The following is a 144,179-nucleotide window of genomic DNA, read 5'->3' as shown; positions in this document are numbered from 1 at the left end:
CGTGTTGATAAGAGGGACAAGAATAGCCTTCTGGTCCTCAGAGAATTAATTTGTTTTCTAAAAACTGCACCAGTTGCAAAGTTATCACTTTCCCTTTTGTTCCAACATGGGTAACAACACACGTGAGCAATGCAAAGCCACATTGGCTCTATCTGCAGGCCACTTCCTGACCAGAAACAAGAACTGGGACGTCTCTTTCTTTCCACTACCCCTAGAGAACAACTATTTTTTGGGAGCAAAACTACGCCTACATGGAAAGTTCCCATTTCCTCCTCAAAACAACAAAAAAAAATTTTTAAAAAATTTTTTAAAAAAAGGCTCTTGTCTCCTCTGTTCCATGGCTGGGGCAGGTTCCCGTTGCACTGTACCATGGCCCTCACCTTGGCTGGGTGCCCAAAACTCCCGTCTGTTTTCCAGACAGGAAACATGAATCAAAATAACATGACATAAAAACAGTAATTAGCTTTTGTGTGTGAGGCTGCTAAGGCCTTAATGAGGAACAGGCTTGTAATAAAACTCTTGGCTACTCTCTGCAAACCTTACTCTCTCACTCGCGCTCTTTTCAGTTCATCATTTATTTTCTCATAGGGAGAAGTGAGGAGAGAAGGAGACGCTATCTGTGAATTGATCTTCCCCATCCTTGCTTAATTATCAGGGAGTCTGTAAATGTTTTGACACTTTTTTTTTTCCATTTTTCTCTCCCACCCACAATGCTCATCTCTCCCCACGATTCTACTCTGCTGTTAAAGGCAACCTAAGATCTCTGCCTTGAGCAACATCTGAGCATTTAATGAAAGTCCAGGACCCTATGGGTCACTTGGAGTTACCACACTCATCCAAGAATAGGTTTTAGATAGTTGCTCCATCAAGTGACCCAGGGCAGTCATGGTGAATCCAAACATCACCATGTGTTTGAACAGAGTGAATGATGTTGGATCCTGGGCAGCCTGATTTAGTGGTTTGGCAACACTGCCCACAGCAGGGGGGTTGGAACTAGTTGAACTTTAAGGTCCCTCCAACCTAAGCCATTCTATGATTCTACGTTGCAGAGGAGCAGGTTCACCAGAAGGCCAAGAGAGCTGTGCCAGCACCAAAGAATCACCTCTCCAAGCACCCTTAGCATGGAAAACTTGGATCTCGAAAGGGAAATATCGACTCCAGTTTCTTTGTGCATGGATGAATTTAATTTCCATCAGAAGCAGCTTCAAGTTGTAACAGTAAACTCTCATCCAACTCTCATCCTAAACCTGGCATCAAACAGACTCAGATTAGCCCTCAAAACTAGACCTGCCTTGATAGCACAGCTGCAGCTGTGTAGGAGTTATAAGACTCCATATGTCCAAAGCATAAGCCCTACTTTGATTCCACCTTCCTGATATGACCATATTTCCATGCATTTCTCTGTCTGGATGACTGAAAGCTCCCCCGCAGTTTTAATGATTTGCAGCTCAGGGGTGAAGTTCCCTTGTGGTCAGCCTGTTCAGAAATGCATTGCACAGATACAAGACAGTTGCACTCTTTCTAGAAGGACTCTGAATATTTACTAGGCTCAGCCATCATCCACTCATATATTGCCAAATCCAATGGACTTCACCAGGTAGGAAGAAAGAGCAAAATTGTGTACCACTTGTCTCCAGAGGTTTTGCTCCCATTTCTCACATCTTTGGAATCATTAATAGTCACAACCACTAAGATCATCCAACCTTTATGGGGAGTACACTTTCTTATGGAATACAGAATGAGAGAATATATCAGGAAACACAAGCTGCTTGTTAGACTTGTCTGGAGAGAGCATCCACAGATAATCCACTTCTGTGGAGCAAGCCACAGATGCTCTTGGAGAGCATCCTTCCATGTTGGGGCCAACCTGATGTTAGTGCTCTGGGAAGTGATGCTGACCAATTAATTAGCCATCTGAAAGAGCACGTTGGCTGCTGACAAACAGTTTGCATTGCTTAGTGCTCCACCTCACAGCTGGCAAAGCCCAGCAGAGCTGCTGGAGTCAGAGAAAATGTCTTCTGGGAGACTTCAAAATGGGTTGTAATTTTTAACTCCGAGTGCTGCAGTACTTGATAACATCAGATTACAACTAGCAGGAACAAAACTTTTCCCTGGCAGCTTTTCAGTGGAAAATGCCATCCAGTTGAAATCAAGACTTCCGATCAGAAAGTGTTGTTGTCAATGAAGTTTTGTTTCGCTTCTTTTTTTAAATAAGCTGTTTTGACTGGGCTGAAATATTATGTTTGGACCTTGCTGGAGTGAAATGCCTGGATTTTTATTTTTATTTTTTTATATTGTCTTTTCATAACAAAATTGATTTAATTTTACACTGAATGATGTGTGTTTAAAATAAAGGTATGTTGTTCTGATTTGTCTTTATCAGAACAGATTATTTTAATTCATCCTGAATAATTCTGTGTGTGTATTTGAAGAGACAATACGTTTTTCAAAAGGGTAGGTGCTTTTTTTTTTTTTCATATTTGGCACTACACCAAATTTGGAAATGTCAGAATTTCTACTGGACTTCCAGTGAGGTTCAGCCCATTCCATGGTGTAAACCAAGAAGAAAACCCACATAAAACAATCAAATTGATGTAGACATTTATTACTTGTGAGAGTTGTAAAAGCATCACATGGCTTTCTCATAAAAAGTCATAAACCCTATTTACAGTCCCTGCATTATTATTCTAGTAACTAAAACCAGTGACTCTATGAAGTGCATGAGTGTTCAGCTAACTCTCTCACAACTAGTCTGGAACTGCAGAAAATACTTACTGCTTTCAGAGCAGAGGGGGGTTGCATTTATTTATTTACTTATTTATTGTGTTTACCTCTTCCATTTATGGCTTGGCTCCTACCCAAAAGGTCAAGGTTGTAATTATTTGTACTCCATGATAACAACTGCAGAAATTAAATTGGTTAAATGCAATCACGCTTTTGTGAAAACTAATGGTGTTCAGGTTACATTTTGGTACTCAGTAGGATTACAGGCTTTAGTAAAAGAGCTTGTCCCTATGTACAGTGGTGCATCCAACACCTGCAGCCTCAGGCAGTGTGTGTGGTTACAGGTGAAATTTATTTCAGGTGATCACAAAGTCCAATAAGGCATGTGAAAAAAAAAATTGATGATGTTTTGGATTAAGTCCAGGCTTTTCCTATTAGGAAATGTTGTTTTCTGTTGCTGTTGTCCCGAAGAAAAAGAAAAAGAAAAAATCATTAAGCATCATTCAGGAAGATTCGTTTGTTGTTCCATGTTCTTAGCTCGGTGAAATCAATGAAAAAAGGTCAGCTCCAGAGAGAGAGTTTTGTCGTCACATTAACCAGCAGTGTTGCCATTGCAAACACATTGTATTTGGGTGTTGTCATCTCTGGAATAAAGCACCGAAGTTTTTCGTCCGAAGCCAAAATTTCCCTCAGACTCTCTAATGTGAAGAGCTTTTTGCACTGCCTGTAGAAATGACACCCCCTCCTTCTTCAGGGAAAGCTCAAAGCAGCTCCGGAGAAGAATCAACTGGAGATGTTTGCAGAGTTTTGCTTTATTAGGGGTCTGAGTAAAGGGAAGTTCTGTTCCTCATGTTGGCTTTGAACCTACAAAACTTGGGCTTATGGAACACGATCCTCTTGACAGTAACATAAATGCTCATGTTTTCTTACTTTTAATGTCTCTCATTTATCACCTTTCACAGACCCAAGGAGTTCATCTGAGAGGGCAAGTGAGCTTTGCTGTTTGCTGGTGGAAGATCTCTGTGGCAAACTCTGATCTCACATGGATTTTCATTTCATTGGTATCACTATCATCATGCCCAACTGTAGCAAATTTTGTAACCTTGTCACAGTTATTTTCAGCATTTGCTTCTATACACGGCCAGTACATCAGCCCAGGCCTAAAAATACTTGATTCCAGCCAGTTTTTCCCTACAGGTTTGGGAACTTGCGTGTGTTGACTGAGCTCACCCAATACCAATTTCCAGAGACTGAACATCAGCTCAGACCAATGTCTCAGAAAAATGAAATATTAGAGAGCTGCCCTGGGCAATTTATAGGTCTGTCTCTGCTCTCCCATGGCTGCAACTACCCAACACCAGCCCGCTTTTCTTGAGAATAACCCCGAAAATCAGCATGTGATGAGCTGATAAAATTGTTTTGCTGGCCATCAGGAAGGGTTAAAACATCTGAGAAAAGGAAAAGCAAACGTTTATGTTTTCAGAAACAATTAAACCCTTTCGAAGTATCTTCCTTAAAGGTAGCAGAGCTGCCTTCTCAGAGAAGAGATGTCCCTTAGAGAGCTTAGAAGTGAAAGCACTGCTTTCCTGTCTGCCTGGGGAAAAGCAGAGATAACTGTGCCATGTCCTCCTGTACTCTCATGCATGCTCACAGTATTCCCCGGCTCGTGTACACGCTTAAAGGACACGTGGTATTAGTCTTTATGATTCAATTATCCTGCGGTAGAGCTTGGACGTGTGCAATATATCGAAAGCCTTTGGGAGGCTATCAAAATTTAATAGGGAAAATATGGCATTTTTAAATTTTTACTTCCAACTCTTGCTGTCAAATGATTTGTTTGCTATTTTTATAAACACACGATGGTACCACTAGGGAGGTATGGGGACAAGAATAAACTGAGCTGGCTAATCTAGTCACAAAGCCTAAGGACTGATTAACCCCTTGAGTGCCATTAATTGGGATTTCCAGATGCTCAAGACTTACAACCAGGTCTGACTGTCATTTTGCAGTGGAAAACCATCTTTCCCTAGGCAGCAGGGCAGGGTGAAGTAAAACGAATGGGTACATTGTTTTGTATCTCAGTTGCTCTAGCTGTTCTGCCTGTGGTTAATTGTACAGATAATATTTTGTAGGCAATTATTCTGCAGGCTTGGCTCTGCTCTCATTCTGAGTTTCTCCAAAACACCACTGTGCAAGGATACGATTCCTTGTGCCTTTCCTATTGCTGGTGCTTCCTTTCCTCCATTCTCCCAGCTTACTCTTTTGCTTGTTTCTCTTGAAATTGCTCATCCAGCTCTTCAGTTTCTTCTGATTCTCATTGTTTTTTTCAGATCTCAGCATCCTCTATCACCAAGTTTACTATGGTCTTGGAGCCTGTGCCTTTCTCATCATCCATACACTTTATGTCTATCAAGTTCTGCCCAGCCACACAGTCACTTCTGCTGGTTTGATGTCCCCATCTGCTCATCTTCCTTTCCCTTTTATTCTTCCCATTTACCTGTTGCTTATCAAGTCCATCTTGCTCTTTTCAAACAGACACTTCTGAGGTCTTGATCATCTGCCACACAATAAAACTCACTTCTCTCTAACTCCTCTTTCTCAGGAATCCATTTCTACCTCCATCTCTGTAACACTTCTGTCGGCACCTGCAACTTTAAAGCCAACTTTTAAGCACCTCTTTGATTTCACACTTCTTGCTCTACCTGCTAAGAATGTCTGCACTAACATCTGGCACAGGCAATGTGCAAGCCAGAAATTTATTTTACACTAAAACATCCAGAAGTCCACTGACTTACAAGCTTTTCCTTTGAAATGCAGAGGTGCAAGCTCACTTTTCCTTTTCCATGTTGACTTCTCTTTTATGCTCAGGACAAATGGTATTCCTCTACCAAACACTCAGCACTTCCTCTTCTTCCCTCTTATTCCATTCAACTTGCAAGGAATTTGCTACACACTTCCTATTGGAGATCCAAAAGCTACACAACTCTAATGTAGCGTTGGACTCGTCATAGGTTGGCAGCAATGAAATGCCTCTTAGTATTCAGTATATTTAACTGGCTGTTTCAACACCACCTGTTCTCCAATCCGGTCTACTTATATACCACAATTTATTTTTGTACTAATGGGAAAATACACTGAAAAATAAATTGTGTGCTTTTCATGTGCAGTTATTTCCTCCAAAAGATGGCCTTGGAAGAGAACCTTGAGTGTGCCTTTCCTTATGAATCACTGTCTGCAAAGTGTCTGTAGCTTGAACTGCAAATCCCTCCGCATAAAGAGGAGATCATATGGAATGTATGCGTTTTGTAGGCAGAGAAGCATTGATGTTTGCATCTGCCTTTGATTCAAGGAAAGGTCAAAAAGAAGCAATATCATTTTACAAAGAAAGGAGACAGTTCCAAACCATGTTACCGTTTGTACAATAATGGCTTTGTAAAATGACTCACTCAGGCTCGTCAAATTAGCCACTACACTCACACAGTTACAGGGACTGTTTGAGTCAGCACTGAAAATTAAAAAACAATGCACACGTAACGCAGGCAATTTAAACTGGATTTCTCTTTGCCTTTCATTCTCAGTACTTAAAATGTAGTTGCTTCCTATTAGAGAATGAAAAGATCAGGTATACCAACTGGGTATCTTGTACAATGGAAAAGGAAAGGAGCAGTGAGTGACTGAAGCTTTTAGAAATGACAGCATTAATGCTTGGTGATTGTATCACACATAACCTCTTTTGCCTGAGGATATCAGGACAGAATTCTCTCTCCCTTTCTCCTGCTTGGTAATACTTTCATCCATGACTTAACTCCAAAAAAACAACTTGCAGAGTAAGGCAGCAGGTGGAGGCTGCCAGACTGTTAAATTTGTAATTTAATTTAATTTAATTTAATTTTGCTCCATTTCAGACCATTTTATGGTATGTCATTCATTTATATGTCTTTTTATATAACACTGAACAAGGTTTGACTGGTTTATGGTAGGAAATCACAAAAAAAAGATGGACTCTGTAGGAGAAACAAATCTGTTTTGGTGGAGAAATGGAGAGAGGTGACCAAGTGGTCCAGGAGGAGACTCACGCTGCTGTTGCTGGCCACACACCTGGGACAGTGAAGGATCTGATGCACAGCACTATGGAGTACAAGTACTATGAAATATTGCTGTCAGCAGATATATCTTTAAGCAAAAAAAGATTTCCCTTCCCTTCCCTTCCCTTCCCTTCCCTTCCCTTCCCTTCCCTTCCCTTCCCTTCCCTTCCCTTCCCTTCCCTTCCCTTCCCTTCCCTTCCCTTCCCTTCCCTTCCCTTCCCTTCCCTTCCCTTCCCTTCCCTTCCCTTCCCTTCCCTTCCCTTCCCTTCCCTTCCCTTCCCTTCCCTTCCCTTCCCTTCCCTTCCCTTCCCTTCCCTTCCCTTCCCTTCCCGTCCCTCTTCTTTAGAAAAACAAGTAGTCTCTGGTCCCTGCTCACATCTTTATTTTCATATTGCCACTGACACATTGAATCCTGACAAGCCAAGTTGTATCAATTTCCTTGATTGGCACCAAAAGTAAATTTACATCTCGTGTTTCATTTCCAGTTTGCTGTTCTGAATTTCAGGTGTAGATACAATGAGAACTCAGTGGACTGTATTTCCTTAAGGACTACTGGTCTGCTTGACTTTTTTGGTACCCATTCTCCCATTTGGTCATACTTTTCCTCCAAAGAATGGGATTAAAAATCTCTTGGCCTGGGGGAAAAAGAAAAAAAGAATTCATTTTCAGAGCAAAGCTTTTGTGTATTTCAAAGAAAACAGACATTGCAGTAACTGTGGGTTTCCTCAGCCCCTGAAGACTGTGGTGACCTTTGAGAGAGATTGTGGGCCACCAGAAGCTAAATATGCTTACTTTGGTTAGCTTGACATGAGTTACGACTCTGGAATGCTGAGGTCCATGTTCTTGATCTATTTAGGTATAACGAAGGGTTATAACATAAAATGAGATCAACAGATTGCCATCTGGCAAAACGAAGACTGAGAAAGGATACAAGCCACAATGTAATGAAGTTACAGTCAGAACCTGGGATCTTACTTGCCCTTAACAACAATATCTGCAATTTTTTAAAACTCCTTTTGTCATCTACATCCATCTCATTATATTGACATGAAGAAGGAAAAAAGAAGAAAAATCTTCATTAATCACCTTGGAATATAAGCTGGGACTCATGAAATTCAGCTGGGTGCTTCAATGTTTAGACTCTTAAGTAAATATTAAGTCTTTTCAATGATGATTGTGAATATGACCAAAAAAAAAAAAAAAAAAGATGAAGTTTTAATTTGATGTATTAGTACTTAAGTGTACATGAGTCCATTTTGAATCTATCACTGAAGTGACCCTTGTCTGTATTTGGGCTGTAAATGCATCCATCTTACACTGCCCAAGGACAAGTAACATCATCCCAAGTTACATCAAGAACCAAATCTAAATCATAGGAGCTATTTCATTTTACAACTACAGGAAGCAGAGATAGGCCTCAGTCTAAATCTGAGGGTGATTATGGTTTCAAAATTCAGTTTCATGCTCATGTCCAACATCTGCTTGGGCTGAGCCTTAGCAGGAATGCATTGTTTTCCTTGGATTTTGACAAGTGCTAAAGTTTTTCTGTGCAATTGTTACTGCAGTACCTTTCCAAGCAGCACCGATTCCGACCTTACATCTTGTAAATTAATGTTCTTCAAATCACTGCTCAGAAATACACACGTGGCTGATTTAGCACTTCATGTGCAGCACGTCAGCCTGTTTTCATTATGCTAGAAGCCTCAGACATGACTCTGAACATCATTACATCAAGTGGGACATGAAAGCAAACTAAAAGGAAGGTCTTTTTTATATATATTTTGTAATTCAGCCGTATTTCTTATTGTGTTGCCACTAACATCATCCCATACTATTCCCTACAGGTGGGACAGTGGCCGCTATCTTCACTGAAGGCCTTCAAGACCAGGTGGAAGGTGGCCCTGGGCAACTCTATCCATGGCAGGGGGTGGATGGACAGTCTTTGAGGTCCCTTCCAACACAAGCCATTCTATTATTCTGTGAACATCTTCCCATACCAGCAGAAATCCTCCAAGGAAAAAGTTCTGAAGATGTATCCTTTGTTGAGTGAAATTTTCATTCAGAAGTGAATAAAGGAAGCACTGTATGTGACGTATTGACATCTTCTTCTTAATGCATTCATTTTTCAGCAAGAAGAAAGGAAAAAAGACAACTAGCTTGAGTTTACCTTTGTTACTGGGGTGCACAAATGGATCTCTGAATGCAGCAGAACATCTTCACTGGCAGCATTTTCCAGAACAAAACCAGATTTTTGCTTTTTAACAGGAGAACGACAGGAATCAGGGCAGAATTTCTTGTCACAGGCAGAACTATGCAGTTCTATTTGCTCTGGCACGCTGCCCTTTTATTTATATGAACTTACAGCCATTTTTCACTGTGCAGGGCCATCCCCTAGAGAGTCTGTTTCAGAAGGAAATCTGTCTAAACTTTGATGAAAACTGTCATGTTTCCTCCCTTTCCTAATTTGCCTTGGGTCTATGGGCCCCCCACAAAATGGTGGAAAGAAATTCATCCACTGATAACAAAGCTGCTCAGTGATTTATTTATTTCTTTATTTATCTGGTATTTATTCATTTATTTACCTTCACCATTTTCTGGGTTAGCCCCTATACAAGCCAGGCAGCAGTAAAGGTATTTGCCAGCAAACAAGACTGGGGCCACCTAATCAACTATTCCTATGGCAACTTGGGCTCTGGTTTGGATGGAAAATAAGTTTTCAGCAGCAAGTTAACTAAGCAGAACTACCACACAGCAGCTGTAAATACATGCTTGCTGCTGTGGCCATCTGCTGCTGAAGGCCACTGAACAATAGCTATTTTCAGGAAAATGTTCAGTTTCTTTTTGGTAATTCCTCTAATAAAGGCCAAGCCAATAGGGAGATCATATGTTGGTTGGTGGGTGGCCTTAATGATTTTACCATAAAAGTAATTCCAAAAATACACATATCAGGCTCTCCAGCTAATTCTGTAGCTAGATCTGTCATGTATGAACCAATATAGTAACCAGGCAGATATTAGTGGTAAAGCAACAGCATTAATGCTACTAAAATTGTCTTGGTACAAAAGCCAGTGTGGTATTCTTATTTAAAATCACACGGGAAGCCTGACTTTTATGCCATTTCTAAAATTACCTATTCTCTTAGAGAAAAAGCCAAGGAGACAACACATGCTGTATGCTCATAGGACATTATCCCATGACCGCCATGATATATGGTCACTGTCCTCATCTCAGGGATAACACTGTGACATAAAGTTTTTTCTACAGCTGTCTTGAACCTGGGGACATTTAGGGAAATCTCTGGGGTTCACAGACTCTAAGGGCAGAAAGGACCTTGAAGGTCCATCCTGGCAGCAACTGATGTGGAATGTTCCCATGAGGACACTGACAACATGTGGGGTGAGCATGACTTGGAGGACTGCATCTATTCCTGCTTCCAGATGGCTCTCCCTTGCCTATTTTCTCCTGCTCTTTGATCTTTTAGTATTTCCAAATTTCTCTTATTGTGTTATCATGCACTGTTCCTGGCCTGTTCCACAACGTATTAGGGAAAATTAAGAAGCCTATCAATCAAAGACGATAACTGAGCACCTCCCTGCATTTCATTTCTTTTCTCTCACTCACTAGTTGGAGGTAAGGCTGATTTAGTATCCCCATTTCACAACAATGTTGAAGTGACATGTCCAGTGTCACTTGCCAAGTTAATGATAGAGGAGGGACATTGTGCCAGGACCTCAGCCATGCTTCTTTTTCCTGCTTCTATGGAAAACTTTCCAAACAGACCATCTGAGAACACTAAAAAGTAGCAGAGAAAAGAGCAAGAAGAACGCCGTGACTTAGATGCAATTCAAGGTTACATCTCTCCACCATATACTTCTATAGGTGGTCCAAATGATGGCCCACCACTAGGTGACATGCAGTTACCCTTAGGGCAGCATGGGGACCCTGTGGGTTCCTGCTGACCTTGGGGCATGCAGTGACATCAGCAGATAGCAGGGCTTAAGCACAAATCCAGAAAGTGCTGTTTTGTTCACACTGCGTGCTTCTCATCACCACCGGATATTGGAGTGCAGAAATGCCTTGGAAAGGAGGTTAGGGAAATCCCCCTGGGATGTATCCATCAGTGATCATTAGTAGCAGTGACATACATGCAGCCTCCAGATGAGGAAATCCCTGTGCTGGTACTAGCCATAAACTGGGAGAATATTTCAGAGGAAGGGCTATTCTTATTTCCTTTTTCTTGTGTTTCCCTTGGTGTCTGTTGCTAGTCATGTCAGAGAAAGATAACATGATTCTGTGTGGCCATTCTCACATCCTTGCACATGCACATGGACAAATGCTTTGAACCTTAAATTTACTGTCATGTCTAGTGGGATAAAGGCTTGGAGCTATAGCTTTGGGAAACATCTGTTAAAGCAGTGTGTGCAGAGAATCCCCCGCTGTACCTGGGTCACCTGGGCAAAGACAATGAGTGTTCTTCCAAGAAACTTGTTTTCCTTCACCTTGAGGGGTTCAAAACTGTTTTGCCATCGCCTATCATGCAAGTAAGCAAAAGCATCCTGTTAATTTTAAAACAAATGAAGGGTGAAAGGGGCAATGCAGTGCACCCCAGGTAACTCACCCCCAGGTTTACACTTGATTCACGAGGTTACCTCAGTACTGCAGTTTTCCTCGCATTTCCTGACATTTGGCTGTTGTTACAGCCTAGGGGATATTACAAATACTGACCTAATGTTTCATCAGGCAGTTGGCTAGCTTAAAGGGATATATGTATGTGCATACATAAATATTGCATTGAACGTATGTCATTCTGTTTCTAATAGGCACAGTGCTTTGGGCACATACGTGTGCACAGAGACAATGCTCTTATTTTCCCTCTGAGATACATTTTACTGTGATTTGTGTAACCTTTCTTTTCAGTTTGTTAATCAATTATACTGCGGGTTTCATCAGAGGGGTCTAAACTATAACAGCAGCTGCTATTGTTACAAGGCAAAGAACAAATTGATTGATGGTAGGTAATCAAAGTAATATAGAGACTTGGCGTGGGTAATATTTACTTTACATCTGTCACTTAAGACATTTTACTGCCAATCAGTGCCTTCAGAAGGCTGGCTGGAACAATAGAGGTCTTTCTACTTAATTCCTCCTATTGACAAGGGCTTACACTGACAAAGTTCACTTGCTATGTAATCCTCAAGGCATGCACTCAGTGCCGCAGCCAAGTTTTTAGATATATATCCCCCTGTGTCAATGAATTGGAAAAAAGCAGCTCTTCGGAGCCAAAGCATTGAAGGTGGTCCATGAAACACAGGCCGTGACGGCGTACAATTGGCAGTGTCCGCTTCAGAGGTGTCAAAGTGATAGGAGCTCATACAGGAACCTCCCTGCAGCTGCTGGGGATGTGAAAGGCCTTTGATGGTTCACTGCTGACCACTGTTTGCAGGTCAAGTCTGGCCGGGAAGATCCTATGCAATAACAAATGTGAGGGGCGTTGGTGGGAAGCAGGAGGAGGAGGGGTTCTTTTTTCTCCTTTTCTCTCTTATTTTTCGATTTTCTTCTTGACGATCCTGCTTGCTGCAGGGACTGTTATTTACAAGATGGCTCAGAAAAGCCACAGAGCCTGGAGTGAGAAAAAACATGAAAACCTCCATGTGTGTGTTTCCTCCAGTGGTCTCCCATCCCCGTTTGTGTGCAATGTTGGTGTTATATGCCCAGTGTCAGGAGAAGAGGGATGCCTACCAAAGCAGTGTCATCATAGGCACCCTTTGAGGAAGCTGCTTTCACTCCTCCTGGATAGCATAGGGAGTATAGAGAGAACAGGAAATGATGAAGATGTCCCTTTAAGCTGGAAGTCATTTGTACTTACAGTCCATACATCTTGCCACCCTGAAGATGAGGATGCCTGGGCTAGTGAGATTTGGGATGTGGGGCTGCAAGACAGGACTTTTCCATGGTTACAGAGCAGCCACATGCCTGATTGAAGCCCATTTTAGAAAAAGACTTTTTTTTAGGGAGTTTTATTGACATCATCTTGAAAAGCACCTACAGATAAACTAATATACTTTTGGTGGATTTACAACTCTAACACAGACACAAGTCTCTTCTTCCCCATTTGAAAAAAACAACTTTTTCAATGTTTTTTTACTATTCACAGCCTCACTGGACATTCATCCACAAATATTCAGTACACATCTCAACTGAAGCTGGTTACGACACAGCTTCTCAGTGCTCTTGGCATTTCATTCCTGCAGCAATTCAGCTTCTGGGTTAAAAACCAGCTTCCAAGATTTGTGTCACAGGCTTTGCAGCCCCTTCTCTTGCACAGCAAAACCAGATCTTTGCCTTCCCTAGGATATTCTAGTGTTCTTTTCTGATTCAAAATTTTCTGTCTCATAAACGTGTTTTCTGCATGCAGCATCTTGATAGACCCTAGATATACCCCAAAGATGGAAGCGAAGCACCAATGTGACTTCCTGGGTTTCAGGACTGCTCCAAAGAGATATGTTGGGGTTTTTGCTTTTTTTTTTTAATCAGGGTGGTGGGGAAGGAAGAAAAAAATCTTGGGTTTCAGCCAAAATAACTAGCTAACTTCCAAGACGTGTCTGTCAGTAAGCTCGCTCTGGAATTTCCTCTGAATGTACTGCAGGGTTCAGTTTTTCCATGAAGCCCAATGCTCAGTATTATGTAAGGGGCACTGACAAATGTTTCCAGTTGGACCCTGGGATTGCAAATGCACTTGTGGAGGACTGCCTTGGGATAACAGCCCAGATTCCCAGATTACTGCAGTCATCCAAAGGCACAGAGAAAGCTAGCAGCTCTTCTACTTCCCAAGGGATCAAAAAGATCAGAACTTCAGATTCCAGTTTGGATTATAATAGAGATAAATAAGGATCAATTGGATTTAAGTGCTGCTAGTATGCAAATTGCTACGTAGTGACCACTCATTTCTCCCAACTCTTGTCCAGCACCTGGGGCCTAGAAGCTGGCAAAATAAATGCTCTGAAATGTTATATCCCCGAATATTGCAGATCTGTGCACAGCGGGGATTTCAATGTCAGCACATTTTTCAGCTTTCACTGAGGGCTTGGAATGGCAGAGGGTGTTTCAAGGTCAAGGCAGAGAGACATTGGCAGAGTTATGCGTGGGAAAGCTTGACATTGCGATATGTCTGGCTGTAACCATTGCAGTCAGTCTGACCTCCCCAGGAACCAAATCCATCTTGTAATTAAAAAGGGGAACGTCAAAGCAAACTGGCATCTAAGTTTTCAGCTAAGAAAGGGTCCACCATATAATCATGCACGTGTATATATACAGACACACATGCCAGCTCTTCTGGAAAAAACACCCATAAGTGGGATGTGAAAATAGAAGTGATATATGTAGGTGAGAAATGTCAAGATGTCTGTCCTTAGCTTCTTTGCCCTCTCATACTTTTCTTGAAGTACTATAATATTAGCTGAAAGACTTAAAGATTTGAGTCGGTGACTGTTAAAGACATGGATAGAAACACTGATAACTGCATTACTTTCTTCCAGCTGATGCCTTCAGCTTAGTGCAAGGGCAGTTGCAGTGATGCACTGGCACTCAGGTGTATCTTTAATGTGTCTCTGCTCTTTACAAAGCATATTTGTCATTTGCCTCCTGCATGGCCCACTTATGTCTGGGTGCTTTGCTGGAAGTCCTTTGATATATAGTTGCATAGTTATAGATGCATAGTTCCATTGCATCTCCATGAGAAGCTCTGGTGGGATTCTCTCATGGGAGATGTGTTGGGAGCAACACGCTGTCATTAGCTAGGAAAAGGGTGGTTTGGGATGCAGAGTGAAAAGAAAAGAAATAAAAAAGTGCTTGAAAAAGTGCAAGATAGCTCAGGAAAGAGGGTGCTGCCCCAAGCCTGCTTCATTCTCTTGCTGCTACCCAAGTCTAATCCTTGAGAATTGCAAACACTCTTTGAGAATGTTGTCACCATGCATCATGCAAAATGGGCTTTAATCTGAAGATCCATCTGAGGTCTTGAGACACCCTTCTATATTCCACTGTCATCGCAGAGCGAGTTGCACAGCAAGACAATGATGTGGGTAGACATCTGCTTTGCCATGGTGCTGCACTGGAAACCTTCCCATGATACAGCACAGATAGAGTCTCCACCAGTCCCTTCCAGATAATTCAAGGGAAGGAAAGGGTGAAGGAGCTGCAGTGCTGATAGGTAAAAGGTAAAAGTTCACAAGTCCATGCGCACACATGTCGAATACTTCATGAACTTAGAAGGATACAGTTTCAGATCGCACCGCTGGAATGCAGCCCCGGCTGCAAGGGCTGGGAGTGGGAGGGATGTGGGGGTGCTGGGAGCAAGGGGACAGAGCTGGGGATTCACAAGAGGATAGGACACCCACAGGAGATGCAAAAAATGGATAGAAAGAGGTCTGCTGGAAAGTCAGCTCAGGAAAGCATGGCTGGCTTCAGCTCTAGCTCTAACTCTGTTCTGGAAGGTTTGCTGATCCCAATGGGAACAGGCTACAGCCCTTCCTGTCTGATCCTACCTGCGAGTCCTGCCCAAATGCCTGGTTCTTACATGCTGCTTAGCCAGCTGATTCTAGTTAAAAATGCAATAGCCATTTCTTCCCTCTGAATAAGTAATAGTAATTCACATGGTCATAAACAATTTTCTTTTTCTCCAAAGAAAGCTCTCCTTGATATTCAAGCACTGGTTTTCAAACAGAGGCTTGTTTCCTTTCCTGTTAATAAGTACAGCCTTTTTTCCTTTCTTTCTCTCTATTTTTTTTTTTTTTCTTAAATCCAGACTTCTCTAAGCATTACATCACCATGCACAAAGTTATGTCAAGCCTATGAATGGAGATAATTCACATCCTGTCAGGTTTGACCTAAGAGAATGGGCTACCTTCCAGCAGGGTAAAATATGAAAAGGAAAGTAAAATGGGTCCATTCTAGTGTAAACAAGGGCTAACAAATACTGGACACAAGGTCTGGGGAGGTAACTTCTACTCACTTTCTTCTTCTCTTCCACTCCACTCTTTATTCCTTCAAAGCTTAATGTCAGGACCACTTGCCATCTGAACCCCTATAATCAGTTATAACTTGGTTTATTACTCACTGATCAGTGGATATATTAAGATAGTTCTGCCACTTCATTGCAAAAAAGGGAAGGTAAAACTGATCTAAAATGACCCAAGCCAAAGGCTGTGATCTAGACATGGCAAATAGAAAAGCAACATTTAGTGTCTCCTCTAAGTTCTGCATTCATCATTATTAGCTTTCAATGTCAGCCTTCAATACTGTAACCTAACTCTAATTCTTCTTGCTCCATCGGCCCATGAATACAAAAAGGATAACTCTTTATCTTCTCCACAGCTGTTTCTGAAACACGGCTGCTAAGAGAAACAGCCTGATTATATTCCCATTTCAATTCCCACACACCTAGTACTGATTTCCTTAGATTCAAAGTGAAATTTGCTTTTACTTCACAGTTACCAAGAAAAAACATTCAGAAACAGTAATTTCAGATCGTGCTGGCCATGTTTCCCCCCTCAGGGCTCAGTTTGCTCTACTCTGAGATTAAAATAAGAAAGAACCTCAAACTCCCACTTTATGAAAGTGGCTATAACTCTGCATTAGGACAGTTTTAAGTATACGTTGTGATTATTATGTGAAATAAAACTCCCTTTTGAAGATACGGCCTTGTTTTTCAGTTAGTAGGATTTCAGTTCTGAGCTTCCCTGGGTTTTCTCATATATCAGTGCAAAATCGGTGAAAACTTAAGTAGTTGGTCAGATTTATTCTGGGTTTGCTCTAAGTGGGGGAGAAGGAATATTGCATATGTATCTCAATTGTAGCTGGGAAGCTCAAAATAAGTTCTTTAGTACTTGAAATTGTAACCCTGAATTACAACATTGTGACGATGTTTCATTTGCATGCAAAAAAGGAACCGTTCTCAAGTGAAAAAAGTGAAAAAGTGCAACCAACAATGTATGTTGGTTCTATTTCTTGTTTGTGCTGCAAACTCATCACATCCATTTGGTTTCTGGTTTTTAATGAAGCCATCAGAAACCCACAGTGTATTTAATCCAAGGAATTCCAGTGAAGCCTGTAGAAAAAAAAAAAAACAACTTCCCTACATGTTCTGTCTGAAATGACAACTCTGTTAGTACAATCAAATACAGGCTGATTAATATAGGGGGGAAAAAATGGGTTTCTATTCATGACAGCTGATTTTTTACTTTTTATTTATTTATTTTTAGGACTAAGGATTATTTACCTGTCTCTATCAAATGATCTATTTATGAATCTGAAGAGCTTACTCTGCAACTGAGAATGGTTATCCTTCAATTTTAACATGAAAACAGTTAAAGATCCGTGCATTTAGGAGTGAAAGCAAGACAGTGTCATTATTGCTTTTGGAGAAATGCACAGAACTGAGTAAAGGCAACAGAAATGTGTTTTAGTGCATGCAGTACATAGGGGGGTTCACCATGGAGCTTTTCACAACCTCATTTCAGGCACTTTATTGCTCCTCCAATTTCATTTTCAGTGTAATTTGACAAAACTACAAGTTTCTTAAAAGAAAAAATCTTCTCTTTGAAACTGTAAATGCCTATTTTCAACCTCCAGCTTCTCAATGCACCTTTGAAACAAACTGAAGCCATATTTCCAGATCTAAGTTGTTACGCTAGAAATAAATGAATGAATCCAGTGGAGCAGTATGTATCTGTGCTGGTGCTCCACATCTTATGATTTCACTGTTTGCCACCACATTCCACTCTCTGCTATGCACTGCTATACATTAATGTGTCTTAAGAATGAAATAATCCTTTTTGTTATGACCAAGTTTTCACAACCACAGTGCTAAAATGCATCCTGATAAAGAAATTTTCACCAGTTGTGCAGAAAATGCCCATCTCTGCTACTCTGTCTATTCAGTCCTTCTGTTCTTCATTTCCTTCCCCTTTGCAACTAGATACTTAACTGTGAGCCATCAAAACTATCAAAGAAATGGTATTTACAAAAAATAATAATAATAATAAAAAAGGTAGCTCTGGTCATTAAAGACAACATACTGGAAATATTAATGAGTGGGAAAGAATCTTTCCAAGCAATGCTCATGTTTAGGGAAAGATTCATCCTTGCACTGATGATAGGAGATATTTGCTTCAAACCTACTAGCAGAGATAAGTACCACTCTTCTGCTTTAACAAAGGAGCTATGAGCCACTGCAGCAAAGCTACAGCACTCATTGCAGGGTGCTTTTCATGCTGTGGTGCAAGGGAGGAAGGTGAACACAGTAAGAAATTTGGCAACGTGAGCTGATATAAATAATCTTTAAGATAAACCCAGCGTGGGGCTATTGGTGGGGGATATGTCATTTGTAACCACAATTATCATTGCTGACACTGTCACCATTGTTAGAACTGTGTCTGTGTTTTAGACAAAATGACTCCTTATTATTCACTCAAGAAGGAAGGGGGGAAAAAAAAAAACAAGACATTACAGAGCTGGATAAGGTGGTCTTAATTAGGCTGTGGGTAAAACACAGTCCTTGCTGGTGCTCTCTGCCTGGGAACATGTTCAGGTCTGCTTCCGTTTCCTAGGCTTCATGGCTGACCTCTGGATGCTGACGGGGTGGTCTCCCACCTGGCACAGTGCTCCAAGACCTCCTCCTGACACTTTCTTCCTTATTTCAGCACCTCTCAGTTGGGTCTCGATGGATGGGATGCAGTGAAAAGCGAGGCCTTGGAGTTCATGGAGGAATTTTCCCCTTGTCCCCAGATGCTTCTTCCAAGTAAATGGTCTGTGGCCACTGGAAGTACTTTACATGCCACTAAATTACGCTGGGTGAGGGTAATTAAAAAAAATTGAAGCGTGAAGTGTAAATCTGGAACGGAGAAAATGCAAAAAGGAAAACTCCATAGCACCTGCTTTGGAAATTATTATTTAAGTCAAGGGCTATGTGCCATAAAAAGTCTGCTGCTGTTATTGGCTAATCCACCAGTACCCTACCAGTGGGATTTAGCACAATCCATCAGCATGTAAAAAATAGGGTGATCCCAACTGGCATTTAGATCCCCCGTGGGAAGTAGAAGTCTGCTGTAATTACAGGAGACAGTGAAAAGAAAGATTTCATTTCTTTTAGCAAAAGATCAACATAAGATCATTGGCCTGGGGGAGTTATTTATTTGTTTTTAGACATACATTAAAAAAAAAAAGAGAATTAGTGGCAGGAGCACTTATTCATATCCTTCTTCCTTCCCAAATAACTGTAAAAGCTTCAAACCTGTTTTTTACTCCCTCAGAAATGAATCTGCAGCAGGTTCACAGGTCAGTCTGTAAGACTGGAGGTGATTTTTTGAACTTTGAACAAGTTACAAATACTTCCTAGAAAAGCAAAAGCAATAAATATCTCAGCAGAAGAAATTTCTTCGACTTCTTTTCCTGGATGAAATCCAGAGAAGAAAGTGGGGCCAGAACCATTACGTGGTGAAGAGGAATTTAAAAAGCCAGTTTTGAGGACCTCAACAGAAATCCAATTTCAGTCTTCGTGTGAGTTTTTGATGAACATTTACAGGAGTTTTTGATGAACATTTATGGTGTTTCCAAGCATTTTACTCATCTCTACTAAATTTTAGTAGTGTCTGTTATGTTCGTCAGCAAGGAGTCACCGTGAATGTGAAAACCAGAAAAGCCTCCATAGAAGGTTCAAAACCATTTCTCCTTATTTATCATTTTAGGTGAAACTGAAAGCTTGTTTTCCATCTGTCTGCAAGTGTAACATACAAGATCTTCTAAATCCTCTCTCCTTAGCACTTCAAGTTTTTGTTCAATTGGAAATTTATCTTGAAACTTATTAGGGTGGGCTTGGGTTGGAGGCAATAACCAGCTAGCTTGTTTCCCATGACAGATAGCTCTTTTAGAGAAAGAAGATTTATATCCTATATTTATGAATAATGAAAGTGAGAATAATGATGGAGGGGGAATGACATGTTTTCCTTGAGATTCTTTGTCTCACAGAGCTGTTAGAGCTCAGAGCAGACAAATTTGTTTAGGCCTGTGAAATGAGTGATGTGCCCTTTTCTCTGAGGTAAAGAGGTATTTGTAGTGGCATGAAGTGAGCTGGGAACATTTCTTGTAAGGGTGCCCAAAGGAAATAGCACCATGCACAACTGGCTTTTTGTGTAGAAGACCTTGTTAAAGGAAAAAAAAATAAGAAAAGAGGCAAGGCAAGAAAAGAAAAGAAAAGAAAAGAAAAGAAAAGAAAAGAAAAGAAAAGAAAAGAAAAGAAAAGAAAAGAAAAGAAAAGAAAAGAAAAGAAAAGAAAAGAAAAGAAAAGAAAAGAAAAGAAAAGAAAAGAAAAGAAAAGAAAAGAAAAGAAAAGAAAAGAAAAGAAAAGAAAAGAAAAGAGGTCTAAATTTATATTTATAAAAAAGAGGGGAAAAAAGACATATTTCAACCCTTGTTGAAATGCCTGTAAAATTTCCCTGTGACACTGAGGGATCTAAGTCATGTCTCCAAAGAGTAGCTCATCATTTCTCAGACAACAGCAGGAATTTGTGGCTGACCTTCTGAGGGAAATGGTCAACTTTCTCCATCTTTCCTCTCTATGCCAATGTTTGGCTTTAATTTATGTTGGTCAGTTGAAAATGGAAAGTTCAGTACCAAAGCTAAGCTGGAGGAAAATGCAACATGAGAAAGGACTTGTTTGTGGGATATATTTTCAAACAGACCATGGTTTTACACAGACTAGGTTTCCAAATTCCTCCCAGCTTGCTTATCACCCTGGCATAGCACAACCATGTGTGCTCAATCCAGATGGAGAAATGAAAGCCTTCAGTATCTGAGGTCAGTTGTCATTCCTGCTAACATTTTGCAATGGGTCTTTTTACAAGCTAGCAGTCCATCTCCATCTGGTAAGAAGCTCCACATCCCTTCTAACCACAGCTCTGTGTTTTCTTTCAAAATACCGTAGAGTAAACATATTGCATCAAGCAAGATACAAGCAGTTTTCAGCCAGTCGGGTGCCCTGATTGTGACGTGCTTTTGTATCTGAACCACAGCTCTTTAAGATATATCTGTGGTGCTGTTCAAATAGTACTCCAACATACCAGGTGCATAACTCTGAAAGGAAGCCAAACAAAACACAATGCACTAAAAGATGTTGTGGAAATCAATGCTGCAGGTTATGAGGTGCAGAGCAGAAGGAGGACGCATCTTTGGTTTGTTTGCTCTACTCTGGTGGGATATGCATAGGATAACCCTGGCTGAAGGATTAGGTGGACTCTGGAGCATGGCAGATCCAAATTCCTCTCCTACCAGCAATTGCCAGAGACATGCTGTGACAGCACAAAGAGCCTGGATCTTTCCATGGTGTTAGAAAAGAGTGTTCCAGTCTACCCACTCAACTGGATAGCAAGATGCCTCTAAAACCCCCATGCTTAGGACTCATTTTCACACCCCGTTCAAATGACTCTGTGATTTGCAGGACTTTGGTGCTGGATGGAGCATTACAGGAATGCTATTCACTACACAGCAAGAGGTAAAATGTTGTTGAAGACAGTTTTGAAGAAAAGATTTAAAGTTGTGCTTTGGCACAGTTTGGGATTGATCTCCATGTCTGCATATTCATTATCTTTGTAATTCTTTTTTTGTTGTTGTTTTTAGTTGGTATTTTTTTTCAGTAGGAAACCTTAATCAACAACCCATGTGGTGTTTTTGTCATTTTCAAGAGATTTTTTGGCCAAATACCAGGACCAATAGCTTGTAAACTGAGAACACATAAAATGCACTCTGGCTTTGCTTCCAGAGCAAGGTATATACAGGCACGGCACATACAAACATAATTTCAATCCGATTTAAAATAATTCCTAGGCCAAGATAATCCCTTGAATGATACTATTTTACCCAGTTTGGAATATTGTCATGAAAAGCTTAATTTCTGCAGCTTGCACTCCTTTCCAGCTGCAGATCCTAATGAATAAATCCAAACTGTATGAAGACAAATAGCAAAGGCGTTGTGTCCTCTGTTTGTCTTCTGGATTGTTTTTTTCCTCTAAATCTCAGACAGATTGTGCTGTCTCATGGTTTTCCACACCCAGGACATTTGCAAACGATTACTTAATAGCACAGCTCCTGTCAGCAACTCTCAATGGCTTGGGACATGAGCTGAGTTGTTCCACTTATTGAGTGGAAAACCCCCAACTCATCCTGCAGTGCCCACCATAGAGAAGCAGCTCTGGCAAGAGAAAATCAAAGATGTTGGAAAGATCTCGGAGTGTTGCTCAAATATCCCTCAGGTTTACTTATTGCAATAGATTTCCCTGGGCAAAAAGCTTCCAGCTGATGAGAGGAAGATGCTCATGTTTCTGTGCACAGCTGATGGGAGGAGCATCTCCCATATCCTGCTCCAGCTTCTCCATTTTGATAAAACCTCAGACTTCAGGTGAAGCAGAACGACTCTTACAGCCCATTCTGCAAACCACGGGGCTCTGTTAATGATGGAAGCAAACTCTCAGATTATGAGGGCAGGATCTTTTCCTATGGAGAGACATGTTGCAGATGCACATTTCTGAAAACAGCAGACTTTTCCCAGCCATAGGTGAACCAAGAATGGGCAGAGGTTGTTCATGTAGCACAGGGCATCTGTGCATTGTCTTTAACAGCTCTTGCAGTAGCGAACTGGGGTCTGTATATGAAATATAGTATTTTCACACATCTAGTGAATGCCACAATAAAAAAGGGAACTGGTGCAGTTTACGACTGGGCCTCATGCTGAGTCCAATTAAACCTACTGTTTCCAATCAGGTTTAATGTGAGGATAAAGTGAATGCTCCCTGAGATTTGGAGGAGGATAATTTGTCAGTAATAATAAGTGTAGACAAACAGGATGTTCCACAGTGCAGGGGCCTGATTAAAACCAAATGTGTTTCCAGGGATCATCTCAAAACTCCTGGCAGAAAAGGCAGTCAGCATGGCTTGCAACTTGCAGCATTTCTTTTGCAGAGATTTGTAGCTTTTGCAATTTTTCCTAAAGCCCATGAAAAAAATAGAAGCCAGGCCATTGGGTCACCCAAGAGCCACCACTGTGTATTGGAGTTCTTGCTTTTTTTTTCTTTTTCTTTTTCTTTTTTTCAGAATGTAGTTCAACATTATAACCTGCCAATGCAGGGACATCCTCACAGGAAAGGGAAAAGTCTTGGATTTTCAGTCTGGCCCTATCCTACTTCCTGACCAAAGCCTGTCTAGCTGCACTTAGCATTGGCAAAAATACATTTCCTGGTCAAAATGGAGTTTCCTACAAAAGGTGAATTCTTTCTTGATGAACTTTACCATGGAAACAAAATTGGCCGTCATCAGACCTCGGTCCAAAAAATCTCTGCAGCTTCAAGGGGCTGCCGAGGACAAATGAAGATGATTTCAAACAGTAACAGACTCTGGGTTTTAAATTAGACTGGGATTAAATTAGACTTGAGATCCTTCTAATAACCTGTTTCCTTAGAGGATGGAGAGAGAGAATTTCCTAAGAAGGATTTTCTCACTGCTTGGCCAGATGGGAGACTCAGTAACTGAATGCTTGTTAGTTAAGTTATAGTCCCTGAGCAATTGGTGGTTACCTGTTGCTGGAGAACTGCTTTTGTTCATTACAGACAAGCCAGCCTGAGGTCAATGTGCAGAGCAGTTAACATACTAGCAAACCACTAATTAACCTAACACAGAAGCAGGAGTCTGCTTCCAAATCATGTCTCTAATTCCTCATCGCTCAGTGTTTACAGTAGCACAATGGGTCTTGTGTAAAGCGGGGCTGTGTCAAGGTCCTTCTGCAAGGGGGTCCTTTTGGGGACCATTTCTATGAGTTTGTAGAGGTCTGGGTTAGCATTGGGGAGATCAGCTGTGTAAATGCAGACCTGGATGCTAGGGCAGGTGTTGGCAGGTTGCCTCCTAAAGTGCTGAGCATTCCAGCTGTAAGTCTCCATTTTGTTTAGATTTATCAGCTTGCTGTCAGGGTGGTTCTTACTTAAAGAAGAGTTGCTCTCTGGGTCTTCTCTCTCCATCTGTTCTGTAGACATTCATCTTTTTTCACTAAATCATGGGGAGTTCTGAAGTGGAATGACAGAAATTCTTTTGAACGTCTTTACATAGGACTGTTTGTTTGCCTTGTTTGCTTTGGATATGTCTAGTAACACACCCAAAAAAACTGGCATTATTTTCTTGCATCTCATTCTTTAATAAATTCTTCTCCTTTTTCCTTCTACAATTTTCAAAGGATTCTCTTATCTGCCATTCTTGAATTTCTACAGCCAGTCTCTTTATGAGGGTCTAATGAGCATTCTGTGCCCTCAGGACCAAAGTCTACCATGATCATATCCAGAGCTCAATGTCACAAATGTCTTATATATATATATATATATATATATATATATATATGTATGTATATACATGTATAAAACAAGAAGATAACCTGGTCATGTGAGTCCCAAACACTCTCATGGAAGAGTTCCCAATAAATAGATATCACAGAAAAAAGTGGAAGTTTTAGAGACCTAGAACAGGTTTGGTTTTGAGACATCTCCCCAGTGAGGGTTTCCTGCAGGAGAAAGAACTGGAAGGTACTGAGGGGCTGAGCAATAAGAACACATTGTGGAAAGGATCGGTGACAGCTCTCCATGCTTCTCCCATGTGTGATTCAGGTGAGACAACAAAGAAACAGATACTTTTCTTCCACTGGGGCTGTGAGATAAAGAAGCTTTCCTGGAGCAGCTATGCCAGGAGCTGAGCAAAGAATCTGCAAGATGAATGAAAAATTCAGAGTCCTGGCATATGACAGTCTAAAGGGGGACAGAAATCTCTCTCCTTCTTTGCTTCCCAAAGCAAAAGCAGGTGAATTCACAGGGTTTTCCCCAAAAACACACATCTAAGGTTTTTACCTGCGTTGAGCAGGTTTAGAGAGGCCTAGAAAAAAATCAAACTTTGGGGGAAAGGGGAGTTTGGGGTATATGGAAATTTGCATGTCTCCAGCATGGAAAAATGTGGTTTCAAAAAACATGCAGGAAAGCATCCATAAAGAAAGAAGACCCATCCTGGGTTGGAGCATTTCCCTTGAGGGAAGAAAAAACCCATTGGATAAAAATGTCAATCTGACACAAGCACCCATGTCTCTCCTGCTCTTGATGAGGACTGACAACTGCACAGACATACTTTCAGATGGCAACAACTGCTCTGAAAAACCGCATGATGTATCTTGGCCAAGCTGCCCCAGACAAATAAATGGTCTGATTTAATTTAGAGCCACATCTTGTTCCCAGGGTAATTGGATCCATGGCAAGGAGCTGGGAAGGATGCCTGAGATGAGATGAAGGAAGCAGTTCTGCTATTTGTTTTCTCCAGTGGAAGTTTGTTAAGGAACAAAATCCCTTCTCTTCATTATAGGGCAATTTTATTGACCTAACTTCCTGCTACTGCTTCTTCTCCTCTGATAATGGGGAAGTGCATAGATCTCCTACTCCTACAATAAAATAAACAAAACACAGAACTAATATTAATGTTTAATGCAAAAAAAAAAAAAAAAGAAAAACAATATGCCACAGATGGATAACTGCTTTGGACTGAAGATCTTTGCAAAGCCCAGATTATGTGGTTATATAGTTGTGCCTGTTCTTACTGTCCTATAGAATTCAAGTTTGATGCATCTATTTTAACAGGATCTCTCAGTTTTTAGGTGCCAGACAGCAACATGGAGCTGGGAAGGAAGACAAGCTGCCTCCTGCTTCATCAACTCCTCAGCTAAAAAAGATGGTTAGAGGTCAGACTATGAACCATCAGACTGATCCCTTCTGTCTCTTGGCTTGACACCTGCAGCAGAGCTGCCAAAAAAGTGGAATTTGGTCCTCATATGAGCATGGAGGTAGAATTAAGCCCATGTGTTCACAGGAGGATGGGTGAGTTGGTAATGGGAGGCAGCCCAATGGTGGCACCACAGACAGAGGACCAGTGGCCATGCATACCTTATGTACGTGCAATTAAAAAAAAAGAAATTATTATTATGAAAACAAAACAAAACACATTAAAACTCTACATGATCTTGAGGGTTGGGCTAGATGATCTTTAAAGGTTCCTTCCACCTAAAATGATTTTATGATTCTATGTTATGATTCTATGATCTTGGTACTTGCAAAGTCCTGGGGAAATATGAATCTTCTTGAGTTGAACTCATGTCTTCCTGTCCAGAGCAATCTAACAATGACATTTTCATGAGCTGTCATCACTTTTAGCTGAGCTACCTGAACATACACCCAAGAGATGGGGAATTTACAGCTTTTTGACTGGCTGGGGGCTGTTGGAGAGAGGATACCACTGTTTAATTTTTTAAAAACCTGGATATGAATTATCATGTTTTTCCACTTTATTTCTCCTCACTATACATTATTAAATGCTCAGTTATGGACTATTCCCTAGGTTTGACACACATATAATTTACACTTTTAAAATTAAAGTAAAGTTCGGGGCAATTTTGGATAAAAAAAGCAGTTGTTTGAAATTGTAACGCGTAATATAAACATATTTCTCAGTGCAGGATTTCCTTTTTATAACCAAATGTTGTCACTAGCACTGTTTTAAATCTAGGCTGAATTTTCATAACTCTATATATGTTTTTCTGTAATTGTGACTAGCTTAAAATTCAGCATGATGACTGTGAAGAACAAATTGGCAATGTTTCATCTTCTTTTCATTCGTTGTTTAAATTTCATACCCCGGAATAATGGAACAGCTTCTGCTCACAAGACTTTTATCGTTATACATTCCCCCACAAACCGAGTCCTCAGCCTGGGAATTATTTTGGGAAGATTACTTTTAATGAGAGCCATGCATTTATAAGATACAATCACAATGTATTAACTCTTCTTTAGCCCTTCGCTTGAGGCTGGAATTCTTTCATGCCTGGAAAATGAAAAAGATGTGCAGCTTTCTGAAGGGAAAAAGGTGTTTGCTTCAGAGGGGATCTTCCTCTGTGGTTTTTTGTTTTGTTTCATTTTTAATCACTTTTAAAAAGATAATGCCTCAACAGCGGGTGAGATATTGGAAAGATGAGTGAGGAACTCCGGATCAGCAGGGAAGACGTTGTAGAGCTTTTCAACAAGATGTTTCGTAAGGATGAAAGTTGCATTTGAAACTCTTATCCCAACTTGATGCTAGGAGAAAATGCACGTGGAGTCCACTAGAGGGTACAGCTGGGGTCTGTGCAGCTGCGCTCAGCGCTGGGTGGCTGTGCAGAGTGGCAGGTGGAGCACAGCGCTGGATGCTGCTGTTGTGCAGGTCAGAGACCACCTGCAGCTAAAGGAGAAGGGAGAGAGCAGCCTGGAAACTTGTCTGAGTGCAAAGCAGGTAATTATGAAGGAGTTTATTGCTCTTTGATTCCTGTCGATTAGGTACGCCTGGAAGAACGTTGCTTGCACGTGAATTGTAACATCTGCTCTCTCTGATTGTTCCCATTTCTTCTCCTTATTAATTCCTTTGTCTGGTTATAAAGTTCTCCAGTCTTTGTAAAACATTAGCTATGAAGACCTGGCTTTGTTTTAGTTTTGAGCACTGAGAAAGGAAAAAAAATTAAAAAAAGAAAAATGCATAAAATCATCTGGAGCCTTTGGAATTATTGCTGGCTTGCATTGCACTCAACAAGTCAGCAATTATAGCCTGAAATATTGAGTGGCAAGAAAATTTATATCTTACCTCAGCAATTTTAAAAATTATTTTGAAAGCACAGAGATATATGAAATAGACCTTTCTATGGCAGGCTGAGGGCTAATACAACCTAATGTGATTACAAGGCAGGGGGTGCTCAGGGTCACTGTGGATCCCAAATGAGTGATGGCAATAAACTACTTAATTGTCCCATTCATTTTGTTTTTAGCACCTTTGCCAAGACCAAATGCAGGAGAAGAGCAGAAGGCTTTTATGGGATCAGAGACCAGAGCTGTTAGAGGCCCTTAGGAATAACATTTGGGGCATGAAAACCTATTGTAGTTCAATCTTAGTCACACATCCAGCTTACTGCAATGAGAGTGCTAGGTAAACACAGAGATAACAGACGGGACTCCATGGAAGGCAAGACACACATGGATGTGTCCATCTCCTTTGGGCATCCCATTTCCCACAGCTCTCAGGGGAGACCCTCATAGGTTTGGCCTAAACCTTCTCAGCAAAGAACTGAGAGGCCTCAAATCTCCCTTTTGTCAGTGGGATGCGAGGTGCCCTACAGAGGGCACGATATTGTGCCCTGGTGCTGCAATTCAGGCTTACTTGACATTGCTGATGAAGTTGATGATATTCCTGCACCCAAGTAACCATTGCTGAAGTGAGGCAGATGGAAACACAGGGCAGTAATTAGCCAAAACCAACTGTAATGGAATACTGTTATTGTAACGAGAGGTTTTGTCTCTCCCCTCGCTTCACTCAGTGGCAAAACTCCCCCTACTTTCTGAGGCTCTGGATTTTAGCTTCTACATGGGGATGGGAGCATAGTGAGACGATATCCATCACCTTATCCTCAGAGCTGACAGCTACTGAGAAAAATCTGCTTTCTTGTAATCTGGCTCCCTTATCCCGGGATTAAGTTAAGGCTTGCAAGGTTCCTGTTCATGTCCAAACCCTGAACTTTGTGTGTGCAGTTTCACAGAAAGTTATGACTTGGCTTTCACATGAATCATTCAGTCTGCTGTTCTTATGCAGTCTGCTGCCAGCTAGCTTGTCATATTTTAGGGTTTTATAGACCGATCAAAAAAAGGGTGCCTTTCTAAAACAGTGCACTTTAAACTGAAAGAAAGGGTTCAGTTTGCAGCTGTCCTCTGTTTGGAAGGCCGACTGTTTTACTTTCTGCTGCACCAAGTCATACCAATCCTCTTGTTTCTCTGCATCTCCCCCTCTCTGAATGCCAGGCCCCAGATGGGACCCTGAGATTCATTTAAAAAAATGTGCAGGATTGATAATAGGAGAATATTTACCACGTTTTTTCAGCTTTTTTCTTTGAAAGAAGTGCTAAGATTTCTGTGGGCTTCAGTATGAATCAAGCAGAAGCTCTCATCTAAAAGTCACGGTGGATTTGGGATAAATAAATCAGACAGGGAGGCAAATAAGCTGTGGTTTAATCTTGTGCTTTACCGCTGAGATTGCACTTTGAGATTGCACTTTGGGAGGAAAAAATTCTTCCTGCCCAGTGCCTCAGTTTCCCTATCTAGAAATCCTTGCCATGTCCTCCTGCCTGGCCTGATCTGGGTGATGCTCAGAAGGGGCATTTACAGTGAGCTCTGCAGGACCACATGGCCCCAGTCCTGTGCCCCCAAAACAGTGAGAGCTGCAGGATTGGATCCTATGTTATTGCTGCTTTTTCCTTCTTTTTCTTTTCCTTTTTATTTTCTAAAGTATACATAAAGTTTGCCTTATCAACAGGCTGTATGTATGATCAAATAGTGATTTTTCACAGGAGGGAGGCTTGGAAGGCACCATATATTAAGCCCTATGTCACTCCACCCAAATAATCTTTCATTTGTTTTGTGGGCAAACAGCGAAGCCAAAGCCTTTTAAGGGTTTTAATCCACAGAGTCCATCCAAACAAAAACAAGAAACAGGTTTCTCCTGGTGAGTCGGCTTGGACTGGATTAAACCCTCCTGTCCGAAAGGGATAGATAAATATTTTCCTATAGGAGCCGACACCCCCAGGTCTCTACATGCTAAAGAGGCAAGTGTGGGTTTAATGCCGGTGTAGATAAGCCCTTATCTGAAGGATGCGACACTTAACTCTACAGCCCTCACACTTATTTACCCATTGCTAATGGCTACTGGCTTTATAGCTCTTGTGCCTCAGTGGTGGTGAGAACAGCCCCGGTTCTCTTTGCAGGGAGAGCGCCGTGCCCTGCGAACCTAAAGCAGAGCCGATAGGAGAACAAGACGAAATAAGGGGAAAACACGTGGCCCCTTTCATCCTAATGGTGCTGTAGGAGGGATGTGTCCCAGCACCCGGTGTGCACCGTTCCTGCCCTAAATACGTCCTTCCCCATCACGTAGGACGTTCATCTCGCTAGGTTTGGCTGGAAACAAAACGTGTGACATGCAAAGCCGCTCTGCTAGCGGGCAGAAAACGCACACAGCTGCTGTCATGTTTCTTATTATATTTCCCCTTTGTTCCTCAAAGTGACTGAGTTATTGCACAGTGCGGGAATTGAGGACGAAGGAAAAGATCACCAAGGTGGAACCGAAGGCAGCCTGTCAGTTATATGTGTAAATGAATGCTCGATTGCCTTATGAAATAATTGCGCTATAAAATTAATCATTTAAGTAAATAATAATAATAATAATCGTCGTCATTATCAGCATTCTATTTGGACAAACAAGTAGTTCTTCTCGTCCACTATTAACCCAACCTTGAAAAATCTCCAGAAACACATCAGAATGTTGTTGTTGTTTTTTTTGGGGGGGTTCATTTGTGGCTCCTTTTCTTTTCTTTCCCCTTTCCTTTCCCCTTTCCTCTTTCCCCTTTCCTCTTTCCTTTCCCCTTTCCTCTTTCCCCTTTCCTCTTTCCTTTCCTTTCCTTTCCTTTCCTTTCCTTTCCTTTCCTTTCCTTTCCTTTCCTTTCCTTTCCTTTCCTTTCCTTTCCTTTCCTTTCCTTTCCTTTCCTTTCCTTTCCTTTCCTTTCCTTTCCTCTTCTCTCATCCTTTCTCAAATCTCGAATTTACCCCCCCTCCCTCCCCCTTTTTTTTGAGCATGTTTTTTATTAGCTTTCATAAAACTTGATTTTCAAGGTTTTGGGTGCCTCGGGGATACAATGAGCTCGAATGTCAAATGCATCCAATTGCTAATGAAGGGATTTCAAAGGTCTCCAAAGTGTCTATAGGAGCAATTTGTAGTGTCTCATAAAGGTAAAGCCCGTTCTGACTACGGTGTATTTTGTCTGACAGTTTTCCGGCTTCTCTAAGCCCGATGTTCTGTTTTATTCTCATTTTATTCCGATGCCGCAGTTTTTCTGTCATAGGAGTTGTAGTCAAGTCAAATCATCATCCGAGCTCATGCTGGTATTCCTCAGCGTGGGTACATGAGAAAAAAAAAGGTATTGTGCACTAAAGGAAGGCTTTACAAATCCTTACCCAAGGAAAAGGTTTGCCTTATATGTTTGCAAGTAAACGGGGAGGAAAACAGAGCTGCTCTTCTTGTCCATCTCCTTTTTTCTTACCTTTTCTTTATTTATCTATTTTTCTTTTTGCCGTTTTTTTCTTATCTTTTCTTTAGTTCTCTATTTTTTCTTTTTTTTTCCTACTTTCCTCTTTTTCTAACTTTTCCCTATTTTTCCTCTTTTCCTTTATCTCCCTTTTCTTCCTTTTTTTTTCTTTTTTCCCTTTTCCTTTTTTTCCTTTTTTTCCCCCTACTTTCCCTTTTTAGTTCCTCTTTTTTTTTTTTCCCCTCTTTTCCCCTTTTCTTCTTTTTTTTCTTCTTTTTCCCTTTTCACCTTTTTTTTTTTTTTTTTTTTTTTTTTTTTTCCCTTTTTCTCTTTCTTCTCTTCTTTTATTTTCCTTCTCCTTTTTTATTCTTTTCCTGGTTGTTCTTACTCCAACTTCGTTTTGGCTAACTCTGTTTCTGCGTCGGAGCTCGGAGGGTGACAGTGAGGGATGGATGGAGGGAAAACTGCGGTGGATCCCGGCTGCTCTCAGCCCTCACCCAACCCGGAGCGCTCGGTTCTTCCTCCGGTTTGCAATTCAGCCCGCTGTTATTTTGGCAAAAGGGAAAAACAAGCAGCTCCCCCAGGTGCGCGTTTGTGTCATTCGTAGGCTAATGAACTTGCCATTGCCAGCTCTGCGCCGCTTTTCGCAACTACGGTGCTGGGGCAGAGCTCAATTAACATCGCTGCAAAGCAGCGGTAATTAATTACCTCACTCCCACTCGCAGATAACATCGCTTTCGTCCCCCCCTCCCTCGAGACAGAGGCGGGCAGTAAGGAGCTGTACGCGAACAGGCCGATATCTGCCGCAAAACCTTGCCAAAACTCGAGGCATCACCCTTCAAAGTAATAATAACAGTAACAGTAATAAATGCTCGGCGGATTTTTTGCTATGGGGACACCCGGTGCCTCCGAGGCAGGGGAAGGATTGGGGCCGGGGCCGCGTGAGGATGGCAGGGCTGGGGGCTGTTGTCACCCTTAAAACAAAAGGTCTATTATGAAGCCCATAGATCAGCAGCAGTAAAAGCTTTCATAAGGCACAGATCTCTCTATGAGGTTATAACAGCAGTGTTAATCTTCTATTCAGTGTTTACAGAGCCAGCTCATCCGTGGGGTGGGTGGAAGGCAGCCAGCTCGCAAGAGAACGCTCTTTATTAAAAAATACGGACCTGTGTTGCTTTTAGCAGTGACCCCGGAGCGTGTCCCGCATTTCTGGGGGAGGGCGGCTCCCCCGGCCCCGGCCCCGCACCCTCCAGGAGGGGCAGAAGAGGTCTGGGGGGGGGGGGTGCAGCCGCCTTTAGGCGCATCTGGAGGAGCCCCTGCAGCAGAGAAAACCCATCGCAGGGTTTTGCTGGGCTTTACCCATTGGAGAGTCCTCGCCCACATCCCGGGCGATGCTGCTGCTCCGCTCCCGGAGTTCGTATTTATTCCTTTATTTGTTTGTTTGGCGTGAGAAGGGAAAACATTCTGTCCTTATCACCAAGCAGAGCCCATCGCCTCGAAGAAAAGGATGAATGGTGGAAAGTTAAGGAAAAAACGGGGGTTGCGCAAAAAGTTTCATTCCTAGATACATTCAGCTTTGTGCAAAGCGCGTTTTCGGGAGAAATTCCAGCACAGGGTTTTGTTTTTTTCTCCATCCTACTTATCCCAGCCCGTGGGAAGGGAAAACAGTTCCTCGGAAAGTGCTGCGCAAATCTCAACGAGCGCACCCGCGGAGACGCAGCCTGTCCCCCGGACTCTCCCCGGAGATGAGTTCCCATGGGGTAAAAAAAAAAACAACGCCGCAGAGAGAAAGAATCGCTGCCGGAGCCCCGCGCAAATCCCGCGCAACGCTGCGCGCACCGCCATACCCTGAGCGCACTGCGCTGCGCGGGATTTGCGCTGTGCTGCGCGCCTCCCGCCGACCTTTCGCTCCCCTCCCCGCGAAGCTCCGGGCTCGCTCGAAATTTGTTGCATTTCCTCGATTGATTGTTTAGTTAGAGATTTTGCCAACTTCCTGATGGTTCAGTTTTGTGATTCTGCGAAAAGAACCGCATTTCCTTTTTGCCTTAAGAGGGAGAGAGAGGAGGGAGAGGAGCGGAGGCTGGGGGCTGGCGGACTCATCGAGCTGTATGTACCGCACTTTTCTCTTCCTTCTCCCCATCCCGAAACCCTCCTCCTCTTCCTCTTCCTCCCTCCGAGCGCGGCTTTGCACCATCCCCGCGTTACGCAGCGCTCCTGGGACGGGGGCAGCGGCACCGCTCTGTGCTGCAGCCTCCCCACCTCTCTGCCTTCGCTTCCTTTGCCTTTGCTTTTTAATTTGGTTGTGTTTTCTTTTTCTTTTTCCCGTCCTTTCTTTCCCACTTCGCATCCTATCCTCGCAGTCCTTGCGGCAGCAATCAGGGATCCAACTACAGAAAGAAAAATAGACACGGAAATCTGTTCCACTCTCTTTCTTTTGCTTCGAGTTTTCTGTTGTTGGGCTTCTCCGACTTCATTTCTTTATCATCCCCCCTTTTTAAATTTTTTTTTCCCATTCTTCTTCCTTGAGAGTAGCAGCAGTGCTCTTTCTAGTGTTTTTCCAGCCATGCTGCCTTATGCTATTTTCTAATAGTTTATTTTTACTTTCACCATATTAGAATATGTTTAAATAGGACGAGGGGGGGGATGCGATGCTTGCAGTAAGTTTGGAACATTTTGTATAGAATATGATTCAAAACTTTTTCTCCCCTTTCTACACTGTTTTCTGCTTATCATTCTGCAACAGGTCAGGAGCTAAGGATGGCCATGGCCCTATCCCAAACCCCCGAAATCAGCGGGAGCTTTGGATCAGGCCCTACAGAAATAAATTAGAGGCAAATCCTGGGTGTGAAGGAAAATATCAGTGAGTCAGAGAGAACGGTGCTTTGTTCGGGTGTAAAGGGGAAGAGCAAAAGGCAATCTACTCTCTTAGAGCCCTACATCAGACAGGGTTTAGCTAGGAAATCTTAAATCAGCTTCAAACTAGGAGCCGGTCCTAAAAGTTGATCACACTCTATGTGTTGCACCAGTGGAAATGCAACATCAGTTGGGAAGAGTTTAAGGAGCTGAGTGGGGTCTGCTCAGTGCAAGAAGTTCCCTCTCTGCTTACAGCTTCATGCACGAAGTTCCATTCACCCACTGGTGCATGCCTGCCCATGCATATGCACTGAAAGTATTCATTCCCATGGAGTGCATGCATATAGATTTTTATAATGCCGAAAAAAAGAAAGCAAGCCAACCCAGCTGCAACATGCTGAGGACTGCTGAAGGCACGGACATATCTCTCCCCCATCTCTGTGCTCTGCTCCAGGTTTCTCCACGGGCACTCTCAGTGCTGTGTGCACATCTGGGATGCTGGGGGTGAGCCGTGGGGAAAGGAAAGCGTGTCCTGAACAGACCCCAATCAGCAGGATGTGGTGCAGCTGAGCTTATGCTCCCATTTCTCTGCAAACTAAGTCACGTCTCCATGTTTTCTGCCAACCTGAAATGGGGGATTTCTCTGATGAGAATAAATCTGAGCTACTGCCCCATAGCCACGCACCCCATAGAAAACCCCGATTCGTACATTAGGGGCCACGTGCATCTCTCTGTGAGACAGGGATGGGTCGGGACAACGCTGTTCATTTCACTTGTTGACATCTAAGCAAGGAAATCAAAATATTTGTCCAGCCTTTGCTGCAGGATTTTGTTATTCTTCCATCGAAACCATCGCTTTGTAAATCTTTTTTAAAGCTGCTAAATCTGAGCAAAGATCGCTATCAGGGAAAAGCGTGCGAGGTGCGGGCTCTCTCCATTAGGTGGCATTGCGACTTTTGCAGTGCGGGAGGGAAAAAGGCTCCGTGCACTCGGGACGGGGCAGCTCTGCTGCTGGGGCCGCGTATTTGCATTGCAATTGAAAGCGTATTTATCTTTTCAGCACTTGTTCTGTGCTCACGGTACAATTTGCTTTATCAACACACAGCGCCGTCATTTTATCGGATGGGTTTCTGTGTCACGAAAGCAAATTAATACCCCCTTGCCTTAAGCAGCGCACGCTGCTTCTACTTTACATGCAATTAGAATCACTATAAAAATAATTGGATACTAGAGAGCACTCAGAAAACATAACAAGCATAGCACGCAACAGATAATACACCGTCCTTTCCTGTTTTCCAAAAGTTCAAACATTGATACCTCAGCTCTTATCTTGAGAGGAGGCTGCACACGTTGCCAAATGGACTTAGAGGCTGGAGTATTGATGCAGTGCTCGCAGGGAGGATGGCGATGAGAAAAGGAAGAAACCCAACAGATTTTGGATGCATACGGCAGACACTGGTTTTGATCTGAGGCAGAAGATGAGAGTTTAAGCAGTAATTCAAAAGCAAGAAGAAACAGTTGTGAATATATTAAGAAAAAAATATATTTTTTTCTTATTATTCTTGAGTGAACAAATCTTGAGGAAGTGTTTTGTTTTTTTTTTTTTTTTAATAATTAATTATTATTATTATTATTATTTTTTGCAAAGGCGGGGACAGATCCGACCACAAAACAATTAGCTTAATTTAATTCACACCGGTGAAATTTCATTATCTAAATTAGAGCCAGTCCCTTATTTACAGTGAAGTTAGCAAGCGCAGAATCAATCTCAAACTGTTTGCTATTGTTTGTTTTGTGTCTTTTTCCCTCTGGCTTCTTGCTCTCATTTAATTTGAAGGGCAGACTTTGCGCTTACGCTCACTTAAGGAAAACGCTCTAAAGAGCTCAATATGCTTTTATATATCAAACCAATGTGATTTAAGGAGTTTCCCTAAGTGGTTTTCAAGCATCTGGATTTGCAGTGAAGGACTGCAGGGTGTTTTTTGTCACAGTTACAGCTGATGAGTTGTATTAGGTTTATCTAGGAAAATTATTTTATTCACGTAGGGTTTGAAGTTTTCTTGTTCAGCAAAGCGGTTTTCACTTTTGCCTTTTTCACGGTGCCACAATTTCATCTAATTAATGATCGGAGCAGATTTTGACAGATTTTTTGATATTTCTTATGATAACCAATGCTGCTTGCTTGTGCTCCTCTTGCAAGGATATATTGTGACTATTCTGACAGCTACAGCTTTCAAAGGCTTTTCTAATTAAAAGTGTGCACTTAACGCTTTCTTTTTAACACTGAGAGTCAATGAAGGCATGCAGAAGTCATCATACCAACACCTTAGATGAGCTCTGTTGAGCGTTTATGTTCCAGACACATTTTAAAATATAACCTTGAGATACTTTTCCTCTACACTTCCGCGAGAACACGTAGAGATGAATTAATCCCAACATCTCCATCACCAAAGAGAAATGGCTTTGGTTCTGCAGAGCCCAACGGGAGCCCTCTCATCCCCTTTTGAGCCGATTGAGCGTGCTGATGACCGAGACTTTGTTTGCTTAAAGGCCATTTTTTTCCCCTTGCAAATTCCAGGGGAGACCGTATTGTTGCATGCCTCATTCCAACGTATCGTGCTGTGTTTTCTCCGCGGCTGCAGAAATGCAAATCTTTTCTCTCCCCCCCCCCCCCCCCCCCCCGCCCCGTATCAATCTGCAGCTGCACCCAGGAGGGCTGCAACCAAAGAGGGGAGCGACAGTCAGCGAAAGCAAAACAAACAGAGCCGGAGCAAAGTGTGGTTTTCAAAAGGAGAACCTAAAGCCTTAGCAGCAGCTAATTCTCTAACCCTGAGCCTATTAGCACGTTCTGCACAAAGGCACAGTCACATTACACAGGGCTGATAACGCCAGATTTCATGTTTTGTGTGAATTGTTTTTTGTCTTTTTCTTTTCCCTTCTCTTAAGATGCATTTTCTCGCTATTTTTTTTTATTTATTCTCCCCCTTCTTTACATATTTTTTTTTTTCCATAAATAATCTCTGTCGTTCATCGCAAGGACACCTCTGGCAAACTGGAACTTTTGCCTTGCTCTAATAATGCAATCATCGTCCCAAACTGAGACAAAGCAGGGCTTCATTTTGGGTGCAAAGGGATATGATAATGAGGGAGAAATCAGAGAACAGATCTCAAACTGGGAGAAATGGGTGAATTTCCATGAAAAATCAATGAGAAGCTGGAGAGAGATTTTTTTTTCCCCTTGGGTGGAAGAAAATATCAAAGCCAACAGCTGTATGGCTTGCCCCTGGTCAGTGGAAATTTCAACAGGCATTACCTGTTCCTAACCACTAACAGTACACAAATGTGGGGGGAATGGCACCCAAACACAATTTCCCTTTCATACAGTGAAGTCAGGTAGTAGAAACAGAAATCTATTTTCTGTGATGCCCACCCCTTGTAGGAAACCACCTACAGAAAGAGTTAAAGTGTTGACACCCGTTAGAGCATTTTCATGGCACTGGTTTGGATTGCAGCTGGGAAGTCGAACAGAGCAAACAAACAAACAAAAAGGGGACTGCAGGCTTCCAGGGGTCAGGTTACCGTGTTTGCCTATTCAAGCATCCTCTCTCCCAGTCATTTTTAAAGGCGTTTTTGGGTCCTCACTCCACATACGGTGCGGTTGGAGACTTTGTAGTGAGAGAATGGAGCGTGCGCCGTGTTTGGGGGAGGAAAAGATGGTGGGATGAGGCTTGGGAGATTCCAGCTGTGGTCTTGGGCAGTGATGCAAGCCTAAATCACTGCTTCAAAACCCCTGTGAAAATTCTGCGTGCCTTTTCTAGTGAAAATATAGCACTGATAATAATAATAAAAGAATCAAAAACTTAGAAGGCCCAAACTCCACTATAAGCCAATGTAATAAAAATTATACTGTATTAATAGCCACACAGGCTGGGTTTAATAACATGAAAATGGCAGCTCTGCATTCTTGCATTAGTTGTATAGGAATAGAAATAGATTCCCTTGCACAATCCTATAGAAATACACATTTCTGAATCATAATAGAATGGCCTGGGTTGAAAAGGATCACAGTGATCATCTAATTTCAATCCCCCTGCTATGTGCAGGTCACCAACCAGCAGAGCAGGCTGCCCAGTGCCACATCCAGCCTGGCCTTGAATGCCTTCAGGGATGGGGCATCCACAGCCTCCCTAGGCAACATCTATTCTGCCTCTATTTAGGCTCTCAATAGGCTGGGGCAATGGGGGGGGCTGCCTTTCCTAATACTTCTTGTCCCTTTTAATATTTTTGCCATGTTGATGGTTCTGTTAAAACAAACCACAGCCTGGACATGATGGTACCTTGATATCTATCTTCCCACCAGCCCTGGAATGTGCTTCAGTGTGAATACCCCCAAAGTAGAAATCCCATCTGTGCAAATCTCTGGGCTCCCACACGCAGCCGGCATAGACAGTGGTTGGGGGGGGGTGTGGGGGGGAAGTATTAGCTGGTGAATGAAAGCAAAGAAAGTATTTTTGCCCACGATTAAAAAAAAAAAAAAATAGTTTTAAAAGAACATATTCTATTTATTCGGTTTTGAGTTTGGCTGAGGTTTGCTATGAAAATAGCGCTGTAATTTTTTAAGAAACATTTTCTGTTTGGATAGATTAACTGTACACGCAGGCACTTCAGCTTTTGATTCCTTTCAGTAATATAGTAATATTCATTGCTGGCATCAAAAGCTGCTCTTAATGAAAACATTTTGGGAATTCTCCCATGCCAGGCTGATAAAATCTCTTGGAGACATGGGGTGATGATGAGCAAATGTAGGGGTGCAGAGCCCTGCCCCAAGTGTACCAATGCTCCTCTACAAGAGTGCAGAAAGTGCATTTCAGAATCACATTACCACCACCAAGTCGATGGCTGTGTGTGTATGTCACCAATATAATAAGGGTGTGAAGGCAATGTTCTCCTTTTCCCCCTGTACTATTTGCATCCAGCATCCTACTGCAGGACTGTGCCACATCCTTCCCAGCCCACCTCACACTGACAAGGAATTTCTTCTATGAAGTTTGGGAAAAGAAAATCCCCACTGAAGCAGCAGCAGAAGGGGTGCATGCCCACCCCATTACTCTTCAGCTAATTCCCCATTTACCTCAGCTGAGGCTGCAAACCTAAATATATACGCTGCTGTTAACCATGGGGCCAGGGTCAGTAGAACCGAGCATCTGAAAGAAAGGGGGAAAAAAACCAGCAACATTCTGAAAGAAATAAGAATTTAAGGATATCTGTTCCTATAGCCCGGAGGAGGTGGCTGCCCTAAATCCAGGCTGGGTCCAGTTTGCTCTAGTGCCACCTGCACTAATGCATACTGCACAGTGTGCTTGAGTGTATGGGACTTTTTCCAGATTCCTGTAAATCACTTTTTCCTCACCATGAATTTTCTCTTTAGCTTCAGCCTGTTACTGACTCAGTTTCTGCTTGCAATTATTTGTGCTTTGCAGCATGCTTTTATAAATCCTGCAACATTTCTAAGCTGCTAATTTTGGTCCTCTGTGAAAACTGCATTTTGAGGCTTGCTGTTTTCCATTGTTTTTACTCCAGTGCATACATGGATGCACTGCCAGCACAAGCCTGAAAACACCCAAAAGCTGAATGTTCTATTAAGCAGCCCTTCTGACATCTTAATCTTATTTCTCCTCTCCTCTCCTCTCCTCTCCTCTCCTCTCCTCTCCTCTCCTCTCCTCTCCTCTCCTCTCCTCTCCTCTCCTCTCCTCTCCTCTCCTCTCCTCTCCTCTCCTCTCCTCTCTCCTCTTTTATCTTCTCAGATCTTTGGAAAATTTCTTCTCCAGAAGAGTGCTAGTGCATTGGCACAGGCTGCCCAGGGAAGGTCCCTGGAGGTGCTCCAGAACCATGGAGATATGGCGTTGAGGGACATGGTCAGTGGGCATGGTGGAGGTGGATTGGAGTTGGTTGTGGTGATCTCAGAGGTCTTTTCCAATCTTAACAGTTCTATGACTCTGTGATCATTTTACACAGCTTTACTCCACAATTATGAAAACTGAGGGTGGGCGTCATGGTTGGGTGCAATGGGCTGTGGGTGTTTGCAGACCTCATGCAGGTGGATGAATGTGCAGAAAGGTCACACCTACCAACTTCTCAGGCCTCTGGTGTGAGAGATAAAGCCATCTGGTCACCATTTGACAGCTTAACTTGTAATTGCACCATTTGGCCTATGAATTGCTGTGAGCCACTGTTTGAAGCTGCTGGGATTCAGCTCCTTCAGCGCCAAGATAGGAATCATTACCCAGAAGCCGAGTTACTGGAATTCATCTCACTTCATCTCCTTGGCCTGCTTTTTACCTTTCAAAGTTTATCTCTGAGGATCTTCGTTATGATTGTGAACTTGGCAGAGATTGTTTGGCGTAAATGCTCACAGTCACCAGTAACCAGTAACACCTGCTGGCCCATTACCCGGAACAGGAGGAGAGGATGGGCATTTCCAGTGAAATTCCACCACGGCAATATGGAAGTGTTTAAAGGAAGGCCTGCACTGCTCAGGGTAGCAGAGATCTGAACCTTTAAATTACAGTCATTCCCGGCCTGACGATAAGTAAATAAACAATTCACAGCTGCATGGGCTAAACACAGAAACACATCTATCTCTTCCAGGCGTGATTGCTGAACAAGTAATTAAGTGCGAAATGTGAGCCCTCAATGTCAGTGTGAGATGATAAAGGTCTCCAGTTGTAAATTAACTGAACTCCTGTGAGCCCTCAATATTAACTCTTCAGGAGCCCTTGGGTGGCAATGGGTGCGTTAGCATGAATCCAGTGCAATTTGCATGCAATTATTCCTGACATTTGCCCCTGGGAATATGGAGCTGTTATTTTAACAAATTAAAAAAACAAGGGAGGGAGTTGCTTTTGCTCTTCTCTGAGCTAGCACAGGGCACCCCATGAGATGGAAATCCCAATTCCTGACTCGGCCATGCTCACCCATCACCTTCCCCCATTGCTGTTTTCCTTCTCACAATGGCAGAAATGTCACAAGGGCAAAGCACGTTCAAATCTGTGAGCTGCTCAAGCACTGCAAATCAGAGGGCTGTTTATCTCGGATGGGCAGATATCCATCATAGCCCCAAAGTAAGCGAGCAGAGGTTTACCCTGAATGTAAAGATCCAGTGAGCAATCATAATTGAAATCTCACAAGCTTTTAAGTAATGCATTAAACAGCTTGTGGTTTTGGTTAATTCTTCTTTTTTGTTCAGCTTAAGAACTAGTCGAAAGGGAGCTTACTTCTGATTTTAGTTTGCATGGTATTTGGTGATTTATGGGCAATTACATGATTAAACTCAGCATTCATTTTTAGATGCCATCTCCTTTAGGTTGTAATTAAAACTTTGAAAATGTCCAGTGAGTGCTCAGTTATCAACTCAAGCATCTGCAAACTACAGGACAAATAAAACTAATTCAAAATAAATTGTTTCTTAATTCATCATTTTTAAGATACACCGTAATTTTTGAGGCCTAAAAAACAACTTTGAACCTTTTGGAGTTGGCTGTACTTAATGCAATTCTGTGAGCTTAGAGGAGCTAAGGTTTGGATTTTGCTTGGAGCCCCATGTGAAGCAACATGATGCTGGATGGACACTCTGGAGATTGGGCCTTGGTTTCTCATGGCACTGAGAGCCGTTGGAGGGCACAGAACACTGCACATAGCTGTCACCCCTCAGTGTGGATGCAAGAGATGGGATCAAATCTTCCTTCTCCACCATAAAATTTGTAGTGGGGACTCCCACGCTCTAGGCAAATTTCTGCTTTGGGCAAGCTCAGCACAAAATCATGTGGGAGATTAAGGGAAACAGACAGAAACTGATGGCCCCATTTTGCAAGGTGGAGGTGAATTTTAGGCAAGACCTCTGGAAATAATATTTGAACTTTGGCTCAACACTAGGCCAAAGATGTGATTTCTCAGGTGGAGCCAACATTGCTCCTTCCTTTATACCATTATGGACTTCAAAAGTGAAGAACAGGAGATGGAAAGAAGGACATGAGCGGCAGAGAGCATGCTGCCTCACTTCAGCCTACAAATGTGGGCAAATGTCCTCAAAACCATGACTGCAGTTATGGTGCGGTCCTTTTGGAGCCCCAGAAAACTTATGGCCATGGTAGGAAGTCAGCAAGTACAGCTCAACAGAGCTAAATAGGCTGAGTCCATGCAAGAGATGATCTTTTATCTACTGGGCTTAGCACAGAGGTGACCCCAATGGCACTCTGCATGATGCATCTCAAGGTAAACCAAGAGGTTAAAATTGAATCAAGAGGTTATGTTGTTGAACATATGAGCCTGTTATGAGTATTTCAGCTCTTGGACCAAGCTTGCTGACCTTGGCTTTTGTGCCGCACATTTTTAATCCTTTTTATCTGTGATTTCCACATGTCTCTATCATATTACTTAACAAAGACTCCACAGGTGGGTAGAAATCAGCAGAAGATGTTGAAATGAGGTTCTGGAACAGCTGCATTAAGTAAAGTCCGAGCAAATAATTAAATCCCCTTTTCTAGGGGAGTTTAGTGAATCTATACTGGGAATTATTTGACATATTACCTTCTATAGAAGGATCTTCACGTAAGGTGATTGAAGTGCCTGCTTGTTCCATGTCCAGCTTTTCTCATTTTCCACATTTTCCAGCTTTTACTCACTGGCTTTTGAAGCTGTGAACCCATGAATTCATTTCTACAGCTTTAGCATCTAATTCCTCTCTTAGCACACTATTCAGTCAGAGTGTCCCTTCCTTTCCCCACTCTGAAATAAATCTTCTATCTCACAGCATTACTTGAAGCCACAGCAAGAGCAGTGCTCAAAGCGCTGCGGGATTTGCAGTGGGAGTCTGTATCACAGCTCAGGAAATCAGACTCCAAATCCCTCATGTATCAGTGCAGCTGGGCAAGCTCCAGCCTGGCCAAAATGCTGGTAGGGACATCAGCTAACCAAGCTGCAAGTCTCCGGATTAGCCAGAATGGCCTTATCTTTCCTCTGTCCCAAAGTGCCTATATAAAAAAATACCCCTTTTGACACAGCTGGTTTTTTTTTTGTTGTTGTTTTTGTTTTTGTTTTTTTCTTTTCGGAACTGAATCCATCTAGAAGTACAGATCAACTATATTAGGTCCTACATCCAGCATGGGGCCCTGGGAACTGGGCAGGGAGACAGCAAACTTTCAATAACCAAGCTGTGAAAGAACAAGAACACTCCTAAAATGTCTCTTTTAAAAGGGAGCCTCCCTTTTGGGTTTAAAATGCTATCTTTGTTACCACCCTAGGTAACCTTTCTAGCAGAGAGATTAATGTTATTAGAAAAGAGTTGAGTATGGGTGGGAAGACAAGAAAACAAAAGGAAATGGAAGTGCTGGAAATTAATTTTCCATTAGAAATGATTCCTTTTTCTTCTTATTTTTTAATAAGATATTTTATGAAGTTTATTCCACTACTTTCTATTTTCTTTTAGGGCGTGTTATCTTTTGTTACTTAGTTTAGGCTAAAATAAACCTTGGTTACTAATTAAGGATAGAAATGGAAATCCAAAGATTTGCTTCTCATCAATGCCAAGCACTAAATCCTTTAATGCTCTGGGATTTTGTTCTGTAGCTCTAAATTTCCCATTGGTATTTAGTAATCTGCTGATTGCATTTTCTTTAATTCTTTGGTCTTCAGAGTTTTCATGTTAAGGCACTCATTTACAGTAGCTCTGCATGTTCAGGGCAACAAGTTAAAAGCCATAGGTCTTTTTTCTTGAATTCCAGCTTTGTGTTTTTTTTTTTTCTATTGAGTCCCAACTACTGTGTTATGTCATACTAATAAGAGTTGTACTCCAACTGGACAAATGGCGATGTATTGCTGTGTCCTATGGGATCCATGACATCATTTTCAATTTGCTTATCTGCAGTAATGAACTCCTTTGAAATAGAAGGGTGAATGGTAAGCGACTGAGTTATATTTCATTCCAACCCACTTCTTCCTGCTATGACGTTATGGGAACAACATCACTGCGTAGCTTACACCCATTGGATACTCCTTGGAGACCCCTAGATGCGCCTATATCCATCTACAGGGAATGTAGTAGGACATACTGACCCATAAACTCCTCTTCCTGTTCCCCAGGGTCTAAGCAGTAGTAGAGGAGTTGGAGAGAACACTGCTTATTTTAAGCAGTGTCACTCAAGGTCTACCTGTAGGCCTAGGGGCCACAGTGAAGCTTTCCAGGAGGTTTTGTGATAGTCTCATAACACACTTGACATTGTGGGTCAAGAGGAGTGTAGGTTGGTGAAGTGATTTGCTTAGACACTTCTGGCCGTGTTTGGGCTGCATTAATCCAAGAAGAATTCAATATATATTTTTTTAATTTTATTTCCTCATTCCAGATGAGATTAAAAAAGATGTTCACATTCCATGGGAATTAGGAAAAGGCTTCCTAACAGAGCTGGTCTAACTGTTGCTGTGGGTACTTCTTTGGTCATGGAATAAAGAGTGAAGGCAGGAATTTTACTACTAGAGAAGCGACATTTTCCATTTCATTCTTATCCTGCTGAGTAAACACTTCACATACAGTGAACCCTAGATAGTTACTAGATCATTAAGTACTCTTCTAAGTTAACCACAACTTTAACCTTTTCTGAAACCATGTCCACCTCTGTCCCAGAAAAGTGACATAGGCACTAAGCCTTTAATAAATTTGTATCACTAAACCATCTAAAATGCATCATTTTCCCAAGCTGAGGGTCTGGCCATTCTATCCACTCTCTTTTTTAAAACAAATACCTTCAAATAGGAACAGCAGTGCCATTTTTTACTATGTCATTTTGGCATTTGGAGGCAGCAGGTCTGAGGAAGAAATCTAAAGCGTATTGTCTGATTGAGTTAAAAAAAATCATTGCACCTCTCTAGGCAGCTGTCAGTACAACCAGAGCCTTACGCTGCCAGGCACCTGAAACAGCTGACTCGACAGCATAAGTGAATGAGGAGCAAAGGTTCCAGCACCCTGCTATGGGGATGACATAACTGGATGAGGAAGACCTGTTTACATCACTGAGATAACCCGTTTCTTTAAAAATAGCAAGGTCGGGGAGACAATAAAGCTGTCAGCATGGCAATCACAGCCGTGCTGCGTTCCACCAGTGGGAGGGCAGTGGTGATGCTCACCACGCTGGGGACCAACAGGATGGGGAATTCACAATGAGGATGGCTGCGTTTGGATAAACAAACTGATGGCAATAGCAGAGTGCTATTGTCTGCTGAACAGCTCTATTTGTGCCAATGATATTTCCAGGTTAGCTCCTCCTAGGCCCATAAAAATCTTCACTTTATTAATTTTTGCTGGGTTTTTCTTTTCTTGTTTTTTTTTTTTTTTTTTTTTTTTTTAATCAGTGCAATGATAGATGGAGTGCCCATGAAGACTCACAGCACCATGTAAAAAGTCCCCAAGCCCCTGAGCCAGGTGTGGAGCAACTGGTCACTGTGCAGGCTTCCACCCAGTCCTGGTTTTGGCTTGCATGTCTGTTTTCTGGTCACTGGGAGACCTCATTGTTTGTTCACTACATAAATGAGCATCTGATTGTGGGAATATTTCACACTGAGGTTCAGGCCAAGAAAGGAAAACTATCAAACCTATTCATCTAAGCAGCCTTATGAGGTACACACACTGTCCAGGTGGGATCACAGCCCAATGTTTTATTGTTTTAAGAGTACTCATTCTCATAAAAGGAAGACATTGTGTAGGGTTCATATCCTGTTGGTGCATCAGACACGTTTCTGCTCTTGCTGCCTTTCTTTGGGTAGCATTTCTCTTGGCCGAGTCTCTTCTTTAGCTGTGCTTGAACAATGAGCCATGGTGATGCAGCATATTTGGGGGCAACTTTTGGACATGAGTGGTTTGGGTCAAATTGCACAGTATTGATAGATGTGCAAAGTAGAGTCTAGGAAACAAATTTCCCATAGCATAACCTGAGTGAAACATAGATACATGCCACTGATACCACAAAGCATGGATTTTTCTGTTAAACTGAGTGAAATACTGAGCCTTCACCAAATTTTGCTTAGGGCTTTAAAGATATTTTCCATTTTAGTGTGCTAACAAAAAGACTTCAGAGATGAGAACTACCTGGAAGAGGCAAGAGTCTCATGTTAAATAAAATCTTGTTGCAGTTACTGTAGCTTTGCACAGCTTTTCAGTTCATCAGATGATGGTTCACCATTATAGCCAGAATAGCTCATGGCAGTTAAAGTCTAAAATTCCTGACAACTGCACACGTTGTCTTCCAACTTGTGCAAAATCAGATAGATTACACACATCCATCAGAAAAGGGAAGCTTTAAATCCAAATCCCCATCACTGTTAAAGATGGAATGTGATTCTGGGCAGTTGGGTAGGATGAAGTCACAGTTGACAAGAAACTTACCTGGAACTACAGAGGAAAAAAAGAAATATAAAAGAAACCTGTTCTTGCAGCATTTCCAGCTCAAAGAGAAATCAGAAAAAAACATTTGTGAGTGCTTTTCTAAATGGAATGGTTCATCCAAAGCATGCTGTCACCAGATCCTAATTACCTGTTCATATTACAGCTAATTACATTAATTCCGCATAGGTGAAGCAGACTCCTATGAAGGAATTTAAACAGAATGATTTTTCAGTTTTGGTGCTATTTACAGACTGTGGTATGTCAATTTGAAGAAAAACCAGAACATGAAACTGAAACGCCGGTGTTTTCTTGCAATAATTGGAATCTTTCAACACAAGAATCCAATGTTTGAAGGTATTCACTGCAAGGCTTTGGTCCTTTCCCATCCAGAGTTCATTGCTGACGCATACAGCATGGTCTCCTTCTGTTGAGCTCAACGGGGATTTTATTCTTTGATTTCAAGCAGAGCACTGTCAGGCCAATGCTAACTACTTTTGGCAGTCCAAGAGGCACTGTGGTCAGGATAAACTGCTCTAGAACTGCAGGTTATGTTTTGCAGGTATTACTGGCTTTTCTTGACTCATCAGTTAGTCTTGACTGAAAAAAAATTATTCTTTCTTTATCGAACAAAGTAGAAAAAGGTCACCTGAAACATTACTATTTTTTGGTACATCCATGCTTGGGAAGGAAGTTGAATGCTGTTAATTTTTGTGATGATAAAATAAACTTTGCATGGGTTTGGCCTACAAGTCCTTTGCCTTAGGGACAGGGTGTGAAGTGCAGCAGGTCATGATCCATGGGTTCGCCATGCTATCTGTAAGGGCGTGAGAAGAGTTGCATTTGTGCCTCTGCCAAGCTGTTCCCTGCTGGTCGTTGAGGAACCAAGTTGCAAAAAGCTCCCTCATGCAATGTGCTGCAAAGGCTGTCTTGTGTTTGGCTTCAGGAAATGTTTTAATTCTTTTTTTTTTTTTTTTTTTTTTTTTTGGCTGGATTGATTTACATTATTTAAAAAAGAGAGAGAGAGAGAGATCTACATCACCTGCAGTGACGGTGACAGGGGTTGGCAATTACTACGTGCAAGAACCACCAGTCAGCATTATTTTATATTCATTCTTTCATCCAATGAAACAGTAATACCTCCTAGACAACAGATTTTGGAGAAGTTGAAATGTTTGCTTTACAAAACAGACATAAAATTTCTCCTTCAAGGTGCTAAATTTGTGCTGAGCTGGTCCAAAAAACGACTGCATCTGGCTATGTCTCGTGTCTGCTACTAAAAAAATGTCCTAAATTCCAGACAACCTCTTGGGTTTTGAAATAAAACTCATTAATCCTGCATTTGAATTTAATATTTGAAATTTTATCCTAATCTTTTTTTTTTTTTTCTTCCACATGAATTAACTTTAGAAAACTTGGAAAGGAACACAAGGGTGGTTTTCTTTCTTTTTTTTTTTTTCTTTTTTTTCTTTTTTTTTTTTTTTTTGAAGGAGAGAAAAAGAGAGAGAGAGAACATTCTTAACAAAGGGTATAAAATTAAACTAGATTTGACCTCTGCCTTTAGCAGATTTTCCACCTGGTCTGTGCAGGAAATCAACTTCTATATAGCAGCTCTTTCATAAGCAATAACATACATGAGTCTGTAAGTGACAGTTTTTCTTGGGTGGACAACAATGTTAGTTACTTTTTATGATTAATTGATAAATGTTTTGATATGGTGCCTGGGCTACGAGTCAAAAATCACTCTAGTTAGATGATCCAACACTTAGGAAGCTGAGCCAGTTACAGCTCAGGCACAGTGAAAACAATTCTAAAATATCTGAGCCTAAAAATGTGCATAGTTGTTAAGGAATCTTACACGTGGGTGTATGGTGGTATCCTGAATTACAACTACTTGGTGGGCCAATTTCTTGAGGAATGCAGGGATGTGCAGGGATTCGAGACTCTTGCATCTGTATTTCAAAAGACTTGGGAAAACAGAAGAACCACACGGACTTTTGTGGCTGGGCACGTGCCGAGGAAAACCAGATTGTGGGCCAAAAGGCACTTTTAGTCCCTTAGGTAACACAAATCTCTTTGCTTTTTAGAGAAAGCTTTAGTTTTTCAGTCTCTTTTGTCCCTTGACTTCTAGCCTCCTGCTTTCTTTTTTCTTTTAAAGGCTCCAGAACTTGCCTTCTGCACCAACCTTCCTGCTTTGTCCTTAGATCTGACTAAGTTTGAATGTCATTCTGAATGATCCATGAGAAGTGGAACCTCATCGTGCCTGTGCCTGTACATCAGTTTTCTGCTAAGCAATGGGATAGTCAGGATTCAGTATTGGTGGGTGTACCCCAGCACCTGTGCATCCTGCTTTCTCAGATTATTAGGGGATAGAATCAATGAATCATTTGAGTCTGACAGAACCCTTAAAGACCAACTAATGCAACTCTCCTGCAATGATCAGGGACACCTGCAGATCCATCAAGTGCTCAGAGCCCCATCCAACCTGACCTTGAGTGTTTCTAGGGGTGGAACATCCACCACTTCTCTGGACGTTAGCCCATCTTCATGTGACCCTTGGGCACAGATACTACTATGTCCACAGGAGGACATGAGGAGACCTGAGGAGCATCTGTGTAACAGAAGAGTCTCTTTCCTTTAGTTTCACAGTAAAGATCCGAAAGGAAAGTTATTTCCTCCAGCCTGCCATGTGCTTAAAAATACAAATTTCCAAGTCATTATCTTATTTGAGGCATCATTGCAATGGCATGATTTCCCCTTCTCACCCTCCTTCTACCCCGATTTCTGTTTTGATCCTGACTGCTGGATCTAAACACACTTCTGCTTTCACTTTATTTAATAGTGGAGGATTTCATCGTTGCTGATATGAAAGGAAAATTTCTCAAAGCATACTGTAAGCTTTGCTGCTCATGACTTCTTAATCGTGGGGATTTTATTTCACGTTAAGCAGGCAACTGAACACTTCTAATAAACAGAGTAAAATCTAATTAGGCTACTGGAGGGGAATAGAAGTATTTATACTCCTCCAGACACAGACATTAGGAATTCTTCCTCAAACATGCACACAGGCTTCCTGGCAGCTGTCTCATTCAAAGAGCAGCTAATGATCATACTAATTTGCACTTAGCTGATACTATTAGGAGTTCCTTGCAGATGGAAAATATGCTTCTTTCATGAGATCATACAGAGGAGCAGGGCCTTGTGGATTTTGCTCAGAGCAAAAGAAATCCCAGTTCCAAATCCCATGGCTCACACTACTTGCTGTGTGGTCTCTTTCTCTCAGTTTCTCCATGCGTAATCTTACTTATCCAGCTCATTCATTGGATTGTTGTGATGATTGCTCAGTCATTTGGCTGTAATATGTTTCAAAAGCAGAAACCACTGAAGCATCGTGATTAGAGACCTAAAGGCACTTCTAAAATATACATTTAATAGATTGGCATGGTGGATGAATTTGGCTGTAATAGATGGACATCAAAGATGAATGTGGCTGTAGTAGATTGACATCAGAGATGAATTTGGCTGGCTACTTGTCTTTATAGGGCTCACCATTATTTTAAATACTGATGATGAGTGAGCTCAGAAAGCAGCAGAACTGCTCATCACCCAACCTTGGTGGAGAGCAACCTTCATGCAGTATGGCATATCTACCCACACAGAGGCCATACAGAAGGACTACACCCAACATGTCAGGGGTATTTTCATTCACTCTGTTTTCTGACCCAATGGCCCATGGTCCACACAGAGAGGTGATTTCCTCTCCACTTTTTACCCTTGTATCCTAAAGAAGTTCATCCAACTAATGGGTAAAATCTTGGGGACTGCTAATTTGATACGGGACTGATGGATCATGCAAGCTGTGACAATCATGGGTAGAGAGTCCTCCAGCGCATTTTCTTGCATTTTCCCACAAGCAACAGCCCAGATATCTCACAGCTTCCCCAGCTGCCTTAAAGGGACCTCGGAGTGCCTCAGTACTGGGACTCATGAGATTCATGTCTGGAAATGGCTGTGCAAGTGTGGAAACCACAAAAGCAGTAGGTAAAGCAAAGATGTACAACCCTTATCAAGAAGCTGTTCCCACGGATTCTTCCTGAGCCATGTATTTTCCAGTAGTTTTTCTTCAGCTGGAGACCTGTCATTTTCTTCTCCAAGACCATTTAAATCTTCCCATGTTGTTTGTCAGAATCGATCCTACAAACCTAGTTGTCATTTCTTGGGTTTAACGAAGTGCAAGGAGAGAGTATAAGGGTCAGTGTTAAAATGAGTCTGGAGTAAAAGTTGTGGTTTGTTCCTAAGTAAAGATACCTTTCTATGGACTGCAATAGCACAGGGAGCCAACCAGCTCTGCACCAGGAGGCACGAGTGGTTGGGAAAGGATTTGTGTCCTGCTGAGAGTGGGTTTGTTCAGGGAAGGGTGTAGTTCCAGCAGTGGAAGGAGGAGACCTGCCTTCTCCTATTTCAGTTTTTACAAAATCATCGCCAAAAAAAAAAAAAAAGAGAGAGAGAGAGAGAAAAAAAAAAAATGCAATGGGCTGAAGCTGATGTATCTTTTTATAACACAATGAGTTTTTCTGAAATGGAAGTGCTGGACTGAAAGCTGGAGGCATTGCTCAGTTTTGACTTATACTTTATTCAGGCAAAACTCCAGTTGATGTGAGAGCATTGGGTCATATTAGGATTTGGCCCATGAGGGCGGAGGAAAGCCAAGCTCAGAATGTCGCATAAATATATTAGCTAGAGACTTGGCTTTCTCCAAGATCCCAGAGATGGAATAAGGCCGTGATCTGGTCTTCTGAAATGCATGGAAGGAGGTTATATTTATCCTGCATAGAACATTAAGAGAACAGGATCCAAACATCTGCGCAAGCATCTGTATCATCTCTTCCTCCTCCCAGAGACATCTGGGATACAGTCCTCTTTGTGTGGCAGGTAGGAGCCACTGCTTTGCATGGGTGAAAAAGGTAAAAATCAAACCATGGATTGCTCATGCTTAAGAGGAAAGCGTGTTCTTTCTTGTGATGAGTTATGAAGAGGGCATATTGTTCATTTAAACTACACTCCATAGTTTTTGCTGCAGCAAAGTATTTTTGAGAGTTTACAGCTGTCGTAGAAATTCCGTGGAGCTTAACTGTCAGTTTTCTGCCAATCAGAAAGATGAAGACACTCTGCTTTGGGCTCCAAAAGTGACATTTTAGTGTTGCACATCTTAAATGTGGAGCAATTTCGATAGAGCATCCTGACAGGTTTTGAAATCTGGAGAAATTATTTTCTGGTGCCAAGCTACACAGTCTGGGAAATGCTGCGTGCTGCACACTGCGCTCACTCCCTGTAGCTCTGCTAGAAGCCAAAATATATATTAAGAGATGTATAAGAAATATAGCCCAGGACTAAGGTTTGTGGGTGCATTTCAAGTAGGAACTCTTTACTACATTTAAAGTATTAATTGCGCTCATGGTCATAACAAGTTGGCATAGAAGGAAGTCTGTAGTATGTATATCATGTAGTGACACAATGGAGAAAGCAAAAAGAAAAGCAGGAAAGAGAGCACCTTAAATTGACCCAAAAATATGGAGGAAATGGAAAACTATGAGCCTTTTTTTTTTTTACCTCGAAAACAACAGTTTATAGATTTAAAAGTGACCTTGCAGTGGTTCCTGAAAACAGAGATGGGTGTCTGAGAAGCTGTAGGTGGTAAGGCACTGATGTAGGTCTCATATATCAGAGGCCTATTTCCCTCAAGAATACATCACCATGTCCCTACTCTTAACAAAACAACCAAAAGGAAGAAGCTGAAAGAAGTCTAGAGACACATCTTCCCTCAAAAAATGGCAGCTATGGGATAGAAAGAAGTTTGTTCAGCCAGGAGCTACGCTGCCACATGCATGGTTATCTCTAGGGCTATCACTGAAGTGTGATTGCTTACGTTAGGGCAGCAAGAAGCTCCCAAACAGGGAATGGTTGGGATGTGGTTCCTAAATGTCTCCTTAAGAGCCTTACACCAGGTATGGCAGGTCTAGAATACCATGTGAGAGGACCACTGGCCTCAGCCCCTTCTGATGTTGTGTTTGCTGGAAGTTTGTCTTCATAAACACTCATGAATTAGATTACGTTGGTCATGTGCCTTCTGCTTATTGTTAACAAAAGTCAATACAAATGAGGAGAAGTACAGAAAGTCAACCTATGACCAGAAGAAATCTATGGTCATAGAGAGAGAAGAATGAAAACCCACCCTCAGTACATGCTTTGTCTTTCATGCTCTTGCTGGATCCAGAAATAGAGAACTGTTCTCCGGACTGAGGCTCAGAAAGTCAAGAATTTTGTCTCTCTTTATTTTCATTACAGTTAGTTAAATCCTTAGGCTCCTGTTAACACTGAGCTCCATGTTGATTTTTTGTTAAAATGCTGAAGCCTAATTTTTGTTTAACAATTTTCTGTTTGAGGCCAACATCAAATTAGTGTGCTTTCCACTGGCAGACCCCAGTAATTTGGTAGGCAGGAGGCTCACACATACTTAAGTTATTCAATACATTTTGTTATAGTCTGTACAAAAAACCTAGTCAGAAAAGCCTGATTTATTATATTCCTCAGGTTTCCTGTTACTTTAAACCACTAACATCCTATGGCCAATGCCTTCATAGGCAGCCAACACATCTGGCCCAGAGTGCTTCTGTCGCCTATCGCCAAATTGCCATATTTACAATCAAGGCATAATAGAAAAGAATGAATTGATTATGATGAACGAGAAATTGAAATTTAAAAAAAAAATGTAAATGTATGAGTGGACGTTTGTAATCATTGCTTTTTTCCTCTGTGTGTCAATGAAATATGAACACGTAGCATATTGAGCAGGCAGATTAGATGTGTGCAATCATCTCTTCTGAGGTAACTACAAATTACTGAAAGCTCTGATTTTGCTTTTTCACACATCTTTGTTTTCTATTTTGATTTTCATATGTACAGACAAAATACGCCTGGCTGAAGCAGAAACTATGACGTCCATCTGAAACCTCACCTGTAATTCTGCAACTGCTTATAAATAAGCGAGACTGTTCTTCACAAAGTAATTTTTAGCAGGTCTCCTCAGAGATTTAAGGCCTTTTCAGTCATGGTGTCTGTGTTGCATCTGTGTATCCATCTGCAAGATTTGATCAATGAGTCAATCTCCCAAAATATTAACTTCCTACATCTTCCATTAAATAGTTAGAGGTAGAGAATTAGTAGGTGTGCTCCTTAAAGAGAAAGCTGCAGTGGATGTCCATGTTGCAGAAATCAAACAAGAACCTACAGCATCAGGAATTTAGTTCACAGCACAAATCCTTAACATTTCTCATAAAACTCATGCTTGAAATACAGCCATACAAATGAGAGCAGAAAGACCTGCAAGTTTATGACTGGTACAAGCTGTGAAGGCAGGTAGTGATTTGGGGTTTCCATTATTCACAGGCTGGCACCGTAGGCCTGCAAGAGCATGAAGTTTTGTGCACTTCTAAAGGGCACAGGCAGAGCTGGCAGTGTTTCCTTCTCTGGGAGATGTATTTGCAGGGATTCATTTTTTCCTAAGGGTGTCATAAAAGACACATGTAGATGATAACGAGCAGATTCTCAACTGTGTTAAAACCTGGAACGCTGCTACAAAAATGTAGAGCTGCTACAAAAAAAGAGCTGCAGAGGTTCAACTTCTTTGAAAATCGGATCATTGAATATTTCTATTCAACTTTCTCTGCCAGCGGGATATGAAATTTTCCAAATCTGTGCCAAACTCTGACGTTCACAAGAGTTTCCCAAATGGATTTGCATGATGTAATCAATAACCACGAAACCCTCTTCCACTCTCTAAGTTACATCTGGTTGAGATGAATTTCTATAAGGATAATATAAATGAAAATGTGAAAGACTGTATTTGCTCTAAACCTTATTATGCAGTTGCACTTTGACATGTAAAGTCCCTACAGTGACATGGCATAATCTGAAGAAAATGTATGTTCACACATGAGAAACTGAACAGCATTGCCATTTTCTTCTGAGTTATCCCTGGTGAGTAAACTGGTGGAAAGACACAGCCAAATTCTCCACTCTCAAAATCAATGGAGCAATGCTGATTTACATCAGCTGCAGACTACAGATTCCAAAGACGTTATCAATTAATTTCCTGCATAATTTATCCAGAATCGTGTTGGAAATGCAGCCAGCTTCCAATTCAACAAGCTGCCTTTGTGTGGAAAATCATTTAAGTGTGTTTAAATGCAAGCAAATTGTTAAATGCAGCTTGCAGCCTCGTGCTCTTGAGCTTCAGATCTGTGCACGGGTGTTGTTAAAACAGGACCTTGATGGAAGCATCCACCTGGCACATATGTTCACTCAGGAAGATGGTCTTTGCACGATCAAGAGGACTTCATTTAATGATAACAATGCCTCCAGTTTTTTCTTTTGGCAGAAACCGTGCGAGCCTCTCTCAGAAGAATTAGATCACAGCCAGTCCCACCTTAACTACATATTTGCTAGCTGAATAAACAGGATGAAATTGGACTGACGGTCATGTCTGCTGGCAGATTCAAACACTTTCAGTGCCGTAAGTCTGATTCCAAAGGCTCTGGGTATGAAACCAGCCTCTCGCATCCCAGGGTTTGCCCTCTGCCAGAATTATGTCCCAGCAAATGTTTTCAGTGCTGCCCTCAGCTTCGCTACCAATAATGCTCAAACCAGAAAGACAAACCCATTCAACGTTTTAAATAGCAGTCTCAGCATTATTAATTGCACAATAAAAAATAAAAAAAAAAGAATTTGTTCCAAGTATGCAGCCAGCTATTTATTTGCGTTCAATTTAGAGTCATAAATCTTTAATTTGACATTTAAAGCCTATTTTAACAAAACAGTTTGTTTTTTTTCATTTTGCAAAGTGCCTGATAGGAGGGGTTTTCTGAACTGTTCAAGCAGCTCTGAGCAATACAGAGTTGGATGAATATTTCCTTGCACTAAACATAACTTTCCTCTAAGTAAGCCAAACATGCATTGTTCCTTTTTTTGCATGAAAATGCTTGTTAATTTGTTTTCTCCTTTCAGTGTTGTCATTTAAGAGAAAGAGAAAATGAAAACAGGGCTCAAAACACATTTTAAAAATAGGGGACTTCATTCGTACTCCTTCTGAACCGTGTGGTTGTTGAAAATTACATATTGGATCAGAGAGAGCAAGAAGTTGAGGCTGCAGTGTGGTGTGGAGGAAAACGTGTTTTCCAACTCTGCTATTATTTGATTTATTTTTTGGTGACCAAACAAAGCACTTGCTTAAGTTATGGGTCCATGAGCAATAGTACATGCACTGTGTATTGCTAACTAAACACATAACATTTCATTACATTTCAGCTTAACTGTCTTTCTATTATCTTTTGATGTTCAATGCCAGTTGTAAACAGGGCCATTTCAGCTCTCCAGCTGGGCAAGTACATGATTAGAAGCAATGAGATATTCCAACTTTTTTGTTTTATATAATATAATATTAATATAATACTACAACTATTTTCTGCAATAGGGAGCTTGAAAGAATCTAAATGCAGTTAATCATTAATAGAATGGATTTTCATTTAGCTCTGCAGAATGACAGGGTAGGTGAAATGAACTATTGCAGGACCCAGTACTTAAAAATCTTTATATTGTGTTGCTTGATTCCACAAGTAGGTGGTGAAACAAGAACCTGAACAATCTCAAATGAAGCACTGCAGTCCAGTACATGTGCATTTGTGTCCCCGAGCTTTCAGGTGTGAGTAGAGTGCAAGCACAATTATGGTGTTCTCATGGAGATAGAATGGGATTATGGATAGATGTGAAGGACACAAACATGTAAGTGAACACTTTAAGGTATCAGAGGGAGAGAAATATGACTAATGAGAAACTCTTCAGCTGGGTCATTTTGTTTCTTCCCAGTACTGATGTTCCTGCAGCTTTCTGTTACACCAATGAATGTGGTCTTCAGTGTTTATGAAATGCCCTCAGAAAGCAAAACACAACACTATACCAAAAACTAAGAATCATTATTTTATTTATTTTTTTATACTAAGAAGATACTCCTTCTTTATCAGCAAATGACATGCAAAAAAAAAAAAAAAAAAAAAAAGAGTGTGAAATTAAGGCAAATGCCAGGAATTATAGAACACTTTGCGTGTAATTAATGACTTCTGACTAGGGTATGTGCATCAACCAGGGCCATCTTGTAAAGGAGAAAGGAGAGTGCTTGATCTTTACATTCTCATCTTTCCCTGCTTTTCTTATGTCACTGTAGATTTCTGTGGTATGATTTTGTTCCTTTCCTTGTTTTTTTCTTTTTAAATTTCATTTTTAATAATGCCAATTAAAAAAAAAAAAAAAAAAAAAAAACAGGGAAAAATCTTCATTGGAAATATTTGAAATATTCTCCACTGGAAAAATAATATCCTGTAATAGATGGATAGTCGTGTAAACACAGGTCTGCCTAGCAAAACAAAGCCAGCCTGGATTCATGGGTATGACTTCAGATGGCATGGTGGGGAGGCAGGAGGGCTTTCGTGGGGAATTAATACACCAGGTTTGCACCTCTGGGGATGCTGGTTCCATTTCAAAATCTGGTTGGAAGGGAAAATAAGTATGGTGGTCTCATTAGTCCTCATTACAAAAATTGACCACATGATTTGGTACCGTTGGCAGCCCTCCGCTAGATAAATCCAGGACTAGAATAACAAGAGTTACTGCAAACTAGACTGGAGGTGCGTTGGCAGGGAGGGGAAGTTTGCACAAAGCCTGGCTGTACCGGGGCCAGTGTTAACAGTCTCTTTACTTCCATTTGCTCTGAATTCACTCATATATTTGCAATCAAAATGGTTTTAAAGTCTTTGGGGGGAAAAAAATGGAAAGAAAAGGGAGGAGAGAGTAAAAGTGAGACTGAGAGACAGCTTTAGAATTATAAAACATATAACAGACCCCGTTCCCGACAAGTTTTATTGCTGTTCAACTAAATCCCTCAAGTCTATCTTTAAATTAGCTGAATTAGAAAAGATGTAAAACTAATCAGAATACTGCTGTCTGGATAGTCTTTTGTCTGATAAGAACTTTATCTTCTGGTAGAATCATTACATATGTTATCAGTTATAAATAATCTTTTATAATGGAATAGTCAATCAAGTAGCTTGCATTTCTTGAAAGAATATGTAATCACATTATTTCTCCCAATTAGGCAATTTCAACGTATCCATTGTAGCAAGTTGTCTAAGAACTGTGTTTATAAAAATTCCCCAGATTTCAAAAGTGTTTTGCTATGCAGTTTGCCATACTCCACGTTTGAACAAACTAGGGTGTATATATGCATATAAGTACACCCCTCTCTCCCCAGAGAGTCTCAAATGAGCCAGATATTCAACCAATGTAAATGAGTGTTGTTCCAGATACCTTTAGACATGATATACTGTGTTATATCAACAGTCAGCCATCTAGAACTGCCTCCATCACTATGCCTGGCTGAAGCCGTAATTAAAGTCTGCGTTGCTCAGGAGTCAGTACCCAGCAGCCTCGGAGGATTAATTAGGTCTGATATTTATTTCTTCTGATACGAAACCCAGATGTGAGCAGTTAAGCCAAAAACCATAGGGAGAGCCATCCTGCTTTTTTTTTTTTCCAGTGGACAGAGGAAAAGCAGTGTTGCCCACCCAGAATAAAAGAACAGAAGCAAATAATTACGATCATGGAACAATTTGGCAGCAGCGTCGTTTCGTAATCTGCTAAGCCACTTTACCTGCCAGATTACGAAATAATTCAGATGACCTCAACTTCTTTTTGTTACCAATCATTGAAAATATATATGTAGGTGTGTTGATTTATTTGTCTGACATCTGGGAAGAAAAATACGGAGGGGATACCCTCATCCTCTACAATTATAAAAATAAATCAGTTTGTATTTCATTTTAAGAATTTATTTAATGTGTTAGAAAAATACCTATACACTCATCAAAGGTCTCTTCTTTAAATCAAGTCTAGAAAATAGACTGTGAAAACACTAAATCGTGTATGAGCGTAGTACCACCCTTGGTTCCCACTATGGAAAGGACATTTCCAGCAGGAGAATGTAGTTCAGGTTTTATGCTTAACAGAGATGTAAGATTCAGAGCACTTTCAGCACTGAGTTTTATGCTGTGGACACTTCTCTGGCGATAGTTCCTCACTCAGAAAATTCACCACGTTGGGCCAGCATTGGATGAATTCTCATGAACCATGGAGCAGCTTCATATGATATCAATTTGTACAGCTTTTCTTGTTCAGACTTTTCTTTTAATGGGAAAAATGGCCTGCTCCCATAGATATAATTCTAATTAATTTAGTATAAAAAGTAGCTGAAAAAGGCATGGCTTCCAGATTCTCCTCTTACTCTGAGTATTTTCAAGATAATACATGAAAATTCATTTTTTTTCTAATATTTTTTATCAGTCTTTTCTTATTCTGTACCTGAGTATTGATTCAGAGCAACGCGACTTCTATTGGTTTTCCTGAGTTTTGGATGAAATCCCTAGAAAAGATTTGAGCCAGTGATCTAATGATAAAAGACTTTTAAAGCCCTTTTTTTTTCCCTGATGCAGCTAGCCAGCATATTATACTGGAGATATGTAACATTTTTCCTCTCTGAATAATTCTTACAGAACTCTGTAAAGATTAGCTTTTACCCCTTTCTCACCAACTGCATCCGTATATTTTACAACATCGGTGTATCTTTTGATTTACAAGGTAGAAAAATGAACTAGAAAACAGTCTACCTTTTTCTTTTTTTCCTAGATGTTTCTGATATTTATTTTTCAGGTAGACTGTCAAAAGCAGCCTTTCACATAGTTTCCTGGAGCACTTCCTTGCTTCTTTGCAGCTCGTTAAGCTCCATTTTTTGTTGTTGTTGGGGGTTTTTCAGCCCATCGATGGTGCATCTCACAGGTCCAAATGTCAGCTGAAAAAACAAGCGCTCTCTTTTTAGCTCCTCCAGTTGATGCAAGACACATCAGGGCTCAAGTAGAACCGAAAAAAAAAACCCAAAAGAGGAAAAAAAAAAGGTAAATCCGTTGAGTTTGGAGTTAGGAATAACTGCTACTGGTTGGTGTCATAGTCCTTCATAGTTCTCCCCTTCCAGGTTCTGGAGAACATCAGCCAAACTGACCTCGGTGAATGGCTCTGCCATGCTGCTCCACTCTCCCCAGGTCTCTGCTATGCTTAACACTGTCAGAAAAGTCTCCAGCAAACATTTGTAATTACAGAGAGAAAGAACACTGCTGTCTTTATTTTTTCTAACTTGACATCTATCAAATTTAGTTTAAGTGTTCCCCTGGGTCAGAAGAGTTGCTGAGCTATAAACTAAAAATAATTAAAATAAAATATTAAAAAAACCTCAAGTCTGCTTGCCAGGAGCGTATCGTTGGGAGTTTACAGCTTTCAATCATGTATTCCAGAGTGTTAGAAGAGCTGAAATAAGACAGGCAGGCTTAATACAACATAAAACTTCAATCACTTGTACTTTGATGCAACAGACTTGGTGTAAGCATTATTTCAGGATAAAACTGATTTCTATGCCATCTAGAATCTGTTGGGTTTTTTTGCTTTTTCTTATTCTTTTTTTTTGCTTTAATGATTTTTTTTAAAATTATTTTTTAATACATTTGTTGGTTGTATAGGACTAGATTAATACTTAATGGAAAGAAAAGGCAGAGAAGGTAGGAGTCTTCCTGATTAGTTTGTCACCTAATTAAAAGCTTGCCCTGACAACTCTCGAAAGATGAAGACAAGTTACCTTTTCATACTGTAAACGATGACTTTGCCAGTTTATTGACCCCAGCTGATGTATCAGCTATCACCAAAATTGGAAATTCTAGTTACAATGACTTAAATTTTGGCCTTAATACCGACCAGACAGACAGCATGTTCCCAGACTGGTCACATTCATAAATGTCATAAAAAACATATTTGTTCTATGACATGCATGAAATAAAATTCTTCAGCAAGGCGTCTCTAACCAGAAAGGCATGAAGCAAAAAATCTTTAACCACGTGACAGGGAATGAAGACTGCTAAAAATGGCATTTTGACATTGGTGGACTGCTGAAGCAAAGCTGCTCCAGGCATATCTTTAACTTCATCTTTATGACTTTTATTATTCTTATTTTATTTGAAAGCTTTAGAAACCATGTGAGGGAAAACCCCCCAAAAAAATAAAAAATAAAGAAAGTCAAAACACCATTCATGATTTTTTTGTGAGCTTTTCCAGTGTAAATTTTAACAGAAAACAGTAAAATAAAATTAAGCCAAGGATCATGCTCAGAGGATTTGAGTTGAATCAGTCATCAGGAGGTGCATAATGTGCAATTGAGGAATTAACCTGGGTTGTATAGCAGAGCTTCTGCATCCAATGATTCATTTATTACAGCTCTTCTGCACTTTACAGATTTATTTTGGCTTCTAATGAAACAAAGATCTAAATACATGTTTTCTCCTTTCTCTTCCTTCCTTCCTTCCTTCCTTCCTTCCTTCCTTCCTTCCTTCCTTCCTTCCTTCCTTCCTTCCTTCCTTCCTTCCTTCCTTCCTTCCTTCCTTCCTCTCTATCCTTCCTTTTTTTTGTTGTAATCATTTTCTCATTGAAGAACACTACACACCTTTCTGCAAAAAAAAAAAAAAGTACAAGAAGTTGACATTACCAATATTTTTAATTTTTGTAAAAAAAAAAAGAAATCAACGATCTCATATTTTCTGCAAACACTGATAAAAGTAACAGGATTTTCTATTTGAAAATGTTAAGTCCATTAAGTCAAGATCAACTTCATTTAACCTCGAAAAATAGTAATTTTTTTTTCCAAACTCTGCAAAGCAGGAATAATTTTAATTTTTAATATGTGGAATTGCAACTAGCTCTAAATCAAAACCAGACACGACATTATTATTCTGTTCTTGTCAAAATTGCTGAATAGCATCCTCCCCAGCTTTAAACTGAGTCTGCGTCTCACCTCCAAAATGACTGCACTCCTCTCCCACACAAAATACCTCCCCACAAAGCTGGGTCAAACTCCCTTGCAGAGGGGATGCCCTGGAGTCAAGGGAGTTACACCCACAGATGGTTTGGTCCATAGCAAACTGAGGATTTGGATGTGAAATGTGCTCCAGCACACAGATTGGAGGTGGTTGGGAATTTTCCAAGGTACTCATTTGGCGGGGTGTCACAGAATGGCAATTTGTTGAAACTGAAACCTTTCACAAGGGAAGGTCTGTCTGAACAAAGCTCCCAAGTCAGAGTGAAAAGCAAAACAGAAAAGCTTGCTGGATAACAAAACAAAAAAATAAAAAATGGTGGAACGAAGCGAGATTAGAGAGGCTGCCCCTTTCCAACAGCCCTTGAGCAAAAATTTGGGGGCTGCCTCAATGTGGTTCTTACTTTCCTTCATGTAAATAAAGATTTATGGAAATGATGATTTTAGAACAAATTTACAGAGTCAAAGCAGAGCAGAATAACACAATGCAAATTCGCTCAGTCTGGTCTTTTGAAACGAACCGTTTGTGGACTGCTTTCAGCTTTGATTTTTTGCCCCCCCCCCCCCCCCCCTTTTTTTTTTTTTTTGCCAGTTTTTTATTACCTTTAGTCCTTGATTACAAAAGATTCACTGCTCTAAAACAGCTTTTGAAAGCTAGTTGATCCCAAACTCATGGTTCAGGCATTGTTGCATGATTAAGCCACTATTATCTGTGTGTATCTTCTGACAACCCTCTGCATCAGTCCTTGATTTCAGCTGAATCCACTTTTTCAGACAATATACCTGACATCCAGGACGATGTCTTCAGAAATCAAATCCTAAAATATTTCAAGAATTTGAGGAAAAATGATAACGAAGAAACAGTTCCCCATTAGAACTGATAAGGGTTATCTCAAGAATGGATTTCTTTAGCTAGTTGCCTTAGAACAAGGCAAAGTGACTTTAAAATACTGCCAGAGGGTGTTTGGAGTGAGCAGAGGCTTTGCTATTAATTTCAGTGAGATGTTTTACTTCCTCGAGGACTTTACCTTCAAGTTCTTTGAGAAGAAAAATAGAATCAGGCTGAAGTGAACACACACACATCAAAATCAGAGCTGATACGAATGCATATTCCTTTACCCTATATAATTGCTCATTTTTGGAATCAGTTCTGGTTTTGGTCTTGCATAGATAGAACACATTTGCTATGGTTGTAATATGCTAGGCAGTTAGTTGCCACCTTGTGAGGATGGAGACCTTCAGCTGCCATCAAGTCATGGAGCTTTTTCTGTGGGCTGCTGGATGCCTAGCAAGAGAAATAGTATTGCAAGGGCTGCAAGAATTGAGTAGGAACTTGTCTTGGGTAGATTTGGCTGCAGTTTGGTCTCTGATGTGTCTAAACCTTGGCTCAGTTGGATGGGCTTCAAACCATTGTTGACAAGAGAGTGAGAACCTCTGTGGACGTTGTCACTAACATTGTGCTTTCTTCCCTCTTTGTATCCCACAGTTGGCAGAGGGAAGACCTTAAAACGGACATCCCTCTGTGTTTGCATGCAAAAGGGAGTCAGATTTTAAGGTCTGTGTCCCGCAGACTCATTACATTACTTTTTACCCCCATATTCCTTCATCCCTCACTACCTTGACCCCCAGTTCTTCTTCACGTCTAGTCCAGAGAGGGAGAAAACGGAGAGAAAGAAAGAAAAGAAAGAGAGAAATATGCTGCCTGGATTGGAAAAGTCATCTTTTCCCAGGAGCAGCGTAATAATGTTAATGGAAGGGAGAACGGGAAAGAGGAAATGTTTCGCTAACGTGGAGAATTTCTGGCCTGCGTTCTTTCTGAGGCCTGTTTGTCAGGGGGAAAAGGAAATTGGTGGCTGGATGAAATATGAGCTGATGCAGCTGCAATGCCTTTAAATACAAGCTTTTTTAGGCACACTGGTGCTTCAGTTTGGGGATATAAGCAGATGCTGAATGCCTTTCCCTACTTCACATGGGGCCTTTGCGTGCTGTGGTTTTAAGACCAGTGTTCAGGTGATAAAAAAAAAAGGGGGGGGGGAATGAAATGTCATTTTCGGAGAGGCAAAAAATAGTTCAGGCTCTTTGGCGTGCAAGTCATAAAGGGCTTTTTGTGCACGAGTAGTCAGTGCAGTGTCAAGAGAAATCACTTGCACAAGGTGGAGTAACACTATCTGAAATTAAATTCTGGCCTCCATTTATAAGTAACACTTCAAGGTAAGGAAAAAAAGAAAAAGAAAAAGAAAAAAAATGCCTCTTCTTTTCAAGAAATTGAAGAAAAATAAGGCTTTCCCCCCAAAAGGTGCCCATGGTGTTATCCTTGTTATCCTTAACACTGCAGCCCCAAACAGAAGGTAATCAACAGAGCTCATCAGCTAGCCCTAATGAGCACACGGCAATTTTCTATCAAGCAGTGGAATCTGGGTGGAGGTTTGGGGCTGCTCTGATCTAAAGGGTTTGAAGTGAAAAGGTTTGAACTCTCGTGCTATTGCCTTTCAGGCTCTTTGAGCCTGATTCTTATTTACACTACGTTTCCTTCGCATAAAGGGGCCTTCAAGTGGGCATGCAGTGAAGGAATATTTCAAGGGAAGGAGCATGCAGAGCAGGCTCTCGCTGCCCGCCTTGCACCTTCCTTGTAACAAGCCCCTCACTGTTTTCGTACAGCAGGGAAATGCCAGATGTAGCTCTGGTCCGAGGTGGAGGAGAAAGGCTTCAGCTCGCAGCCCTATTGAAGCTCTTTTGCATTGCACTGGTATGCCTGAAGAGCTGAAATAATTACTTGTAGCTTTTTTTTCCTGCATCTTTTCTTTAAAAAAAAAAATCAGGTTCTGATTTCTTACTCTTTATTGCTGGAGAAACGAAAAGTTGCATTGGGTTGGTGGTCCAAGGTGAAAGCTGTGCCGATATACTCTGGAGATGTCATTGAAGTATAAACAGGTGATTAAAAATAGTTTGTCCCCTAGAATGATTGCTTCAGAGCTGAAGGAGTATTCCCATTATCCAAGACCTCCCTGACTCAGCCCTGGTTGGGATCTCTCATTTAGTTTTAAAAGCTAGGCTGTATTCCTCAGTCCTAAGGAAATTAAGACACATTAAACACCTTGCAAATCTCCTTTCCTTTCCTTTCCTTTCCTTTCCTTTCCTTTCCTTTCCTTTCCTTTCCTTTCCTTTCCTTTCCTTTCCTTTCCTTTCCTTTCCTTTCCTTTCCTTTCCTTTCCTTTCCTTTCCTTTCCTTTCCTTTCCTTTCCTTTCCTTTCCTTTCCTTTCCTTTCCTTTCCTTCCTTCCCTTCCCTTCCCTTCCCTTCCCTTCCCTTCCCTTCCCTTCCCTTCCCTTCCCTTCCCTTCCCTTCCCTTCCCTTCCCTTCCCTTCCCTTCCCTTCCCTTCCCTTCCCTTCCCTTCCCTTCCCTTCCCTTCCCTTCCCTTCCCTTCCCTTCCCTTCCCTTCCCTTCCCTTCCCTTCCCTTCCCTTCCCTTTCCCTTTCCCTTTCCCTTTCCCTTTCCCTTTCCCTTTCCCTTTCCCTTTCCCTTTCCCTTTCCCTTTCCCTTTCCCTTTCCCTTTCCCTTTTTGTCTAAAGACAATCACATAGTTTTCCATGACAGTATTTATGAACTAAGATTTTCATCCAGCAAACCAAAGTCCCCAAAGAAAACACTTCTTGCTCTTTCAGTCTGCTCCCTTGCCAAGCAAAGATCTCTCAGACCATAGAATGATCTCCCAAAGGTCATACTGGAAATCTGGTTTGGGCTGCTCATTGTAGCTGAACGGATTAGTGTATCTGGTTGTCATTTTAGAACTAATGATTTTTAAAAGAAGTGGTCTTCTTTATCCCCAAAAAATTTTGTTTTATGCTTTTTGACTTTGTATATTTCCTTTCCATATTTTCATATTTTCTATTGAAAGCTTTTGCTATTACTTGCTTACCAGAAATGTTTTAATATTTCATTTTAGTCCAATAACCATTTCAGAAAAAAAAAAGAAATCTGTTTCAACGCATTATGATTTTTAAAGGATCTATTTTGACCTCAGAAGATTGAAACTCAGAGTAATTGCAAACACAGGTTTTCAACAATCAAGTTTATTTTCTCTGCAGAAAACCTCACCCATATGCCTGCAGGGAATAGCTGCATTTGCCAAATCCAACTTTTGGTGCACAGAAGAAGTGGGAAATATAAATAGAAAGTGTAAGCTTTTGGATATACAAAATGGGTTTGTAATTTAAGGCCTCCCAGCCGGTGGCAACAATTGTCCATGTCTTGTGGGGTGTCAATTTTCCCTCTTCTCTTTATTTGGCTCAGCAAGCAGCCTTCTGCAATCACAGTTTAAAGTCTTGGCTTATGTTCTTTCTGTCTCCTATCTCACATCGAGCCTCTGTCATCCTGGGGAGCTGCAGGATGCTCTCCACTAATCTGATGCTGCAGTCTCCAGCCCTGTGGTCGGATATTGAGAAGGAGAAGAAAAAAAAGCTTTCCTAAATGAATATACCAAATTACACATTATTTCACTTGACAAACAAAAACTCTTTTTGTGGTTAGCAGAATGAATCATGTACATCATAATTTTGACAGCAAGCACTGAGGTTGAACTGGCTCTCTAAACAATTTCCCTGTGTACGCGTTGCTGTTCCAGTTCAATGCGAGCATATGGCAAACACAGAAACTATACTTACTGATGCCAGGGCATGACCAAAATCTATAATAATGTTGTTTACTTTCACCAGCTCTGCAAGAAAGAATGTAGCCTCATGCACTTAAACGACCTCAGAAGAATCACACTTTAAATTTTAAAATAATTTAATCAACACGTGCATTGTCCCTTAGAAACATAAGGACCTAAGATGACTGCAGGGTAGACCTCATCCGCACAGAATCTTCATTGTATCCTGGAGAAAACCTAAGGAAATTGTCTCCATGGCATTGGTTGGGGGTGGAGGGAAGTGGCAGAGAAATGCAGCTTTTGGGGCATGCTTGCCTTATGCTCTTTTTGTTGTTCTGTTTTATCATTTCTGATAAAAATCACAATATTTCAAAGTCTTCTGTGGACAGAGCTCTGCCAACTTCCTTCTCCCACAAAATAGGCGGTTGTCAAGCTCTGCCAGGAAAGATCTTATTTGACCATCTTAGCATTGCATGGCCTGGCAGGCGAGTGTTGGGAAGCTGAGGGAGTTGGCCGCTCCTCTGGAGAAGGAGGTGACATCCACTGCTCAAGGGAGTTTTCCTCTGTCCTTTTGTCAGGCCCTGATGTGGAGCCATGGGACAGTGCAGGCTCTGAGATTCTGGGGGAATAAACAAGCTCAACGAGTTGCCCGTGGAAATGCCAGCTCTTGCAAAAAAGCATTGTTCTTCACAACCCAAATCAGAATGTCAACAGGGGGAAGAGTCCTCCATTCTCACTAATCTGAAACATTGCAGGTGGAAGTGAGGGAGAGCCAAAAGGGTCAAGATCACTTAAAGATGTGTGTTGAGAAAAGAAGAATTGAGGGATTTGAATGGCATTGCAGCACCTCATGTAATAGCCCAGATAAATGTTCAGTTGCAGCATTCTCAAAGACAAGGGCTGCAAGGGTTCAGATCATACAATCATAAACTCATTAAAACCACTAAGATCACCAAGCTCAACCCCAACCCATCCCACCATGCCCACTAACCATGTCCCTCAGTGCCATGTCTCATAGGTTCTTGAACATCTGCAGGGATGGTGACGCCATCAATTTCCCTGGGCAGCCTGTGCCAGTGCTTCACTGCTCTTTTAGGGAAGAAATTTTTTCCTAATATCCAATCTGAATCTCTCCTGGCACAGCTTGGAGCCATTACCTATTGTCTGTGTGTAAGTGGATCTGTGTGAAATGGCTTCTCAGTTGCCAACAAAGCAGATAGACATGGATTTCAAGTGTCAAAAAGTCATAAAGCCCTCCGCTATTTCTTACTCATCAGATCCATAATCACAATAAATACACAAATACATAGGCAGAAAACATTAAAAACATTGAGAAACTGCTAGTTTCAGTGCCCAGATAGATAGAAGCTGCTGTTCTAGCAATAAAATCTCAATTTCATTTAAGACACATACCTACTCTACATGGCAGCTTATAAAACAGGCAAAGAACTCATCAGGTTCTCAGGTACTGCATGGATGCTGGGAGATTTGCAGACACTCATTCCTAGGATCTCCACCCTTTGGGTTTAACAGATTCTTTGTGGGTTTTTGTTTGTTTGTTTGTTTGTTTTTGGGTTTTTTTATTTCATTTGTTAATCTATTTATTTATTCATTTGAGTTAAAGCATAAAGTCCCATTACTGTCTAGAGATATGCACCTTTATTGAAGTCAGGTTCTCTATTCTTTTAGCTCGGACATCTTACAAATGGTGTGTTTCCATATTAGCAGCCTAATGAGGCAAAATGTAACTCTGGGGCTGTTCTAACTTTTCCCATGGAAATCCAAGAATTTGCAGCAAAGGCATGATTCTAGCACTCCTAAAAGTTCATGTTTGAAAGCTGCACCATACTTTGCTCACTAGGGATTAAGATCAATTCCTCTGAGTTGGCAATTTGCTCATTCAAACTAAGATCCTTCTTACAGGTCTTGCGGTGACTCCAAATAGTGTTAAGATTTCTTCTCTGCTAAAAAACCCCCTCCATCTCTACCAGCAAAAATTATTGCTAAGAATAAGGAAAAAGGGCAATCTGATGCTTCCATTAACATAATATGTAGATGAAAAAATAATACCACTGAAATTAATAAACTTTAACAGAAGAAATACATCAAAGAAATGTTGGGTTGTTTTTTGTTTTGCTTTGCCTTTCTTTGCTTTGTTCTGTTTTGTTTTCCTCTGCCACTGTGTGGTTGTGCAGATAAACCTACAAGCCACATTTAATCTTTTCCAGAGGGTCAGTTAAATGATTCCCAATCTGCTTTCACATGACTTTGCAGTTTCTTGGTTCCAGCTCTGAGGAGAAGCAGAGGTGCTGAAATACAGAAAGATAGGATATCCTCTTTGTGTCACTTTTCCTACTGGAAAGAGGAAATAAAGGAAATCTTGTGAGAAATCCTGTTCTCATGAGACTTTCAGCTTCTTTATTCAGACCAAGTGATCCTGGCTAGTTCAGATAAGGTAACTTTGGCTATTTACCCATTGTAAAGTAAATTATCAAGAGTCTTCAGGCTTGTCCATCTCTAACAAAGGTTGAAAAATTCACTCTCTTTCCCGTGACAGGGTTGAGAAAACAATGTTAAAATTTATTTCAGAATCCAAGAGACGCACAGTTCAATGCCAGATAGATAGATAGACAGTTTCTTTATAGCTTTTCTATCTGTACATGTATTTACTTCAGAAGCTGTATACATTAGAGGGAAAAGTCTTTAGACCTACATCTATCCTGTAAGGCATCCCAAAACCTTTAGCAAATGGACATCTTATGCTGAAGGGATTATCCTTCCTTAGTCGTTATCTCTACCTTATTTAAGCTGGCTGTGCGCATAGGGCAGTGCTTCATCTTGTCTGGAAGGACCACACTCCCCTCCCAGCACTGCAAACTCTCAGCACTGTTGGTGAGCAGCCCTGCTGTGAGTGCCATAAAGCTCTGCTTGAGACGAGAGCACCAACCATCCTCTTCTAAACCCACGCAGCCCATCCCATCTCTCCGTTTGCACGTTACACCTGGCTGAGCTCCTCCACCAAACCTCTTCTCCTCTTAGTGCCTGGCAGAAGGAGAGAGGAGGGGCAGCGGGAGGGAGCCAAGCTCCCCCCAGCACTGCATGGAGGGAGGCCCATGGAAATACCAGCAGAAGATTTGTTGCATCATGCAAGTGGTTTTCACTGCTCTGCTGTACCTCCCTACTCTGAAACTCTTTGTTTATTGTATGCCCTTCTAATCCTGGCACTGTCAAAGCCTGGTCCATTAAGTGAGCATTACTATGATTTATGAGCTGTGCATGGCTAGCATAGTGTTATGACAGTTGGGATGAGATTAGGTTGCAGGTCAACCTGAGCTTTAGACTGGAACATTTTCAGGTCTTTCTGGATCTAAGCTTGAGTTTTGGACTGGGGAAATCCCAGAGGAGAAAGAAAGGGAGGTATGCAGTTCTTCTCCATCCTAAACTCATGACACCTCTGATAAATGGCAAGAGAAGCCTACTTGTTAGAAAGCAGAGGTGGAAAAATAAAGGTATTTGATGAAGGTAAAGGAACAGTGCTCCTTCTCTCAAAACCAGAAGCTCCCAGACCAAGAGAACACACACTCACATTTTCCAGTCCATGCCTTATTTCAGACATAATTTATGAGATCAAAACACCTTGGTGATCAAACGTAGGTACTTCTCGCATGCTTCTCATTTTTTTTCCACTTCACTGGAAACAGTTGGGTAGACATTCTAGCAGACTTCTTTTGCATGCCAGAAATCCCACTTATAGGCATCAGAGCTTTTTCTAAATCAGAACAGAAATATTCTCTGGCTTGCAAACTTCCAAGCACCTTCTTTTGTTTTGCCATGCAATTATCTCTTTGTTTGTCCAGGGGAATATCTAATAGCTCCCTGTTCACAGAAGGGCACTGACCTCTGAATGAACCAAAAATAGCCCATGCAATAATTCCAACAATATGCTCAATATCTGATCTGGAGGCTGCTCTTCCCTTCTGGATCCGATGCATTGCATCACTTCTCACCAACCAGCAGGATGAAGCGGAGGGGCGACCTTTCCTCAATGGGAGAACCAAGTGTTTGTAGGCTGGCAGGAAAGAGGGCTGACATTTCTGACCCGTCAGTCACTCAGAGCCGCTGTCGTTCAATGCTCACATCCAGTAAATTGTTTCAATCAACTTGTGGTTGGGGGAAGTATGCTCCGTATAATTCACTGCAGCCTCCTGCCTGCGGACTCCACTGTTTATAGTGTGGCCTTAATTGCTTTCTTTTTTTTTTCCCCTCTCTTTCTTTTTGCTCAACTGAATTCATTTAGAAACACAATATAAGTTAATGATAAAATCCTTCACTAAACCACTGATAGCTAAGTGTTGCCTGACTGGGACAGACAAATAGCCCATTTAGTCTGGAATCTTTTATGCTCCTATAAGGGCTATAATATGTCCAAATTGTGCAATAATATCGCATGGAGATAAATTATTTCATAGCAAAACTTATGTGTTATTCTCTTCCAAAGTGCAACGGAGTGTAGCAGGCAAGGTGATTAAAATAACTGGGTTCACTTCCAAGCTCTAAAGCTTAATTTTTGCATAAGTTGGATGAGACATTCAGCCTCCCTGAGCCCCAGTTCCTTCCTCCTCTTCTGGCTGTCATCTGATGGCACTGATGTGCTTCTCGCATGTGAAGAATGAGCTATAACCTTATTCTCACCATAAGTTTTTATTATCATCTGAATTCTTTGACCTTTATCTCCATACTCTTGTAATAATTGATTAAAAATAGCTTGAGTGATATTTTGACTTCCATAGCCTAAATCCTTCTGCTTAATCTTTCAAATCTACCTGCTTTGGTTATATCCTAAGGTAGTAAGTGCCAAAGATTAACTATATGCTGTGTGATGCTTTCTAAACAAATTTTAAAGCGTGTCTCTTAGAAGATGTAGTGTTTTTTCTTTTCCTCTTTTCCTTTCCTTTCTCTGTTTTTTAATGGGCAAGCAGCCTCATTAGTACCAGGTGATTCATTTAAAGCACAATTACACAGGGAATTCAGCTAATTGATTGGATAACCCTAGATTCATTTGTAAAAACACAATCCTCAAACCTGAAGTGCTTGGACTTAGTGGTAGTCATGTACCGAGAAGTTTACTTTAAAAGCAAACGTTTAGGTTAATGGGATCCATATGATATGAATTCCTAATAACTTTACCATGGGTGGGCTTATCGAACTGCTTATCATAACACAAGCCGGGCCATTTCAAAGGATCTTTCTTCTGAGACTTTCTAAAGACTTTTCTTTCACCCCAGATCTATAGAAAATTCCACTAACTATCCATTGAGAAAATATTTGAGCTGTCACCCTCTCGTGTCACAATTCAAAGGGATTATTCTGAAAAAAAGTGCAATTTTTAACCCTTTGATGCAAGGACACTGCAGAAAACGAGTAGCTGGGAATACATCTCGTCTACTTTACCTGAACCATTTTAATGCTGATGGTGTACTTCCTGTTTTAAGATATATCAGAACTTTGAAATCATTTTGAACAGTTATATGTGGCAGTGGTCTTTTACATAAATGTGTGTTTGTGCATTTAAAGAGAAATCCATTACCTTGACAATTTCTGAGGTAGGAAGTACTGTCATTGTGATGTCAGGTGTGAAAATTGCCTTCAGGTTCATTGAGGATGGCAAAATAATTCTGTCTCACATTTCTGGTATTTAAATAAACCCCCCTATCATACTATGGAAGAGGGGGACAGCATCACAAAACACTATCAGCTGGTTAAGGTTCCTGCTGGGATGGCTACATGGGATGAAAAATACTAACCCACGAGAAAGGACAGAATCCACTATATGTAGCCATACTTGGCAATGACCTACAGGGACATTAAATTGATCTACAAACAGGTGAAAAAGAGCATTCAGGAGTAATTATTTAAGATGACAACAATAAATAGTGAGAAAATTAGAATGGTTCGATGTGAAGGAAAAGCCAAAGGTTATAATAAAAGGAGAACTTCAGAGCAAGAGCTAACTGTGGGGTTTCCAATGGCACATGCTTCTGCCTAAGAAATCAGGTTCCACGCAAAGATTTCCTCACAATTTAACCCAAAGTTCTCTGATTCCATAGATTAAAAAAAAAAAAAAAGTGAAATTTGCATTAAAAACATGACTCTGATCTGAGCAACCTGTAAATATTTCTATCAGTCATGTAGCCCTTGCTTGCGATGTTTGGTCATTCCTTCAAAAATTGTTTAGTATTTTTTTTTTTTATTTTTATAGTGCTTAATCATTTACCCAATGCAACCGAAGTCTAAAACAGCTCAACTCCACTGCTGTAAATGCTACCCGCCCACAATATTATTGCAAGGAGGCGTATTTGGCATGGCTGGAGCCCATTACAGCTTGAAGGATAATGGTCTGGCACATTAGGAGCCATACAAGGTGCTGAGAGGCTGGCGCAAGAGTTAGATGTGTTGACGTACCAAGTTTCCAAACATTAACTAATGCAGAAGGGAAGTCGACACTGGAAAGTCTTGTTTTTGAGCATGGTGGGACAACCGAACACTTCATAACACTATCAATTAATTTGCTACAGACACTGGGCTGCTCAGAGGAGAAGGCCAGGTCAGTAGCAGCTCGGAGGTGGGCATGTTACAGGAAAAGATTTAGATTTGTTGGCAGGGAAGTGTGGAAGATGCCTGTAGGTTGCTTGTCAGCACTTAGCCTGGCGCTGGCCGGTTGTGTTAAATCATGGGATGCAAACCCACAAGTGAGTTTATATGATGCTCTGCAGCCATTTGAGGAACATGGCTTTTCTGCAGGTTTCTTCCTTCATTCTGAGGAATGAGGAGAATCTGTTGAATCTCCACATCTGGAAAACCCAACTCTTTCAAAAAAACAACAGCTACAGATCACAAAAGTCCCAAGAACCAAATTATCTATGAATCTCACCTCTAGGAGGCCTCAGAACTAGCAAAAAATGGTGAGAAGCTGCCATTGCTCAGTTTGGGCTGTAAGATTATTGTGTTAGTTAGAAGCTTAACAGGCTTGAAATAGCCCGGCTGGAGTGGCAGTGAAAGAGAGAACAGTGTTTATTGAGCAATAAAAGAAACATTATGTTTCATTGCTCAGCCGAACTGCCCGACAGAAGCAAATCCCCTGCTTTATAATATGGGGTGTAATAAATACTAATACTATAAAGGGGTCTGTTGGAAACAACCAGCAGAGCCCTATCACAGTGTAATCAAGCCTCCCGTTAAATTAACATCTCGCTCGCGCTCACTGCTTTATGGTCTGAGAGGATCGGCCACCCTGAGGCCATCTCCAGGGGGCTTCACCCCCTGCACGGCTGCACTCTGCTCACCCTCTCTTGGGGACATCTCTCTGAGGCCAAGGGTTAGGTTTCCACCAAAGGATTAAGCAGGAGGCTCGTGTCAACAAGGCGGTGGTGGAGATCCAGGCAGAGCAGGAAGGGCTCAGGAGGCCAGCGGAGAGAAATCCAACCATTTCAAGGCAGTAGATTAATCCTGATAATACTGTGTTGGGCCATTTTTTTCCCCCGGTTGGGTCAAGTTCCCTTAGCAACCGCAAAGCCTGCCATTAATAAAATTAAAAAACTCGATCATAATTTCCAACCTTTGTGCCCTTTTCAGAGGCGAAAAGATAAATTGAATATAAAATGAAAGCCTTGCTTTTTGGCCTCTGTAAACCTATTCTCGCTTTTTCACTTTCCTCCCCATAATTCTGCATTGCTGACCTTCTTCCAGTCGCAGCGGTCTCGGGAGCGCAAACCACATATGGACCTCATTGTTCTGCAGAGCCAGGAGGGCACGAGGATACCTTTCCTGCTGACCCTTCCCTACACAGCCCAGGGTACACTGCTTATCCATATTACTGATGGAATCTGCACAGTTCTACCTGGGCTGGGCTGAAGTGACATTTTGTCTTCAACCTTTGTCTGATATTACAATTATTATCGCAAGTCAAACTGTCTTCCAGTATTTCTTTGGAACAAAAAAGGCCCTTTTATTTTATTTTGTTTTTTCTAACTGAGTTTTTTGGCTAAAATTTAGATTTCTGCTAAGATGATTTAGTTATTGGATGCTGTCAAAAAGGAGCAGTTGAAAACCAAAAGAGGGAAAAAATATGAATAGAGATGAAGATGTTTTAATTTTCAGAAACTAGAAGTAACTGAAAAACAGTTGTTAAAAAAATTGAAAAGCGTTAAATTTGGGGTTTTTGTCAGTAAACAAGTAAGTTTCTTTGGAAATTCGGGGTTTTCCAGTTGCTTACAAAAATCACTGCCAAGCTACCACACTCCAACCACCTCGTTTTCATTTTCTTCTGGTCATATAACACCAGGTTTCCATTTGCTGAGAATAAATGAGGAAGCCATGGGGTATCCCTGCTCGTTTTATTCACGCAAATAATCCCATTAAAGTCCACAGGAGTTCTCGTATCCAGTGGGCAGGTTCTGACCCCAATTGTTTTAACAGTTCTTTTTATTCACACCTCATATTCTAGCTAAAGAAATCTGATGGAGCTTGACAGAAAGCTTAAAATCACAAATCTGTCCAGTGGCTGAATTAAAATTATGCATGTATGCTACTCGCTTGACTTAGCTCAGGTAAAAAGGAAGATGAAATAATACAAGGAGAAAAAAGGCGTTGAGGGTAAGAAGCTGCAAAAGTTTGATGAGTCAGACTGACACAACTGTAGACTTCCTGAGAAGCCATGACCAACTCGTGTTTTTTCCTGCCTCAGTTTCCCCATCTACTAAAGGAGCTTTATAAAGCCTCCCTTTCACCAAGAGCTGTGAGCATGCAGACAGAGGTAAATTGCATTTTTTCTTCAAATAAATTGAAAATGAATCCTTTTTAGTGAAAGAAGGCTCTTATATCCTACTACTCTAGAGCTATTTGGAATTGTTGCCTTAGGAATGTGATGAATTACATTATCTATACTCACAGTCATTAATGCTGACAGTGAATAAGAGTTTAATCAATGTCTCTTCGGAGTTTAATCATGTTTCTCCAGAACTTCTCTCTGCAGGCTGTCCCATTTCCAAACAGTTTTTGATACCTTCTAGGCTGAATTCAGAATGAAAATCCATGAGTGCTTATTTATCCTGCTTATCTCTTTTGATGCTAGCAGCATACACAGAGCAAGGTAGTCCATTCCACCCACCCTCTTCCTCCTGTTTTCAATCTTTTGGTAGCCGATCCAATTTTATTTCATCTTTAAAGGAAACAAAAGTCACCTCTGCATTCAGATTAAACATGAGAAATTATAGGCAGAAAGGAATTTTTTTTGAGAAAGTTATGTGGGAAGATATAAAAACAGTGGGTTAGAAGGGAATGACTCTTTCAATTTGAGTTTATTGTGTTTATAGTATTACTCAAGTTCTAAGGAAGCTAATAACCATCACAAATCTCACTAGCATCCTACATTTTAGGAACTCAAGTGTTCTTTGCTCTCTGCTGGTTCAGACCCAAACAACAAAGAAAATTATTGATAAAATAGGCTCTAACACTCAAACTGCAATGCCATTTAGAGATATACAGAACAGAGATATATAACCTCACCCCTGGGTAACAAAAACCTCTATTGCAACTCTAGCAACAACTGTCATCCCTCCCTTAAACTTCTCCTACATCCCATAATAGCTTCTATGTTTCAAAAGTAAGGCTCCACATCTGTAATGTATTATGTGCATAATTTGCACTTAATTACCAACCACATTGATTAAGCCATTGCACAACAATTAAACTTCATTAGGGTTTTCTTTTTACAGCGCCTTCGCTATTTAACTGAAACCTGTCAAGTGTCTTATCAGCCCTAATTGAAAATCTTGCTGGAGGTGTTTAGCTTGAAGTGTGATCACCATTTCTTTCCAATTTCAGGTGAAGGCAAAACTGGGGATTAACAAATGTGTGTCAGCCTGTGACCCTTTGAGTCACTTTGCATTCGCAATTGTTTCCATGTGTATGTCAGCAAATGTTCATCTCAATGCTATAAATAGATGACCAGGCTGCCCCTACCCCGAAATGAGACAAGTTCTGCAGTGCTTAGCAGGAGAGGGCTTTTGGTTGCTATTAAAAACCAGACTGTGAAATTCAAAGGTTACATTGAATTTTCAGCAGTAGGAGCAATAAGTTTCGGCTTTATTTTTCTCAGGAACAGAACTGATATCCAAAAGGACAGAATTTCACAGACTTCAGCTTGGGAGGGTGTTGAAGCCTACTGGAGCGTGGAATCACTATGGAGCTGGCAGTTAGATTTGTTTCAGGTTTTAAATCAACACCGTTCAGTTATTTGCATGTTTATGGGTTTCACAAGTGTTGTTTTTTAGTAGAAAAAGCAGGGCCAAAATATTTGATACCCTGAAAGTCTAGTTTCCATACAAGAACCTACAAGTACACTTTTGATCTAAACTCCACATGAAATTAGGAAACTAAGTGTCACTTTAGCAACCTGCAGTCTTACTGAACTTGGGAAGAAAAGAATAAATGGAAGGGGAAAATCAAACAGGTACTTATTCTGGTGGTTCATCCCTCTCTGATCAAAGCAGACAAGCCAATGGTCCCTGTTCAGAGATATATCTCAGTACTATAAATAAAAATCTGTAAGACCGAATGATATAAAGAGATGTAGAGAGCACACTCTTGAGAGACACACACAAAACTTTTAATTCTGCTTTGCTCTTGAATCTGTATCTTACTGTCTTTTTTTTTTTCCATGAGTGAATACTTTGGGTTTTCTCCTATTAAATTTCTTAAGCAATATGGACCTATGCATCCATAAAGCTTGTCTGTGCACAGAGAAGCAGATTCCCATTTTCAGTAGCACTTAATCTTTTGTTTTAAAAGTCTGAGTTGCTTTATTGACAGAAGATGATATTGCAGTATTTTTATTGCTGTCATTTCCACCAGTGAGAAGTCAGTTGAATAAATTCACTGGACAATGCTTTTGGCAGATTTTTACAATGTGTCTCTACTAAATGATTTGACTAAAATGATATTCATCTCTTTCCCAGGTGATAGCACTGCTTTGGTATTTTGCCCATCGTTTCAGAGGGAGAAAAGGATATCTGCGGAATCCTTCAAATATAATAAATTCAAGCAAGGAATATTTTCCTTTAAGACACCCAGTGTGGAGATTGGAAATTCAAGGGAAAGTTCTGCTAGGATAGTTCAGTGTTCCTACACAGCACCTCAGATCAGTAGAAATTATTTTGTGTCTAATTCTTCTCTCTGAGTTAGAGATAATCAAAAAGCAGCATGATTTGACTGCAAATATGCCCAGCAAAGCTGGAAAAGCAAAACATTCTCATTTGATGCCCACCCAGAGCATCTCTTGGTGGGGTCTATATCAAGAAGCCATCCATAGGCTGGAGGCAGACATTCATTATTGAGCAGCAGATGAGTTCAAGACCTGTTCTGTGGTTATCGCACGGCTCCTTCCGTGCTCCCAGTGAGTCCTCACTGTCAGTGAGGTAAGCCTTAAAGCACTGCAGAGATGCCTCTATGAATGGCCCACTTGTCTCCCTCTCCCCTGGCAGCCCGTTTTGGGGTTGTTTTCTTTTTTTTTCCCCTTCCTTTTTCACCCCACACTTGTCCAGTGGCCCAAAGCAGTTTAGCAGATACTGCAGCTTGCATGAATTATGGAAATGTGCATATGGCTCAGCTGCCCTGTACTGCTGCTTTGTCGGGTTTTATTTTCACTGCAAAATTTATTCTTGGTGGAAAGGTAGAGGGCAGGAAAACAGAAAACGTTTGTAGTGCGATATGCCTGACTCCAGGCACTGCATGTGCTTCAACAGGAATAATAATTGGCCAAAATTAGATAATGGATATACGCATTTTCCAGTGTAACCTAAATGCACAATCCCTCCCCATCAGCAGCAAATCAAACTCTGCTTACACGTGTACTCAAGGATGCAGTGTCTGGATCCTGAAGTAATTTCTGCAGGTGGTACTCGTTGCTTAAATAAATCCACATCTGGAGACATGTAGGATAAGGCTGTATAAGATCCCTTCCTCATGCCACCCTTCAAAGGAACAAAATAGTTCTTCTGTCCACTTTGGAACAGAGGGATTTATAAAACATGGGACGAGTTTGTTTAATTAGGTGGCCCAGCCATTCATTTCAGAAGTATTGCTGAGAAATCACCTAACCTTCTTCCAGGGTTGATGTTAAAATCTGTTTCCACATTTTCTTGGGGAGAGGAAGAAAAAAAAAGAGGTTATCCTTCACCCTTTCCAGCAAGCCAGAAAAGCTTGAAACTGAAATGATGGCTTTATGCCCAGACAGAGAGGAACTGAAATAAATATGAGCAGGGTTAAGAATTTTCTTTATTGAGAGCACCTGCTCCAATTTTATATGTAGCGTTGCTAAAAATTCCTATATTATGGTGCGCTCAGCTCTGTGGGAGTTCAGTGAAATCTTTGGTACTGAGAAAACCCAAATGAGTCCTTTGGACTTTTCCCTGCTCTCCTCCAAATGAGTTAATTTGATGTGTCAAAACAAAGGTAACACAATGGCAGGGCTACATGTGGCGATCCCAAAGCAAAGCATGCTGTGGGTAGAGTTGCATGTCTTGCATTGCTGTGGATGAGTTACAGGGCAAGAAAGTGAAAAACAGAACTGGCAAAACCTCTCTGCTTGTGCATAACGGCAATCGCTGCAGTTCTTTGCTGTGGCTGCTCACCTGGTGTATCAGGTGCATCTGAAGATTGGCAGGGCTTTATCTGATCAACCACTGTCTCAAGCAAAGAAGCTTTGGATTATGAGTTTATTTAGTGACATGTGAAATTCTGGCATCTTTCTGTTGTAATGGGAGCAAGACAAAACTAAGAGGCAAGAGGCTTTAGCAAGAGGCAATATATACTATTAATGTGGTTGATCTGGATGTGAAGAATATATATGAGGCAGACCAGACTTTTTCTGGATCTTAACCAAAAAAATTCAGGCAATTTTTAGTGCAAAAATTATCATTTCAAGTTTAAATTTATAATGTTGATCAGCCTGAAACTTTGGCTGAGGCTTTGGCTTTTGTGTAAGGGCAAAATAATGAAGGACTAATCTTACTTGTTGGAGTGTGGCTTGGTTACATACAGGTGATTCAATCCTTCTACTGCTGCTGCTGAAGTTTAGCTCTCCAGAGTCTTTTTCAGTAGTTGGGATGATTTAAGGACATGTCTAACTGAAGGTACAGACTCTGATTACACACCCAGTTCCAGCTAAAATCTGTTTCTATCTTTCTACATGGCCTCATGGAAAAGGAGGCATTCTTCAATCTTGGAAGTTTAATTTTCAGTGTTGACAACAAGTCCTAGTGAACGTGGCTAAAATTCTTGTCTTACTGCACCTTGCTTTCCCTGAAGAGATGATAGTTCCTTTATTAATGGTCTAAAAATAACATTTACAATATATTTTCAACTAGATTGAAGCCTTTAGGTGACAGATTCTGAAGTGTTTTAGGAAGTGCTGTTTGAGAGCTCATAAAAATGGTTACATGCAAGGAAACAGCAGCATGCCAACAATGGCCAACAAATTCAGTCAAACAGGCTATGTCCTTCCAATGCTGCCTGAATTTTTTTCCAGGAACTTGTTGCTTTCAGTTCAGCAACACAGTCCTTGGAGGTGATTGTGGCTCATTTGGTAGAGCCACCTTCCTCTTCCACATGCCATAAGGCTGCAATATGTCAATGTGTGAGTGGCATCCTGGGGAGCACCATATGGAGGTGCCACTATTTGAGGGCTAAAGGCATCTGCAACATGCAGACCTGTAGTGAGCCATCAGCACTCACTCAGCAACCCTATGGAGAAATCAATTCTGCAGATGAACTTAGGCATGAACAGTGGTGGAAAACAAATGCAGGAGGCTGCCTGCATCAGCTGCTTCCTTCAGATGCCTCACTGGGAGCTGACATAGCCTAAGCCTAGGAACTGGCAAGGATTTGCTTCACTGGGACAGAAGTAACATTCTTGAACTTAGAGAAATCGCAATACTTTACTACAGGATAAATCTAATCAGATTGTATCCAAACAGTTGATCTGTAAATTTTAGCCACAGATGTATCTCATTTTCTTAATACCTAACCCCCTTAGAAGCCTTAGCATATTTATTTTCCTTTCACCCCTGCGACGTAGAGATACACTGTCCCTATTTTACAGCTGGGGAAGTTACTCATGGAGAGACTTAAGTGTATGTATTCATGGCAGTCACTGAGTAGAACGGAATTCAGCATGGCTGGAAAACCCACCTGAGAAGCTGGGTAAATACTTGGGCAAGTCGCTTGGCGGTCAATGCCAGGAGTACCCACGCTAATTCATTGAAAACAGGTTTAAGTGCATCTACTTGCACACTCTGCAGGGTAGAAAGGGCTTGAACAACTCACTCGAGGTGATGCAGGGAGTCTGGGGCAGTCTCAGGAGCTGATCTGACTCTGTGGCCAAAACCTGTTCCAGTGACTTGCTGATTGAGATCACTGAATTATGTGAGGAGAACTGGGTATGAAGTGAATGTATTAAAGGGCACTAAAAGCTCTGTGTTTTTACATTCTCGCCTCTCTTTCCCCTGTAGTTGTGTAAGAATCATCCACCAGACCAGACCAAGTCATGAAATCACCTGTCCACTCTGGTCTCCCAGTCAATCAATCAAGCTCAGTGAATTCATTGATTTTCCTCGGAGGTTTGAACAGGATCTTTCAGAGAAGCAAGGGCACAATGATAAATCAGACCAGCAACACGTGTACAAACCTAGCCACAAGTGTGGCAGTGCAGCAGAGACTGTTCCCTGAGTCCCAGGTCATAATTAACTCCCTGAAGGACAGAAACCTGACAGGAAATCCAAAATCTCTTTGCAATCCACTAAATATTACAGGAATGAATGGCTGGCACTGGGGAAGGAATGTTGGCTGAAAGTGAAGCTTTTTGGTTTGAGCTTTTCCTGGATTGTGTTTATTTAGCATACAGCTCAGAGGCACTTGCTGTTTCATATCTACCCATGGAAGCAGTGCAGATAGCACTGCACGGAAAGACGGAAGGGGTGCAACTCAGTCTGCTGTAACCTGGAGCAAATTTCTGTACCTGCATGGGACCTGGGGTTGTGTTTAAAACGTTTAAAGTGTTCAATTGTGGGTTTAAGTCAAATAGCTCAAGATATGATTGCCCTGGAGGCTTCTGCACTCTCATTGTGAAGTCCAAGGTGTGATTCCTGATGGCTTTTCATTTTCCCTGGGTGAAACAGAAATGAAAGCCTAGAAAAAATATCTGAGCCTTTCTCCTGCCAGGCCAAAAAAAAGCAATGCATTTCAAATTCAATTCCCCTCAAGCACAAGACAAGAGAAAAGAAGAACATATGCATGATGTCATATAACCACTACCAAAATATGTTCAAATATGACATGGTAAAGGTCCTACACAAACTATAATCAAACAGAGATTATTAGTTTCAGTGAAGAGATTCTGTTTCACAACAGCTACAGATTCTCCCCTTCCTTGAGAGCTCTGGCTTTGCCAAGCTCCAGACTGCAAAATTTCTTTGTCTTCATTTCCTATTCCTTCCCCACTGTGGTCCATCTTTGGATGTCTTTAGAGTACTCATCCAGCTCATTTATTTTGCTCCCTGGCAAAGCACATCCAAGCAACCCGTATCTGTGAATGGCTGATGCCATTCGAATAGCAGAGGGCTTGATTTTACCCGGCATCACCGAGCACTCAGTGTTGAAATGCAGGTGATAAGTTTGTAATCAGATAAGGCGATGGTAATTCCAGATGACCCTGCCATCAGTCGCAGGAATTGCCATGCGGGGAATGTCAGGATTAGGTTTCACTCAGAGCCTGGACACATTTATAATGTTTCAGTAAATGAATAGGGAGTACTGTGACCCAGCTGGGAAATTTATGGCCTTGGTTGTGGCTCTGACAGGACTTTGGAGTGAGATATCGTGGGTTTCAGGGGTGGAGGCTCATCTTAAACTTAAATTGGGATGGGGGTAGGGGTGAGAAGCAGAGATAAAGCAGCTGTTGAAAAGCTTAAGCTGTGTGTCTCTGGCTAAAAGCAGCTCCAGAACTTACTCGCTGAGGTGTCAACCGTCTATGAAGGATCCATTAATTGAAAAATGTTCCAACTGGACCCTGAAGGATAGATCGAGTCCCATGTTGGGGGGTCTGGGCACTGGCTCGTAAAATCTGCAGATTGCAGTCTTCATGGAGGGAGGAGGAGGAATAGTTTCATGGGAGGAGAGGTTGTTCCTGACAATACGCAGTCACCACCAGGCTCGAGTCGGGGAGCTGAGCAACACACAGACCTTTCACTCCACGTTCTGTGGTCACTCAACTTATTTTCTCTTGTGTCAGACCGAGGGATTTATTGCACCTTTTGGATTTTCAGCAGCATCTGTTACATAACCTGAATGCCTGATTAAAATGAGCTCTTCAAGAAGGGGAAGCTAATCTTTGCCTAAGCCATGTACGGTGATATGCTGTGACCTCCTTGACTTATATTTCAAAAAGATTTGCTTAAAAGCAGAGGGTGAAAAGCGAAGTTTACATATTTACTGGGACATTTACAAGAACGATGAAGTTTTTCAGCCTGTTTGGTTTTATGATAAATCAGTTTTTATTTCCCCAGAAAACCCAGGAGATGATGTTCAGAAGTAAAATTTTCTTGGCTTCGTAATTGGGAAATCATACTCCAAGTGTTTCAGCTATGAATGGGAGGAAATTTAAAGCACACAACAGTCCTAGGTGACCAGTTTACAAAAAAGCAAAAAATTCTTAGAAGTAAATTAAACATGTATTTTGTAGGCCAAGGAGAAGGCCCTTATTTTGTTCCATTTTGATCTCAGAGAAATTTTTTTAAATTATTTTTTCCAGAGAAGGTAGTGAGGTCTAAATATGACTTTTTGTGCATGAAAAAAAATACAAGTACTTAGAGAAAAGCCAACTGTTTTGGCCAGCCATAGCTATGAAACTGGAAACCAGGTAAAAATTGCCCTGATCTGGTCTTTTTTTTTTCTTTTCTCTTTCTTTTTTTTTTTTTTTTTTTAGACTGAAAAGTCTACCAAGGTTCATCACAACAGGTTTTGAACTTCTAGAAAACTGCCTCGAGGGAAATTAGAGCTGCTTATAAAGGTCAGATTCACCCATGTGGACTCAGCTCAGTTTCACTTTCACTTGTGCAGACAAATCAGAAATTCTGAGGTACATGGCAATTGGACCAAAAACAAACTGAGATTTTGGCTAAAGACAGCCCCAACATAAAAAAAAAATTAAAAATATTTAAAAAATCAGCTTACACAGAAATGAAACTGGGGTTGTATTGTGGTCATTTGTTTGGTCATTGATTTAATTGGGAATTGGAATCTACCTTAACTTACTCCAATGGTTCAAAGCTTCCTTTAGATGTGATATAAGCAATACTATTTTCTAAAGCAATTATCTCATTTAAAACCTTCTGAATCTTCCTCCTAAGTACAAGCTGATCAATATTTCACAGTGAATGGCAGTTCTTTGATGAACTGCTTTGATGAAGCTTGGCTTAAACACCTGTCAGATTTAGAAGAAGAATAAATGGGTATGTCTACTTCTTTTTTCCATACTTACAGCTTCAGAAAATTCCTCGAGTAGTCTCCTTTTTCTCCTTTCTGCTAGCATCATTTTGAGTGGTTAATTCCTATTTTAAACAAAGGACTTACTATGAGCATTAGATGATACAAATTAGGTCCACTAAAATAGTTGAGCAATAGAACAAGATCCATCTCCAGGCAAAATTCAGTTACAGATGTGTGTGAGTCGATTTAAAGTTCTCCTAATTTTGATGTGAAGGAATAGTGAGGTACCAGAGCTCAGTGGACTCCAGGAACCCCTGTTTTATAGTTCATCTGCAGTGAGGAAATGAAACTGATATTTTGGATACACTGCAAACCGAAATCGAAGATGACAGGTCTGTATTTTCAGAGCAATCTATACCTATGCAGGAGTTTTTCTGGAATCTGGGCCATCTCATACAGCACAGAACACTGAATCCCTGCCAGAAACGATAAACAAACCCCATTTTTCTTCCCTTATCTGTTTGCATTTTGCTAATATCACCTCTCATCCCCTTCCGCTCACTTCCAGCAGCTACTATCAGCAGGCAGCAGAGAAATCCTTCCCAAGCATTGTGTCTGCAGCTTGTTTGTGGGAAATCTTCTCACCTCTCTTCTTTGCTCACACAGGACATGATTTACAAAGGCTAGAGATATGGGGGTTAATTATGGAAGTTTAATTAAGATAAACTATGTAGCAGGTAAAATATTAGGAGGAAGGATGGAATAGCTTGTCCAAGCTCTGATTACATGAGACCCACCAAAATATATTGCACAGAAAGTAGGAAAAGCTTTCCTTTGACTTGCTAAGAGGAAGCTTGTCATCAGTTGAAAGCCCCATGCTAGTATTTTCTTGAAAATTGACATTTGTTGCTAAATGGGTTGCATATATTATAGCAAAAATGAAATAACAAGAGGGAGAAACTAACTTCCCATAAGCTATTAATTTTCAATTCCAAATCAATTTCTGAATTATGTTATATGAGGTCCAGAAAAAATGAAATGAAAAAAAGTGAACATACTCCATTGTAGAGCATGTTTCAGCAAACTGGAAAACTCTTCTATATTCTCTAGAAATAAATTCAATTGAGTAAGACTTTTCATTTAATCACGTGTATTTTGTGTTATGGATGGAGGGAATTTGCCATTGGTACTTCTTTACTGACTGTAGTAAATTAATTTGATAAATGCAGCATGAAAGACCATATAGTTTTGAGCATAATAGGTTCCCAAGTATTAAATATGTAGATAATTAGTAGTTATATATATGTACTAACGCTTTCTTTCTTTAAATGCTACAGATGCCACGGTGTTCAGGTGGGAATTAGAACAGTTTAAGCAAAATCTAGATAGAAACCCAGCTCAGAAGCGTTTGCTACAAATGTGGGAGTTGCCAAGGGAGAAGCCAATATTGCATTCCTCAGGTCTAGGGCAGAAAAAGTGGAGGAGTTAAGATGAAGTACAGATTTTCTTCTAATCAAATCCAGAAGACGTGCTGTAAACCTTATTCTAAGAGATCCGCTAAGTCTGCAGCATGAACATGACAGGCGGGCAAAATTGTGGATTTGATCATTTTAAAACCTGTGGATTCCTGGGGTTTTGGCTACGTTAAAGACTCCAAGAAAAGACACGCTGAAAATTGCTGAGGGGTGTTACCCAACCAAGTTGCCAAAGGCTTAGTCTGCCTCAGTAATACAGAGAGCAGCTGGTTGAGCTAACTCCCAGTTAATTACCTCTTCATTTCTGCAATCACTCCAGAGTTTGTTTAGGGCAAGGTGGACCGGAGGTTTCGGTGCCCAAATCATTCAATTTATTCATTTGCTATAGAAAATAAAAGTTGGAAAATAAAGACCTCATTATTGTACATATTTTTTCATTTAATTTGTTATGGGCATATTACAAAATGGCTTTGTAATTTGGGTAATCATACACAAATGTTGGGTTTTGCTGTAGCATATTTAGATCAAATACTTGTTTGGCTGAACCTGGCAGGCAATGTTGGTGCAAGCCCAGCTCACCAAGAGTGTAGAGGTGATTGATTAATTGCTCCTGTAAACCTTACAGAGCCAGCTCCTGACATCTTTTCACACTCTGAATGAGGTAGGACTTTCAGTGCCCATGTTATGAAAGGAATTTTTTATGTGAAAGGAAAAAAGTCATAAGGAGCAAGGGGATCAAAGTAGGGGATAGGCTCATTTATCTGAGAGGGGAAGCAAATAGATGGTACATATTCTCCTTGCCATTTAATGGGATCGTTGTAGACCTGTTTCATACAATGAAGTCTTTCAGGTCATTTGCCTCATCTCCTTTATATGAACGCTTTTTTGTAGGTCTTAAGATAACAACACAGTTAAGACAGTCAATGCTAATTGCCACTACCCAGTATAACTCCTGTAAGCTTTCCTAAATAATTGTTCTTTGTCATTTTTATACAGTACCAACTTAGAATTTTCTACAGTGCCAGCCTCTTTTTAACTGTGCAGCACATCTAAAATCTGCATTTATAAGGGATGTGTAAGTTGTAAAGTCAATCTCTTGGAAGATTAGGAAGTGCTTGGATCAGAATACCCTTGAATTGGCCCCATTCTATAAAGCCTTTAAATATCCAATTGCTACAAGTTCATGCCCCTTCCAACTACTGTGAAAAAAGAGGTGAGAGACTTGCAAAAGAGTCTGCTTTGAGGCACAGCCTGGATTCATTCCCACTGTACTTTCTATCTGAGGCTTTGAATGAAGCAAGGAATTGTGTGGAAGAAAGACAGTGTGAACAGGTAATTAATATTTCCTTATGTGGAACCACAGCAGTGCCTACCAACAGATAAAAACAGGTAGAAGAGAGTTTGCACCCCAACTCCAACAACTTATTGTGTGAAATTAGTTCACTCTTCTCTAGCAAAACAGTTTAGAAGGCTGATATCAATAAATTTTGTCTTGGCAATCAAGATTGTGAAGGAAGACTGAAGTGTCACTTGAATGTTTGAGATTCCCTTGAAAATTCTATTCTGTTTTCCTCATTAAAAATCAAAAATGAGCTCCTTCAAGAAAACACATCCCTGCTCTTCAAGGGACACAGATGCTTCTTCCACAACACTATTTACCTTATCTGGTATACATCAAGAGCTCTAAGATTATCTAGTGCAATCATCAACACATCACCAGCATGACCACTAAACTGTGTCACTCATTGTGACACCTACCCTTTTCTCGAACACCTCCAAGATTTGTTGTAAGATTCAGACCCAAGCATCCAGATCATCAGATGCATCTCCAGGTCCTGTCATTCGTTTAATCTATTTTAGCTCTAAGTTTAAAACAAACAAATGACCAAAAAAAAAAAAAAAAAGGGGGGGGATGGGGTGGGGGGGAAACAACAACTTTGATCTGTTCTGTTTTCATTTGAACAACATCTTCTAAATGTGGTGGTGAGGAGGTGTGGAAGAAGTGACCAAACTCTATTCATTTCATGTTGTGGAAGTTTTGAAAAGCATATTTCCAGCTGATTTTCCTACTGCTGTACTCGTTTTGCCTGAAATGGCTTTGACTTTCACAATCTGGGTACAATCAACATGGCCTTGAGGGATTCGGAAGACCTCACAGGGTAGACCTCCTAGTATCATCTTTGCATGCTGTCCCTTCAGACAAAAAATAGCTTCTTAGGTCCAAGTAGGCCTTCAGTCAGTGCCCCAGGAGAGTGTTCTGCCCTTGGAAGTGTCTGCTTTCTTTGAATGCCATTTAGATCTTGACCACTCCTTAGACAAATCACTTTGCGTGAGCACTGTGCCTGTTCACTCCAATCTCCTGTCAGCGTCTGAGGCTGTTTCCATCCAGAAGAAAAAAGAAAAAGAAAAAAGAAAAAGCACCACTTAATCCACTTAGAGCTTTAACAGTCAGAACTCCAACTGGAGCATAGCTCACAGCCCTCTGATGTTACTGCATTATTCCAGTGACATGCCCAACCCATGAAGAGGGTTGACCAGCTTCCAGTTGATTAAAGGTGTTCTCCAACAGTACAGTCTAATTTGGAGTTGACAGAGGCATGGAAACTATGTCTACTTCCAATAGAACTCCTTTCCTCCTTGCCAGGCACAGAAGAAAAAAGACTTGCCATCAAACTCCTGGCCATGAATTTGCTGCATGTTTTAGCACTGCCATTCTCCTTTGCTTCTCAGTGCAAATATTGAGAAGAAAATACCAGAATATAATCTATATGCAAAACCAATACATTCTTTGATACATTTTCCTGTTTCTTCCTCCATCCCAATAGCCGCACATTAGTCTGATCTGGACTACAAGCTACTCCTTTTATGCTAGTCCAGTAAACCCAGGAGGCACAAACTGGAAAATGGTTTGGATGGAGGTGTGGTTTGTTCCTGTGTAGACATCCCTAATTTCACTGCATGTTGTCCTAACCTTTGAAAAATTCTTTGGAAGAAGGTGGCATATTGGTTATTGCTTTCTGATGATAATGCTGAAGGTGATGATTGCCCTGTACTACAGTGTATCATGTTGGATTCATTTAGCATATGTTATGTACCCTGTGGTCTGTGATTCATTCACTGCATTGCAACGTGCTTTTTGGAATCACACTCCAGCAGTGACTTTCTGACATGCGGTTCAAATACTCATTTCTTTTCAGACCATACTTTTATTACAGTGAGTAGATCTGTATATAGCTTTAGACTGCTGCAAATTTCCAAGGGCTGTGTCCCAACAAGTATCACTTTCCAATTTCATTCCCCTCAAGAAATTCTGTCAACAGCTTCTCCCAATTCCATTAATCTTGTGTTTTACCATCTTAAAGCCTCCCATTCTCTCAACTCCCTTAAAGATGTGACCAGTGTTTCTCCTTGAGTGCTGACAATTGCTTTCTCATTCTTACGTGGAGCTGCTCTCCTTGCTAAGAACCACATGCAGTTTTCAATAATACCTATTCATCAGTAATGTATATAGCGAGCCAGGTCTGGATTTCCACACTGAGGTACTGATGTATTTTACATACCTTGCCTTTCTCAAAAGGGATTTTCTGTCTCTGAACACTAAATATGAGAAGCATTTCTCAAATTCTTTGACAGAATGTTTTTAACATATCAGAAGAGTTAATAAATCTTTTCCATTTGTTCTGTTCACTTTTATTCATAGTGAAGTATTGATCAGGAACAAGCAGGGATTGTGAGGACAGTTCTCAAATGAAAGTGATATATGGCACTACCAGGATGCTGATGCAAAAAGTTTTACTTGGAGCTGTGGGCCTTCAGCCCTGAGGATTTTCTCCTAGCAGCAAGGAAACCCAAAAAAAGAACATTATAACCATGCCAGACCACCAACCTGTTGGAGCTCCTCATTGCTTTAAGTTTTCAGATTTGCTTTTCTTCAACCCCTTTTTCACTGTGCTGTTCTTAATTAACACAAGTATTTCCCATCTCAAAAATACAAGCGATTGATGATGTGTCTGAGCGACTAATTTCAAGCAAATACATGGTGACATGGGGTACAGTAATACTGCTGCCAAAGGGAACCCCTCTGAAGCTCAGTTTCAGTGCCAATACATGCCTCAAATCTGGACAATCCAAGGGTAATCCCTGCATTAACTTAATTTTCTCTGAAACTACTACAGTGTATGTGCATGCTTTACGGATACCTTTTGGCTGTGCAGCAGTGGTAGAATCATACAATCATCTGAATTGGAAGGGACCTTCAATGGACATCTAGTCCAGCTCCCCTAATGTTTTCCTGATTAAGGCAGCTTCCTCTCACCTAATAGTTCAGATGCATATTTGATTCTGCCTATCCTGGGTTGAAGGATAATTTGTTGATCCTTCAAATGCTCATGGTCACAGATGGGGGATCAGTGGGATTGGCACTTGAAGCAGTTTGGTCTTGAAGAGTCACCAGAAGAGCTGTTGAAACCAAAGAAGAATCTAAAAGCTAATGTATCCTAATTACCTACTTTTTGTTGAATCAGGAAGGAATATTATCCCCAAAATACCCAAGGGGAAGATAAGAAAAAAAACATTCCTTATGGAGAATTTGTCAGTACCGCCTCAAGTCCTTCCATGAAGATGGGATGGAATGACAAGTAGTGGTTCATGATATGAAGGGACAGGTTGCTATGCTGAAAGCAAGAATTCAGTCTAAATGTCAGAAATACTGGGAGATATCTTGGGTCATGAATAGTGTTCTCAAATATTTGCAGCAGATGTTTCCTTTGGGGCTTTTAAACCAGTCAGTGTCATAGGGAAATATCCTGAAACAGCAAAGAAAGTGCTGGGTGACCTCATCAGTTCTCCATTTCTAGTTTCCATGATTCTGTAATTCTGTGGGGGTTTTTTTCTCTACCACTCTGCATATGAAAAGCTTCTCTTCAAGCCACTTTTTCAGGAACGTCTGATCATTGCAACTCCTGTCTAAAATTTTGGTGACACATTGTGGTCCTGTCACCATTGGCAAGGGGACTGGGACAGTGCATGTGACCCATCGAGGAGAACAGAATGTCAAAATGCACAAGAAGTTTGGAGTTGGGGAGTCTATTTTTAGTGGATAAAGATTGTTCCAAGGTTAAAGGAACACACAATTCTGGGGGAAGGTGGAGGGAATATTTGCCCTCCCTGGAGGCAATCCAAGAGGATTTCAGAATAAGAGGTCAGAGGAGCAAAGGGAGGGGAGGGCTATCTGTGACACAGCTGTTTTTGTAAACAGAGAGAAAAAAGGAGGTTGGATGGTAATGCTGAGTCCCGTGTGTCGTATTCCACTGAAGCGTTTTTCAGCGTGGTGGAGTGGAACAAATTTACAGTCATATTTAAGACATCAGACCACCTACATTTTAACAGATCCACAAATTGACGTTAATGAAGCCATTTATGTTAAAAAAAAAAAAATTTAAATTCAGCTGGAAAAATAGAAAGAATGCTGAAACACTGGCTTACTTGTTCAAACCAGCTTTCTAAAGCAGTATTTGATATGTTTGCTGGGGAACAGAACAGGAAGGACAAAACTGTCTAAGGAAGATGTATCTCAGGCAATACTTTCTTTCAGCACGTTTCTGATGGACAGTGGAAGACCTTGTGGTTGTATTGGTGACAAATGTTTGCAAACCAAAAGGGAAACAGTATTTTCTCTCTCTCTCTTTTTATTTATTTTTTTTTTTTTTTCAGAAAAATGAACATTTGGGGCAATACAGGACAATTTTGGATGCATTTGTTGGATAAGAAAACTGCATTAGCAGATCTATTCACTGTAAATCAGTGATATCTAAACTGGGAAGATATTATGGGAAAACATTATGATTTATTTCCTTCCCTCCCCTCTCCTACCCTTCCCTTCCCTTCTTTAAGAGACACATGCAAACCATGTAAACCTTTCCTCCTGTATTTAATTAGGAAATAAACTTTGCATTTATTTTTTTTCCCTGGGACCGTTTTAGCTTCTCACTTTTCAAAAGGGAGGGCAGCAACTTAATGTTTGAAGCTGGGAAAGGCACACGAGCTGCCTAACTTTGCTACGTTTTGCTTTCCCCTAAAGAATTATAAGCTTTCTCCAGGGGAATATGTAGCAAATAATTAAGCTACGTATTAAAACTGAGCAGCATGTGTAACCCATTCTGTGCACAAGTCAAACTGCTTTTTTTTGCATGGGTTAGAAACATGCTCAGAACTGTTTCATTTCACCTGCCAATCCACAGTTACCCATGTGCATTTTGGATGTACATGAGCCTGTCAGAGGTTGTTCTCTGTATTTAAGGATAGAGCAGAAAGCCAATATTGTTTGTTCGAGGGCTATTTTTAATGGCTACATGCAGAGAGCTCTCCAGAGTTGCCATAAATATCCTGTTTGCTCTCTTTGTTTCTCTTTCATTTAGCTCCCTCGGTATCAACAAGACTATTCTTTCTAAAATGTTTTACTATATCCCCCCTGCTCCCTTCGGAGAAGGAAATGATGGAAATACATTTGCAGGGGGAAAGGCATATTTATTCAGCAATGAGTAACTTTTAAAAATAGTTAAATCAATTTAGAGCAAACCTTCAACAGCGAATGCTCACCTTTGGATGGGGATCAAGAATGGAAACTCTCAGACCAGAAGGAATTTCTACAGGATGTCATGAGGAATAAAAAAAATGCAAGTAGGTCTGGGGAGTGCCAGGACTGAAATAATGCCAGGTCACCCCAAACTGCCAGGCAACTCTACGCCTTTTCCCCCATACAAATGTATAACAATGCACCAAAAGTGTGAAGTGCAAATTTAGGCACCCGCATGGATTAGTTTATGTGCCCAAACAGGGAGTTGTGCTCCATTAATGAGGCTCTGCCCTGAAATTCTTCTGTATGTCGCACATATGCACAAGTCCAGATGCAGGCATTCAAGTGGCTACAGAATATTTGCAATATTAGACTCACTAAGATTAAACGTGAAATCAGGCTCTCCTTCTCTTTTTCCTATTCTGCTGGCTACTCAGACTTTCTGCTGAATGTCAGAAAAGCAGATTGCATTTGTACAAGCACTGCCTGCAGCATTGCAGTGAGGCAGAGTTTATCCACATTTTCCCTGTATTTTGTTTTTCTTTACAAATTGTTGGCTCCCTCATTCAGAAGTTTCTGAAAGAAAAATTCTCCTAGCATAGAGAAGCATTTTTTTATTATTGTTATTCTTTATTTTTTATTTTTTAACTTGCAAAGCAGATGTAATGTTTCTTAAGATGGCACTGCTCACCTCATTCCCATGCCCACTCTCCTGGCTGATAGATGTGGGACAGCAGCTCTGCTGAGCAATGGCCTTCCTGCATGGGGCTGCAGAGAATCATGGAGTAGAATCACAGAATCATGTGAGCTGGAATGGACCTTTAAATGTCTTCTCCCCTGAGATGAGCAGGGACACCTACAGCTCAATCAGGTGCTCAGAGTCCCATCCAATCTGACTCTCTTTGGATGCTTTCTTGTTCTCATGATGCTCTGTGGTGCTGGGGATGTGGAGGTGGTGACATGAGGCAAGTGGGTCACTTCTGACTTCCTAGAGCTCATTTTTGGCTTTTAGGGTCAGCCTTGACACAAGCAGCCAATAATAGAGATTGGATCTTGCAGAAAGGATATGGGTGCTGGTTTCACTACCCCAGCAATGCTTACCAAAGCATCCACAGAGAGTAGCCAGCAGTTGCCACAATGTAGAAATGTGCAACGTGCTCAGCATGCAGCTGTGGACACTGCAGTCAGATGTTTGTGCTCCTCAAGGATAAATAGCAACCGCCCCTCAGGAGAAAAACTGAGGGGAATTGTAGATGCCTTTGTAGAGCTGCCTGCCTTATTAGGTTATAGGGTTCCCAGCTCAGCCTTTGCTTTGGGTATCCCATTCCCCTTGCCCAGCAGGCACTGAGGTATGCTGAATTAAGATGATATATTCTGTAGACAGGTGGAGAACTGAATCACTTCTTCAGACTGAAAAAGGAAAGAAAAAAAAAAAAAAAAGAAAAAAAAAGTGCTTAGAAAGTTCATCCTCTGTTACAGAATAACTGTATCATTGGATACCAGAGGGTTATATCTTTCTTGTTAGGTAATGTTTCTATATTTGTAGTATAATTGCAAGCTTAGCTTGAGTGTCATGCTGGTAAATGAAACATGTTAATTACATGTATCTTCACATCCATCCTGGATGGACTGGCTATGAAAGGATAAGAGTAACAATATTTATATTTATATTAATATTTTCAGCCTCCAAACGCGAGTAGTGTCAAGCATTGGGTTTTGTAAAACACAGTGCCACTATTGCCTTTGAAGAGAAAAATTCCTCAGCAGAGATGTCAGACAAAGAATGCAACACCCCCATCAAATCCCCTGGCCCCAGCAAGGGAAGTGTTGTGAAGCTTTTGACTTCCAGAAGAGTGAGGATGAGTGAATGATAAGCCTTGGCCATCCTCCTTGGCAAACCATTGGCAAGACAAAACCCAGTGTTTTCAGGATGTCACTGTTGCTGTCGGTTGTTTGCAGTAAAATCTGGGTAGCGTGGTGTGTTTATACACTGGAGGTGAGAAAAACTACCTCTGTGTGCCCCAAAGCCATTAACGCTCTGAGGAGTCAGCAGATGAACTGGAGTGGTTAAACTCATCGCCACGAGGTTAACTCCCATTGTGCAGCTCCTGGCTCAACATCAGAGGGCAATAAAACACTGAGCGCAACACGATGGAGGTTCTGATCAGGAAATAGGGGACATGTGTCATTACAGGGAACAAACAGGGCAGTAGAGGTGTCTGGCAGCAGTGCTGCCGAGTGTTCGTTGCCATCCACTCCCCCTCAATGTTCCTCTTATGCCCTTTATCGGCTTCCTCCGCTGCTGGGCGCAAACAAAGTCTGGCCCTTACCTGAGGGTCAGAGAGATGAGAGACAGTGTTACACAGGATATTCCCAGCATTTTCAATACTTCCTTTGCGGTGCGTTATGAATGTCTGACTGACATGGCCAAGCGAAAGTGCTCCGGGTTCCCGCGGGACCCGTGTGGCCGTAAAACTCACAAACAGAATAATAACAAAGTCATAAATTCTGACCTGTGGTACAGTCCGAATCGAATAACAGCTCCCCAGCTGTGGAATATGTGCCCTTGTTGTATGAAGGTGGCAGACCCCAGGGGAAAGTTCAGGTCATATTTGTTGAGTTGTGTAGAGCCGGGGCTGTTTAATGACCCAAAAGCAGCCAAAAGCTTGAGCAGCAGGACAGATACCCAACCATGTTTTCAGCCTGTTATGATTTACCCATTATTTTGTAAGTAGGTTTGAAAAAAATTGGGTCAGATAACAGAGCCAGGACAACAAGTGGCTGAGATTCTATGATGAAGGATGTTTTTTTCCCTATCAAAGTACCCAGGACCACTTTTCTTTGGAACTTTATCTGATGTTGAGTACCTTCATGGCTTGACAACCAGATGAAACCAAGTGCAATATCTCATGGCTATTTCTGCTCCTGTCTGCAATGATTTCTCTCTGCAGCCCTAAATCCTGAAAGACTTTAGGAAGTTCCAGGCTTTACAGGGGGCAGCACTGGGTGAATATTAGAGTTACTGTAGTTTTCCCTGTTCATTGCAGGTGTGTTGGATCTGCAATGAACAGATGAAATTTAAGTGTCCCTTCCAACTAAAATGATACTATAATTCTTGTAGTTGTATGATTTCGTGATGCCCAATAGAGCCATGAGCTAATTCACATCCTTTCTAATGGTTAGAAGTGGAGTTCAACAAGCAGAAAGATCCAGAGTAGCCCTCAGCTGCCTTTGAGATGTGCTCAGAAGGGCTGGTATCAAGAAGTCATGCAAAGAAGAGATGAAATTTTTAGTGTCAGCCATCCTCTGGAGTGGATTTTGCAGGGGAAAAGGGCATTGGGAGACTTCTTCAGCCCTCCAGCTCCTCTGTCAGACTGGGGCTGCATCCACCTCAAGCCTCAGTGACACGCAAGCTGCTCGCCATCCGGAGAAGGAAGGACGAGATGATTTGTTTTTGTGTGTGTTTTTCTTTCCATGTCTGCTACTTGGAAGGAAACATGTCTGCTTTTAGAGAACAATGCTGCCCAGGGCCGTGGGAGTGAGCAAGTGATGTGTGCGAATCCTAACCCGGACCCCGTTCCCAGGCCAGCACTCGGCGATACTCAGCTGTGCAGCCCCATGCAGCATGGTAAATGTGAAATGAGGGGGTTGGGGGCAATTTGGCACTGCAACCTCTTCCCTCCTTCATGGGGACATGGGTTTCCCTGAGCTGTTGTAAGCAGGGATGTGCCAGGGCCCCTTGAAGTCCCCCAAAATCCCCACGCTGCATACAACTCATAGCCCATCTCTAATTCTTCCTCTTCTTCTTCTTCTTCTAAATGTTTTTTTCTTGATACTTCTTACAGCCATTTCTTCTCCTCTTCCCCGTTCCCTACACTGACAGACTGATGGGGAAAATACGTGGTGATGGGAAGGCCAGCAAATGTTTTCCTTCTCTTCAACCACGCACAGCAAAACCAAACCTCCTCATTTTGAGACAACAAGTGCTCTCAGAAGTGAAATTCTTACCACATCTCTGCCTTTGGAAGTTGGGCTGACTCCGAATGTTTTTGAGCAAAGTACATCTCCTACCACTCAGGTCATATTTCGTGTTGGCACTCCTCAGGTGTCAGATTTTGAAGAGAAGCCATCTGGGTCTCTGCCTTTGTTCTCCTTCTCCTCATGCATCATTGCCATGCTTTGGATGTGCAAAACCACATTTTGAAGGATTCCCAGCTTGTTCCCTAAACATCTCGTCTGGTTGAGAGTGTTTGGCATAAATTGGAAAGTGCTCAGATAGGTTGTAACTTCCATCTAAGCAATGCAGAATTTGTAGCAGGAGGTGTTTTAAAGGTCTCCTCTCCAAATACTATGAAACGTATGGTATTCAGCTGAGAGGGCTCAATAAAAACCATAAAGATTTGCAGAGTTTAAGACAAAGATAAGTACTGAATAGAGAAAATACATTCCAGCAATGTGGACTAACCAGGCATTTTACTCATTTTTTGGCATCTATCACCACCTCTCTGCCCCACCATTGGCTATTGCTGTCTTTTGAGCCCAGCTGTGACCTAGCAGTGCCCAAAGGCAGAGAAGGATGCAGGGAGAATGCAGCAAGATAAAGCCTCGCCATCCCCATCAGGATCCTTTATTGTGATCACCTTTAACATAAACCATTGCACTAGCATGCTGGTGAGCACTGGAACAAGGCTCCTTATCATCCCCTCAACCTCATCCCACACACCTCTCCTCCACCTGAGTGCCCAAGTCTAGATAGGTCAGGTTTGAATGGAGGCTTAGTTTCAAGGCTAAAGACATTCATCACAAGGCTGCTCAGTGCTGGCACTCTCATCCCCTCTGTGAAACAACTTTTGAGGACTCTCCATCCAAATCCTGCATCCCCAACCTGCATTTTCAGCCCTCCCCAAGCCTAAACCCAGTTTACCAGGAGTGGGAAGAGATGCAGGAAAACAAGGGGCACTTTAACCCCTTTTTAAAGCTCAAATTCCTTCCCAGTTTGGTATATTTAACTTGGGTGCAGTTCTGAAACAAAAGTTACAGAAATGCCAAGTTGTTGGGGCAGGGAGAGGGAAGAAAGTTGGTTAGCTTCTGAGAGCCTTGGAAGATCATTAAAATTTCATAACAGGCAGGGGAAAAAAAAAAGAAAAAAAAAAAGAAAGAAAAAAAAGACAGGCTGTTTGCTTATAAGGTCTCTAGTGTTTAAAGAGCTAGAGACAAAACTGCCGAGCAGTATATTCCAGTTTATCCTGTGGAATAGGAAGGAATGGCCCCAGACGTAATTACAAGTAAGTAGTGCACTGAGAAGGGAAAAGCTCAGGAAATGTGATGTCTAAGACCTTTTTTTCCCCTCTGGTGTTTAATCAGTTTGCCTGGGTGTACAGTAGGGATTGTTTGTTTGTGCTTTTCGTGATCTGCCTCCGTTGTAACGTATTGGATTCTTTGATGGGAAACGTGCGGGATGGGAAGAATTTTTGTGTGGCTGCTGCTGAAATTCAATGCAGTTTAAAGCAAAACCAGGGAAGAAGGGTGAAATGCGAGGCTTGTTTTGTGAGTTTACAGAGCTGGAAGGCAGGGTATGAAGTTTCAGCGGTGGTCTCACTACTTATTGACTTTTGAGTTGTATCCGCTGAGCAAGCAACACAAGAGAGGTTTTACAAATCAGGGAAGGGGTATCTCATCCATGTTGACACCTAGCAAAAAAATAAAGCAAGAGTAACAGCGGTGGTTATTAAGCAGTGGGGAGATGGATGCGACGCAGTGTATGAAAACGTTTTCAGAAATGTGTTCTATTTCTGTTCTATACCGTGACTCCTTAAAAATGCATTAATGTTGAATTGGGATTTAAAAACACTGAATAACGCCACTGGCAAAATATTTCTCTGAAGCACAGGACGCTGGATCTGAAAAACAAAATCAGTCATAAATTACAGAACACAGTAACAACCACAACCTACAAATTGAACGTTATTAAATGCTCTTCTCAGTACAAAATAACTGCCAATGCCGTGCAATGATACAAACATGAGGAAAGGTATTATGTTACTGCCGAGGCTGCAGATATCAGTTCCATTTCTAAATCTCCACAGAGTACTTTAAAACATCATTAATAGTGAAATTCTTGTTCTACGTTACTTCATATTATTTATGAATACAGAAAAGTTATTACTTTATATTTTATTATGAACCTACTTTTATTTCTCTGTAATTTGTACAGCATTAATGTGTTCAATGGCATATTGCTTGCAGTAAAAGATATATATCTTAATTTTCTATTTTACTTTAGGAAAAAAAAAACCAATCTTATTTATAATTTCCTATCATTAAAATGATTACTAGGTAACTTTCAAGAAGAATACAAGGAAAATGCATTCAATTACTCATTTAAAATACATTCTATTTTCTGGTAGTTTTAATGAGTATAGTACAATATCCTACCTCTGTGCATACCTGATAGATATATTTCATGCCTGTAAGAGCAACTTAATAACTAGGAGAAGTACTTTAAAGGTATATAGCTAAATTAAAGTTTTATTATCTACTGTGGAGTTTATTCTCCTAAAAACACATTGATTCATTGGCAATTTTTTTGTATAAATTCCTTATTCTGATTTGAAGAGTTCGTCCACTAAGGAGAAATATTTATTTCTAATTAGGATGCAATTTTCTCATCATTTTTGCATCTTCTGGCTAAAGCTCAGCCCCGTTGCATTTCAACTTTCACCTACACAATTATACAAATAAAGGACAAAGAGTAACTCTGCAGATTATACATAAGCAAAATCTCACCATTACTTGAAGGAGTTTCCCAGATAGCAGAGGGATCCAAGCCATGCTGAAATTAACGAGTCATTTCTATGTGCTGTAAAGGGATTTGGATCCTGACACTGGACTCCTTACAAATTGTCAGGACATTAATTTCATCATTTTGCAAAATCAGGCAGTTACCCATGGAGTAGTTTAGACTATAACTGAAGAGTGCGGCTTGGTCTGACAGTGATATTTTCCTCTCCATGATGTGGATTTATCACTGGCACCGTGTCTGACAAAACATGTCTGCTTATTTCTCACCCATGGGTTAACAAAGAACTTGCTTTGACACAGTGTTTGCGTAGTGAATACAATGGATTTTTAACCCACAGTCACTTCTCACATTTTAAAAAACCAGACAACGTAACTCATATAAAAGTTCATTCTGCATTTTGGTAATTATCAGAGTAGCTTTAAATCTCTTTACTTTGCTTAGAAAATGGAGCATTGTGAGTGCTTATAGGAATTCTGGAGTCAATGGAGAACCGAGTGCTTTTCGCTTCCATTTCCCTTGCCTTTATACTTTATATTCCTCGCTGTTAGGTTGTGCATGCCTTTCACAAAGCTTTCATTTGGAGCAGGGAGTAGGGTCCGAAAAGGGTTTGCTCAGACTAAACGCAGTATGGAAACAAGGACTATGTTGTCACATCAGGTTTGCTCAACACTTAAAATCTGCCTTGGGTCTCAGTGTCCTGCCATAATGCAAATGAGAGTGCTCTTGCTGGGAACATGTCATTCCTGTGAACGTTAAATGCTGTCATGCAAACCTCGTGGGAGTGAGCTACAGCAAGTCCTCCTGATTTAAGAGCTATTACTGATGCTGCTATTATTACTTTACAGGGGTACAGCGGGGATTCACAACCTCGGTTCTCAACCTTTCCCTTATTTCTTCATGGGAGGAAGTGAAGTGGCAAGGCTCCCAGCTAGACACATTTGTTGTCTCAGTGTGGAGGAATAATTGGAGCAAGGCTCCTGTTAGGGAGTTGTGTAAAAGAAACCTTCTTCAGATCTTTTCTTTTTTTTCTTTCTTTTTCTTTTTCTTTCTTTTTTTTTTTTTTTTTTTTTTGTTTTGTTTTGTTTTGTTTTGTTTTGTTTTTTTGAAGAAACGAAGATTTAAAAATGCAGTTCTGGTTTGAACAGTCCTTATCTTCAGGCAGCAAAGTTGTGGACAAGCAATGGGTGCTCTTTCATGTGCACGCAGAAGATAATGTCACTTATGAATACAGAAGGCTTCTGGGCTCTGCAACAGCTATTGGTGCAACGGAGGTGTCATTCCTGATGTGCAAGCTGACGTGGATGGAACAGGATGCCTGAAGAGGAGGTGGAGTCACCATCCCTGGAGGTGTTCAAGATCCATGGAGATGTGACACTCAGGAACGTGGTTTAATGTGTGATATTGATGGTAGGTGGACAGTTGGATTAGATTAACTCAGAGATCTTTTCCAACCTTAATGATTCCATGATTCTGTGATTCCATGCACTCCTCTCCCTGAGCACCTGACCTTTGCTCATAACTTCTCAACCTAGGCAGGCCACGCCAAAGAGTCACTGAATCTTAGAAGCAGATGGGCTCATATGAAGGGAAAAGTGAAACAGCTGATTCTGCTTTATTTGTTTTCTTTTCTACAGGCTTATGCAAGCACATTTCACATGCTTCAGGCAGCAAAAAGCTCAGAAAAGTCTGAAGTTGTTGGCGTGAAGTGTTGTGGACCATTCCCAAAGCCACACTCAGCATCATGGACTTTCAGCTCTGCACCCATCCCACTGCAGAAATCTCTGCTGGCTCAGAGAAGCAGTTTGCAATCCCTGTGCTCCAACATCACTAAATAGAGACCTTTTTACCGTTAGGTTTTCATATTCTGAAGAAGATGATCAGCGGCCATACACACCATTTATTTCTGTAGCTCTGCAGAACCAACACGAGCCCAAGTCTTCAGTATGGCTTCGAAATGCATACCTCAGTTTGGAGCCATAGATGTGACCTTATTCTTCCCTTTATCCCTTACACTTGACCTTGATCCAGTCAGTCATATGTTGTTGTTTCTGAAGAGTGGCAATGCAGAAAATGCCAGATCTCTGATTTATTTGTGGTTAAGAAAACGATTCCTGCGCAAGCTGAAAGCTTCCCTCCTTTTAATTGTAGCACCTGCCTAAACCCTTAACCTCTCCAAAATCGCCCTCAGTGCTGGAGTTGTTACTGCAGCCCCAGTGCTCCTGGCAACTCCTTATCCCTTGGCAGAGAAGGAGAAGACAGTGCTGTCTTAGCACAGCCACTGCCTGCAGCAGAGCCAGGACAGGGGATGGAGTAGGGGCTGTTAAGAGAGGCTGTAACAGATTGGAGAGCAAATGTAAAATGAAATCCTCCAAATTCAGTGGAGAGCAGCTTGCCCTTTCATACTCTCATTGAAGCCTTTTCTCCTTGACAATTGGCTGAAAGGACCTCTGTTGTTTTTTACTTAACACATCTGTGGATTTATTGCAAGCTGATGCTTTCTGTTTTACTTCTACATGACACAAGCAGAAGATGGGGAGAAGAATTCAACCCAGATCTCTGACTCAACACTGCATTCTAAGTGTGGTGAAGCCCCACATGGTGCTGATGTGAGAGAGTCCTGCTTGTCCTGGCCTGATCTTGAATGATCCTGATGTGCTCTGACTCTTTCCTGTAACAAATACTTAGGGAGAAAGGAAAGAATTTGAATAAATAAAATGAAAAAATTGAGATCTACAATACAGGACACCATAGTATTAGTGTGGGAAAGATTTAATGCAAAACTGACCATGTTCCTCACGTATGTGAGTCCACTTGTCATGAGGTTACTCCTTGATATTTTACCCAGTGGAGAACGGAGAATGGAGAATGGAGAATGGGAGAATGGGAGAATAGAGAATGGGAAAGAACAAATCTTTCCCAGGGAGGAGTAAAACTCAAACCTCAGCTTCTCAGACAGAAAGAAGGAGCAAGGAGGGATGATGCCATGCGGAGAGATATTCTCCATCATTTATTGCGCTCTGTTTCTTTCTTGGCCAGGGCAGCGTAGATGGGAACAACCAAAGCACCCTGTCCCTCCTGTTCTCCCTCTGATCTGCTGCTGAGCTGTGTTGTGCTATCCACCACAGGGCGTCCATATCCTAACGCTCCCCTTGCCCTTTACCTTGTTTAGCCTTTTTTGCCATCATGAAATAATGTTCACAATGGCAAGAACACAAAATAGCTCATAATGTGCCTCAAACTGTGAGAAAAGCGCATTCGATCCTCCCCAAACACAGACCTGCTCACTTCAAAGGCGGCAATATTTAGATAGTAATCAACATCGCGTTTTCTTCCCTTTCCTGGCCCAATGTGTCTATTTGCTCAGGCACTCTTTCCATCCATCCAGAAAACTCAATGTGTCCAAAGCACACACGGGGCTGAGCAATGATCCCAGGCAATGCCTGAACAGGGCAGCCCCAGGTATGATCCCAATGACCTGGCTACTACAGTGCTGCCACCCTATGGCATGTGGTTTGCTCCTGGGTTGTTTTATTCATGGCTAAAACACTGAGTGAAGAAACATCCTCTCCACCTTAGAAATAGTGAAACAGGAGCAAATAACAGTCTCGGAATGTGATCTATAGCTCCCTGGAGGAAGAAGTTGTCCCTCATGCCATCCCCATGTGTGGTACATCTTCAAATGATGGACTGGGGAGAACCTAATATCTTCAGTTATCAGATACAGTGATAAATGATTAATAAAGAATCAAACTGAAAACAAGCGTTGCTTTTGTTTTTTTCTTAGATTGCCATCTCCAGCTTCTTGTGCCATTATTTATGAGACAGCGTTTTTAAATGATTATGAAAGAGTGCATTTGTTATGCTGTAAATTTAAGTTTTATAGTCAATGGATATTTTGTGGCCTGGGAAAAAGTAAACATAAACTGAAAGAGTCATTTATTCCTATTCTTGTTTTGGCCCAATGAGAATTAACATCAGATGTGTGAATGGTAAAATTCCTTGAAGGAAATGCATCTCATTGTTAGTGATTGTTAGCTGAAAACACCCGAACCTCAGATGATGCAACAGCCAGACGTCTGCAGACTTTAAGAACAATTGTGATTTATTTCCAGGAATAAGGGGAAATTTCTTCCTATTCCTCTTCCCACATCACTCATCCTAGCAGAGAAGGATACTTTCCAAGGCATTTCAACAGTCACTAATGCTGTAGGTCTGAATGGCTCAGTCCACTCGACAGATGGATTGGGATCTCACATCAGCCCTAGGAGAAACCGAAAAGAAGTCATAATATGAGAATGGAGACAGACTTGCATGAACACTGTGCTGATAGTACTGAATTATTCAGTGGCTAAATGTGAAGGCTGACTGTGATGAGATGCCAAAAATTCATCCAGAAGTGCACGGCTGGATGATAAAACATCAAATAAAATTCAGGATAGATAAATGTCAAGTGATATACACAGGAGAGGAGAGTCCTGGCATTCTGATGGTACCTGTGCTCTAAACAAGCTATGATCACTGTGGAGAATTAGAGCTACAATACAGACTCCTATAAAACTGATTATCCCATAAAATAGATTGTAGCTGTAACTCTCAAAAAGAAAGTTACTGTTAGGAATTCTTTGGAATATAGCATAAGCATTGTGTCATTTTGTAAATCCTCGGTGCATCTGCACCTGAAATACCTGAAATCAACCAGCTTGGAAAGGAACTGGTGAAACTGGAAGAGGAGGACAGTAAGATAGACAGGGACTTAGAAAGCACCCAGTCTGAGAACGATTAAATGTACCAGGTTTATTGAGCCAGAAAAGAGATGGCTGAGAGGATATGATGGAGGGTGCTGGAATTATGAGTGACAAGGACAGAAGAGCAAGGATCTGTCTGCTGTTTATTCTTCTAATACAAAAGCTCAGAAGCATGAAGTGAAACTTGTTGCTGGCAGTTTAAACTGTAAAGGAGCAATCCTTCCTGACACCATGCTTAGTCATCCTGTGGAACTCCTTGCCACAGGATACTTGGAGTGCTAAAAATTTACTGGATATATTCAGGAAAGAAAAACCCATCCGAGGTTTTTTAAAATCCATCTGTGTTTTGTATTAAATTGAAAGACGCCACGTCTGGTTCAGAAAGCGCCTGAGCCAGAAACCACTGTAGGTTGGGCAAGCGTCTTGAGGAAGTATCACTGCATAACTGACCTACATTTGTACTCTTTCCTGGGCTCTTGCTTCTGCTGCAGATAGGAGGTTATTTGGCATGGACTTCCATACTGACCTGCTAAAGTTGTTCATATCTTCTTCTTGTGAGCCTAGGCATCAAAGTGATAAGTAATTCCAGACAAATGCACTCCTTATGTTCTCTCTTAAATCTAGCTGTAATGTTAACTATTAAGTCGGGTGTTGACAGGCCAATGAGTAGTGGCCTCAGGTCTTGGGCTTCTCTTTTTCTAGTTCCTAGTCTCCTTTGCACTGGTCTAATACAACCCAGAGCAATCAAAAAGAGCTGTAAGGACATTTCCACATGAGGGGACATTGGCTTCCTCTCAACACCACGTACGTGTGGCAGATCAACCAAGACACAAGGTGATTTAGCTAATGTAGAGCAGTGCATGAACAAGGTTGATGTGGTGTAAAGTCTGGCTCTGGTTTTGTATCTGAATATCAGAGGAGCAATGGCTTGATCTGTCCAGTCAAGGAGATGTGCCCAGATTTACTCCTGTTACTGAACAGCTCTGATGTGCTGATATAGCTTTTGGAGTTCAGAGTATTTTAGCAGGGAGGAAAACCAGTTTAGAAAACATTGCTTTTGGCTATAGACTAGCAGAAGATCTCTATAAAAGGTATTGACTCTCTTACTCCAGCTACTCCAACTTTAATTGCTTGGCCAGGCAGTTTAAAATAGCTACATTAAGTTCTGGACAAATATGTCTGTATTTTAGTGAAGCATTTGATAGTACCATAAAATCTTATTTGAAAGATTGAGTCAAACTGGCCTGGATATAAGTGCTGTGGTCTATGCAATGGCTAAAAAGCCATAAATGAAGACAAATTTTGACTTGTTGGGTTTGAGGAGGTGATGGAGGTTTTTGTGGGAGAGGAACAGGAGTTACGCCTCACTTTGTTTAATGTCTTCATTCATTAACTGAAAGAAGAAGCAAACAAAATGATCGTTGCATTCACAGATGGGTGGGAAACACTTGTAAAGAACACTGAAAGAGTTACTGGCATGGCTTTGATTACTCACTCCTAATAATCTCCAGCAGAAAAGTTGACACACATGTAAAGGTAACTATATGTGACTAACAACGGGGCAGAACATTTAATCTCTGCTGGCTGTATCTATCACAGCAGAAAACCTGTCACATAAGAGGACTTCCTAAGCAAGGTGGAGCATAGTGATCATAGACATAACAGTTTTCCCTAAGTGTGGTAATGATGATGCTCTAATTTCTTGAATGTCACTCCATTCTGGGAGCCTCAGTAAGTTAACAAAAGCACAGGGAGCGATCATAGGGGAAAAGAGAGAGTAAAAGATCTAACTATGAATAAATTAGACAAATTATGAATAAATTAGACAAATCAGGCAGGGTTTGATAACTGTCTGTATGTGTATGAGGGCTACAAGGGAAAAAAATTTCTTGAGCAGCATAAAAAGAAATAGAGAAGAAATCAGATGAAATCAAACAAAGGAAAATAATGAATGAATAATAGGAATTGTTCTTAATGGTAAACTTGATCAGAGTTTTCAGAAGTATTTATATAAATTGGTGAGAACAAAACATTCAGATGTGAGAAAGCTGCTTGAATCTCAGTTATTGCAGATATTGGCTTCTAGTATTTCCTGTAGCAGAGCAAGAAACAAGAACAATCAACTGCAAACTCAATGGAAAGGATTTGGCTGCCTTTGTTTTCTGGTGCAGGAGACCAACGATTCTAGGAAGTTCTGCCAAAGAGCTCGTTATTAAAAATGTAGTGAGTGCATCCAAAAGGCTCTCGCTCACAAATGAACATGGTTTTCTGAGACCTTATGGCTGCATCCTCCTTCCTTTCAGGATCTGAAAATATTTCTGAGCAAGGCCTGCCAGAATGTGCTGCCGGATTTTCTGTAACTGGGAGAACAGGAGGGATGTGATAAAAGGGAAAAGCAATGGGGTTTATAGACCTAGCACAAAAATGAGGTGATGTAGGGCAAGCTGGTCCATGTCCAGATTTCGTAAAGAGGTTTTTGACCACAATTTCCAATGAGGTGCCCAAATGTGGGCACCAATTCCCATGTTGACTTTGTGGTATACATAAAAACCAGGTGGAGTCTATACGATCAGGGTTATGCCTACTTGTGACCAGGCCCCTTACTGGAAGCTGTAAGGAGACAATGTAACATGGATTTCATATCTGCCACTGGGACCCAGATTTCTGCCAAAAAATGACTTCCAAGAGTCAAGCAACAAGTAGCTCTATGTGGCAGCATGGACTACAGCTGTGATCCTCAGAGGACATAAGGCCATCTGATGGGGACCATCGAATTTTGGTGTCCTTGGGGATTTCTCTTCTCAAAGGAGCCACACAGCAGTTCAAAGATCTTCAAAAATCTTGCTGAGCAATGAGCTGATGTTGGCCATGAACAACTGAATGAAGATTCTTCATGCTGAGATGACAAATAAATTAAATGTGCTGAACTTGCAGGTGAGCAGATGAGATCTGGCACTTCCTCAGGCACCAGAAACCTTACTTCCTGATGTCAGCAAGATCTAGAATTTACTTTGAGAATGTTGAATTTTTAGGTCACTGATCACTTCTGAAATTCAGATCTATTAATTAAAATGACCTGATTTTCCAAACAACCTGAAGAGTGACCACTTCCGTTGATGCTTGAATCAGGGAAGAAGGAAACACGAAACTCCTGTGAATCACTGCACCATTTGGAATCTCTGATTTGTGTCACCTATTACCATCCTATGCAGGTTATGCCCTTAAGACAGGTCTTTATCAAATCCCTGCACTGCTGCAAGCCAATCAAATAAATACTGGAAGCTGGCATCATTTCAGTGATATGAATTCCATCAAGACTCAGGATTTTCGTATTTCAAAGACTGTTGTGATTTTTAAAGTCACAAACAGGAACATGTTTTTGCACAGACCTGTGTTACATTATGCACTTAGAGTCAAACTGCAAAAATAAGTTATAAACACTTTTGATGAAAGGATTGGACACTTCGTTTACACCTTGAAAATGGAGTTTTGTTTTAATGCCCAATTTTGCTTTGGTATTTAACCTTTCCCCTCTGCTTTACATATTGTATCGTTTCAGTCCAGCTCGCTATTTATTTATCTTTCTGCAGAGAAAAAGGGAAAAAAGGAAATCATTTCTTTTTTTAAAAAAAAGGATAAGTAAATACTTGTTCAAAAAAGTGTTCAGAGCTCTTAGCTAAATGTATGCTGCAAATCAGGTTCTGTTTTCCTTGGGTGTATTTTATTTGGGGTCTTAGGTGATTTCTATTCGAGATGAATGCGCATTAGCTAAAAGCAAAATGAAAAACCTTTTACCTGTCAAGGCATTAATTAAAGTTTAATTAGCTCCTGTTTGCTTTGGAGATGTGAATGTGCTTTGGAAGTCTTGCACATTTTAAGGCCTGCATTGGCAACTTCTGCAGTAGTTTTTTGGCTTTAGAAATATCCAGCATGGAACTAGAGTTTGCTGCATTGTGTAGAGGGCTTTCTGTCTAGTGCCTAACCAAGGTTGCAATGGCAACACAGAAGAAACACTGGCCTTGGCAGCTCCATAACAGCAATTTTTGTCTTATATTTCTTTTAAAGGCTGGGACCCACCCTAGGTGGCCAGGGCTTTCCCACAAATTAAACTTGCTCCTCAGTGAATATCTCAAAGCATCCCAGGAAGGATGAGGTCTTCATCATGAGGTCGGTTTTCATGGACACCTGGTCCAAAACAGTCCATACTAAAAGCATCTAAAATAAGTCAAAAAATGAATTTTTGCATTCTTGGTGACCTTTGCTCCCTGAGTAACCACACTGAAGCTTTCCTACAAAGACTGCTCATGCAGAGAAAGAAGCAAGCAGGAATTGGTCAGAAATATTGGCAAAATTATTTCCTCACTCCAGGAAGCCCAAATTTTATGGATTTTATTGTTCTTTGTAGGCATTGTAGCTGAAGAAAATGTTAAAGGAGAGCTTTAAAGCAAGGAAATAAGCTGGTTGGGTGGATACGTATAGGAGAGCTTCCTCTGAGAAAGCTGTGTGAGAAAAAAATGCAGATAGGGTGACGGCAGTTTCTGCTATGCGAGGGTTGGTGCAGGGGTGAGCGCTTGAGGTGAAGGGGAGAACCAACAGCTTGAGTTGGATGGGAAACCCAAGAAAAAATTAAAAAATAAGGCAAAGTTCAGCAAAGGACTTTTTCAGAAACATTTGTAGAAAACAGAATAGGAGGGCCTCACTTCCTCACTTCCTCAGTCTTATTTCTAGAGAACATTTCCACTGATTTCTGACAATCATCTGAACTCCTCTTCCAGCATTTTTTCTGAACCACCAAATCCTTTTTTTTTTTTTAATCTTTTTTTTTTTTTTTTTTTTTTTTTTTTAATGTTTAGCCATCACTACACACAAATGTGCATTTTGGCTTCCATTTCTTCCAGACGTTCAAACTGCCCAGGCACGATTATACAGTAAAAAAAATGTCACAGTGTTCACAGAGAGGGAGAATAATAGTGAAATCTGTTCCTCATTTTTTTTTATATTTCATATGGGATGCGAACCGTTTACCCCATAGTAATTGCAGATGTTAGACTGAGACTGTAATAATGTAGCTGGCAATAACTCTATTGCTTTACCACAAAAAGCTTCCCAGTAGCATTAAAAAGACAACAGAAACAATAGTTTCAACACATTCATATGTACTAGCATTCTGGAAGCACTCAAGCTACTGATTTATCATGTAAACTTTTGCTGGTGCACGTATGAACTGCAAATATTTTCTCAACATTAAGAGTGGGCAATCCTGCGTTCTCTTCAAACCATCTCCTACATTTGCAGGACCAGTTTTGCCTTTCTGTGAATTAAAAGCTCTTCTTTTATTTCTTATCTAATATATATCAGAAAATAAATGATTTTTTTGGAGATAGAGGCAAATATATATATTTTTTTCCACACTTATTCTTTTAACTTTCTTTGCTCATTTCAGATTTGAACTCAAATCTGAAATTTATTGCCCTTCTTGAAAAGACTTCTGTAGGCTGCCTGGGCTTTGAGCTCTTTAACACGAATATAGGTGATGTAGAAATCAGTTGCACCTCAATATCAGCCCTTCTGAGCAATATAGATGCTCTTATCACACATTTTAATGGACAAGACAAGACTGGGTGCATATTACTGTGCCTTCACACTTCTGTCACAGATGTTTTGTATAAACAAATGGTGTCGTACAGGCTGATTAAATCAATACATCTGTATCAACTTGCAGTTCCTGACAACGTGTTCCAGAGGATATCTTCTGTTCCCACTCTACCCTTTGATATTTTAGATATAAACAAATAACAATAATAAAAACACCTTGTTTTTCACAGGTCGGTGTTTCATCCTTATCTCATGATAACAGCAACGGCTCTGATGGTGGCGGTGAAAAATAATACACAGAGGGCACAGATGAAGCCGCTCAGCACAAGGCTGCTGTTCTCATAAGATATACAGTACTGCAACCACAGGAGCGGAGCTCAGCTCCAGTGTCATCAGATCCCCAGGCTGGAATGTTCTTGTGCTACAATTTAGGTTTTCCAGCCATTCCTTTCTAATCCAACGCTCATACAGAGAAGCCTTATTTTCTTTCCATCCATTGTTGCATATTTGTGTGTTTGGTACAGTAGTGCAAGATTAGGAAATTTCGATTTGGAAGAAGAGCCTGGGGGCTGTGGTTTCTGGTTGTGTTCACATCGCACGGAGGTCACTTCACCATTGATATTTGCTGGAAGTTATAAGATTCGTCACATGCCAATAATAATATCACATTATCTATCTGCTTCGTGTGCCTGGATATCTTCAGAGCCTCGCTCTATCATGTGTGTTTAATAATGTTATTAACAGTGTGAGATTGAGACCAGGATCTGGGGCTTCAGGGACTTTACCAGGGGAAAAAAAATTGTCCCATGAATAATGTTCACAGTTTTCCATTTAAATTAAGAGTGAGTAAACAGATGAGCAGCTTATGGTAAAAATGCCCCTTTTTTTTGCCCCCAGCAGGCAAACTCCCATCACATTCTCCTCTGTCTACTCACTTCTGCCTCACTTCCTAGGCTTACATCACTCACAGAGGACTGCATGAGCTGGCGGTGGTGAGTCCCTCTGTGCCATCCATAGGTGCAGAAGGCAAACTTCTCCCCCTGAGCTCTACACAAGCCATTAGCAGTCTACACTGAGTACTAGAGGTGAACATGAATGAACAGGCCCAAATCATAGCACAGCAAAGCACAAGCACCCTTAAAAAATACTAAATAATGTTAACAGTATTTCTGGCTCTTAGGCATCTTTGGTATTGGGTATTTCCAGGACCTCATTTTCCAAAATAAAAAAGTCTTCTTGAAATCAGACTAGACAGATTAGAAGTACTAACTCTTGGTATTACTTAACATTACCTTCACACAGCTCTCCTTATGTGGTTCACAGGTTATCATCAGAGATATCATCCAAGCACCTTTCACATAAGATCAATAGCAAAATAATGTGATAAATGAGCAAATAACTCAGGAAAGAAGGAGAAAGTGTGTTTTTTCACTCTTGGGAGGTATGATGCTTTATGGGTGGTTAGAATATATTTGTGCTCATTATCTGCATCTTGGCTTGGCTTATCTTCAACCCCCAAGTTTTACAGAAATGTATCTCTGTATCATTGTGACCTTCCAAACAGTCTGGCTAGGAAATCCAGAGAATTTCTGGCATTGAGGGTTACTGACTCACTCATTGTTCCTGTTCATTGTCAGTTCAGGAATTTCCTCTGGTTTGGTTGGAAGGAAAAAATCCATCCAATGGCAGTTATTGGTATTTTGCTCTTGTTTGCCAGGAGTCTAAACCCCCAAATATTTTCTCTTCTCAGCAGCATCTTGTTTCTGATTAATCAGGGTCAACTCTTCTTTTCCTCACCTGACCTCTAGCAGTGACCCCAGTGTTCCTTTTAATTTCCTCGATCTATTTGCTACATTCCCAGCCAGGTCTCCGGAGTGTTGAAGATTGAAAATAATTTCCAAACACCTTCAGCTGCATTCTGGTTGCAGTTAAATTTGTCCAAATCAAGACACACTCTGCAGTAATCACCGGGCAGGATCACTGTGAGAGCCAAACCACAGTTTATAATATTAGGGATTATGTCTTTCAAGGGGAAAAAGAAAGTACTGTCATAATTTCTATGGTATTTGCTTTGTCTTACTAATCCAGATCTCTCCCTGTCTTACTCATTGGTATAATGTCCTCCTTAAGAACATGCTCTCCCAGCTCCCTTTGGTCAGCGAATATCAAGAGAAGGGAATGGCTGTGTTGAACTCAGCTCAGGCACAGGGTGCTGGATCTGCCCCTGTGTCTCTGGATGACTCCCTCCAGTATCTTTCTCAATCTGATGATGGCATTTATTTCTGTGATGTCCTTCAGAATGAGGGAAGGATCTGGTCTTCTTATTCTCATTAAGAAAACCAGGCGATGAGAAAAGCTTAAAGACTACAAGGGAATGACTCTCATCTTCGCTTATTAAAGATCACATTTCAGGCAGGATCAGACCCTGTTTGATTAACCATGGCTTCTCCTGTAAGATTCAGTCCTGATGGATGTCTGTTTCACTATGGCTGCATCTGGGAGGTATAAACTGCATCAGAGATGGGCTCCTACTGTGAAGTTCGAAGAGGCTGGCTGGTCTGAGCTTGTGGGGCTGTGCTGAGGACCCCAGGAGTCAGATACTGCTCAGCAGGTTTTCTGTGCAGGGAGGCCGTGATGATGGATTTGGGTTTGAAAATGTAACCATAATATATTTACACCAAAACGTATATAATGGGGTGTGTGTGTTCGTGAAGGAATGCTGGAAGGAGGTTTGTGCAATAAGGCATGATTTATGTCAGCTGCACAGTGGATTTGGCCTTCTTTTATCCCATCTGAAGACCCGTCTGGGATTTTCATCACAGTAGGAAAACAGTGAGGTGAAAAGGCATCCTCACTTTAGGTGATCTAACCCCGATCCAGCTCAGTAGCATCTGTGAGCATGTTACCACAAGCACAGCCACGGTGCCAGGACTTACACAGTTTCCATTTCCCCATAAAGGCCAGCTCACATTATCCAGCGGAGATGAACGAAATTTCCATTTGCCATGGTGGGCTCATTAGTTACAGGTAAAAGTTTGTTCTCCTCATTGGCTAAACCCCTTAAGGGCACTTTGGGTCCATTCCTAGTCCCATAAAAGTCAATGGGAGCAGGATTGGGCTCCAGAAGGTATTATTCTTAATTTAAACATTAATAGTTTAACTCTCTGTTGTTAATAATAATAACCCCTTGGAAAATTCAGACTGAAATCCGTTTCCTTGCTGAATTTCTTTTCTCCCATCAGGCATGCAAGCTGGTTTGTTATTGTTGGGTTGCTCTTGAGTGCTTTGGGTTGCACACACTGGTTTGTTATTGTTGGGTTATTCTTCAGCTCTGGGCTGCACACACTAACTAATTTGTTATTGGAGTGTTGCTCTAAGCTGCATACTCCAGTTCATTACTGATGGGTTGTTCACTGTGTGTTGGGCTGCTGTCCTTTTTTTACGATTATTATTGCTGAGGTCTTTTGTGAAACTCCTACCCACATAAACAGAAGAGAAGGAACTGTGGCAAATTTAATGCAATGTTTTGGGATTAATCCATTTTGTTTAACTTTTTAAGAAGGACTAATTAAGGCTGTCGGAATTAGGAAACCTGCTACTTGCTTTAATATGGTTTAAAATACCATTTCCTTCCCTACTTTCCTTTCTTCCCACATCCTTCTTTTGAAACATGACTTTTTATAGGTATCCTATCTTCCATCTTAATGCTCCCGTTAGCTTGCCACTGGCCTTTCAGGAAAAACTTCTTTATGGAAGATTTCCTTTCAGGTTCAGTGCAAGAGCAAATACTCGTGACCCTTGATATTCATACTTACTTTTTTCTTTAATGTCCTCATTTTAATTCATATGTTGATGATTATCAAGGCAAATGGAAAGAAAAACTACTGGAAAATATTTATTGGACAAGAATCTGACACGTTTACATGATTTAAGACAGGATTAGCCATTACCATCATTACTGAACAACAAAATATCAAATAAAATTTTAATTTTCCCTTTTGCACAAGCAGTCCCAATGGTGATCTGGTAATGTTAATTTGGTGAGCTGTTTTACCAGGCCTAAAGTAATTATCAGAATATAAATAATGATACAAAATTTCGAAATTCCCACTGATGGCCTCTTTTTTTTTTTTTTAATTTTGCCCTATACATTTTTTTGTAACTCTCAGTGCTTACTTAGATTTAAGAGAATGCAGAAGGTATAGCATTGTTTGGAAAAGATGATGGAAAAGAGCTACCAGGTAAATAGAACAGTTCTCACAGAGGTAACTATGTCACAGTTATATTAATGATCATAATTTAGCAAAGTGATTAACTCTTGGCTAATTCATGCAGTATTACCTGCAAGACCCATCACATTGTCTCCCTTCCATATATTTAACTGGCTATGTGTGTGTGTGCTTGGTCAAATTAACTGACCATAAAATTCAAATGTGAGCAAAAGACATAAGGTTGAAGAGTTCTCATTGCTGAATCAAGCTGCCTTCTATCAAAGTTTGCCACATCTGTTTCAATAAGCATCATCCTGAATTCATTGAGGACTTGATTCTCCATTCCCAGCTCCTCTGGGTAGATCTGCAAGCCAGCCACGGGCTAAACCTTCACTGCAAATGTGAACGTGGATATGTCCCTACATTTGTCCACTGAATCCCAGAGAATAAATATTCGCAGTTGAGAGAGGGAAGTGATTATTAGGCTTATTTTAAGGAGAGCCAAGTAAGGCAGAGGTTTTCCCCCAAAACCTTGGGCAGACCTGGAGGAGAGCAGGGCTAGGTGGTAGGTCTCTGCCTCAGGTTGGCTTTTCAGCCCCAGTTGAAAGCCAACTGGAGACTGAAGAAGCACTTTCACCACTCCTCAGAAGAAAGGTTCTGCTATTGATGCAGAGGCTCTATGGGTTGGAAGACTTGCATCACATAACGGATTCATTCTGGAAAAGGAAACACATCTTAAACACATATTTCCAAACAGCAACATCCTATAATCCCTGCTGATGATGCCTGCTCCTCAGAATAAAAATAGCAGTATCTTTTGATTTTTCTAACCCAAACATCACTTGCTTCAAGTCTTTATTTTCTTTTCAATAGAGTTCATTTTCCGAGGGCTGTAGGGCATGTCTTGGGCCAGTTGCCTTCAGCAGTGTGCTCCATGCCCAAGTAAATGGAGCACGGGGGCTTGGTGCCAGCTCCTGCCCTCAGATAAACACTCCCAACACTCACTGACTTCTCCACAAGCTGCCGACGCATATCTGAGGGCAGAGCTTGGCCTACGTATTTGTTGTTTTGGTTCTTTTGCAATTCCAGTGCAGAAATGAATTTTTTCCTCCCCTTGCACTGCTACAAAACTGTCTGCTGGTAAGTGAAGCCCAGTGGGTTTATCGGTGATGACTTTTAACTACCGGGCTGTGTTGGGATTCTCATGTTTTACGGCTGGGATATAAGATCTCTGATATGAACACCCAAGGATTTATTGGTCCCCCAAGAACTCAGGATTTTGCTGGCACTGCAGTTCAGAGAGTCAGGAGGAGTCAAAGGTTATCTTCTGTAGGGTCGAGTGGGATTTACCAGTTGACCCCTCCCCCTCTCTACTGATTCATCTGCTAAAATCATTAAAGAGCTCTCCTTTACCCTCAAGAACTGTTAGTGTCTTTTTAGCACTGAGATCGAGTTACTGACCTCTGCATTGCCAATATACCTTGAGGACTGCAAGAGCTCAGGGGTATTTTCAGCGCTAAAAGGAACGCTGCGAGGAAAGATGAATAGGTAGGTGTGTTGCCTGAAATGAAGTTTAATGTTTTTCTCACTTGTTAGAGTTTTGCTTGTTTATACATCATTTTCTCAGGGGACTTTTCATTTGAGGAAAGGCTTTTCTCCTGCAGTGCAATGGGAAATAAAAAGAGGGATGAAAATGGGAATTAAAAATGAATTACAAGCACTGAACCTGCCACAGTGCTCCCTATTTAGGGCAAGAGGGAAGGCAGTATGCTGTCGTTACAGCTCAGAAATAATGGGAAAATCATTCTGTGATTCATCCATACTGCTGGTGGGCCTTATACATGTCTCTGGAGCTTTCTGGCATGTCTGGAAGCAGACAGAAAGATTTTGACAAAAGTCAGTAGATGAGCAGTGCTGCTCTTCTCTCCTCCAGGACTCCAACAGGTCTCCTTGCACAAACTTAGATGGGTTTATTTCCAGTTAAACTCCTTTTGGAAGGACAAAGTTAGCAATGCAATAACTGCTATTCTGCAAGACTTGCCTGGGCTTTTCTCACAGTATCAAAGAGCAGCTAGCAGAGGTCATTTAAGGCCTCCTATAATGTCCCTTCCCCTGCCACATCCATCAGTGATCTAATCACCTGTGAAACCCAAAGCAGGGGGCTCTGATGTTATTCCATTACAAAATCAAGATTTATCTGAACATGAGAAGCCTAGCAGAGTTTTATGATATGCACGGCGCCATTCCCTTCTGTTAACCTATTTGTTACATTTCTGCTCAGGAACTTTTTATCATTCCTGACACCCCTCCATCTGTTCCTCACCATCCAGTAGCTGGGAGTCTTGTTTCATGGGACAGCAAGGATGAAATCACTTCGTCTCAAGAATGGGTTACAGTAATTAAGTTGCTGTTTGAACACTTGGGTTTTAATCTGCTTTTGGGATGGAGTCCCTTGGCTTCCTTCTCTTCCCATTCTCCATAGAATTTGACACTCAGGTAGCTACAATTCCACCAATTATTGACTTTAAAATTTAATATATTTTCTTTCTTTCTTTTTTTTTTTTAATTTTATTCTAAGAACAGAAATAATCTGCACATCGGATTTTCTTCTTGTAAAACTAAGGCAGGGGACAAACGTTCTCAGGCATAATTATACCCAGATAATCTGATATCAAAATCCAGAGAGTAGATTTCAGTGTACAGTATAAAGTGTGAAAAGAAGACAAGGAAAAAGAGATCTCTTTCTTTTCAGCATCAAGCCATTTGGAACCTATTAGCTGAGCAAAACAGTTCCAAGATGCTATCAATTAATAGTAATTACACTGTTGCAGCAACCAGCTCAGTGACATGACAGACACCTTGCCAAAACTTTTCACAATGTAGTTAAAAAGTTAAACTGTTTGCGTTGCATGGAACCCATCAGGAAATTGGAAAATGTTGCACATGCTTCAAGTCCTGCTATCTCCAGATCCCCAGTGCATGCTGCAAGCCTGAATTGGCCAAATGTGATGAAGTTCCTTCATGTCCTGCCTTAGATGACAATATCCAGATATGTGAAGAAAGATTTGCGTCCCCAAGCATGTGTGTTTTCCCCTCATCTATCATTCTGCCTAATAAAAGATGTTACCTCTGACTCTAAGCTTTTGTCATGCTAAGTTTTTCTTCTTAGTTCATTGTAACACTGAATTTTCTCCTTCATCAAATCACTGTTAAAAAAACACCAACAGATACCTTCAGTCTAGTAGAAAAGAAATGGGTAAAAAAGAAAGCTTGCTGAAATGAATGGGGGCAGCCACTTGTTCTTGCATTCTGTTTACGAGGGGCAGCAGGGGCCACGTCAAATAAAACCCTACAACTCAAGCAGCAGGTTTGGAGTAAGCACTGCTTGTTTTATGAGCTGAACTCAGAAAACATAGGTTGAGCTGATGTAATTATTTCTTCCACTCTGAAATTCTCCAGAATTTATTTACCTCTGGTTGGCACTGATGTGCTGAGCATCATCAAGTTTCATTCTCATGGAAGGCTTCATAGAAGTGACAGAGTACAACCAACCAAACTCCACAACCCATGCCCTATCCTGAGCTGTTGGGGTGGGTCGTTGATTGACAACAGTGTTTGCATTAAACAGTGCTTAGATACGGAGCCACAAGGAAGGTTGTCACTTCTCTCTATAGGATATGGGGGTATAAATACAGCAAAACACCTGCTTGAGACCAAGGTGGATGGCCTTCACTCTATAAGGTTATTTTTTGGCTCCCAGAAATATTCTCCTGACTTCAGAGGGATTATTTGTAACACAGCTTGCACCACCTGACTGTGAATGCAAATGCACTGCAAACACTGGTCCTGAGCTAAAACATGAAAAGTTAAACAAAAAGTGCTGATATCTCAGCGCTGTTGAATTGAATATTTTAGTTTTTAATGATGTATCTCTCTACTGGTTTTAAATATCAGTTAAAAAATTGCCATCCTCTGACTGATTTAGACTCAGTGCCCCAGCCACGCTGAGCAGGAGAGCTGGGAGGCAAGGCTGTTCAGAGAAGTTCAAATAACTAAACTGGCCATGACCTGAACTAAAACTAATAGTTTGTGTTTGTGATGGCTACGAGAATGGCATCTGGCTTACATTTAAATAGAAGGCATTCAATAAAGCCACTGCTTCTAGAAACTGTACAGAAGCAAAGATTAATTATTGAAGCTAATGACATTTCAGCCATTCATGCACGCAAGGGAGAAGTGCAATCCCCTGCCCTCAAAACCAATAACAACATCAACAAAATCTTGCAGAAAGACCAACAAGGGAGAAACACCAAGCAGTATTATTGTTTCTGATATTCAACCCAGGCATCCTAAACACGGAATTAAATATAATCTTTACCAGCAAACACTTTTTGTTTCTCATCCTCCCAGAGGAGAACCCGGAGTTTAAAATGGGTTTTTAATAGCAACTCTGAGAATCCAGGCTCTATGTCTTCCAGAGTCTTCAGGAGATCATGTTTCACATTTCACTCATTCCTCAGTGCGTTGGCACAGCCTAACACTGGCTTCAGACATGTGCTATTTGAAACAGAAAATCTTGGTGTTTCATTCCTTGACTCACTTCTCCCCATGTTTCTACAGCATCATATAATATTGACAGCCCCTGCCTGTAAAGAAAAGCCAGGTTCTCTCGTTTATTCAGCTGCAGGCTTTAAAAATGTAGAATAGGGGTTTTGTTCATAGGATGGAGCAACTGCCAGTGAACTTTTTCCTTCTTTACATAAAAGTAGGATAGCACAATAAACAATGGTAAGAGAAGTTGGGCCCAAGGTATGCGTGCACATATGTAGCATTTAGCTGGCCAGATTTTAGTGCCTGAGTTTCAGGGTACAAATCTGCTGCCATTTGTGTGAATGATTAATAGTCTTTAATAATATCAAAACTTGCACCTTCATGTGTCGAAGTCTGCAGTAAAAGATCTGGCCTGATGTATGGCTCATGTTTGGGTGAATCACATACCGAAGCATGCCAATGACCACAGCTGTGTCTTTTGAGATTTCAGGAGTGAGAGCATGTCCACTTTTGGGGAAAAAAAAAAGACGTGAAAGAGGAGATAAAGAAAGAAGCTTTTTTCACATCAAGTGGAAAAAATCTGATGATAATGACTATTTGGAAATGTCAGGACTTTGGCCATCCTCACTTGTGGGACATCATTTCCAGGACCAGGATCCATTGAGATCTTCTAGGTTTATCTTCATGTAAGTCAATTCTGTAAAGAAAATACCTGCAGGACTGTCTCATCTCTCTTTGCAACTACCAATGCAGTTTCCCTCGGGCAACCAAGGTGAAAGTTTACACTGGAAAGGCACATTAGGCAAATATCTGCATTCCTATATTTTTTAACATGACATTTCTCAATTGAAGAGGTTAATTCTTATTCCATCATGTCAGTGGGGGAAAAAATGAATTATGCTGTTTCTCTGTGAGGACAAAATTGAAAGCAATGAAGATATATGGTTTTCTTCCTCACAAGGGCCAGTCCTATCTTCTCCAATTGCTCTGTTTAATCTTCCAGTCCCAGCTGTTGCCATCACCTCCAGGTCCTGGCAGGGCCAGAATTGGATGACCGAGTCACCCGAAGGGACCACCTGTTTGGACAGACCTCAGTAACCCCTGCTCATCAGTAGATGTGACTTTGATGGGCATGTAAGCAGGTTGAACCAGGGAATACCAGCAGCTGTGCTCCCATGGTTAGGCTTAACATCTCCTATCTAAAAGGTTTGGAGGAAGGAGAGAGGGTCTGTATGGCAGAAAGAAGAGGTGATGTAGTGATGCCAGAACTGGAGCAGCACTGGGGCAGGAAGAACAGGAAATAAATCACTGCTTGGCCTTCAGGGGCATTTCAGTGAGTTCCTACAACAACGAAGAGTTGAATTTGTGCAACATCCTCAAGCTTTGGGAAGTAGGTGGGAGGGGGGGTACGCTGACTTCATCTCCTAAGTGTCATTACTTATGATTAATGTTGTTTGCCTCTGCTTCTGATCTTCCTTTGGGGAATTTTCATTCTCCTTTTGGCCATAAGCACAAAAGGGTAAAGGAAAGTGAATTTTGGACCTTTACTGCATCTGTTGTGAAGAACATAGAGTGGAGCTGCACTTCAGCATGAGCTGTTTGCTTGTTAGGCTGTAATAGCTCTGGAGCTGTCATCGGGTATAGTATTGTGTAAATATATATTCAGGCACTTCTTATGGAAGTGGCTTTATTTAGCTCCTTCTGGCGACTGCAGGAATGCATCACTTCAGGCATATCCAAGAGTAATCAGTGTAGATTCAGCCCTCAGCCTGCAAGGAGTCTGGAGATGCTAAGTGCCTCATCTGGAGGCTGGGATTAAGCCTGAGAGGGAGGTGAAATTCTGACCCAGTGCAGAAAATCCAGGCTTGTTGTCTACAGGTTTTATTTTCAGACATGCTCAGTGTATATAATTAGCAAAACAACAGGACGATGCACCCTCAAAAACAACCTCTTTACACAGCATGAAGAAACCTGTTTTAAATGAGGCTTCAAAAGAGGAAAAGGTTTCATAGGGCTCTGCAGCTCATTTACGGGGCAACACACTGAGATGCTCCTCTGAGGTCCTGGGGAGGTCCAGGAGGGATGCAATGCAGTGTGATACAGGGAGGAACAATGCACTTTCATCTACAAATGAGGAATTTAAATTTGAAGCATGCAATGTCTAATATCATGAGAAAGGAGAAGGAATTTTTCATATTTCTTTCAATTAAAAATGTTTTTTTTTCCCCAGTAGTTTCCAGTCATCCCTTTCCGCTCCATTTGAGAATTCTTTTTGTCATAAAACGTTATAACTGCTGAAAAGATTTAGGTTTGGAGAAAAATAATATTATATATATATATATATAATATATAAAATATATATATGTATATAAATAGAATTATAGAAATATTAAGGTTGGAAAAAACCTCTCTGATCACTAAGGTTGGAAAAAACCTCTACAGTTCAGCCAGTATCACCAGTGTTGCCCACTGACCATGTCCCACAGTGCCACATCTTCATGCTTTTTGAACCCCCTCAGGCACAGTGACCCCAACACTCCCTGGGCAGCCTGTGCCAATGTATCACCATTCTTTCAGAGGCAAAATTGTTCCTAATATCCAATTTGAACCTCCCCTGTTGCAACTTGAAGCCGCTCCCTCTCGTCCTGTTGACATACAGAATAGAATGTTTTGATAAGGAAAAAATAAACTGTCTCTTATTAAGTAAAAAATGTGTTGAGCTGAAAATATTCTTTAAGAAGAATTGATATTTGAATAACTAGATTTATAGTCGCTAATAAATACATTCATTTGATGTGTTGCTTTTTTCTTTATCCAAAGCTTGTTTTGCGTTATTTCATCAAACGTAACCACTACAACTTGCTTTAAATTTCAGGTTGCTCCTTTTCCCTTATTTTACTGAAAATAGAAGTTAATCCCTCCTTTTCCGATAACAAAAAATAAAGTGTCCCAACTAATTGGGGAAAAAAAAAAGCAAAACAAAACAAAACACAAGTTTTTAATGAGCCGAGTCCAAAAAATCTGCCCCCGGTGCACTTCCTTTCTTCAGTCCGATAAGTTGAAATTAAAATGAAATCAAACCAATAATCCAAAGGCAGGGAGCAGCGGCAGGGCTCGTAGCCTGCTCTCTGGAGGTCTCTGTCTCAGATATGGATCAGATTTCCTCCTGTTTACATGTAAGAAGGTTGTGAAGATCTGCAATTTCAAGATACATCTGGTTCTCGCATCAAATTAAACAGCAACGAAAGCCCGAGCGCTAGGGCAGATTTTAAAATGTAGGAATGAATGTGTGTTTATATAGTATTTGCATTAATGCTTCCTAGGGTTTATTTTGAATGTGAAGAAAGAACATTGCATGGTAGGCAACTTAACCCAAACAATATCGGTTTAAAGTTAGGGGCAAGCTCCTCGGAATATTTTCCTAGTGTTTTGAAGTGTCCACTTGAAGAGGGGACGGGGGGATGGAGGGGGGGGAAGAAAAGGATTGTTCTGTCTTCTGCTCCGTGTTTGGCCTGGCTCAGTAGGGCTATTGCTGCGCTCATCTGGTATGGATTAGGCCTTCTCTCTCACACTCTGTCAACTTGGGTGTTCTGCATGCAGGCTGTTTCTGCAGGGGTCTTGGTTTTGCTTTTTTTAACGGCAGGAAGTGCCCCACTCAGACCACATGTGAAATTGTGTGGGAACAGTGGGGGGGGGATGAAAGAGCCCCATCAAACATACCAAAAGTGTGGGTGGAGAGACAGGCAGCGTAAGCAGAGAGATACCAGCTGAGTGATTTCACCTCCTGGGCCAGCCGGGCTGGGGACACGAGAGGAATTTGCTGCCCTAAAAGTGCCTGTTCCTCAGGACATCCATTTCTAATATTTTATAATATCAGGGGCTGTGAGAAGTGTGAGGGATTACAGCTGCTGTTTAATTTGTTCTAAATTTCCTGCTAGCCTCACCAGACATGTACAGGAAATAGGCAGTAAATGTTTAATAGGTAATACCTAACTGGACAATTAACAGGTGCTGTCACTGAAAATCCAAACCTGCATACGCCTATGCAACATGATGCTGCCAGCAAACTGCATCCCAGCATCATGGTACCCAGCCCGGAGAAGACCAAGGTCCCTCTCCCACTGAAATTCATCTCATGCTCCCAAATGCCTGCCTGAAGCCAAAGTGATGGTGATGTTGCTCATTTTAAGCCACTCACCGCAGTAGATTTTGCTCTTTGCATGAATATATTCCATCACACAAACCAGAAAGCCTTCTTGCATCCAAATAACCACAGAGCTCTAGGGGTTGGAAGGGATCTTTAGAGATCATTAAGTCTGAACGCCCTTAATCATAGAATCTTAATGGCTAGAAAAGACCAACTCATCCAACCATCCACTTACCACACTACTGCCCACTAACCGTGTGCGTAAGTACCACACCTACCACATCTCATGCACAAACTCCATGCATGTCATTCACTTCATGGAAAAATCCAACGCTCATCGTGTGATAGGAAAGTGTAACCCGTTTTTCCAGGTCTGGATAAACATCTCTCTGTTCTGCCAAGCTGCCTCCATCACGGACCTTCAGACGCTTGAGAAAAATATTGAAGTGGGCAAGATGTATTAAATGATCTTTCCTTTCTGGACTTTCTCAGCCTTTGGCAGTTGGCATGTATGGGGTTTCCTGCTCAGGAGGCTGTATCAAGACTTTAATAGCCACTGATGAATATTTTTTCCCAGTTACAAATTAGGGTTTGTTTTTTTGTTTGTTTTTCTTTTATTCTCCATAAAAAGCTGTGGCAATGAGTTCCACAAGTTAACAGCCTGATTAAGGACAAGTGATCACCATTGTTTTAAATCTCACTATTAAACACAACTTTAATTCTATGTTGTTGTTGCTTTTTTTTTCTCAGCAGAAGACTATTTCTAATGTACACAATTTATATCATAAATATATTTTTATGAATCTTTATGTATTTATAATACTTTAGATAACATTATACTACAATTATTTTGCTGTTATGACAATAGTCACAAGGTAAAACATTAGCATATAATCCTTTTTCAACTTTCAACCCCTGTTAATAGTTCTAAGCTTGCAATTAAACCCAGTTCAGAATAACTGTATTTCCAAAGAAGGTAGAATCAGGTTAATTGAATTGCTGTTATTACCTCCAGAGCAAAATTGATTTAATATGTTTGGCCAACATTAAGCAAACCTCTCCTTTGGAATTTGCTTTTATTAAGTTCAAGTCCAATTGAGTTCAAAAGATCCTTCTGTAAAACGTAGCTGTCCCCTAATAGTGCATGACTAATGTCTTACACTTGGCTTTCCTATAAATTGTTCTCTTTACTGAGCAATTTCTGTGTCAATACTCAGACATCCTTATCAGCACTTGATGTTCGTGTAAACCAACTCTTGTTAATGACTACACGGACTGGGGGGGAGAAAAAAAAGTAACATTACACAGACCTCAAGACTCCCGCTCCATCCGAACTTTGAAGTCCAGCTGTTAATAGCAGCGTTGACTACTTACATAAAAATGTGCAGTAAACTGAACTGACATTGTCTGATTTCAAGTGATTGGTTTAAACCATCGCAAATGACTCGGGCTTCCACCCTCTTTTCATCTCTCATCTCTCCGGCTCAGTGCCATCACTCACGATGATTAACGTCGGTTTGTGATACGAAGGCTATTGTCCTGAGCTGAAAAAAAGTAAACGTTTTTACAGTTGGGAGCAAGAAAAATTTCAAACAAGTTCCCTTTTGCATGAAGAAGGGATCCCCAGCTGCTGTTTATTATCTCTCTGTTTACATCACACATGTGCATGTGGAGGGCAAAGTAGTTCAATAAATTACTTCTCTGCTATCTGTTTGGCCAGCGATGCTGCCAGGAACAAAAGCAGTTAATGGCTTGTTGAATGCCTCTCAATGTTCCTACAATCGTTTCTAACCAAGTGATTGATCTGAGCTCTCTGCTTTGCTACTTCATTTAAAGATCAGAACCTTTTTTTTTTTTTCCACATTGCATGCAATAAAATGAAAGTTAACTAAATTATATCTGCTGTTAAAGTGGATTGTATACATAAGAGTGGACTCACATATCACGCTGGGCTATCTGACATTAGGGACTTGAATTCTTGACCTGGAAAAACCTATTGCTTCTACAAGAGTTGATAAAGTTGCCAGCACCTCAGTCAGTAATTGGCAATTATTCAATCACTCAATAAAGTAGCCAATGTTTCCATTTCTGTGTCTATTGTATTGGAAAATTTTCCCTCCATAGAAAGCAAATCATAGAATGTAAATAATAAAGGAAAATGCATTTCTCCCCCCACCATGGCAACTAACAGTGCTGGAGTACCAGCACGGCTATGCAAACCCATAGTCACATGCTTTTGACCATCTTTCCAACCCTGATAGTGGTTGGAAATCAATGACATTTTTCATGGTTTAAGTCCATCATGAAATCAATCCAATAGATGCCTACAAGTGGGGAACTGCACAGAATTTCTCCAGTGAAACAACTGGTGCAGAAATATCAGTGGTATGATCCAAGTTCAAGAGACACTTTTGAGCTGGATAACTCCAGAGCATTCTTTGTGCAACAGCCCCAAGAGCTGAACATACAAATATTTGGATGGGAACTTCTCAAAGAGGCAGTACAGAGGTACTGGGATGATGCAGAGGATTTGCATGAAAGAGGGAGAGGCCATGTAAAGCGGCTTCCCTTCTGACTATTGTTGCAGATCCCTAGGGATGAGATGAATTAAATTTGCTGGACATACTGGATTCATTTGAAGATCTGTTACCACAAATTTGCATCCAAGCCCAATGCCTCATCATACAGTAAGCTCATCCAGAAAGTAGGTATAATATTAGCATTAACAATCTATTCCCTCCCACTTGCTGGCAGCCCAATAAACAGTTGGCAAGCCTTCCTGCTGATCATTCAGAAATTGAGGATGTCTTGGTTGGAATGTATTTATCAGGAAACGTTTTAAGAAGGTGCTCCATCCAACTGCAGCTCAGCTGCTCCATCTAAAGCACATCTAAGCCACAATTTGGAGAACACTTTCACGATGTCATCTCAGAGCAGTGCTGCAGTGGAGGGATGTCCAGTCCCTATCATTCTATCACAGCAGAGGATGAAGAGTTGGAGGAAGTCAAAACCCAACACGAGCTCTCTGTGTGTTTGTATAGGTTGTCAAAAGAGTAGCAGCAGCTAACCTCTGTGACATTCTGAAATACTGCAATACCCTTCTTTGTCATGAGTTTGGAGTCAAGTAGATATTGCACTACAGTGAAGACAGATGAAGACAGCACAAGAAATGGATGGAATTTCCCATGGACAGCTTCTTCTGGTGCAGTTTTCCAGACTAGGTTTCTTAACTCGAGAAATTTGAATATTTATGAGCTTCAGGAGCCAAATGAACCCTGGGAGGATCCTCTGCCTGAAACCTGACATATTTCAGATTTGCCGGTGACCGCGTTATGCTGAAGCTGAACCAAGTCTGAAGTTACACAGTAGTTGTAGTCAGTCAAATAAAGACACTGACTTTCTTGATTCGTTCTTGGCTAAGAGCAATCTCTTACACATTCCTACCTTTCACCCCTTCTTCATTAAGTGGAAAATCCAAAGTTTCCTTTAATCAGGTTTGAGCTTGGACTGATGTGATATTTACTGATTGAGACGGTGGTTTTCAAACGACGTCAGGAACATCTGGCCTCATGGCTTGGCAGAGAGCCCAGCAAATTGCCAATCTGAGGGCCCAAGTTCACAAACAGCTTTGAGGCTTTCATCCTGTAACGAGAAAGCCCTGAAGGCAACAGAGGTGGTACTGCTCCTCCCTGTTTAATCACGCTGCCTCTATGTTAGAGCCTTCCCATTAATGCCCTGCAGGCATCCATACAGGCTATGCCATGCTGACGTCTGCGTTCCTGCTGTGACCCAGCACTTTCACCATATCCCACTCCCATGGGTGGTGGAAGCTGTGAGGCAGATGGGATAAAAGAAATGCAATGCCCCTCCAAGCAGTGACAGCACAACACATCCCTGTGTGTGTCCCAGCAGGACCAACCCCACCATGCTTCCCATATTTCCAGCTGCCACTCATGTCTCACTGTTCCCTAAGGCTCTCAGCAGGCTGTGCCATGCAGAGGGTTGAAGCCAGGTCCCCAGCCTCCCAGAGCAGCCTGACCAGAAGACCAAGCTGACATTGTGTCAGCAAAGACCGCCTGGAAAGCACAGCAGCAGCAGATGTTCTGCATACGGAACACATTTGCATCCAGTGCAACTTACAGCTACAGACACTTCTTAAAAGCTAATTCTCTAACATTTTACTTGTCTGAGTTGCTTCTACCTTAAAAAGTAGATCCACTGACTCTAACAAACAGATAAGTAAGACTTCATATGCAACCGAAGATTGGATCTCACTGTAAGGGACCTTAAGTACTGTGACCTGAGCCCATCTGGTTCAGATTGTATCCCTTAATGGCTTGTTGGCTGGAGCATGAAAGTTTAACTCGACCTACACTGATGAAATATGCACTATAGTATAACAAAGAGCAAGCAGTCTCTGTATATATATCACTGCAACATACCTTGTGTAAGGAAACAGTGGTGCTTGTTTACATGCAAGTGAGAATCTCTGAAGGTAGAGGGTGATGTGATTTTCACAACATGGAAAATCAATGCAGGGAGGGTCGTGGTTAAATTAAAAGTGTTAGTGGTAAAAAGCAAGTAGGTAATATACAAATAAATACACGGTCCTTTAGGGATTAACACCCATTGTATCAGAACAGTTAGTGAGGTGGGAGAGAAGAGCAGCTAATGGGGAGATGTTTCCAAAAGTAAATGGTCTATTGCTGAGAAAATTGTATGCCTCTGTCCTGATCTCCTGTGAGCTCCCTACTCTGCCAGCACTGCCCAGCTTCCTTGCCTGAGAAATGCAAAGTTTATGGGAAAAAATGTCATCTTTGTTTCATGAGATATTTGTATTAGAAGAGGGAAGGTCTTCTCTATATTGTCTCTGACCTTTGGTGGGGGAGGGGGAGGGTGGAAATGTTGTAATCAGGTTTCACGATCACGATTTTCACAGCTGCAGATAATAATTTGATTCAGGTATTTGATTCTTGCATTGAAGCTGAAAACTTGTCTGGAAATAACGAATGCTCTGCTTTCCCACAGGCCGCACAGAAACCCTCCACCTCCTATCAGCAGCTATCGACCCGGGCACGGACCATGCATGGAAACATGGAAACCCTTTGTGCTGAGCTCTGTAAGAAAGGGAAAAGGAATAAAGTTATATGAAAATGCCTACGTCTGACACTCCTTTGTGTCTGACATATTTTTTTTTCTTTCAAAAGCCAGCAAATGAAAAGGAAGAGCTAATAGGAGTTTGGCTCCTTCTCCTCTTCCGGAGACAGAGTGGGGTCTACAGAATTTCCTGCTCCTGTGCAGCTATCTTGGAAAGGCTTAAAAACACAGCCAAGTCCAAGAAAAATCAAAGGGTGATCTCTGAAAAGAAATACAGAATTTCCAGATCCTAGGGTGGGAGTAGCATTGATGTGGCAAATTACATGGTGGTGGAAAAAGGAAGCAGGTTCAGTGTAAGATTTCATGTGGATGCCCTTTAGTGCCTTTACAGTGTAATGGGAAGAAGGGGTGGGGGTGCCTGGATGTAGGAGAGGAAAGATTTGGGCTCCTTATTTCCTCTGTAACAAAACATAATCACTTGCTGCTTCAAATACTGCCTTGCACAGCAATCATATGCAAGTGCATTAGAGGCCATTGCTGGAAGATTTGTCCCTTCAGTGTTGGAGATACAAAGATACTAACACGTCAGCCTGCTCTGATCATATCATGCTGTCAAGGTACTTTGGGTCAAAATTAGACAGCGTGGATCAGAGGAAAATTTTGATTTCCAAACAAAACCGCAGCTGCCCATCCTCACTGGAAAACTCAGCCAATATATCCATCACTCATACATTTGTGCATGTGTTTTTGTCTTATTTTCACACCTGAACTAGGTATGTTCAGGTATCAGATGACCTGATCCACATCAATCAGGAAGAAAAAAATATACATGCCGAGCAGAAAGGAATGAAGTGGAAATAAGATCTATGAGAGCAAAAATCTGAAGACTGCAGTGTACTTGGGTGGAGATTTTCACAGCAGGACCTAGACAAAAGGTTCTGAAGAAGGCTCTGAGTACCTGATGGAGCTGTAGGTGTCCATGTTCATTGCAGGGGAGTAGGACTAGATGATCTCTAAGGGTCCCTTCCAATTCAAATGATTCTATGGAGGTGTTCATTCAGCAAAAAAATCAAGCAGCACCTAACAATGCCACATCATCTACCACTATTTCTTCTGGTATAATACCAAAGATAAGGGTGGTGTTTTGTTTTTTTTTGCTTATCCCTTCCAGAAGGAAGCCTGGAATAGCATCCCCTCATTTTTAAAGAAATCTTATGGCAACACTACACTAGTGGGAGTAGATGGGAGGCAGAGGTTTGAGGTAGCCAGCGGAGATATACAGAAAAGCCTATGACCTCTGAGCAGACAGTTTGCCATTTGTGTCATCGTCTTTCCATGTTTTAAGCATCAGAGATAATCTGGAATGCACTCCTCCTGAGTAAGAGACAGATGGCAGCGAGGAAGTAGGTTGGAAGAAAGGAATAATAAATATCCGAAGGTGAGTAAATGTCTGGGCTTTGGGCAGCTGCGCCTGTGGTTTTTCTCAGGGTGCACAAATGTCCCCGCATTTACTGTGCTGAACACTTCTAGTAACTTTTTTACGACGTGCTTCCTGTGCTGTCTGGCAGAGGGTCAGAGATGTTAAGAGCTGGGGGAAATCTGGATTTGAGAGCATTGCGTGATCAGGGTGTGATAAGATGGATTGATGGGCCCGTTTGCTGCAGTGAGCAGATAGCTGGGCAGTCCTATCCATCCTCTGCCAGGAGAGAGTTACAGAATCACACAGTCACAGAACTGCAGGGACCTCAAGAGATCATCGTGTCCAAGCACCCTGATAAAGCAGGTATCCTACAACAGGTTGAGGTACATAGAAGAGGTCTGGGGAGCATTGTATGCTGTGAAAATGTGGGGAGACTTCTCTGTTGTTAGTTTATGGTGTAAGGTTTGCATCACCACAGAGCTGCCACTGTAGGTGGAAGAAGGACAATTGCAGAAAGCAGTGCTATGCAACTGTTTAGGTCAGAAAAATGGAGAAAAAAAAAATATCGGAGCCAAAGTACACTTCATACAGTTGACATAAGAGGCTGAAATGAGATAGGCAGATTGTAATTACTTACATTGGCAAGTGGCCAGGACATCGAGGTTAACATCACAACTTCACAAGGACTTCAGAAGCAGCTGAGGTTCTCTGAGCTGAGAAGATATGCGGGGAACTTCCCTGAAACCTCCTGGCTTGGGCCATCGCATGCAATGCATGTGAGCTTTTGCCTGGGCCAAGGCCAGGGAGGGACACAATGGGTAAAAGCAAGATCTGATACATCTTCATTGACATGCCAGAACCAAATAAACAAACAGTGAGGCTGTTGCTCTTCAGCCCAGGGCTTTTGGTCTTCTGCCATGGAGATGTCATTCTTCTCAACAGCACGCATCTGGTCGGGATAGTTCACCTTCGGAGAGGAAAAAACAAAGGAGGGCAAAGAGTTAAAAAGGCACACAGAGCTGCAGCCTGCAAGCATCCCACACCACCACCAACACAAAAGAGAATTTAAAGAAAATCCACAGAGCCAAGCAATAGCCATGTTTTTTCTTTAACAAAAAAAAAAATGTTTTCCATAACCATAAGGAACATCTCTGGGCATGTGCCATCTGTAACACATGCAAGAAACACAAGCTACTGGGTCTATCCACCAAAGCAAATGTATTTTATGGCAGCTCTTAACCTGACCCAAACCAGACCTGGGGGCATTAATTTTTGAGAATTTCTCTCCAGAAAGACCACACCTCAAGTTTTTCTTGGAACTCAGCTACGTTAAGATCAATCCTGTTCCTTAGGGGCTAGGAACTCAGGTGTTTCAGTGGTGAATTGAGATGCCAATTCTTCACCTTGTTGCCTCAAATTAAGCAGGCTGCAACTTTGCAAGGGAAACTCACAAAATGCTGCAAAAAGCAAAGAAGGTGCATTGACAGTAACATGGGAGCAAACCACTTCTACTAGCCATTAAACTTCAAGGAGAGAGGGTGAGAGGAAAGGAGACTTTGGCAAAAGACCTTATGCACACGTTCATAGATGTATGGATGAGTTCTGTACCAGTCAAAATAGGAAATACCACCCATTAAAGCTGGATGTTGGAATGACTGAAAAGAGTTGTGAAACCGGTGCTGTGGAGCTCTAAGTAGAATGGAAAAACCATCATTTCTAAAGCTAGTCTTTGGAGATTGCTGGGAAAATTGGCTTACCCCCTAATTTTTGCACAATTCTTGATGTGACTGGTCTTAACCCTGGCAAGGACTCTAATCTACTCACTTAATCTGGCTGCAAAACAACGCCATACTGCAAAGGGCTGAGATGCTGTTTAGGTAATTTAGCTTCACTTTTTCTTTCCCCTGTCGCGAGGCGAGCCAGCCCTTTTTGTTCACTTGAATAGCTTCTTCTTCAAAGGGGTTGTGGAAAAGTCTTATTTCTTCCCCCAAGTGACAGATTTTTAAGCAATCGCAATGATATCTTGTCCAACAGAATTACCCTCCACAAATCTGACCCTGACAGAGCTAAGCTAAAGTGTGATTTTTAACCTCAAGCACTAAAACATGTCAGGCAAGTTGTAGTTGTGGCGGAAAGACCTTGAGGTGGCTAAAATTTATGGAGAAGGGACGTTAAAAGTTTTAAATTCCAGATGTTTGAAGATCCAGCCATTTGGTGAACAATCCTGGAATCTGGGGCCGTTTCTCGGGCGCAGATCTCGGCCTCAGAAATCAATACAGAATACGATCCAGCTATTTTATTGTCAGTTTGTTTTTAATTTATGCAGATAGTTTATTCACATCCTGAGACATGAGACATTTGCCGTTCCTTAGAATCACTGAAGAAGATGTATCAAGTGTCACAATTTCAAAGGAGTGTCCATGTATTGTTACCAAAGAATCCCATATAAAATGCCACTCTGCTTTTCAAGTTTATTAAGCAAACTTGCAACGTGACGTGTTGCAGAGCTTTTAGAAAATGCATTTTACAGTTAGAGTCACTTTAACCTCACTGCTTGACTTAGGCTAAATAGGAGGGATAAAGACTGCTATTGAGACTACATTTGATTTCTGCTTTAATTCTTCCCTCAAATTCTTGCTTAGAGTTCCCTTGAGCGTTTGTGTTATGAGGGTCTGTAACAGTAGAGGCATGGGTTGCAAAGTGAAATTATTCACCTCTCGTCCTGAACTGTGGGAAAAGGAAATCGAGGAATCTGATAAGACGGGAATGATTGGGATGTAGATGGGGTACATTAGCAGACTATAAAGGGAAAAAGAGGCTTAGGTAGACAAAGGGAAAAATAATTGCAGGAGTGATATTTTCTTCTTTTAGCGTTGGGGAAACAGAGACACGATTTTGTTCAGCAGCAATCTGATGCAAAATCTCATGGAAGCAAACAGGGGGAGTAAAGACAGCCAGAATTTCTCTCTTTGCACACTTCTGGCTTTCTCTGTTGGAGCAAAATGGTTTGCCTCTAGGTAATGCCTTTATGGGAGAGTCGGTGGCTTCATTTTCCAGACTGTGATGAGCTGGGGGTTTCACCTCACTTCATGTGATGGCAAAAATGCTTTGGGGTGAAAACCATAAGGTCATAGAATCATGAAGTCTGGAAAAACTACTAAGATCCCCAAGCCAAACTGCAACTCACCCCACTATGCCCACTGGCCATGTCTCTCAGTGCCATATCTCCTTGGTGCTGGAACATCTCCAGGGACAGTGAGTCCCCTACTCCTGGGCAGCTCTGCCAGAGCCTGATGAGCAATCTTTCAGAGAATAATTTTTTTCCTGATATCCAACCACCAATCTTCTGGTACAACAAAGAGACAGGCTAATCCTAAAGCCCCTGTTCCCTAGAATCCTGTTTGAAAATGACGAAGTGGAGGCATGGAAATGAGCATGAACACGACAGCAAGGGGAAAGGATCAGTGTGAAATAGATGACTTAATAATAGGATCCATTGATGGACAAATTGCACCTCTGGACATTTTCCCTCCTTGTGCTCACAGAAAGATGCTTGGATCCTTGTCAGGGAAAACTGAAAGATGGTTCCCAGCTGAAGCATGGGAATGATTCGTTGTATACAAAGCACTGAGCCATGATCCTGGCAGAGACCTCATCTCCTCCCAGACAACGATAAACCAAACGTATGAAAGGGAGAGGGTTGGGCATGCTTCAAAAGAGACCTGGACTCAGTTCTAAGTTTAAACCCGTTGTAGCTTAAATTCTATACTGATTCCTCTCTGGCCAAGTGTCCCCTTTGAGAGCTAATGGGACCACCTGAAAACACCTGAATATCACACACAGCCTTGATGTCTGTCTTACAGTCCTCAGAGAGGTAATTTTACCTGGCCCAGCAGTTGTTCTCGTGGAATATTGTTCTGTAGACAAACAAAGTGGTGCTGGGGGGAGGCTGCTCATCAACCTGTGGGTTTTCTATTGCATGCAGTTCTACCCCAGTAATTCATTTACGAATGGCTTAAGAGAAGCTGTTATTATTAAGCATTTAATAAATAAGAACTCCTAAAATAACCCACAAATTCAGTACAACATCGTTTCTGTGTGCTGGGTGTGATGTACAGTACCAACCATGGTTTGATATCACTGCTCCAGAGGGATCTTGCTGAAGATCCCAAGACTTTTAGGCCCTATTGCTTTAGTACAACAGTTGGGGCTGCTCTGTCCCCACTTTTCCAGCTTATTTCAGGACATTTTGTTCCTTCCCAACCACCTCAACAATAAACATTACACACTTCCCACAGTGGCTACACAGAAATGAGTGGGGAAAAGGAAATGCTGATGGCAGATGGGTGTTCCTGAAGCTGCTGCCATTCCCTTGCTTGGGAGATACTCACACTCCAGAGCTAGAATGTGTGCTGTTAGCCCTCATACAACACAAATACCAAATGAAGACTGTAAATTTAAAGAATGGGCTTGTGGAATGACCTCAAGTGGTGTGTGGGCTGGAGAGAAAATGTGCCCTATAAATTTCAGGGGAAATGAAAGCGTCTCCTTTTCGCTGAGGTCCTTTGCTGGGTTTGAGGCACATTCTTTAGCTTTCAGCTGTACATTTGGGGACAGCACAGATGCCATCTTCCAGTGACAGTGTTTTCCTTTGGAGAGGCAATCCAAAGAAAGAGAGGAAATAGTTTTTCTTAAAATTTTCCCAAAGGGGTTTCCTCCCAAACAATCTCTCACTAAAAAATACTTTTGAAAATAAAATAATGCAGCAGAATATTTTATATCTCTTTTAGAGCTAGGCATTCTGGCTTCTTTTTTACATCACTTCTTCCTGTACACCCTGTAGGTGTGGAACCATTGATGTGTTGAACAGGTTTCTGGCTTACCAAGACTAGTAAAACCTCCTGCCCCAAACAAACTCCTACCCAGCTTCTCCTCTTGTTCACTTCTTGTCTTTATACCTACTACAGTAATTCTGTGTATTCACAGAGTATAAGAATAAGAGTAATAGAAGATCTGTGACCAGTAAAACAAGAAAAATAATGTTATTTGTCCTGCATTACCCTAAAATTAGAGTCTTTTGATCCTTTTGGTGTTTTTTTCTACTGCTAAGGAAAATAGGATACATAGGAAGAGCTGGTACTTGCAGTAATAAATCCACACACTGTAGCCCTATAATCCTCTTTTTCATGTTCTGAGTACAGGTAGTCTGGCACAACTCTGAGTCATACGTGGTCTAAAATAATGGGAGAGGCTCTGTCTGCATTATAATATATGTGAGTGATTTGACATCAGGAAAAAAAAACTGCATTCAATTCTGATTTTATTCTTGTGATTCGAGCTGTCAAATTTCTCATCCTTTAAGGATTAGGCTCATAGTTTTGTGACTGGAAGAAGTAGGGTCACATTAAGGCTGATAAAACCACTCAGATGTTTTTCCCTTTCCTCGTTCTCATGAGCACAATACCAAACCGGTTAGGTTCAGAAGAAGAGGGAGATTGAATTAAATTGGCCTTTTGTCAGAGCTAATTTTGAGCTTGCAGTCAGATCCGAAGCCCCAAGAAATCACAAGTTTTGAGCATCATGCAATGGTATGTGTACCCCGTTGGAAAGATCAACAGTTTACAGGCTGCAGAACTTGAACATTTGCCTGCCATGCAGCACAGTGAAACACCCAACTCCTTCTGTTGAGATCAGTCTGAACTGTCAGACTCATCCATGATTTAAATCCCTTCCAGCCTCACCCATTTTGGATGAGCTGCCTTTGATCAATGGGAGTAAGTAATCCCTGGTGTGTCAGCATTACAATTAACCCACTGCATCCAATTGACGCAAATCTATCACAGCACTGCTTAAGGAACTTCAATTCAAGCTATTCTGACTCTCTTCTTAAAGCCTTAATGTAATTATGCAGCCAAGGATAAATGCAGAGAAATGGAGATATTCCATACTGTTGCATTTTGCTGTGCTATATGCTCCCAAAATAAGTGATTATTTATTTACAACTACCTTATTGTTGAGGCACATTGGCCAAAATCAGTACAGAACCTGGCTAAACGGTGGGGAACAAGATGTATTGAATGCCCTGTAGATGATAGATGTTTCCTTCCAGGGTACGTTATTGATTTGCCAAGTGCTCCTGGCACGCACAGGTTTCTGACTTGGGCAAGTCAATTTGAAAAGCGTGGTTTGCAAGAATATGAAAGAAAGCAGCACGGCTCACTGAATACACACGTCCAAGAGTGAAAGGTTTGCCTACAGCTTTTAAAATGCTCGTTGTGTCTTCGGCGGAGGAGGTTGAATGAAATCATTTATATCAGCCTCCATATCTGGCTGACTCCACTGATCTCCATAATCAAACGCAAGAGCTTTGGAGGGGAAAAGGGGAAAGGGGTGGAGGGAAGCGTGTATAATTAAAACCTTGTTCTAATCCTGCTTTGATGCTTTTGCCAGGACAGGTTGGACTAGTCAAAAGCCCCAAACATTTTAGGTAGAGTTTTTTTGTTGTTGTTTTTTGGTTGCTGCTTTTTTTTTTTTCTCCTTTTTTTCTTTTTAATTCTGTCAGTGGCTGCGAAGCAGCAAAGTGGTTATTAGCCTTATAAGGTATCAAGGTAAATATTTCAGATCCCCAGTGAATTTCAGTCTCTCCTGACTCAGTTTATTTGTTCTTGTCAGTGGACAGTGAAGTTTTGTTTGTTGAAACCAGTTGGGGCAGAGTGTGACAGCACTAAGGTACTGTGATTTATTTTCCACCAGCTTGCCACTTCCCCCATGCATTCTCCTCAGGCTGCCCAGGCTGGGAACATCACAACCACAGCTGCTAGTGTCTTCTAGGATGGGGGTGCAGGACGTTGATCTCTAGTGGCACATCTGGCGTGGCAGCTGGAAAGTCAGCGACCACCATGGGCATGGGCCTCAATGAATATTTAAGCTGCATGCACAACACTACCGCAACCTCATCTCACAAATGAAGCTCCAAAAGGCCTGCAAAACTACACAGCTTTGTTGCCCAAAACTCCGCTGGCATCCCTTTAGCTTGAAGGTAAAGGGAGCAGAGAATAGTGAGGTGAAGTCTCTGGAAGGAGGTGAAGTCTCAGAAAATCTCTTTGGTGTATTCTTTTCCCAGAGATGTGATGGCTGCCATGTCCTTGGAGAAAGACAAGATCAGGCTGGACAGGACTCTGAGCACCCGATTGAGCTGTGAGTCTCCCTGTTCACTGCAGGGGAGTTGGACTTGATGACCTTTAAGGGTGGCTTCCAACTACAGTTACTGAGTGATTCCATGGCTGTATGATATTGAGGGTCTTTCGTGGATGCTGAAAGTAGAGCGGGCTGCTTTGCAGGAAACAGCTTTCGTTTGCAAAAGCATTGGTGCAATATGCAAGAGAGGTCTGATAGGAACAGACTTAAGGAAATCTTAAGGAAATTGGGTTGTTTATCTTATTATAGAGATCAAACAGAGTCTTGATTAGAACATATAAGTATTTTCACTAGGGAAAAATAATAGATATTAAAGGTCCCTTTAATCTAGCCCAGAGAGGACAGCTGAGTTCCATTGGCTGGAAGAAAAAGACAGAGAAATTCACACTGGAAATGAAGCGTTTCATTTAATTCTGTTCCCTTTGTAGGGAAGAACAAGGTTGAATAACAATGACAACAAACAATTGCTGCAGCCAAGGGTGCATAATGGGAGCAAATGGGAACCAAAGCTAGGCTGGGTGATGTGGTTCATCAGGGCCAGGGATTGCGAGAAAACCCATATGACAGACATTCCCAGTCACTGTAGAATGTGACAGCAAGAGATGTTGCTTCTTTCTTAATTCAGGCAGTAACAGAGGCTGCAGTAGTGGGGAAGGAAGGGGAGTTCCACATGGAAGGGAGCCCAGATGGAAGTGCATGTGCCCCAGATGTCCTGCAACACCAGTCTCATTGACTGAAATGGAAAAGATGCGGGACAACAGTTGGGAGTACTGTCAATGACTTTGCTGTGCTGTGGATTTAATGAAGGTTTATTACTAATATCCATAGTGTGGAAGGCTGAGTTGGCGCCTTCTCCCTTTGTATTTCCTCCTCCTTCCTTCATATTTGTTGATCTCCACAAAATGTATCGGTTGCTTCATGTTCTTCTCTGTTTTGTTATTTGTTTCTCTACTTATTTTGATGCTTCTTTGCTGTGGGCAATACAAACCTCACAATGAGCACAGAAGGAAGCTTAAGGTTCAAAATTTTTCCGACCAAAAAACACAAGATGAATTATTCCTAACAGCATGTTCTGAAGGTTGAAATCTATAACGTAGCCTGACATTTTAAGTGTACATCACTTGAATTGTTGCCAGCTTTCTAGAGTGATTAGGTGACATGAAAAAGGCAAATATTTTTTCATATGCTTCCACTGAACTGGAGGCACTGCTGCTGAAAAGACTTCAATAATCCTGGCTGTATTTATTTCCCAAAGCCTCACTCATCATTGTCAAAATGTTATCAGCTATCTCCAGCTTTCTCTCCAGCCCAGAATCTAATTCCAATTTTTAAAAAAAATTCCCTTTCTGGAAATGAATCTTCTGCAGTACTTTCTATTTTTCACATAAGACTTAATCAATTATTAAAAGGAATGTATATGCTGAATAACTGTTGAGCTTAAGTGAAATTGCTCTTGTGTGTTGGAGGAAGCCATGGAGGAACCCACAGCTCATGCAACACTGCAGCAGCATTCTGGGGCCTTGGGCATGGGAAGTAAATTCACCAGCAAGGATTGCCTTGGAAGGTGTATCGGATGGAAGTAGCTCGTGCTTGATCTTTTGATTCTGAGTAGAAATGAAGAATTTGGTTCTATGAACATATTACATCCTTCTGAAAAGCACCGACGAGGTCTATCAGTCTCATTTGATTAACTCCATCAGCAGCACAAGGAACTCAATGGTTGTGAAACTTAGGATAGGATCATCTGCTGCCTCCTTCCAGGTCAGCTCAGGCATTGCTTTAAGCAGAGACAAAACTCTTATTCTGGAAGGAGTGTCCACCCACCAATTCACACAGGATGACTGGAAGGCCATAAATCCCCGTTTTGCTGGGACTTCCTTAGGAATAAAAGGCTTGCCCTGAACTCCACTGGAACTTGTCTTTTCCCTGCAGATACCCAAAGGGAAGAAAAAAGCTCAAGACATCATTAAATGCACTGCATTTATTATTATATGATGTTTCATGATGTCTGCTCTGTAAAGGTGTAATAACAAATCAAATATATACACAAGAAATATCCTTCTCTTTGTATACAACATTGGCTTCTCGTAAACCTGCATGAGAGATGCAGAATGGAGTTATTTCTGTGCAAATTACGGGAATAATTAGAATCATAGATTGGCTTGGGTTGGAAGGGACCCAAGGATCACGAAGCTCCAACCCCCATGGTGGCAGGGCCACCAACCTCCATATCTAACACTAGACCAGGCTGCCCAGGGCTCCATTCAACCTGGCCTTGAACACCTCCAGGGACAGAGTTTAGATGTCCCTGAGACACACCATGTCCCAGATTTACCAATAGCTGCCTGGCATCAAGGTTTCCATATTTTTGTGGTGAACTTTCTGTGACTTTCTGCTTCGTGTGCTCCTACAGGCTGAGCCTTCCCTGCCTACAACAGGGAAATAGTAGTGAAGGGGTGAGAGGCACCACAGCATTGAGTTAACACGTTGATACCGTAGGGAGGTTTAAGGAGTTCATGCCTGTTTTTACAGGGAGTTTTTCAGCCTACTTTGAACTACCTTAAAACAATAAAGTTCCCTTTTCAGCAGCTTGGTTTAATGGAAAGATTTACTGTATTTTCATTCTCCTGCTGAAAAGTGATAATGAAGCCAAGTTCAGAATTCAGTGTCAAAGAGAAGGTCTATTTAGGAGAATTAAAGGGTCTAATAACATTCCTGCCACCTGGATTGCCTTATGGGTGGGAGACATGGGTAGTGCTTCATGGACCGCAGCTTGGTTTAAGCATGACATATTTTTTATTAAAAGAAAGCACGAATCCCTTGTCAATCAGAAGAGTACCAAAGAAGGCAGACTAAAACTTTGTAGGCTTAATAACCCATCACTGTTATATCAGAAACTCTTCTGCCTGCAAGCAGCAGTGTAGCCCAGCCATTATTGATTCTGTGCCTAGTCATAGAATTATAGAATGTCTTGGGTTGGAAGGGACGCCAAGGATCATCAAGCTCCAACCCCCCAGTCCTATCATGATCTTCCTCTACTGTCACTAGAGGATCACAAATGTTGAAAAAAGACCTCTGAGATCAAGTCCAATGGTCGGCTCATCTCCACTGTGCCCATTAACCGTGTTGCAAAGGGCCACATCCCCACAGTTCTGGAACACGTCCAGGGACAGTGACTCCACCACATCCCTGGGCAGACTGTTGCCAATGAGTTACCACTCTATCAGGACCTCAGCTACTTCTCTTAAACCACGGGTGTCCAATCTTTTGGATTGCCTGCACCACACCAAGTGAAGAGGCGTTCTCTTGCTCCAAAAGTAATGACTCCTATTTATTTCCATGGAATAACAGCCAGATACAAAGAACACAACAGCACTATTTGACAGAAAAAATTCTCAGCTACAAAACACTATTTTTTGATATAGTCACCACCAGTAGCTATGCATTTTCACCAATGAGAAATATCTCCACCAGCAGAAGTGACCCACTGTCAATGTCCCCAGTGCTGAAATGCATCACCAACCACCTCACAGTGCCCACATCCACTGCTTGCTCCCCACCAACATTCAGCAAGCATCAACTAATGTCAATGGGTTCCATTTTTTTCTGCATGCAGGAACTCAATTGCACTTCTTTGCTTTGTTTGCACTTCCGTATCAGGTGCCAATTTGTCAGACTGCACCGCTGCTGCCATCTCTCACATTGGTTGGACATACCTGTCTTAAACAGAGGAAATTCAGATCCTGCAAACACTTACGCACGTCCTCAGCTTTAAGCATGTGAACAACCTTAATGGTTGGAGTGCAACAGTTTGAATGCTTGGCATAAAACCTGCACATAAGGTTTTCAGGACAGAAGATACAGTTGCAAGGAATTACTCCACACGTGTGCTCACAGCTTCTCAAGTTGAGGAATCCGTTAAGCTGCCGTTTGCTTTTTGTACTTTCCCTCCCAACAGTTTAGACTAGAAATGACCCATTTTATGAACTGTGCTTTTCAGGTTTGAACTCTTTAATACCTCACATAATGCTGGATGAGGAATTTTAACTCGCAGAGACCTCTGCAACAACAGGAACCAAAGTGTCTCCTTTCAAAATTTCCCTCTCCTCCTTGGTGCTGAAGGAAATAAGCAAAACAAGCCTGAAATTGGGTTCGTTAATTTTTTGACAAGTTTTAACTAAGCACAGTGACAGGGAGCTTTGCGAGAGAAATTTTAGAAGCCCAGGCACTAAGGCATAATAAGCTGTCAGAGAAAAGATCAAGTAGCATTCTCTAATTCATCTAACCAACATCAGTGTTCCAGCTAACAGTAGACAGTGTTAGCCAGATTCTTGCCCTTTTTATCTATGAAAAGCTACATTTATCAAAATAAGCAAAAAATGTGAGGTATGGAATGCAGTTCATTGGAGGGCAGGGCTTTATTGGTTGATTGGTAAATTGAAACACATGGAAAAGGGCTACATGTAGGAACACACTGCTGACTGTATTACTCATTTTTTATTGGTTAATCTCTAATAAGAACCAGCTGGTAATAAAGGACGGAGTTCATGGGAACCCACCCTTTGTTGAAAGCAAAGTTGGTGTCAATACTAGAAACACATGAGCACAAAGAAAACAGATGTAATTGGCTTCTGGAGGTCAGGTTATGTAAAGACCCCGGTGAACAGAGGTGAGGTTTTGGCTGCAGAGAATGACAGGCTAAAATAGCCATTATTTCTGTGTCTGCAAGTGTGTGTGTCTCGGGAGGGGGGTGGGGGGTGGCAGTCACAGAGGGCTCTGTTTTGGGCAGGAATTGGGGCTTTGTGGTCTCCAGAAAACAGGGAGCTTCACCTGAAGCACTCACTTAACAAATCAGGGCAAATTGCTCTATGGGGAAGGAAACCAGCGGATTGCTTGTCAATTAAATCAACTCTGAGCTTTGCTAAAATCAATTGATTTTTGTTAGGAAAAAATGGCAACGAGACCCACATTCTCCCCAACATATCCCATGATGTCTACAGCCCTGAAGAGAAAACAGGCTGGGGCTTCATTCTAAAGTTAAACAGATGCTTCCATCGTTTCTTGCACAATATGTACTTCTCCAAGCAGAACATAAAGCTGTCTTGTTAAAGCTTTAAACTGATTCATAAAAGGGCAGAAGGGAGTTTTTTATATTTTTTTCCTGTGATAGCAACAGTACAGATTACATTAAAAAAAAAGTCTATGTAGCAGGTTAAAAACTTAAGGAAACAAAATGGCAATATCCTGGATTTTAGCATCAGAATTTAATCCGGCATGGAACTGAACTCTGGCTCTCTGAGCAGAAGGCATCCTTTAAGAAGAACCTTTGAGATTCCCTTAATCTGAATTACTTCATTCTCCTCAAAACACGATGCTACGCAAACAATTCACGTGACAATCGCGGGCAACAAGTGAATTTTCAGATACAGCCTTTATTTCAGAATTATTTGCCAAAAATACTTGAGGCTGAGGGTTGCCTGGGAGGAGCCCAGCAGTAACCACCCAAAACCCAAGCCCTGTAAGTGACATCTGAGCAGTCATGTGGTGGCAGCTCTGCCCTGCGGTTCGCACACTGTAATCCTCAGATTCAGGATTCTGTTTTGAATATTTGTGGTCTGGAGTTCAAACTTCATTTTCTTCAAACGTTCTCTGGCATTCGAGCCGAATGCACTCTTTCCTGCCTGCAAGCTTCTTCACTGGGATACCACTTGCAGGAAAGAGATGGATTGCTTGGTGCTTTGCAAAGCGAGGTCCAGCCAAGCTGTGATCATAGGGACGCAGTACCCAGCAAGAGAAATTCATTGAAGAAGCACAATGGTAAAAAAAAAAGAGGAGTTTTTGGGTGGTTGGATCTGAGCCTGTCCAAATGTACTCTTCAGTCACCTGAAATAAAGGATAAACATGCCATAAACTGCTTTTTCCCCCCCCCCTTTTTTTTTTTTTTTTTTTTTAAACGTGTTTGTTGCTGTTATTTTAAAGACAGCCTGATGCCTTTCAAGAAGCAGTGGTCACAAAAATAAATAAATAAATGAAAAGGCTGGGAAAGAATTATTAACGCAAAATCCAAATAACATCCCTCTGCTTTCTCCAAGGTATTGCCTGAGTAACTGCTGCATTTACAAAAGAGATTCTAATGTGAAATGAATTTGCAGCTAATTCAACCTGTAGGCTAGTGACTCTGGGATTTCCTAGATAATACAATCCAGACAGTAATGTTGATGGATGTTAAAGACTTGCCTGTGTAACTGTTGTAAAACTCTGTCATAAGAACAAATGAGGCATTATTGCTTTAACAAAAGTAATCCCACTGCACCAGTAAATTCTGCACTCTTTCAATATCACACGATTATTAGTTACAGTGACTTAGCATTGTATCTTCCTTCAAAGAGGCAACAAGTATTTCACCTCTGGATTTTCCATGCAAAAAGCCCTCTGCAAACCACTCTTTTTCCTTTTATTTTTAACGTAGAGTGAACTCAGCGTTGTGGGTTTTCTTACCTAGGCAGACGAGCTGGAAGAAATGTGGTTGGTGCATAACTGGTACTGGGATCGTGGTGGCTACAAAAGCAGATGATGGTTTTCACTGCTTCGAGATCTGCTCCTGGCTCTGTGAGGTAGGTCAGTAGAAAATTATCTTTAAACAGCTAAGAGAACATTTTATGTTTGGAGGACGCTGAATTAAAATGGTTTAGTGGCTGCATAGTTTCCTAAAGGCTTCTATCGAAGCCACAGATATTTGGCTAACCTGGGCTAGAATCTTTTCTACGCTCAACCCAGAGCTAATGTGTTTTATGGATTTTGATTCCTGGACCAAGCCTCACTGACAGCATTCCAGATTTCCATTTCTCTCTTTGCTCTTGAATAAAATGGCCAACCTGCCTTCTTTCCTAGGCATCTGCACTCTCCAGCACTATTGGTTATTCTACCCAGTGCCCACAATATATTTCATCCAATGCTTCAGTCATCTTGTCACATATTTTATCATCCGCTCATCTTTCTCAGAGAGGAGGCCTTCAAAACAGTTGAACAAAAGCCAAAATAGCTCTCGACTTTTGTTGGAGAGAAATATTGACCAGTGGTGGGGAAAAAATCTATGTTGAATTTGTACACATTGCACTTACCAAAACATGCTGTGATGTTACTGTTAAAGCTTTCCTTTTGCTGATAATTTTAGCATTACAAATACTTTTTTTTCACATTCAGTGGCCTCTGATCCTATTGCTTTCCACCCTTTTTTACTTCCTAGTAAACGACCAATGGACTTGAACTTTCTGATCAAGCACCCACTGAGTGAACGAGAATTACAGAATGGTTTGAGTTGGAAGGAACTCTTACAGGCCATCCAAAGGCAATGAACAGGGACATCCACAGCTCCACCATGTGCTGAGAGGCCAGTCCAGACTGACCTTGAGTGTCTGCAGGGATCTACCACCAATATGGGCAAATCCTGGGGTTTTATTGCTCACTTTTCTTTTTCCTAATGCAACCACTCTAGAAACAGACCTATTTGAAGAGCATAAAAATGTGATAATCCAACCCAATTTTTCCAGTGCAGGTTTTTCCTAGTATAAGAGATATACCAAGAAGTTTCAGTTACTTGCACAAACTTCCAGCCCTAATCAGTGTGTGGGACAGGTTGTGTTCATGATGTGAAGAGCCACTCTCATGCTATTTGCTGGTCCTTGTATACAATATGGTCTTGTTGGAGAGGTTTTGTGTGGCTTTGGGCTATGGTAAGAGCCAGAAGAAAAGACAGAGATGTATCATTTCCCCAACTCCCCTCCCCATATCAGGGAGAACTTGGCTGAGCCAAGAGAACATGGCCCTTGCTGTGAGCAACACTGTGGTTTACAAAATAAAACTAATGCTGGACTATCTAGGAAGAATCACACTTATTATGAGCCTGTCTCAAACCTGCTTTGTGCCAAGGGATAGTGAGGGGAGAGCTGCAGAGGAATCTGTGTGAGAAGGGGGACAGGTACCTGATCTCCTATGATTAACTTGACAAATGTCTTCCTGGCCTCTATCCATTTCCTTGTGGAGATACAGCTTTGGATGCGTTCAAAATGACCTACTTTTCACTGCTGGCCAGCATTTTGCTTCTGCCTTGTTATTGTTGGACTTTTTTCCTGCATTTGTGCATGAGATTTCTGTCCTGTGGCAGATTGCTGGCCTTGAGTTGGAGTACAGGACATCTCTGACTGCTCATGTGCAGATGGTGACAAAGCACTGCACCTTGAGCTATCTATCCACTGATGATCTCAGAATGCTTTAAAGACTATTCTATTCTGTTCTGTTCCATTCAATTTTCCCAGTGCTGTGCACTGCAGTTAAGCCCTGTGCAGAGCTCCTAAATAAATATGCTATGTGTGAAGGATGCTGCTATTCCTGTTAAAAATAACCTCAGCTTTTACTGCAGTGGCTCAGACAGGTGGCACCAAGGACCTTTCCTGCAGCCAGCATTTGTCTGGGGCTTGGACAGCCAATTTGGTGCATCCTGCTCAAATCAATGGGGGTCTTGATGTACTCTTAAAACAGGTTTGGGACTTTATGAGTTTCCATCTTGCTCAAGATAGCCACAGATATTTATAAAATATGTACTGGAATAACAGAGGGATGGAAAGCAGCAGAGAGTGAAGCTCATTTAAGGTGTTACAAATGACTCTACGAATCTGTTAAGCCAGAAGCAGCCTCAGGTAACAAGGGCATTAGAGAATCACGATGGAATTGCAAAATGTAGCCCAGAGTGGATAGACACAGAAATGCTTATATTTAATGCTGATTTTTCTATTGGACATGTCATTTCTGATTTACTAGGGGAATAGTTCATTATTTATCTCCTGTTATGTGCAAACATGAAGGACAGACA

The 144,179-nt window shown here is 41.3% G+C and overlaps 2 long non-coding RNA genes across 3 annotated transcripts; one reads left to right on the top strand and one right to left on the bottom strand.

Annotated features, from left to right (window-relative positions):
* Positions 1-30,366: 30,366 nt before the first annotated feature.
* LOC128082531 (uncharacterized) lies at positions 30,367-33,158 on the bottom strand. The gene is made up of 2 exons (XR_008207714.1): positions 32,862-33,158; positions 30,367-32,508 (listed from the first exon to the last, which is right to left on the bottom strand). It is a non-coding gene; the product is annotated as an uncharacterized LOC128082531 (long non-coding RNA).
* Positions 33,004-102,107, top strand: LOC128082527 (uncharacterized). 2 transcript variants are annotated; one of them, XR_008207706.1, is made up of 2 exons: positions 33,004-33,120; positions 99,982-102,107. It is a non-coding gene; the product is annotated as an uncharacterized LOC128082527 (long non-coding RNA). The 2 variants fall into 2 exon arrangements; XR_008207707.1 differs by lacking the exon at positions 33,004-33,120 and adding an exon at positions 99,402-99,754.
* The last annotated feature ends 42,072 nt before the right edge of the window (positions 102,108-144,179 follow it).

The sequence above is a fragment of the Tympanuchus pallidicinctus genome, unplaced genomic scaffold (genome assembly GCF_026119805.1).
Source record: "Tympanuchus pallidicinctus isolate F22 unplaced genomic scaffold, pur_lepc_1.0 scaffold22, whole genome shotgun sequence".
NCBI lineage: Eukaryota > Metazoa > Chordata > Aves > Galliformes > Phasianidae > Tympanuchus > Tympanuchus pallidicinctus.
This window is presented reverse-complemented; position numbering and strand designations above follow the sequence as displayed.